The sequence below is a fragment of the Arachis hypogaea genome, chromosome 15, assembly GCF_003086295.3.
Source record: "Arachis hypogaea cultivar Tifrunner chromosome 15, arahy.Tifrunner.gnm2.J5K5, whole genome shotgun sequence".
NCBI lineage: Eukaryota > Viridiplantae > Streptophyta > Magnoliopsida > Fabales > Fabaceae > Arachis > Arachis hypogaea.
Genome location: NC_092050.1, coordinates 48,586,007 through 48,730,185, shown reverse-complemented (window position 1 = coordinate 48,730,185; position 144,179 = coordinate 48,586,007). Strand labels below are relative to the sequence as shown.

The window sequence follows — 144,179 nt, the reverse complement described above, 5'->3', positions numbered from 1 at the left end:
AGGCCATGAAACGGGATACACTTGAGTTCGTGACCAACTTGACTAAGGTGGTGCACACTTTAGCCCACCAATGCTTGAATATTCAAGGTACTTCCGTGACCACATGTGAAAAGTCAAAAGAAGAGCAAAGTATGAAGGAGAAATTGGAAAATTCGGTGGAAAAGGAGGAGACAAATTTTGTGTTGGAACAATTGGAGAAGCCTATGACCATTGAAGAAAGGGGAGAAGTGGTTGAAGATCTCGGAGATGTTGAAAGTCCATGGGAATGTAGCATCATGAAGAACTCTTCCACGAAGCTTGATATTGATGTTGAGGAGGGTGCGCAATCTCCAAGACATATAATCGTTGGAGACTTGGAAGAGGTTTATCAAGAAATGGATTCAATCATAGATGAATTGCTCTCTGCAATGGAATCTTCACCCGTTGGACATGGAGTTGAAATTATAGAAGAGTGTGCACAACCTCCCAAGGAAGATGAGAAGGGCATGGTGTATATTGAAATTGAAGAATATGAAGAGGTTGATCAAGAGATGACCTTGTTCATCAATGAATTTCTATCCAAAATTGAATCGCCTCTCATTAAACAAGAAGAAGTTCTTGAAGATAACACCAAGCCACGTAACAAAGAGGATGAGGTTGAAAGTGAAGAGAATTGTGAAGAGGTGGAAACAACTAAAGAGGAGCACAAGAAAGTGGACCTTGCATGGTCTAAGTGTGGGGAAGCCTCTCTCCCCAAATTACCATCCAATACAACATTTAAGTGGGTAAAATCTCTATCCCTGAGCTTTAATCTCTCACTTGAATATGGTTTGCTTGAAAATGATGGTCAACTTAGAACTCTTTGGGGAATTAAAAGTAAAAACGAGTTGTGTAGTGGTTGGAAAATAGGTGTTAAGCCTATCAAGGCCAAGGCCTCAAGGTATAGGGATGATGTTGGGACAAGGATTACTTTATACGGATCTAGGAGGAAGCATTGGTGGAGTAAAGAGAATTCTATGAGTCAATCACCTTTATGTCAACCGCTCATCTGACAAAACCATGAAACTCAACTAACGGATGGGTGTGAAGACAAGATATGGGATCCCGGTTCGCTATGTGAAAACCAACTATGGGGACTCATATCTTGGGTAGAACTGTGCCCAAGCTTGATGAACATGGTTGGAAATTCTGTCAACCAATTGAGAAGCAAAGATCCTTGGAGATTCAAGGACCAGTACAAACACAAGCCACCATGACAATAGGCTTCTCAAAATGTCCAACTTAAGGACTTAAACTAAAAGTGCTAGGTGGGAGACACCCCACCATGGTAAACTCTTTCCATTCTCTTTTAAATTTGCCTAATAAGTGATTTGAGTTACCATTGTAGGTAGATGCTTCACATAATTTGTTTGTACAACTTAATTGTTAGCCTAGTCACATGTATGTTGTGTTTCGTAGTAGATGAATAATATCGAATTGCATTTTTGCAAATTGTATGATGGTTGATTGAATAAAGAGTTGTAAGTAGTCTAGGGAGCTCCTAGGCATAATTTTTCTCCTTGAAAAAAAAAAAAAAAAAGAGAGAGAAGAAGGGTGGGAAGGACGCGTGCGCACACCATACGCGCACGCGCCCCTGAGCGGACGCCTCATCACCCATTTTCCAGAGAGTTGGGCTTCTCTTAGGACGGCGTTATGCCCCAGGCCCAATTCCTTCCACGCTGACGCGCACTACGTGCCTGCGCGTCCATACAGCTATAAGGAAACGCACGCGTACGCGCATCTGCCGCGTACGCGTCGACCCGCTGCTAGAACTTCTGGGCCAATATCCAGAGAGTTGCGCTGGATCTGGGCCAACTTTAAGCTCCCAGCTCAACTCAACTCACGCGAACGCACACTGTACGCGTCCGCACCCCTCGCTGTTCACGCGTTGGCGTATTTCACGCCTCCGCACCCATCAAATAAGATCAAGCAACTCACGCGAACGCGCCCAGTGCGCGTGCGCGTCGATGCGTATTAGCATCACCCAAGGCCAAAGGACCCGAGAGTTGTGCCAACTCTGGGCCTCTTTTAAGCCTCCAGCCCAGTGCATCCGCGCTGCTGCGCACCTTGCGCGCTGCTACGCACCTTGCGCGCCCGCGCCATTCCTTCATTCCTTCCACTCACGCGAACGCGCACGGCGCGCGCACGCGCGGATTCCAATTTTCACTTACCCCAGAGACGCGAACCCTAGCGCATTCGCGCACCACACTTCTTCCCCCCTAACGTTCCATTTCTCTTCCCCCACCACTCAACCCCCAGCAACCTCCGGCGAGCGCCACTCACCGCGACCGCCGCCGCACGACCTACCTCCGTCACCGTCCTTGGCCATCAATTCCCTTCCCCTCTCACCACCACCCGTCCTCTCTCTCTCCCTCTCACTCCTCTCACCCATCTCACCGTGACCAACCCCTCCGCCGCCACCCCGTCATCACTGCCGGCGGCTCGCTCCCTCTCTGTTCGTCCTGCACGTTCTCCTATCATTCTCCTCTCTCACCATCACCGTCCCTCCTCCCCTCAGTTTCTCATTCTTCCGGCCAAACCACCGCGCCAGCCGTCTTCACCGCCACCGTTCACGGCGGTGCCAGTTTCTGTCTCTGCTGCCCCTGCCCTATCGTAGTCCCCCTTTCCATTCTCAGTTTTTCCCGGCTCCCAGGTTCCTGCTCCATTTCTGTTATTTTTTTTTCTATTTTTTCCTTTGTATTTGTTCATTTATGTTAGTTACTGGAATTACATGTTAGTTAGCTAAATTCAAATTTTGTATGTTAGGTTAGATAGATATAATTGCTGTTAGGTAGCTAGGGCTGGATAGAGGATTCTAGGCCTGATAATTGCTCCGTATGTGCATATCTGCTGCTTGCTTCCTTGGGTACGGTATGTTGGTTTTGGGTTGATATTCCATGCAATATGTGTTGCCAACTAACATCTGTTTGCTGCTGTGCGTGATTGATGTTATTTTTTGTGCTAATTGTGCTATTTTGCTATCCGGGAACGTCCAATTTTAAGCCGGAATGCTGCCCGATTTTCAAGGAAATTAGTTTCAATTTGATCTTTATTTCAGTTTTGGGCAAATTTCCGTTTCCTTTTTTACTTCCCGGATTTGCACAACCATTGTGAACATGAACCGCAACTTCCAGTTCAATTGAGCCTATATATCATCATATCACTAATCCACTTTTCTAACTTACTAATTTCTTTAACCGTTTTACTTCCACTCACCTTTAACCCTCTTTAACAATTCTTTCAAAAATATGATGATATTATTGCCTTTTGAATATGAGATGTTGCCTTTAATGAAGATTACAGTCTTGGTCCATTCACTTATGTTCACTTGTTCACTTTTACATATTCAGTGCAACATCATGATTGCTCTTTGATAATTGTATCCTGAACATGCCTTCTTTGTTACATACTAAATGTTTTATATATTCTATCATATTTTTCAGGATGTCGAATAAAGGAAAAGCCATAGCCACTGCTTCCAAGAAAAGGAAGCGCTCCAAAACCTCTACACCCCCACCATCTGCTAACTATGCGAGGAATCCGCTGAATGAGGAAGAGAAAGAAAATCAGTTACTCCCATCCACTGATCCAACCAAATTTCCGAATCTCTACTGCGAGCTACGCCTTTCCCGTTATGCAAAGAAGAATCTGAATATTGAGAAGAAGCTGAATCTTCCCAATGATGTGAGGCGTGCCATAAACGCCCGTATTTCTGAGCTGGGCTTGGATTTCGTCAATAAGGATTCGGGACGGATTAACATCTCATGGGTCAAGGAATTTTACTGCAATTTCTTTCGACCAGGCTTGGATTCAGTATTCTTGAGGGGTAGAGAGATCATGATTACTGAGGATGCCTTGAGGGATGCACTGCTCTGCAGAGTTGGTACTCCTGAGACGTGTGCCTACCAGCTATCCTCTCGATGACTTTCAACTATGAGGCACTTCGGCGCGTGATTGCTACACCAGATGCTTCTTGGGTACTGGATTCGAGCAACACAAAGCCCAAGGGCATGCTATTTGCACATCTGACTAGGGAGGCTAGGACTTGGCAACAAATATTTGCCCACAATGTCTTCCCTACCACTCACTTTTCAGAGATTCCGATGGATATGCTAGTCTTGATTGGGTGTGTCATGGAGGGGAAGGAAGTATATTTTCCCCGACTGATTAGGCATAGCATGTGGAGAGCTCATATTCGCGGCTTGTTACCGTTTCCGACACTGGTTACTAGCTTAGCTGAGCTAGCCGATGTCCAGTGGGAGGACAATGACGTGACACCACCACCTCCAGATGACGACGACAAGGAAGTTACTATTCCCTGGGGTGTGTGGGTGCACGAGAGACCCCCGACTAGCCGCCGTTCTCGAGCTAGAGCAGCAGTCGAGGCAGCTATACCATCTTCTTTGCCAGCAGCCCCACCCCCTTCAGCACCTGAGCCCACTTACCTACTGGTTCAGCGTCTGTTTCGGTTCTTGGAGCGCGAGAGGCTCCATGTCAGACGCCGACTGGATCAGATGGATCAGGCACTCATCTCCCTTGGCGCTGAGTTACCTCCGCTTCCAGACTCTCCGACCTCCGATGAGCAGGATCATCAGGAGGAGGATGCGGATGAGCCACTTCAGCGGGATGCACCTCCAGCTGCTCCTACCACTACCGAGATCCCACAGCCACAGTCAGAGCCAGAGCCTATCGTTGTACCTCCCACTGATCCTCCAGTTTAGCATCGAGGACGATGCTTGATTTTAAGTGTGGGGAGGGCACCGGTAGCATTATTTGGGAACCGATGAACTTTTCGGCCTAGTTATCTCATTTTGCACATCTTTGTATATATTTTGATGCATTTCTAGTTTGCTTTGGATACTTTTATTGCTTATTTTGGATTTTAGATATTTTGATGCTTTTGGATATTTTTAGATGTTTTGGATGATAGATTCCGTACTTTTAGTTGGATTCTTCTTTATACATTTTGTTTATCTTTGTTTTTAGTTTGTAGTTGTGATTAGAAATCATACCTTGGATTGCAAATATTTAGTCACCCTTTTTGCATAATATATTGGTTCTAAGTGAAAAAGGAAAGGGTGAACTAAGAAAATTTTTGAACTTTTCAATCACAACAATGCTTAGTCAAACATTGAGATTTTTCAAGAAGTTTAAATATAGGGCATTAACCCAATTGATTGAAAGAGAATTTTTGAAACTTGCTTGAATTTCATACCTTGTGAAGCATGTATTGAATTGAGAACACAAGCTTGTGAGACTTGAGCCTATTGATGTGGTTACATTTTATAACCACTTATTTTCCATTCTTGTGTGAAATTGTTCTCTTTCCATGATTGTGATCCTTGATTTGCTTGATTCTATATATCCGTTTATTTCTTGTGTTTGTGCATTTATATGATTGAGGCCATTCTTTCATTAGCCACTTACCCAAATAGCCAACCTTTTACTCTCCATTGTTAGCCAATTTTGAGCCTATGCTTAACCAACTTATTCTTATTTTAGCACATTACAAGCCTAAGGCGGAAAACCAATGAAAAGTCCTTGTTTGGATCTTTGATTGACCTAGGCTAGTGAGAGTGTTTTATTATTCAAAATTGGTGAGGCTTGGGAACATTGGATGGGATAAAAAGGGGCAGTACACTTTTATGTTTAGGAATTGGGCACATATTCATGTATTGATTAAATGTAGAGACCTTATGCATTGATGTTCTTGTATTTAGTTTGAAAAGAAGAAAAAGAATAAAAATATATATATAGAGAAAAGAAAAAAAACGATGAAAAGAAAAGAAAAATGAAAAAAAAAATGATGATGATGAAAAAGAAAAAATAATACAATAAAGAAGGGACAGAATGCCCCAAAGTGAAGCCAATAAAAAGGGGATCAATGCATAAGTATTATGAATCAAATAAGAATGCATGAGTATGTAAGAAAAGGTGAAAAATGGGTAGTTAGAATAGCTTGCATTTGTATAGGTCATTAAATAGGTTAGGTGGGAAAGTCTATGCTAATCGAAGATTCAAATCCTAGTCCACTTGACCATAAATGATCCTACCTTGACCCTAACCCCATTACAACCTAAATGAAAGACCTCATGATGAATGTATGCATGCATTGAATAAGTGTTGATTGTTAGAAGAAAATCAAATTTTGGAAAACATGATTAGAAGAGAATTGAGTGAATTAACCCTTAAACACTTGAGTGAATAGAGCGGATACACATCCAGTGAGGGTTCAAAAGTTCAATCACATGTGTTCACCCATATTATCTATATTCTTGCAAGTTTGAACTCTTTTTGACAATTCAATACAATTGTGGTTTGGACTTAGTCCTTATTGCCTAGCTCTTGTGCTTACACATGCTCTCTTGGGAATTGATTTGTTTGAACTAAGCATTTCCAATTGCTTTAGATAATTGCATTTAGATAGGACTCATATAGTTTAGTTGCATTCAATAAATGTCATAACCCTTAGTTCCTTCTTAATTTAGCATGAGGACATGCTAAGGTTTAAGTGTGGGGAGGTTGACAAACCCCAATTTGACGGTTTGTTTTGTATTGAATTTAGAGCATTTTGATAACCTTTTGTCACATTTAGCCTAGGAATTAGCATGAATTTGTTATCTCTCCCATATTTGTGCTTAAGTGTAAAAACATGCTTTTTAAGCCTTATTTTGATGAATTCTAGTTCTTCTTTGATTCCATAAGATGCCTTGATGTGTTTGCTAGTAATTCCAGGATTGAAGTAGGCTAGGCATGGATCAAAGGAAGCAAGGAAGGAAGCATACAAGTGGAGAGAAGCATAAAAAGTCAAAGAAGCAAAGTCATCCATGCACGCGCACGCGCACAAGGCGCTCGCGCGCACATCGCAGAATTAGCCAGGGACGCGCACGCGTACCGTGCGCGCACGCGTCGATGAGGGCACATGACCTCACTAATGCAACACGTGCCTGGCGATTTGAGAGGGTTTCTGAACCCATTTTTGGCGCCAAATTGCTAAGGGGAAGGAATAAAAGGATGAAGGATTAAGGGGAAGGCATTATCACTTTTTTTGAATAATCATCACTTCCAACCACTAATCACTTTTAGTTTAGAGTTTTAGAGAGAGAAGCTCTCACTTCTCTCTAGAATTAGAATTAGGATTAGGTTTAGTTCTTAGACCTAGATTTAGATTCATGTTCTTCTACTTCTACATCTCAATTCTTTGTTGTTACATTCATTCTTCTTCCATTCTTTAGTTGTAATTTCATTTATGTTGTTCTTATATTTTGTTGTAGATCTACTATTGTTCCTTCTATTTTCTTTCAATTCAATAAGAGGTAATTCATAACAATTGTTCTTCTTTGCTTTTCTATTGTTGATCTCTTGCCTTTGTAGTTGTAGATTCCTTTAATTCTTGCAATTAATAACGTTTACTTCTATTGCACTCTATGTGTTTGTTGAAATGTCTCTTTTAGTTTTAGTGTAGATTTTGTTCCTCTTGGCCTAGGTAAAGTAATTGGTGACACTTGAGTTATGTAATTCCTTTGTTGATTGATAATTGGAGAGATTGCTAATTGGTTTGGAGTGCACTAAAGCTAGCCATTCCTTTAGGAGTTGATTAGGACTTGAGGCTCAAGTCAATTCATCCACTTGACTTTCCTTTAATTAGTAAGGGTTAACTAAGTGGTAGCAATGAACAATTCTCATCACAATTGAGAAGGATAACTAGGATAGGACTTCTAGTTCTCACACCTTACCAAGAGCCTTTTTATAGTTGTTAGTTTATTTTCATTGTCATTTACTTTTCATGCTTCTTATCCAAAACCCCAAAATAACTCATAACCAATAACAAGACACTTTGTTGTAATTCCTAGGGAGAACAACCCGAGGTCCAATACTTCGGTTTATAAATTTTAGGGGTTTGTACTAGTGACAAACAACTTTTTGTATGAAAGGATTATTGCTTGGTTTAGAAACTATACTTTACAACGAGAATTCACTTGTGAAATTCTATACCATCAAAAATCCATTCGTCACGCGTCGGCGACGCGGTCACGTGGGAGGATTTGTGCCATTGGCACGCCTCCAGCCACACTCCAGTGTAACTTTCTGTTCATTTTTATTTTTCTTTACTCTCCCTGTGACGCGGACGCGTCGCTGATGCGATCGCGTCGCGTAGCAAAATTTTTTTTTTTAAACATGTAAATGCAGATGCACGAAAGTACTACGAAAGAGAAGAGTTATTGAATAGGAAAAACTAAAAATAAAGAAAAGAACGATCATACCATGGTGGGTTGTCTCCCACCTAGCACTTTGCTTTAACGTCCGTAAGTTGGACGCTCCACTAGCTCAATCTTCTGCTATGTGGGGATCTTCCAAGAGGAAGATCTCAAGCTCGTTGTTTCTCTGCATCTTCTCACCATGGTATAGTTTCAGGCGTTGTCCATTAACCTTAATAAGTTCAGAGCTTGAAGGATGGCTTAGGTGATAAACTCCATACGGTTCGGCCTTCTCTACTCTGTATGGACCTTCCCATCTTGATCTCAACTTGCCTGGCATGAGCCTTAGTCGAGATTTGTAAAGGAGGACTAAATCCCCAGGTTGGAACTCTTTCTTCTTGATGTTTTGATCATGTACAGCCTTCATCTTTTCCTTGTATATTCTGGAATTTTCATAAGCTTCTAGGCGAAGGCTCTCCAGTTCCTGCAGTTGTAACTTCCTTTCAGCTCCGGCTTTCTCAATTCCCATGTTGCACTCCTTAACTGCCCAAAAGGCTCTGTGTTCTACTTCAACTGGGAGATGACAAGCTTTTCCATAAACTAAGCGGAAAGGACTCATCCCAATGGGTGTCTTGTATGCTGTTCTGTACGCCCAGAGTGCATCTTGTAGCCTGGTGCTCCAGTCTTTTCTATGAGGCTTTACTATCTTTTGCAAGATACGTTTAATTTCTCTGTTGGACACCTCGGCTTGCCCATTAGTTTGGGGATGATACGCTGTTGCAACTTTATGAATTATCCCATGCTTCTTCATTAATCTTGTCAATCTCCTGTTACAGAAATGGGTGCCTTGATCGCTCAAGATTGCTCGTGGTGATCCGAAGCGACATATAATATGGTTTCTCACAAAGGAAACAACAGTGTTAGCATCATCAGTGCAGGTAGGAATTGCTTCCACCCATTTGAAAACATAATCCACAGCTAACAATATATAAAAATATCCATTAGAATTTGGAAATGGACCCATGAAGTCAATGCCCCAAACATCAAAAATTTCACAGAAAAGCATAATTTGTTGAGGCATCTCATCCCTCCTGGATATATTACAAAATTTCTGGCATGGGAGACAAGATTTACAGAACTCAGCAGCATCTCTAAAAAGGGTAGGCCACCAGAATCCATAGTCTAAGATCTTTCTAGCTGTCCTTTGAGGACCAAAATGTCCTCCACTCTTAGATGAGTGACAGGCCTCCAAAATGGACTGGAATTCTAATTGAGGCACACAACGTCTAATTACTTGATCAGCGCCACATCTCCATAAATATGGGTCATCCCATATATAATATTTAGACTCGCTTTTCAGCTTGTCTCTTTGATGCTTAGAAAAATTTGGAGGAAATGTGCGGCTAACTAAATAATTAGCAACAGGTGCATACCAAGGGACTACTCAGATACTGCTTGCAGGTTATCAAAAGGAAAATTATCATCTATAGGAGTAGAATCATCCTTAATATGCTCAAGGCGACTCAAGTTGTCTGCCACTAAATTCTAATTACCACTCCTATCCTTTATTTCTAAATCAAATTCTTGTAACAGCAGTATCCAACGTATGAGTCTTGGTTTGGATTCCTTTTTAGCTAATAAATACTTTAAAGCTGCATGGTCCGAATACACTACTACTCTAGTACCAAGTAAATAAGCTCGGAATTTATCCAGAGCAAAAACAATAGCAAGAAGCTCTTTCTCAGTAGTAGTATAATTGGACTGGGCAGTGTCTAAAGTCTTAGACGCATAAGCAATAACGAAAGGATCCTTACCTTCACGCTGAGCCAGCGCTGCTCCTACTGCATGGTTGGAAGCATCGCACATGATTTCAAATGGCTGGCTCCAGTCCGGTCCTCTCACAATTGGAGCTTGAGTCAGAGCAGTCTTCAGCTTATCAAACGCTTGTTTGCAATCCTCACTGAACTCGATCTCAATATCCTTCTGCAGTAATCTGGATAAGGGAAGTGCGACCTTACTAAAGTCCTTAATAAATCTCCCTCACAGAAGAGGGGTAAGGTAAACTAGAAATAACATTCACCTTTGCTGGGTCTACAGAAATGCCATTATTGGATACCATATGTCCTAATACAATTCCTTGTTTTACCATAAAGTGACATTTTTCGAAATTTAATACAAGGTTTGTATTAACACATCTATCTAATACTCTAGATAATCCATCTAAGCAAAGGCTAAAAGAATCACCATAAATGCTAAAATCATCCATAAAAACTTCCATACAGTCCTCAATAAGATCAGAGAAAAGACTCATCATGCACCTTTGGAAAGTAGCTGGTGCATTGCACAAGCCAAAGGGCATTCTCTTATAAGCATAAGTCCCAAAAGGACATGTAAAAGTAGTCTTTTCCTGATCCTCAGGAGCTATATGAATCTAGAAATAACCTGTGTAACCATCTAAAAAGCAATAATGTGATTTACCTGACAGGCGATCCAGCATTTGATCAATGAATGGAAGTGGATAGTGATCCTTACGGGTAGCTTGGTTGAGACGCCTGTAATCAATGCAGACTCTCCAAGCATTCTGAACTCTAGTTGCTATGAGCTCTCCATGCTCATTCTTCACTGTAGTGACTCCAGACTTCTTGGGCACCACTTGTACTGGGCTTACCCATTCACTGTCTGAAATGGGATATATGATGCCGGCTTCCAATAGTCTGGTCATTTCCTTTTTGACAACTTCCAAGATGGTGGGATTCAATCTTCTTTGGGGTTGACGGACAGGTCTTGCTTCCTCTTCTAAAAATATTCTGTGCTCACATACTTGAGGGTTGATGCCTACTATGTCTGCCAAGCTCCACCCAATTGCCTTCTTATGCTTCCTCAGCACATCAAGTAACTGCTCTTCTTGTTGAGAAGTAAGTTCTCTTGCAATGATAACTGGAAACCTCTGCTCATCTTCAAGATAAGCATATCTGAGATGTGGAGGGAGGGGTTTCAATTCTAACTTTTGATCATGGGCAGGCTCTGGATTATCTGGAGCTTGTGAAAATGATGAAGTGTCCTCATTGTCAGTTAAGAGGATCCCCACACTTGGACCTTGTCCAGTGTGCCTCTCTTCGAACTCTTCCTTGTGAACTTCAGCTACACTTTCATCTATGACATCACACTGAAAGATGGAACGATCTTCTGGGGGTTTGTCAATGACTCCATTCAGATTGAAGATTACTATGCGGCCATCTATTTCAAAGGAGTATGTTCCTGAAAAGGCGTCCAATTTGAATTTTGATGTCTTCAGGAATGGTCTCCCAAGTAGGATTGATGATGGCTTATCTGAATCATTATGGGGCATCTCCAAGATATAAAAATCAGTGGGAAATGTAAGTCCTTTAATGTTCACCAAAACATCTTCAGCAACTCCAGCCACTGTAATAATGCTTTTATCTGCTAACACAAAATGAGCTGCCGACCTTTTTAAGGGAGGGAGCCTCAAAATATCATATATAGACAAAGGCATTATACTGACACATGCTCCTAAATCACACATGCAATCATAAATTACTACACCACCAATAGTACAGCTAACTATACAAGGACCTGGATCACTGATGCACGGAAAACTTGTCTCTCAACAAATCTCCCTTCAGCAAGTGTACCGAATTTGTCGTCAAGTAAAAACTCACAATAGAGTGAGGTCGAATCCCACAGGGATTGATTGATCAAGCAACTTTAATTAAAAGAATGTTCTAGTTAAGCGAATCCAGAATTTGGGTTGAGAGTTGCAGAAAGTAAAATGGCGGAAATGTAAATAACATAAAAGTAAATGCTAGAATTAAAGGACTGGAAGTAAATGACTGAAAATAAATTGCAGAATTGTAAATGGGAATGGGGGATTTTCTCATAAAAGTAAATAGCAGAAATTAAAGAGAATGGGTAAGATCAGAGATGGGGAATTCATTGGGCTTAGGAGATGTTGCAATTCTCCGGATCAAGTTCATTTTCATCTCTTCCTCAATCAATGCACTCATTGATCTCCTTGGCAATCTTAAGTGATTGAATTACAATTTCTTGCAATTCAATCTCTCAAATCTTGATCAATAGCCAATTCCTTGGTCAATTGCTCATGAGAAGAGATGAAGTATGGTCACTGATTATACCACATGCATTTCCCAAATCAAGTATTGAGAGGGTTATAGTCACATACCCATCCAAACCCAATTTGGTCCAGCATGAGAAAGCATTTCTAGCTTGATCTCTTCATTCCTCTTTCAAGGTTCAAAAGAGATCCAAGTTTGAAAAACTTCTCTTCCAAGATAACTACTCAATTGGATGAAGATCGAAAGCTTTCAAGTAAAATCAAGAGGAAAGATAGAAGAAGAATAATGAAAATTAGTATTGATCCATCAAATTACAACAGAGCTCCCTAACCCAATGAAAGGGGTTTAGTTGTTCATAGCTCTTGAAAATGAAAACAAAGATGGAGAATACATCATAAAACTAGAAATTTGCAAAGAAAGTAAAATACAGAGAGCCTCCAGAACTCCTTATCAATTCAAAGCTACTCCTATATATACTACTCTTCTCAGCTTCTAGTGTGATTCTTCAAGTCTTGGGCCTTTGGATCTTGAGTTTGAAGCAGTTCCTTTCTTTATTTGGGCTTGGCTTTACTTGCAGAGAGAAAGTGCGAAGTGGGCGGAGACTTTAGTTCAGGACGTTAGGGGTGTTAATATTTAGTGAGAATATAAGTTCGAGAACGTTAGTGACACTTAACATTGTCACTAACGTTCCAATGCACCCCTTTGCTTCACGTTAAAACCCACGTTAACTAGGTTAACGTGGCTTTTAACGTTGCCTTGTTAACCTTCGAGAACGTTAGTGACACTCAACATTGTCACTAACGTTCCAGTGTGCCCCTTCTTGCTTCACGTTAAAGCCCACGTTAACTAGGTTAACGTGGCTTCTAACGTGGCCCTTGCCATCCTTCGAGAACGTTAGTGACATTCAACATTGTCACTAACGTTCCAATGTGCCCCTAGGTCTCACGTTAGAGTCCACGTTAACTAGGTTAACGTGGCTTCTAACGTGGCCATCTTTAGCCATCCCAACGTTAGTGACAATGTTGAGTGTCACTAACGCTGGCTCATCCTTCATTCTTCATCGTTAGCTTCCACGTTAACCAAGTTAACGTGGAAGTTAACTTGACTCTTGGGGGTTGTGTGGTTGCTTCAACATTAGTGACAATGTTGAGTGTCACTAACTTTGTCGACAACTCTTCATCCCTCACGTTAGTTCCCACGTTAACCAAGTTAACGTGGGAGTTAACGTGGTACTTTGCATCATAGGCCAACATTAGTGACAATGTTGAGTGTCACTAACGTTGGCTTCTCTTCCCCCCTTAATGTTAGAGGCCACGTTAACTAGGTTAACGTGGCTTCTAACGTGGCCACTTCTGAGTGATTGCCAACGTTAGTGACAATGTTAAGTGTCACTAACGTTGGCTCAACTTCTCTTCTCCACGTTAGAGTTCACGTTAACTTAGTTAACGTGACTCTATAACGTGGGCATTGATGGCTTTTTGGCAATCACTTTTGTCATTAACCTTGCAAGTTACCTCCCCTTTTTTTGCTTCCTTTTGGTCCTGAAATCAAGCAATAAAGTGCATCAAAGCTCTAGTCCAAGTCATGATTAATGCAACATAATATTTGTCACTAAACTTATGTAAAATCCTCATGAAATTATGTAAAATGCACAATGTATGCTTGAATCAAGGCATAAGTGAATATCTACCCAAAACTATCTTATTTCCTACAGAAATGCATGAAACTAACCTAAAAACAGTAAAGAAAAGGTCAGTGAAACTGGCCAAGATGCCCTGGCATCAATCACTATATTTTTCAGGTAATCCTCCCATTAAAGCAGATATAGAACTACCTAAAGGAATAGTTTCTAATTCATTAATTTTGTCTTTATGGATACATAAGTCTTTTAGAAACTTTGCATATTTAGGTACCTGCTAAATAACATCAAAAAGAGGAACAGTTACCTCAACCTTTTTGAATTTTTCTACCATTTTGGGGTCAGGTTCCAGCTGCTTCCTGGGCTTCCTTGCAAGTTGTGGAAATGGAATTGGAGTAGTGTTCTCTATGGTGTCTGCGCCTTTTGGTGCTTCCTCCTGTGGTTGAGCTATTTCTTCTTCAGCTATGTCCTGTATATCCTCTTCTTCTTCAACATCTTCTATTTCTATTACCTCTTCAGCTGAGGTGTGTTCTGGTGGGCTTGGTTCCTCTTGATTCCTCTCCTGCAGTGTGGTTCCAAACCTTAGGGTGATGGCATTAATGCCTCCCTTTGGATTGGGTAATGGTTGAGAGGGGATTCCAGTGGAGCTTGAAGGTTGGTTACTGGAATTTTGTGTTGATCCAATCTGTGACATAAGAGCTTGCAAAGTAGAGGTGAGACCATTCAGACTGGCATTAATACTATTCATGTTATTTTCCATGGTCTGTTGTCTTCGCTCAAAAGATTGTAGTAGCTCTTCATTAGGAGATAAAGAAGAATGAGTAAATTGAGATGTCTGCTGTTGATTGTTCTGTGGTCCTTGGTTTTGCCTCAGGTGAGGTGCTCTGTAAGGTTGATTCTACTGCCTGTTGTTGTTATTATTCCACCTCTGATTTCCTTGATTATCTCTGCCTCCTCTGTTATTGTTGTCCTCCAATTCTAGTTAGAATTGTCTTGCCATTCATGGTTATTATTTCCATTTTGATTGTACCCTTGGTTGGGGCGGTCATAGAAGTTATGAGTGGATGCCACCATGTTGTCTTCTTGTTGGAGCTGCGGGCATTCATTAGTGTAATGGCTATAATCAGCACAGATTCTGCAAATTCTTTGTGGGACTAGTTGTTGGTTTTGCTGTGGCAGAGGAGGTTGAGCTTGCTTAGCTTGTTGTTGATTCAATTGCATCTGCTTCAGCAAGTTGGTCATCTCACATATACTCTGAGCTAGAGCAGCAGTCTCTCTGTTAGAGGATACTTCTGCAACGACTTTTGAACGGCCTTGCTTTTGCCTGTGATTCCCAGTAGATTCAGCTAAATCACTGATCAATTGCCAAGCCTCATCAGTGGTCTTGTACTTCTTCATAGACCCATTGCTAGCACTTTCCAATGTGGTCTTATCTTGGGGCCTCATACCCTGTGTGACATAGCTAAGCAACACTATCTTGTCAATCCTGTGGTGGGGGCATGCTTCCAGAAGATTATTGAAGCGCTCCCAGTATTCAAAAAGAGTTTCATTGTCATCCTGAACAATTGTGGAAATATCCTTCCTCAGTTTATCAGTAACTTCAGATGGAAAGAATTTCTCGAAAAACTCCTTTCTGAGTGTATCCCAGTTAGATACATTTGCCAGAGGTTGAGTGTAGTACCACTCTCTTGCTTTTCCCTCGAGAGAAAATGGGAAAGCTTTCAGCAAAATTGAAGTTTCATCAGTACCATCACACCTGACAGTAGAATAGGCTTCCTGGAAATCTCTCAAGTGCTTGATAGGCTCTTGAGCAAGTATGCCATGAAACTTGGGCATCAAGTTTAGCAGTGCGGTCTTTATTTCAAAATCTGTAGCCACCGCTGGATGATGCGCTTGAAATGGTTGCATTGTAAAATCAGGGGCTCCTTCCTCCTGGATGGTAACTTTCCTAGCTGCCATGTCTTCTGCACGTTAAACAACCGAATCAGTAGAACGGGGGCTGGTTTCTTCCTCAAGTTCACTCTCAGATCCGCCCTCAGAGCGGACTAACCGACGCTATTCTCGCCTTATTCGTAAAATAGTCCTTTCAATTTCAGGATCGAATATTAGCAAGCGCGGATCAGGAAGTGAACGCGTCATTTGACGGAAGAAACATGCAGCTCATAGTAACAAAATAAAATAAAATGCAAATAAATAAATTCTAATTAATAACTTTAGCACTCTATTGCAACTCCCCGGCAACGGCGCCAAAAATTAATGAGGGGCAGAAGTTAGTGAATTAAAAATTATTAAAATAGTTACGTTGCAAGTATAGTTCTTAACTCACCGAAAATCTGCCTATCAATTTAGAAATATGTCACAGAGAGTTTAAATTAAAAATTACTGGGAGTTTAAGTCCCAGGTCATCTCCCAACGAGTTGTAGAAAAGTGTGCTATTTTATTAATCAGATGTTCCAAGAAGTTGAGTTAAGTAGAGGGAAAATTAAAAAGAGGAAATTTAAATAATATGAATAAAAGCCTTGACTGGGAGTTGATTAGTTGGAATTTCTATTATTGATGGAATAATCTCAAGATTAATTTATAATTAATGGTTGTTTTGTTTAGTTATCCTTTACTAGGTAAAGGAAAGTCAAACAAGTTGGAATGCTAGATCTATTCACGAGTTGCAACCTACTTAGTTCAAAGGGATTGGTGTTAGTGATTAGATAACAATTCAACAGTTAACCCAATTACAATTTTTCTTTCAATCCTTCTAACTCAAGAGTTCCTTTCAATCAACTCCCCATCAAGTGAGGGAACTACTCACTCATTGCAAATAATAGATCCATAACACATGAAAGGGAATTAAAGGAAGACATGATTATTGGAATAGAGAAATAAATTAAAATGGAAGAAATAATCCTTGTATCAAATAATCATGAAAGTATTCAAATGACAAAATTGAACAAAGCAAAGAACATGGAAGAATAAAACCAAGTTAAGAGAACGAACTAGAATGACGAGGTCTTGATGAGGAAAAATAACTCTTCTCAATGTTCCAATGCTAAGATCAATTCCCAAAATTAAAATTCTAAAACCTAGAGTGAAAAACCTAGAGGAGGAAAAACTAGCTCTAAAACTGTCAACTGTGTAGAATGAATGTTGTATTTTGTTTCTGTATATTCTTTGCCTCTAGTCTGCTGTTCCGGGCCGAAAACTGGGTCGAAATAAGGTCCAAAATCGCCCCCAGCGAAGTTTGCAGATTATGCAGATCGCACATGTCACGCGATCGCGTCATCCATGCGGACACGTCATTCGTGCTTTTCCTTGCCATGCGTTCGCGTCGTCCATGCTACCGCGTCGCCTGAGCTTTTCCAATCCGCGCGGCCGCGTGAGCCATGCGGCCGTATCACTGCGATTCGCTCTCCTTCGCGCGGTCGCGTGAGCCATGCGACCGCGTCACTTTTCGCTGGTTATCTTCTCAAATTCTTGTGTTCCTTCCATTTTTGCTAGCTTCCTTTCCAATCTCCAACTCATTCATGCCCTATAAAGTCTGAAACACTCAACACACAGATCACGGCATCGAATGAAATAAAGGAGAATTAAAAATACATAATTAAAGTCTGTAGGAAGCAGTTTTCAAACATGTTATAAATTCAGGAAGGGATTATAATTTTATGCTAATTTAATGAATAAGTGGGTAAGGATCATGATAAAACCACACAATTAAACACAATATAAACCATAAAATAGTGGTTTATCAAGCTTGCAAGATCATTGGGACCACCCCTTCCTAAGTCACCATCCTACACAACATTCAAGTGGGTAAAATTCTTATCTCTAATCTTTACTTTCCCACTTGAATATGGTTTGATTGAAAATGATGGTCAACTTAGAGCTCTTTGTGGAGTTAAGAGTAGGAGGGAGTTGTGTAGTGGTTGGAAATATCACTCTAGGTTCATGATGGTTGCATGCTCAAAGTTGAATGGCAATGGTTGGTGTAAAACCAAATTACATGGGTCTAGGAGAATGTTTAGAGGTCTAATTGAGAATTCACAAGTCTTGTCACCCAAATTTAACTATGGTAGTCAACGGGAAGATGGGTGAAAGAACAAGGTTTGGGACCCTGGTATTCATTTCAACAATCAGAACTCTTGGGGCCTTGTCATCTACCTAAGCTTGCTTGAAGGCCTTATGCGCCTAGTTTGGGATTCCAAGATGAATTCAAGCATAAGCCACCATAGCAAGGATTCTACCAAATGTCCAACTTAAGAACTTAAGCTAAAAGTGCTAGGTGGGAGACACCCCACCATGGTAAACTCTTTCCACTCTCTCGTAAATATAATCAATGGATGAATTGGGTTGCCATTCTTAGGTAGTTTTCTTCTTTACATACTCTTGTTTTAATATTTTGGTTGTTGGTTTGTATGATTAGATTTATGCCTTAAGTTGTAGCTTAGTTGTTGTTGAGTAGTATTTTTGTTGTAGTATAAGTTTTGTTTTTAGTGCATTTGAAAATTTTTGAAAAACTAAAAAGATTTGTTGTTGAATTTAATTTTGGTTATATTAAAATGCTTATAGATTAGGGGAGTGCCATGCTTTTTGAAAAAAAAAAGGGCATCCGCGCGCGAGCGTGCTGTGGGCACGCGCGCCGGTGTTGCATATCGCACTCCTGGTACAAAAACCAGAGAGTTGTGCCAAAGTTGTGCCTACTCTGTGTCCGCGACCCGCGCGCAAGCGTGCATGATGCGTACGCGTTGGTCGCCATCTTCACATCCACGCGTATGCGTGCTATGCGCGTACGCGTCGCTTGTCCAGCCTGCCCACCCACGCGCACGCGTGCAGTGCGCGTACGCGTCGCCCTCCGCGCCCTGTTTTTCCCCTATTCTGCCCTGTTTTCTTTTTCCCTTCTTCTCTTCTTTTCCTTCTAGTTTCTTCCTCTTTCTTTCTTCTTCTTTCTTCCTTTCTTACTTTCTTTTCAAAATTTTCACTCTTTATTTTTCTTATTTTCATCTTCTTTTATATGTTGCATTTGCATATTATCATTCATTGCATTTTAATTTTATTTTTATAGCTTGTTCTTATTTTATTTTCTAAGTTTCTTATTTTAATAATGGTGTTGAATGCTCTTACTCAATTGTTGAGAATTTCTTGGTTAATCTTGTTGCTTCTTGACTTGTTTGATATTGTTAGGTGATGAAACTTTTAAATCAATGCTTAATCTGGTATGACTCTTATATTTTTTGTGCATTGATATGAGCTTACATGCCTTTCGTGACCCACTCTTTCTTGTTTGAACTTAATGCTCGACATGCTCTTCATGCCATTTGACTTTACTCTTGCATCAAGTATTAGTTATTATGCCCCTTGCCTATGTTTTTTTCTCACTCACATGTTGTAGCTACCATGCAGTGAGAACCTTAGTCTTATTTGGCATTAGCCCCCGCCTATGTTCTACTTGCTTTGCTATCTTTGTTGTAGGCTTAATTTTCTTTCTTTTTCTTTTTTTTAGGTTGGCCACCAAAAGAGGAAAAGGAAAGCTTCTAAATGGGGCACCAAACAAGTTCACCCACACAACCTTTTGAAGAAACTCATCAATCGTAGCAACCATCCACATTGCTCTTCTTTGCATGCACCGAGGACGGTACAAATTTCTAAGTGTGGGGAGGTCGTCCGACCGATCTCCATGGGTAACAATTTCCTTTTTCAACACCAATTTTTAATTTTTGTCTTTGTTAGATTATTTGTTGCATTGCATGATAGATTGCATGTTAGTTAGAATTTGTACATATTTTTACCATTTCTTTTTATGATAGGACTACTTGCTTAGGGTGATGATTTCTTTTCCAAGAAAAAATTGTTTTTAGGCACCCTACCAATTTGAAAATTTTTTTCTTTTCGAACTTGCTTGAAGAATTTATTTTGGAATATAGTTTTTGAGCTAAGAACACAAGCATGTGAGTTTTGAGCCCAATTGTATGGTTACATCATATAACCATTTATTTCCATTCTTGTGTGCATTGTTCTCTTTCTATGATTGTGATCTTTGATTTGTTTGATTCTTTATGTCCATTATTCCATGCATACATGCATTTATATGATTGAGGCCATCATTTTATTTAGCTCACTTACCCAAATAGCCTACCTTTCATCAACCATTGTTAGCTAATTTTGAGCCTATTTAATCCCTTTTGTTCTTAATGTTAGCACATCACTTACCCAAATAGCCTACCTTGCTCCTTACTAATGGCACGGAGGACCGTGCCAAGCCTTAAGTGTGGGGAGGTCAGTCCTTGACTTCCGGAGGTAATCTCTCTCTCTTAACACCAACATTTGACTCTTTCTTTCGTTAGATAGGATAGATTGTATGGTAATAACTGCTTGCATGTATGTTCTTCTTGGTTAAAGTAATGAGTTTCTTTTCAAGACCCTATTTTACAGTATTTCACTAATTTAAATTAAAAATTTGTGTTAAACTTGTTTGAAGATTGTAATTTGGAACATGGTTTATAGCTAAGAACACACAACCTGCGAGATTTGGAGCTTAAGTATATGGTTACATTATTTAACCATGATTTTTATTCTTGTGTATTTTCTTCCCTATGATTGCAATCTATAGCTTGTTCCATTCTATATGTCCATTGTTTAGTGTATTTGCAAGCATACATATGATTGAGGCCATCATTTGTCATTAGCTCACTTATCCCAATTAGCCTACCACTTCAATTACCTTTGTTTGCCACTTTGAGCCTTTTAATCCCTATTTGTTCTGTTTTTTAGCGCATCACTAGCCTTAAGCAGAAAAAAATTAATTATCCCGTTTGAATCTTTGGCTAGCTTAAGATAGAAAGTGTGTGTCAACTAAGTGTGGAAAATTGTGGGAACTTAGGTTGATGAAAAAGTGTTATGTTCTATCAACAAAAATATTGGAAATTTGGGTGCATACTCATGTGAAATCAGAAAAACCATATGCATTGATATGTTATGTTTGCTTTCATGTTCATAAAAAAAATTATTATTACAATATGAATAAATAAATAAATAAATAAATAGGGGACAAAAATTACCCTAATGTTAAGTTTATTAAAAGATCAATGCATATGTGGTGAAATTAAAGAAAATTTGATACATGAGTATGTGAAATATACAAAAGTGAGATTATAGGTAGCTAGGCATGATTTTAGAATTATATAAAGTGTGTGTGTTTTAGGTGAGAACTTAGGTTAGTCAAAGATTCATATTATAGCTCACTTGGCCATACATATATCCTCACCCTTACCTTAGCCCCATTACAACCTTGAAAAGACCTCATGATGTTTGCATTTATACACTAAATAATTGTTGATTGGTTAGATGAAGAACAAGGTTTTAGAAAGTATGACTAGACAAGAGTAGAGTGGATTAACCCTAGACACCTAAGAGATTAGACTGCATATACACTTCCAGTGAGGGTTCAATGCTTGATTCTATGTTCTCTGCTTTCATGAGCCATCTTCTTACAAGTTTACTTGTCTTTTATTGTGTGATTTGAATTAGTGGAATCTAATTTATGTTGTCTTGGATAACTTGTTTACTTTTAACCAAGTAGGTAGAAACATCTTCGCATATAGTTACACTCATGTACATAGGTTGCATTGCATTGCATGAGTAGTCTTACTTCCCCCATTCATTCTTTTGATCTCCTTGAGCTTAGCAGGAGGACATGCTAATATTTAAGTGTGGGGAGATTGACAAACCACTATTTTATGGTTTATCTTGTGCTAATTTGAGTGGTTTTTATCAATTCTTTGCACACTTATTCATACAATTTGCATGGTTTTACAAATCCTTCCCAATTTTGTTCTATGATTGAAAATTTGCTTCCTAAGCCTTTAAATTGTGTATTTTTAATTCCTCTATATACCATGTCGTGATCTGTGTGTTGAGTGTTTTCAGGCTATATAGGGCAGGAATGGCTTAGAGGATGGAGAGGAAGCTTGTAAAAATGGAAGGAACACAAGAAACAAAGGAGATGACCAGCGAGCATCGATGCGCACGCATGGCTCATGCGTGCGCGTGACTTGGCGCAATCCACAGCGACGCGTGCGCGTACCTGACGCGTACACGTGACTTGCACAGAAGACCATCAACGCGTACGCGTGACTGACGCGTACGCATTACGTGCGCCATGTGCAGAAATTGCAGAAGACGCTGGGGGCGATTTTGGGCTGAGTTTGGACCTAGTTTTCGGCCCAGTAACACAGACTAGAGCCAGGGGACAAGCAGAGACTCAACACACATTCACATTTACACAATTTTAGTTTTTAGTTTTGAATCTTATAGGGAAAACTACTACTTCCCCTAGGGTTCTTCGTATTCATAGTATTAGAGTTTTATGCTTTTGATTTGGATATTGAGAAGAGTCACTACCTTCGTTGAAGTCTTTATCATTGTTGTTTGTTTTCTTATTCCCTTACTCTTTTATTGCCCATTTACCCTGTTTAGAGTTACATATGGATATCTTTGATTTTGGAATTTATTAATGCAAAGAATTATTTTTAACTTTAATTAATTTTCTATTATTATCTTATTTGAATTACCATGTCTTCTTTTCATTCCCTTTATATGTTTATGAAAATGGCATTCATGTCTATGGAGTAGACTTCCAACTTGACTTGGGAGTTGATTAATAGGAGACCCTTGAGTTGGAATACTCAAGTGTCAATTTTAATTGGAAGTTGTTGGCTGGCTCTCTAATCTTTAATGCTAATCCTTCCTTAGGAGAGGATTAGGACTTGGGAATCAGAGTTGGTTAGTTACTTGACTTTTCTTTATTAAGTAAAGGATAACCAAGTAGAACAACAACCTCTTACTATTACACTTGGGAAAATCTAACAAGGATAGAATTTCTGATTAATCTTCTCCCAGTCAAGGCTTTTTTATTTTAACTAGATAAATTCTCTCGTTAGTTTTCATTGCTTTAACTATTAATCTTTTTATCTTTCCATTCTCCAACTCTAAAATTTCTCAGAAAATTCCTGACCAATAAATTGCACACTTTTGTCAACTCGTTGGGAGACGACCTGGGAATTCTACTCCCAGTATTTTATTCTTAGATTGTGAAAACTCTTTTAAATTGATAAGCGTAATTTTCGTCGGTTAAGAACTGTACTTGCAACGCTGTTCTTATTATAAATTCTTAATCAGCAATTTTTCGCCCATCAATGACAAGCTTTTCCAAACACCAATTAGTATGGAGACATGCTAATAGGTGTCTTAAAATCTGTTTTATAAGCCCTAATGCATCATCTAGCTTCTTGGACCAATCTTTTTTTGAGTTCCCAACAGTCTTCTCAAGGATTCTCTTGAGCTCTCTATTTGAAATTTCAGCTTGACCATTGGTTTGCGGATGGTATGGGATTGCTACCTTGTGCTTAACACCATATTTGAGGAGGAGTGTCTCAAGTTGCTTATTGCAAAAGTGAGTTCCCCCATCACTTATAAGAGCTCTTGGAACCCCAAACCAGCTAAATATGTTCTTTCTCAAGAAATTAATCACCACCTTGTTGTCATTTGTTGATGTTGCTATGGCCTCTACCCATTTGGACACATAGTCCATTGCCACCAGGATGTAATTGTTTGAGTATGAAGGTGGGAATGGTCCCATTAAATCAATCCCCCAAACATCAAACAACTCCAACTCCATGATAAATCTCGGTGGCATTTCATTTTTCTTAGGTAGGTTGCTAGCTCTTTGACACTCATTGCACCTTGTCACAAACTCCTTTGCATCTTTGAATATTGTAGGCCAAAAGAATCCACACTGCAACACCTTGGCTGCAGTCCTTTCTCCACTAAAATGTCCTCCATAGGTAGATCCATGGCAGTGCCAAAGGACCTCTTGTCCTTCCTTATGAGAGATGCATCTTCTTATAATCCCATCAGTACACTTCTTGAAGAGGTAAGGCTCATCCCAAATGTAATGCTTGGCATCATTGATGAGCTTCCTTCTCAAGTGCTTGTTGATGTTAGAAGGTAACTCTCCAATGGCCTTGAAGTTTGCTATATCTGCGAACCATGGAGCCTCTTGAATCATCATCAATTGTTCATCCAAAAAGCTTTCATTTACCCCAGGGCTATGTGTCTCGTCCCCCTCATGTGGGATCCTTGATAGGTGGTCAGCCACCTTATTTTCTGCTCCATTTCTATCTTTGATTTCAATGTTAAATTTTTGGAGTAGTAGGATCCATCTTATCAGTCTAGGCTTGGACTCTTGCTTGGTTAACAAGTACTTTAGAGCTGCATGGTCAGTAAACACAATGACTTTAGAACCAATAAGATAAGATCTAAATTTATCAAATGCAAAGACTATAGCAAGGAGTTCTTTTTCTGTGGTGGTGTAGTTTCTTTGGGCTTCATTAAGAACCTTGCTAGCATAATAGATAACATGCACTAGCTTGTCTCTCCTTTGTCCTAAAACAGCACCAATAGCAAAATCTGATGCATCACACAACAATTCAAAAGGTAACTCCCAACTAGGTGGTGCTATAATAGGTGCAGAGGAGAGCTTACTTTTAAGCTCATCAAAGACTTACATACATTCTCTATCAAATATGAATGGTACATTAGAGACAAGCAAGTTGCTTAAAGGTTTGGCAATTTTTGAAAAATCTCTAATGAACCTTCTATAGAACCCAGCATGTCCTAAGAAACTCATAATTGGTTTGACATTGCAAGGTGGGGGTAATTTTTCAATCACTTCCACCTTGGCTCTGTTTACCTCTATGCCTTTCTTAAAGATTTTGTCGCCAAAGACTACCTCTTTGGTGACCATAAAATGACACTTTTCCCAGTTCAAAACTAGGTTAGTCTCTTGGCATCTCTTGAGCACCAAGGCAAGATGGTGGTAAGCACTTATGAAATGAGTCACCAAACACTAAAAAATCATCCATGAAAACCTTAATAAACCTCTCAATCATATCAGAAAATATGGACAGCATGCACCTTTGGAATGTGGTAGGTGCATTGCACAAGCCAAAGGGCATAAGTCTATATGCAAAAATACCATAAGGGCAAGTGAAAGAATTCTTCTCTTGGTCTTTAGGATCCACTACAATCTGGTTGTAGCCTGAGTATCCATCCAAGAAACAATAGTTCTCATGTCCAGCAAGTCTCTCCAACATTTGGTCCATGAATGGTAGGGGAAAATGGTCTTTCCTTGTGGCTTGATTGAGCTTCCTGTAGTCTATACACATGCGCCACCCAGTCACTATTCTTGTAGGTATTAACTCATTTTTTCATTGGAAAAAACTGTGATTCCCCCCTTCTTAGGAACCACTTGGATAGGGCTCAGCCAAGGGTTGTCTGAGATGGGGTAAATCACCCCTGCTTGCCATAACTTCAGCACCTCTTTTTGCACCACTTCTTTCATTGTTGGATTGAATCTTCATTGTGGCTGTATTGATGGCTTGGCATCCTCCTCAAGAAGGATTTTATGCATGCACATTGAAGGGCTAATCCCCTTTAAGTCTGAAAGTGTACACCCTATGGCATCCTTGTGTTGTCTCAACACATTGATGAGCCCCTGATAAACCACTATTTTATGGTTTATCTTGTACTCAATTGAGTGGTTTTTATCAACTCTTTACCCACTTATTCATACTATTCCAATGTTTTACATTTTCCCTCCTGATTTTGTGCTATGATTGAAAACATGCTTCTTTGATCTTATATTTGCTTATTATTAATCCTCTATTATTACCATTAGATGCCTTGATATGTGTGTTAAGTGTTTTCAGAGATTATAGGGCAGGAATGGCTTGGAGGATGGAAAGGAAGCATGCAAAAGTGGAAGGAATACAAGAAGTTGAAGAAGTTGTTAAGCTGTCCAGCCTGACCACTTCGCACTCAAACGGTCATAACATGAGCTACAGACGTCCAAATGAGATGGTTCCAGCTGCGTTGGAAAGCTAACATCCGGAGCTTCATAATGATATATAATTTGCCATAGCTGCTCCGAAGTTAGGTGATGCGAACACGTGAATTACACGCCCGCGTCGCATCTGCGAATTGCATCCCGCGTGAACGCGTGGACGACGCCTCCGCGTCACTTTCCCGCGACCTGAACATAACAGAAATTGCTGGGAGCAATTTCTGGGCTGTTTTTGACCCAGTTTTTAGCCCAGAACACACAGATTAGAGGCTATAAAGTAGGGGAATGCATCCATTCATAATCATGCTTTTCATAATTCACTTTTCATAATTTAGATGTAGTTTTTAGAGAGAGAGAGGTTCTCTCCTCTCTCTTAGGTTTTAGGATTAGGATTCCTCATAAAGAATTTAGGATTTAACTCTTCATCAGGTTCAATATTTCTTTTACTTTATATTTATCTCTTATTTTCAGATACTTTAATGCTTGTATTAGTTATGTTTCCTAATTGGCTTATAAACTTTTCCTTGTTAAGATTTGAATATTTTATTTAATATAATTGAGGTATTTCAGATTTATCACTTCTTCTATTGTTTGTTATTAATTAATGTTCTAAGTTAGATCCTAACTTGATTTTAGAGTTGATTAATATTCGGAGACCCTTGAGTTGAATTACTCAAGAGTTAAATTGTAATTGGGTTTATCGTTGGCTGGCTCTCTAGACACAAACACTAATCCTTCCCAAGGGAGAGGATTAGAACTTGTGAATAGAAGTAGACTTCCAACTTACTTGACTTTCTTTTACTTTACTTGGTAAAGGATAACTAAGTAGAAGCAACCTTAAATTATCAATTGATCTTGAGAAAAATCCAACAAGGATAGAACTTCCGATTAATCTTCTCCGGGTCAAGGTTTTTAATTTAATTACAATAAAATTTCTTATTTATTTTTATTGCTTTAATTTATAAATAGACCTGTGCCCATTGCCCAAACTCCAAAACCCCAATTTACAAACTCATAACCAATAATAAGAACATACCTCCCTGCAATTCCTTGAGAAGACGACCCGAGGTTTAAATACTCGGTTATCAATTCTAAAGGGGTTTTGTTACTTATGACAATCAAAACTTTTGTAAGAAAGGTTGATTGCTTGGTTTAGTAACTATACTTGCAACGAGAGTTTACTGTAACTTCTAAACCATCAATTTTCAGTTCTTTCAAAATGGCGCCGTTGCCGGAGAATTGCAAACGTGTGCCTTATTATTGGTTATTGTAAATATTTACTTTTAAATTGATTTTTTTCGAAAAAAAAAATTCAGATTTTTATTTTAAAAATTTTTATCTTATCCTATCTTATTTAAAAAAAAATCAATTTTCAATTTTCAATTTTAAAAATTCAATTTTCAAATTTTAAAATTCAAATTTTAAAATTTCAACTTTTAATCTTCAAATTTAAAAATTCAAAATTCAAAATTCAAATTTTAAATTTCAAATTCAAAAATTTGAATTTCAAATTTGCTTTTATTTTTGTTTTTAAATTTTTATTAACTAACTATGAGTTCTCAACCCTCTCGCTTTGAGTTTGGTTCCAATGTTGTTGCAAGGAATGGAAATTATAATAGGAACATGCATCAAGGTCAAAACAATCAGAGATGGAAGGAGCCACGAGGATCTGATCAACCCTTCCGGCAACAACACCTTCCACAGTACCACAGACAAAGACCATTCCACGATGCATACTAAGACAATAGTTATAGTGGACCCTTCCGTGACAACCAACATCCACCAAATTACTATAGTCAAGAGCCATTCCAGGGGGCATACCAAGATGATAGATATGATGGACCCCCATCATATGCCTATGAACCTCCTCAACACAACTTTGAACCACCACACTCACAAGCCAACTACCACCATTCACCTTCATATGATCCTAACCCACATCCACCATACTAACCACCTTATGAACTATATGAACCATATATAGAACCACCCCAATTTCAACCCAATTACTCCCAAGAACCACCACCTTCATATGCACCATATCCATATCCATCAATCCAAGAGCCTTATGGTCCTACTTATGATATCCAAGCGCAACAAGAATCACAGGATCATCACAAGAAAATAGTGGATCAATTTCTTGCAACCCTTCACCAATTGAATCAAGCAATAAATTAATTATCTTCCCGATGTTCGGACACTCAAGAAACCCCCATGGCTTCATGTGGGCAATCTAATAAAGAACGTAGCATGAAGGAGATATTAGAAACTCCAGTGGACAGTACAGAGGATGACTTTGTGCTGGAACAAGTGGAGGAAGCTGTAATTATTGAAGAGGAAGAAGTGGTTGCAGATTTAGGAGATGCTGACCCTCCATGGGAAAGTCAGGTTATGGAACCTCCTTCCAAGGCAATTGAAATTTATGCTGAGGAGGGTGTACAACCTCCAAGGCATATTATGGTTGAAGACTTGGAAGAGGTTGGTCAAGAGATGGAAATTAAAGAAGAAAAAGCACTACCTCCCATGCCCTTGGTAAGTAATGAAGAAGAGATTGAATTGGAAGAAAGCTACCAAGAGGAAGATGTTGAAATTAAAGAAGTTTGCAAAGAGGTGGAAATTGTCAAAGAGCACAAGGGAGTGGAGCTTGAAATCACCTTGCCAAAGTTATTGGAGACCCCTCCCCCTAAGTTGCCATCATCCTTCACAACATTCAAGTGGGTAAAATTCATATCCCTTAGCTTTCTAATTCCACTTGAATATGGGCTACTGGAGACGGATGGTCAACTTGGAGCTCTTTATGGCATTAAGAGTAAGAGGAAGATGGCCAGTGGTAAGAATTGTCCTGCAAGGTTCATTATGGTTGGAAGCTTTAAGTTTAAACGCAAAGGTTGGTATAAAGCTCAACTGAATGGGTCTAGGAAGCTGTTTGGATGTCTCAGTGAGAATTCCGACTGTTCGCCACCCAAGTGGAAAAATGATGATCAACAAAAAGATGGGTGCAAAGGCAAGGTCTGGGACCCCGGAATTCAATATAGAAATCAGCACTCTTGGGGCCTTGTCACTTGCTTTAACTTACTTGAAGGCTTTCTGCGCCTAGTTTGGGATCTCGGAGGCCATTGGAATTACAAACATTGGTGGAGATTCCTGGATGAGTTCAAGCACAAGCCATTATAACAGGAAGCCCATCAAATGTCCAACTTAAGGACTTTAACTAAAAGTGCTAGGTGGGAGACAACCCACCATGGTATGATCATTCCTTTTTCATTTTTTATTTAGTTTTATTTTTGAGTTTTATTTTATTGAACCTGGAATTATTCATAACATCTGCATCAGCATCTGCATACTGCATTCTGCATTTTTCATTAAAAAAAAGAAAGCACGCACGCGACGCGACAGCGTCGCTGACGCGTCCGTGTCACCGTGCGTTGTGAAGAAAAGAAAGTAAACAGAAAGTCACGCGGGAGCGTGGCTGGAGGCATGCCTTTTGCACAAATCATCCCGCTTGACCGCGTCGCTGACGCGTCTGCGTCACATGGGAAACATGCCTCCCACGCGTCCGCGTCATTCACGCGGCCGCGTGACCTGGAAATCGACGTAAGAAAGGGTGCACGACCGAAAGTTGTGCAAGAGTGGTGCTGGACTGGTGCTGAATGCACAAACCCTACCACGCGGACGCATGGCTCACGCGTCCGCGTCATACCCCCATAATGACCATTCACGCGATCACGTCGATCACGCGACCGCGTCACCCTGGATTTTGGCAATACTAAGTTTTGAACAGAGAGTTGTACGACCGCGAGGCTGCACTCGCGCCACTAGCACAAATCGAGTCACGCGATCGCGTCCCCACGTGTCCACCTCACCCAACCTTATCGCGCACCACGCGACCGCATCGCCTGCGCCGCACAACTTACCCAAATCAGCGCCAATTATCTTATCTTTTCTTCCCGAATCCTAATTTTTCCTCCCTCCTTTCTTACTTACTTCTTCTTCCGTTCTTTCCCTTCTCATTCTTCTTATCTTTCATTTTATTTTACTTAATTTATTTGCATATTTCATTCATTGCATCTTAATTTTGTGCATATTTTTGCTTTCTTTTCTAAATATTTTTCCTTTGGTGTTAAAATTTTCTTATTTAACTGTTGCATCTTCTCTTGAATTATTTTGGGTGCTTAGTGACTTGTTTTATTCTGGATAGGTAATATTATTTATATCAATGCCAACCTTTTATACCTGTATTACTTTTACATTGACATGAATTTATATTATCTCTCCTTACCCACACTCTCTTCCCTATTTTTGCAAATTTTTGCACTCTTGATTTTCCATGTACTCCTACTGTTTTCTCATTTTCATGTTGTAGCTACCATGTAATTGAGACCCTCATTATCTGGCATTAACCCAACCATATTTTATTTTATCTTTATTTCTGGGTTACTGTTCTTCTTTTTCTCTTCTTTCAGGCTGGCCACCGAAGACGGAAAAAGGGAGAAACTTCTATAAGGGGAGACAAACAAGTCCATCTGCACAATCCTTGAAGAAAAGCATCAGTTGGAACAACCCGTCCACTTGCACATCTTAGCATGCACCGAGGACGGTGCAATATTTAAGTGTGGGGAGGTCGATACCGATCTCCATGGGTTAGTCACTCTTCTATCTTAACACCAATGGTTTATTTTCCTTGTTAGTTGTTGCATTTGCATGTTTGATTGCATATTTATTTGATTTTGTGCATATTTTACCACTTGGTTGAAGTAATATTTTCTTTTTCAAGAAACCTTTTAAGAGCATTTCACTAATTTGAATAAAATTTAATGTTACACTTGTTTGAAGAAATATTATACTGGAACATGGTTTAGAGCTCCAACACACAAAACCAGTGAGATTTTGAACCTATTTGATTGGTTGCATTTTATCAATCAATATTTTATTTTTGTGTGTTTTCCTCTCTAAAATTGTGATCTTTGTCTTGCTTAATTTTATATTTCCATTATTTGATGTATGCATACACTTACATGATTGAGGCCTTTGTTTCACTGAGCCTACATACCCATATGGCCTTACCCTTTCATTATTCTTTGCAAACCAATGTTGAGCCTATTATACCCCTTTGATCTTTACTTTAGCACATCATTAACTCTAAGCGAAAAATAATAATGTCCTAAATTTAAATCCTTGGTTAGCTTAGACTAGTGAGAGTGCTCATGAATTAAATATGGGGAAAGTTGAATTTGGAAACATTTGGTTTGAGGATTGAGTATGTTAGAATTTTCTGAAAATGTGAAAAGAAATGTTTAGGACATGTTCATGCATTCAATAATTTAATCATATGCATTGAAAAAAATAAAAGAAAAAAATATACTATAGAAAAAGAAAAAAAAAGAAGAAGAAGAAAAAAAGAGAAAAAGAGCAAATAATAAAAAGGGGACAAAATGCCCCAAAGTAAATGGTAAAAGCAATGCATATGTACTGTACTTGAAATTAGAATGCATGAATATGTGGAAAACATGGTTAATGGATAGTTAGATGTTGTATTATAATTACATGGATTGTCTAAGTTAGGTGGAAAGTTTAAGTTAATTAAGGATTCAGATTTTAGTCCACTTGACTAAATACAATCCTACCTTGACCCTAACCCCATTACAACCCTTAAAAGACCTCTTGATATGTGTATCTGTGCATTAAATTTATGTTGATTGTTAGATGAAGAGCAAGCCTTAGAAAGCAAGGTTAGTGGAGAATTGAGAGAATCGAACCTAAAACACTTGAGTGATTAGAGTGCATACACTTCCAGTGAGGGTTCGATGCTCGATTCTTTGTTCCCGGATTTCATGAGCTATTTTCTTCTACAAGTCTATTTGTACTTCATTTTTATGATTTAAATTAGTGAAATCCAGTTCATATTTATTCTTGGAGAACTTATTTACTCTTAACCAAGTAAGTAAAAGCATTTAGCATGTAGGTTGCATTTCATACATTCTACCATTCCTCTTCACTCTTATAGTTTCTCTTGAGCCTAGCATGAGGACATGCTAATGTTTAAGTGTGGGGAGGCTGATAAACCACTATTTTATGGTTTATCTTGTACTCAATTGAGTGGTTTATATCAACTCTTTATCCACTTATTCATACTATTCACATGTTTTACATTTTCCTTCCTGATTTTGTGCTATGATTGAAAACATACTTCTTTGATCTTATATTTGCTTATTATTAATCCTCTCTTATTACCATTAGATGCCTTGATATGTGTTGTTAAGCTGTCCAGCCTGACCTCTTCGCACTTAAACGGTCATAACTTGAGCTACAGAGGTCCAAATGAATGATGCGAATGCATGAATGATGCGTCCGCATCGCATCTGCGAATTGCATCCCGCGCGAACGCGTGGACGACGCCTCCGCGTCACTTTCCCGTGACCTGAACGTAACAGAAATCGCTCCCAACGATTTTTGGGCTGTTTTTGACCCAGTTTTCAGCCCAGAACACACAGATTAGAGGCTATAAAATGGGGGAATGCATCCATTCATAATCATGCTTTTCATAATTCACTTTTCATAATTTAGATGTAGTTTTTAGAGAGAGAGGTTCTCTCCTCTCTCTTAGGTTTTGGGATTAGGATTCCTCTTAAAGGATTTAGGATTCAACTCTTCATCAGGTTCAATATTTCTTTTACTTTATATTTATCTCTTATTTTCAGATACTTTAATGCTTGTATTAGTTATGTTGCCTAATTGGCTTATGAACTTTTTCATGTTAAGATTTGAATATTTTATTTAATATAATTGAGGTATTTCAGATTTATCACTTCTTCTATTGTTTGTTATTAATTAATATTCTAAGTTGGATCCTAACTTGATTTTAGAGTTGATTAATATTCGGAGACCCTTGAGTTGAATTACTCAAGAGTTAAATTGTAATTGGGTTTATCGTTGGTTGGCTCTCTAGTCACAAACACTAATCCTTCCCATGGGAGAGGATTAGAACTTGTGAATAGAAGTAGACTTCCAACTTACTTGACTTTCTTTTACTTTACTTGGTAAAGGATAACTAAGTAGAAGCAACCTTCAATTATCAATTGATCTTGAAAAAAATCCAACAAGGATAGAAATTCCGATTAATCTTCTCCGGGTCAAGGTTTTTAATTTAATTACAATAAAATTTCTTATTTATTTTTATTGCTTTAATTTATAAATATACCTGTGCCCATTGCCCAAACTCCAAAACCCCAATTTACAAACTCATAACCAATAATAAGAACATACCTCCCTGCAATTCCTTGAGAAGACGACCCGAGGTTTAAATACTCGGTTATCAATTTTAAAGGGGTTTTGTTACTTGTGACAATCAAAACTATTGTAAGAAAGGTTGATTGCTTGGTTTAGTAACTATACTTGCAACGAGAGTTTACTGTAACTTCTAAACCATCAATCTTCAGTTCTTTCAGCTCCTCTTCTTGTTCTTCACTCAAGCTTGAGTTGATGATTACTGGATATATGTCATTGTTACCTAAGTAGGCATACTTCAAGCTTGGAGGTAGAGTCTTCAATTCCAACTTTGGTGCTTCTACTTCCTTTTTACTTGCCTTGGCTAGCATGATTGAGCCTTCCATGAATTCTTATGGTAGCTCACCACATGATGTTTGCTGCTCTTGCTCCATTGCTTCTTCAAATTTGTCTTCCTCCAAAACTCCCTGGACTAGTGTCTCTATTGTGTCCACCATCATGCATTCTCTAATAGAATCCTTTGGGTAACTCATAGAAGTGAAAACATTGAACACCATCTTCTCTTTTTGCAGTCTTAGGACCAACACTCCCTTTTTTATATCAATTATAGCCCCAGCTGTTGCTAGGAATGGTTTTCCAATATGAATGATGCATTGGCCTCTTCCTCCATGTCGAGCACTACAAAATCTGCTGGGAATATGAACTCTCCCACCTTTACCAACAAGTCTTCCACCACTCCATGGGAAAACTTGAATGTCCTATCAGCTAGTTGGAGTGTCATCCTTGTTGGTTTGGCCTCTTCAATTCTCATTCTCTTCATCATGGATAGGGACATAAAGTTGATGCTGGCTCCTAGGTCACACAATGCTTTCTCAATATTAATATCCCCTATGATGTATGGGATTTGGAAGCTCCCAAGGTCCTTCATCTTTTGGGGAAGCTTCTTTTGTATAATGGCATTACATTCTTCTGTGAGCACTAGAGTTTCCTTTTCTCCCCAGTTTCTTTCCTTAGTCATGAGTTCCTTTAAGAACTTGGCATATAGTGGCATTTTCTGTAGTGCTTCAGCAAAATGTATGTTAATTTGAACCTTCTTAAAGATCTCCAAGAACCTAGAAAACTGGCAGCCTTTGTGGGTAGGGTGCCTTTGGTACATAAGGTTTCAAGACTTGTTTTGGTAGGGCTGGAGTTTGTGTCTCTTCTTCTGCCTTGATTTCTGGGTCATTTGTAGCCTCTTCTTCTTGCAAGTTGTGGCTTGAGGATGTCTCCTTCACCACCATCCCATTTCTTAGTGTGATGGCCTTTCATTTCCCTCTTAGACTGGTCATGGTATCACTAGGGAATGTATTTGTAGGCATTGGTATCTGCTTGGATAGGTATCTAAATTGTGATTCCAATTTTGTGATTGTTGCCCCTTGATTCTTGATGTTGGATTTGGCCTCTTCTTGGATTGCATCTATCTTTTTTTCAGCTTGTACTTGTCTCTCTGCAACAGTAGCAATGTTCCCTACTAACCGTGCCATCATGGCTTCCAATCTTGCAAAATTGTCACTGTCATCACTTAGTTGTGGGGTTGGGGATGATACATTTTGAGAATAGTTGTTGTGTGGTTGTTGGTTGGAGTGGTAGGGGGCATTATGTGGGTTATGGTAGGATCTATAGTTGTGAGATTGATGGTTGGGGTTGTTGTACTGGTTAGAGTGGTATGGTTTGTGGTCTTGGGTATGGCTCTGTTGGTTTCTCCACCCAAAATTTGGGTGGTTCTTCCAACCTGGGTTGTAAGTTTTAGCATTGGGATCATATGGTTGTCTAGATGAATTGTTCACATAGTTAGCTTGCTCCCATTCACATTCAACTTCTGGGCTTTCTCCTTCTTGCATAGGTGCTTGAGCATTGATGGCTGAAACCTTGTTCTTCTCCATTTGCTTGGTTAGAGCTACTAGTTGAGCTGTGATCACCTTGTTTTGAGCCAGCAAAGCATCCATATGGTTTAGCTCCATCACTCCCCTTCTTAGGTTTCTATCAGAGGCATAGAAATACTCATTGTTGGCCATAGTTTCTATGATATCTATGGCCTCTTCAATTGTCCTCTTGGTATTGACGGAACCTCCTGAAGAGTGATCCAAGGCTTTCTTTGCCTCTTGTGAGAATCCTTCATAGAAAATGTGCAGCTGTACCCATTCATTGAACATGTCTGAAAGGAATCTTCTTGTCAACTCCTTGTATCTCTCCCATGCTTCATAGAGAGTCTCCCCATCTTGTTGTCTGAATGTTTGTACTTCAGTTTTCAACTTGATGATTCTTTGGGGAGGGTAGAATTTACCCAAAAACTTATTCACCACCTCTTCCCAATTTGTCAAACTCTCCCTTGGGAAGGATTTAAGCCACTTATATGCTTTGTCCCTAAGAGAAAAGGGGAACAAAAGCAGCCTATAAGTGTCAGGGTGAACCCCATTAGCCTTCACAACATCACAGATTCTTAGAAAGGTAGATAGGTGTTGGTTTGGATCTTCTTGAGTATTTCCTCCAAATGAACAATTGTTTTGAACAAGGGTGATTAGTTGTGGTTTGAGCTCGAAGTTGTTGGCATGAATAGTAGGTCTCAGGATGTTGCTCGAAGACCCACTCCCCTTGGAGTGTGCCAATTCACAGAAGTTCAAATTGGTCTTCACTCTCTTCCCCTTCCTTCAACTCTTCGTTATTCCCCCCCCTTTCTGTATGAAAACTAATGCCTATATATAGGCTTACATACTGAAATGAAAAACCCAATTACAAATAAAAATTCCTAATTTAGATGCTTCTTGTGCCTTTGATTGAGTGATGTTAATGGGCTCTGCTTGCTTGAAGGGTGAATGCATGATCCAAGGGTGTATTGGCGTTATTGGGGCCTTTAGTGGTGTTGCCAATCGTTGAAAAATGCTCCTAGGCCCACTTCAGTGTTTGTACCAACGTTGGCATGCAAACGTTCCCACCAACGCTCTTCTTCATGTGCATACGCGCACTGCCTTGTGCGTGCGTACACTGAAAAATTTTCCTCTTGTGCGTACGCACACTAGCCAAAATTTCCAATGCTAGTGTTTGACCTGGAGTTGGGGGCAACGTTGGTAGGCTAACGTTCCACTTGTGCGTGCGCACATAAACAAATTTTCTTCTTGTGCGTACGCACACTGCTCTGTGCGTAAGCACATAAGGCGATTCTTACGGCTTCCAATTTGTGAATTTGTCAAAGACATTGGGGTGCAACGTTGGTTCACCAACGTTCCCACCAACGTTGGTTCATCATTTCTCCATACCAGCGTTGGTTCACCACCAACGTTGGTTCTACCTCCTTGCTTTCCTCTGCTTCTACTTTGTCTATCATCAAACAAATAAGTGTATCAAAGTAATATACAAGATGATCTTTATATACCAAGTGTGCTAATAATACTCAAAATCAAATCTTTATTTAGTGTGATCTATTTTATCATATTTCCCTTGTATATAAACAAAAATTCACCTATTCTTGAGATTTTCTTAATGCAGAGATATTTCATGCCATTTCACATTTATTAACAAAATTTGTATGAAAACTAAACTAACATCTACTGAAATAACAACTAAAAATAGGCAATGATGCTCCCACATCAGGTTGATATAAGAGCCTAATACTCTCCTTTCATTTGGGGGAGCATGATTGCCTACAACCTCCTCTTGGTGGTTATGTGCTTTACCCTCCATGTTTTGGGTTGGAATTTCTTCTTCTCCTTCTTCACCAACAACCCTCTTTCCTCTTGCTACTGCTTCCCTTCTCAACCTTAGGAATGTCCTTTCTGGTTCAGAATCATAAGCGGTTGCAGCCCCTCTTCTCCCTGTCATACACAACATGACAAAAAAGAAACTGACCAAGATGGACACCTTCTTGGAAGAAGGTGGGTGTGTTAAAAATTCAGCTGAAGCAAAGTGTTAAACAGATAGTGTGCTTCTTGTTAGAGTGAATATATACAATCGATTAAAGGAAATAAGGGCTGAAATTAAAGAAATTAACAAAGTAAAGAAAATGCTTAATCTAAATTCTCATCTACTTAATCATTGTTAATTCAAAACCAATCCCCGGCAACAGCGCCATAAACTTGATGACTAAAAAGAATTCACTATATCATTATAATGAATCCGTCTTTGGCAAGTATACCAAATTGTCGTCAAGTAATAACTCACTATGAGTGAGGTCGAATCCCATAGAGATTGATTGATTGAGCAACTTTAGTTGATAAGTGATTTAGTCAAGCTAATCAAAAAGAGTTGTTGAGTGCAGAATTCTAAATAGCAGAATTGTAAATGACATAAGGATAAGGGAAAGCAATAAAGTTCAGAAATGTAAAGAGCAAAAAAGTAAATAGTAGAAACATAAATGACTGAATTGTAAATGGGGAATGGGTTGATAGCAGAAATTAAAGAAAGCTATAAAGAATAAGGAAGATAATGATAAGGAAGATTCATTGGAGTTGAGAGATATTTCTCTCTTTAGATTAAACTTAGATTCTCTCATCTTCAATCATGCAACTCATTAACCTCTTGGCAATCATGATTGATTGAACCCCAATGCCTTGGTGATTCAATCTCTCAAATCTTGATAATCAGCCAATTCTTTGGTCTGATTGCTCATGAAAAGAGATAGGCTTGGTCCTTGATTTTACCACACATCCTCATAGATCCAAATAATTGGGTAGATTTTATGTCACCATATCCAGTCCCAAAACCCAGATCTACTCAATGTGAGAAGGGATTTCAAGCATGGTTTCATGTTTCCTTTTCCAAGGATCCCTTGAAATCCAATTTGCATTCAACCTCTTTTCCAAGATGATTGAACACTAAACATGTAGAACAAAATTCCTTCTAGCAAATCAAAGAGAAGATGAAGAGAAGAAGAAATTTACTATCAATTAATCCATCAAGTACAATAGAGCTCCCTCCCCCAATGAGAGGGAGTTTAGCTACTCATAGCATAGGGAAAGTACAAGAGATGGAAGAAGATGAAGTAAAGTGTAAAGTAAAGTTCCAAGCTAACCAACCCCCCTTTCAGTACTCTCAAGGACTATTTATACTACTCCTATCACTAGAAATAAAAATTACAAAAAGAAAAATAAAATTACAGTTGGAAACTAAGGACAAAAATCATTAAATTGAGACATGTGCCTAGCGTGTGAGTGGCGTCTGAGTGGCGTGCCATGCCCAGCTCAAAGACTTGGCCTGGCGTGCCATGCCTAGCTTCCAAGTGGCACGCTCCGTTTGTATAGCTAGGCTGACGTGCCATACCTTCAAACTCAAGTGCACGCCAAAGTAATATCTCTCTTCTTCCTCTCTGATAACTTGAACTAGCGTGGCACCCCCATTGCTGGCATGCCACGCTTTCAACAAGGCCCTCTTTCTTCCACTACAAGAAAAAGTGAATTTTTCGACGCAAAAAATCAACGGCTATCTCTACCGTCGATATTTTTCGACGGCTTGCTGTCGATATTTAAAAAAAAGATAATTAAAATTAAAATAATAAAATTGACAGCCATGTGGTCAATTTTTTTGTGCTGCATTAAAATGTTTTTAACTATCATCATATTGTCGATGAAGCAGTGTTGAAAATTACTTTTATTTTAAAATCGATGGAAATGACGTCTATTTTTATATTTAAAATATCAACAACACTTCCGTCGATAATGTTGAACGGTCTAAATTGCTTTCTAAAAGCAAATAAGTGGTGTGGATTTAATGTATAAAATAGACGCAAAATGCATTACTTTTTTTCAGATTAAAATCGACAATATCACCGTCGATTTTTATTGCTAAAAACAATAGTCCCATGCCTACTTCGCGCCTCCAACTTCAGAAACACAATTTTACCCCCCAAATCCCATTTCATCCTTTTCTTTTCTGCATTCCTCACCAACCCTCATTTTACCCCAAATTTACCAACGCTCATCTCCATTGCCGGCGTCACGGTTGTGCTGCCGTCACACCATTTGCTCGCGCCGCCGCGGCGCTCTGTTGTTGCTGTGCCGCTGTCGCTCCACTGCTGCCGCACCGCCATCGCTCCTCTTACTTTGGTCCTTCTCCGCTCTCTCTCAATTAATGGATGCATTGCTAGAATTTCAGCAATCGCCATTATTGTTCATCTCCCTTCGGATTTTTCCCTCTACTTTTCTTTTTCTCAAACACCAAAAGGTTACTTCTTACTTTGCTCTAATCATAGCTCTCTTTTATTCTTTCTTTTTTTCAGTTTCAAATTTTCTTTTTCTTCTTTTGTGTTTCCAACTTTTCCACCGGTTCTTGAGTTGAGAGCTCAATTCAATTCAATTCACCACCGAAGTCATGTACGAGGTTCCTATTTGATTCTTTAGAGAATTTATTATTTTTGTATCGGTTTCACTTCAGTTTCGTGATGTTACTTATTTTTCCGTTGAATTTGTTTAATTCTTATTACTTTTCAATTTCGGATGGTGTGATTTTGATATGATTTCCCTAAACATATGGCTGGGATTTCCGGTTTTGTTTTGTTTTTTTTGGAAAACTAATTTAGTTTAAATGTTTAATTGAATAGGAAATGGAAATAGTTTTTGTTGTTTTCGATGATGATTTTGTGATTTCATTTGAATTTGATATGTGACAGTTGTTCAACGGTTATGGCTTGTGGGAAGTTATTGGGTGAGTTGAGAAAGCATGGGAAATGAAAATAGGTAGGGGAGAAGGAAGAAGATGAGGAGTTTGAAGAACATGATGCAGTGCCTGTGCTCAGGGGAGCAATTGAGACGAGAAAGAGGCATAGATGAGATGGCAGTTGAATGGAATTGATGAATCAGGATCAGGACCAGATGATGGTGTTTGTGGAAATATCCTAATGGATGAGAATTGCAAGGATTTTGGTGTGTTCCAGGACAAGGTCATTTCAAGCACTTCAGACAACGCAGACGAAGAGGAAGATGAAGATGTGGATGAAGCTGTTGATATTGAGATAGAGAAGAATAGCTTTGTTGTCAAGGAAATCAGTGTACCAGAATCCATGGTTGCTAATGAGCCAGAAAAGAAGGTGATTGTGAATGAACCTGAAAAGAAAGAGATTGTGAAGGAACCATTAAAGAAGGCGGTTGTGAAGGAACAAGAAAAACACAAGATTGTGAATGAATCAGAACCTAAAAAGATTGCAACTACACAATTTCATCAAAGGAATGAGAGGCCAGTGTCTTCCCCTATTACTGTGAAGTAATCTCCTCCAGTTAGAAGACAATCCACAATTTATCAGAATTTTCCCAAAACTAATTCAAGTAAGGTCTTTTGATTTTCGTTTTATAAGTTTGTTTTTCAATCTGGATTTTGTGAAGCCTAATTAATTGATCATCACCATGCAGTTCCAAAGACAGAAGCATACAGAAGCTTTCCACAAAACCAGAGCAAATTGCAGAGTCTAGGTGATTTGTTTATCTGCATTTCAGAATTATTATACAAGAAAGAAAATTGTACCCAAAATCTTTGATGTAATGTCTGGAATTTATTATTTAATTTATGTCATTCTTTAGTGGATTTAATCATGTGGAGAGATATCTTAAGATCAGCATTTATGTTTGGGACTGGAACATTCCTTATAGTATCATCATCTTATGCAAAGGATATTAACCTGAGGTTAGAATTCCACATAAAAAAGAGAATAAATATCTTCTTCTGTATATACTTCTTTTGTCTTAGAATTAGAGTAACACAGGATTAACACTTGTTGATACTTGTTTGTGCTGTCTTATTTCAGTATCTTCCTATTTCTGTATATGCACTTCCTATTTCAGTATCTCTTTCTTGGTTGCTACTGCATCATGATTCTTTGTACTTCTCCATCAATATATTTTTGCAGTTGAATGTTATTTGGCAGTGTTTAGGGTGCTTTCATGCTTAGTTGTTGATTAGCACTAGAATATTATTATGAGAAAGAAGGCAATGAAGGGCAATATTGACTGCAATATTGGTGCTTAAGTTGTTTGCAATATGTTCTTACATGATTCATCAAAAACATTGTCTTCAATTTTAGATATCCATTATCATCATCCGATTGAAATTTGGTTCGATACATGATAATATATCTACTTAGTGTTTTGGGTCTTTACATTGATCATTCTTTTGCAATAGTAATGGTTCATCATTGGATGCAATAGTAATGGGTCTTATGTGCATGGAGAATCAAGATTCTCAAACCATACGCCTGTTTATGGCATATTTTGGGCTGAAGTTGAGTCAAGTCATGGAAGAATGAAGAAAAGTATGAGTTGTTCTTCTCGTTCTAGAATTGAAGTGAATGAACTTTTTCCATATTCCCACGGATATACAGAACTAACCTTTTTGTGAAGCAAGCAGGGTTTTACATATTTGATGCTTCCATGCATATTCAAGTACTTTCTCTATCCATTGTTCATATATAATCATATATGCTCACATTTCTTGCTTCTAAAGCATAACTTATGTACCTGAAATTATAGTTTATTCAGGCTAAGTATTCATCCTGAAAATATAAGCTATTTTGCATCTTTCTATGATATAATCATGAAGTCCTTTGTGTCATTACAATTACAATGAATTTTCTACCTGAGTTAGAAACCTTACATGCATGATGCAACCTATTACTGTTCAGAAAACTGGTCAAACAAGAACAAGTCATTTTGAAGAAATTCATACATAAATAGAGAGGTTGGTTGATAGAGACAACCCATTTCCCATATACCAAAAAAGGTTAGTTTTTTTATTTTATTTTAATTAATTTTTTTAAACTCTGATGCTTTTCTTGGATTTTGCTTTTGGTTCCAAACCTCTTTGTCTAATTCTAACTTTAACTTTTTCTTTTTTTGCATTGTGATTTGTCAGGTGCTAATATGTAATTTCACCTTTGTCTATCGCATGATCAGTACAGTTCATAATCATCATGAATGTTGTTACCTACTCACGCCAGCTTCTATCAATTAACAACACTCACTCTCCATTGTCTCATATACCTTCTTATGACAAATCACAGTGCTGCACCAAGTACTAAATTATTCTTTTCTAATTAATTAATTAGTTAATGTATATGTAAGTTACTAGTGATATGCACGCTGCACGCATAATCATAATCATAATCAAACCCCTTCTCTTTTTGTGTTCAGGAAATGGAAGAGGGTGATTTTTCATTTTCTTATTCATCATTTTTAAATTGTTTTCAGAGAATATTTATGATGACTGAAAGAAGATGAAAATATAATTAAGATAATCAATATTATTATTATTTTTTTGTTCTTGTAATAATGCATAGAAAATGAGAAGGGTAGTTATGATAATTGTATTATTAGTGGATTGCAATTTAAACCAATATAAGTCTAAGTTTAGTTATTTATTTTGTCCTGAATTTTTATATTAGAGGATTATTTATTATTTTGATAAATTTGTAAATTTATTATCTAATATTTAAAAGTTTATTTGTATTAATTGTTTACTATTTTATTTCTATATTTAAAAGTTTATTTGCATTAATTGTTTACTATTTTTTAAATAGAAAAAAATAATTGAAACATATAACTATTAAAATCGATGGCAGAGTTGTCACTTTTTAAGTTTAAAATAGAAAAAAAAAATAAAATATAGACACAAAATTTGTCAGTATCTAAATAATTAAATCAACGGCAATTGTGTCGATTTTATTAAATCAAATATCGACGGTAACGTCGTCAATTTTATTAAGCAAATTATAGACGAAACTGTTATCAATTTTATTGAATCAAATATCGACGGCAAAGTTGTCGATTTTAATAAGAAGTTAAAATTTTCAAACTAATATTATTAGAATTTTAAAAAATCGACAAGCTTAATAACGACCACCTCCATCGTCCGTTTTGCCGTCGAATTTTAATATTATCGACGGCTAAGCCGTCGATTTGGCCGTCGATTTTAACGATGTTTCTTATAGTGTTCTCTTCTGGACAATATAACTGGCGTGCCACGCCTTCAATGAGATCCTCAATCTCGTCTCTGGAAGGTTGAACTGGCGTGCCATGCCCAGGTCTGGTGTGCCACGCCCTTGATAAGGCCTACATTCTCTTCTCTGGAAAGTTGCACTGGCGTGCCACGCCCAGGTCTGGCGTGCCACGCCCTCTATGGTGCATGAACATTCTTCTCTGGTCTAGTGAACGGCGTGCCACGCCCAGGAATCAAGTGGCATGCCCATGATATGAACAAGGTTGGCGTGCCATGCCTAAAGCCCCAAGTGGCACACCTTCGAGGAAGCTTTGTCTCTTCATCTCTGAAAGTTGTACTGGCGTGCCACGCCTTCGATATGGCGTGCCACACCTTTGTTGGAGATTCACTTCCCTTCTCTGGTCAATTGAACTGGCATGTGATGACAAGTCATTTTGTGCATGTTTTACTAGCAATTTTCATTAGTTTTTATTTGGTTTTCATGCATTTCTTAGGCAATAAGTAAGTGTTTGGATGAGAAATTCATGTTTGTCTTGATTCAATCAAACATTGTTAAATTGGTGCATTTTCATAAGATTTATGCAAGAATTGTTTGATGATATAAATGATGCAAGATTTGATGATTATGCCAAGGCTTTGATGTATCTGTTTGGTTGATAACAGGCAAGAAAGAAGCAGAGAAGTGGAAAAGAGCACCTTAGCGCTCCGTTTGTTTCAAAGAGCGCTGCATTCCTCACCAATAAAGTTTTGCTAGTGACGCGTACGCGTGGGTGATGCGTACGCATCGAAGTGGAGATTTGTGGAAGACCACGCGTACACATGCATGACGCGTCGCGTGGATATAAAGAGCGTTCTTCAGCCAAGAGCGCTACGCTCTCTTTCAAAGAGCGCCTGCGACAACCTAAAACTTGGATTCAAAGTTTAGCTATCGACGCGTACGCATCAGTGACATGTACGCGTGGATTTGGCATCAGTGACAAGCACGCGCATGCATGGATGAAGCAGCAGCGTGAAAACGGCAATTTTGAAGATCCACGCATACGCGTGGGAGACGCGTACGCATGGAAGAGCGCTCTCGACACGAACGCTATGCTCTCCTTAAGAACGCTGAAGACAACGTGTACGCGTGGGTGACTGATAAACCCCAATTTTGTGGTTTATCTTGTACTTGATTTGGGGGATTTTATCACCTTTTCCCACATTTATTCAATGAAATAGCATAGTTTTGCAATTCTCCCTTGATTTGTGCTTAAGTGTAAAAACTTGCTTTTTAGGCCCTAAAATTGGTGATTTTAATTCCCTTTAATTCCATTCGATACCTTGATATGTTTGTTGAGTGATTTCAGGTCCATAAGGCAAGTATTCGATGGAAGAAGTGAGGAGAAAAGCATGCAAAGTGGGAGAACTCATGAAGAAATGTAGGAACCGTAAAGCTGTCAAGCCTGACCTCTTTGCACTCAATCGACCATAACTTGAGCTACAAAGGTCCCAATGAGGCGGTTCTAGTTGCGTTGGAAAGCTAACATCTGGGGCTTCGAAATAATATAAAATTTGCCATATGTTGCTTTGCGTAAAGGGGCGTGCAGGCACCATGTACGCGTGCGCACCGATTGAGCACGTGGTCCACTAAAGTGAAATCGCCCCCAGCGATTTCTAAAGCACTTTGGGCCAACCCAACTCATTTATAATGCTATTTCATGAAGAATTCAAGCTTGGGCAAGGGGGGAGCAATTGTATGTAACTTAGCATCATGTAGTTTAGTTTTTAGAGAGAGAAGCTCCCTCTTCTCTCTAGAATTAGGGTTCTTAGGATATTTCCATCTTAGATCTAGATTTAATTCATGCTTGATTTACTTTTCCTTTTGCAATTCTTCTTCTATATCTCCTCTTTCTAGTTTTGCATTTGATTCATGTAATTATCTACTTTTATGTTGATGTATTTTTGTTCTTCTATTTTCAATTCAATGCAATTTATGATTCATGTTCCTTTATTGTTGATTTGATTTCGTTGTTGTTTAATTCTTTGCAATTGAGTAATGTAGATTTACATTCCTTGCAATTTACTATGTTTTCCTTTTATGCCTTCCAAGTGTTTGATAAAATGCTTGGTTGGATTTTAGTGTAGATTTACATTCCTTGCAATTTTACTATGCTTTCTTTTATGCCTTCTAAGTGTTTGATAAAATGCTTAGTTGGATTTTAGAGTAGAATTTTATACTCTTGGCTTAGGAAGGTAACTTAGGAATTCTTGAGTTACTAATGTCCAAGTGATTGACGATTGGGAGTCATTAACTCTAGATCTCACTAATTGATTTGATGTAGAACTAGGACTTATGGACTTGGATTGACATAGCTCATTTGACTTTCCTTTATTAGTTAGAGGATGACTTAATGGGGTTGATCCTTACCAATTCTCATGTTGTGGTTAATGATTAGGATAGAGATCATTGACAACCAAACCTTGCCAAGACCTTTCTAGTTGTTAGTTTATTTTCATTACCATTTACTTTTCATGCCTCTTATCCCAAAAACCCCAAAGCATACTCATAACCAATAACAAGAACACTTTATTGTAATTCCTAGGGAGAACGACCCGAGGTTTAAATACTTTGGTTTATAGATTTTAGGGGTTTGTACTAGTGACAAAACAAAATCTTTTGTATGAAAGGACTATTGTTGGTTTAGAAACTATACTTTACAATGAGACTTCATTATTGTGAATTCTAAACCACACAAAAGTCCTCTCATCAGTGACGCATACGCGTCGATGTGCTAAAATGTAAGGGACGCGCACGCGTATAGGATGTGTACGTGTGGGTGCCTGAGCGCTCCGTTTTCCCAAAGAGCGCTACGTTCTCCTGGAGCAGAATTGAAGTACAAATTAAAAGACCCACTCTAGCTTGCTTCAACAGAGGCCAAGGGCCCACATGCAAGCACTGAAAGGCCCATTTTGGGGAAGAGAAGCGGAGTATAAATAGAAGAAGGTTTACAGAAAAAAGGAGGCTTCTGGGAGTACAGTAGGAGTAGGAGTAGAATAGAAGGCTGGAGGATTAGAGACTCCAGAGCTCTCGTAGAGGATTAGAGACTTCAGACGGCTTAGCATAGTGTGATACACTTTTCCCTTTCTGCACTTTTATATTTCAGTTGTCTTGAATTGAGTTTAGTTTATGAAATTTCAATTTCATATACTTCTCTTCTGCAATTTCCCTTTTTGCAAATTATACAATTCAATTTACAGTGGGCTTGATTTATTTTCATGAAATTTAAATTCCTGCAAGTGTTCTTAGAGCGATGATCAATTAAACCCTACTTCATTAGGGGAGGAGCTCTATTATGATTCACATGATTAAGTGAATTTCTTCTTCTTCTCCTCAATTCATTTGTGTAGCTATAGGATATCCTCTGTTTTGGTTGAGATTCATTCACTCTGGAAGGGGGTTTGAATCTGTTGAATGCTTGTGTGAGCCTCGGAAGGGGAATCGTGGGCATTAGAATTGGGGCTCTATCCTTCACTACTCTCTTGATCAACACCATTCGAGAGGAATTGAGATCCTGAGACTTAGTGTGGCTTATGGATGTGAGACATGCACTTAACCTCTTCTCAAGACAATTAGATCAAGAAATTGGCAAGACTGATTGTGATTAGAGAGATTGGATTGCCAAAGAATTGGGATCCAATCAATTACAATCTACCATAGATCTACTCATATGATTGAGAAAGAAGTTGAGACCCATTTGATTCATGATGGATTATGATACCTAAAATCCCTAATGAATCTTTCTTTCTCTTTGATTTTTCTTCACTTTAATTTCCTTGATTTACTGTCTTCTATAATTCCTAGCACCCAAGTCCCTTTACATTTTATGCTATTTACATTCTGTGTCATTTACATTCAGTTCCTTTACTTTTTTGCTCTTTACTTTTTTAAGCAATTTACATTCAGCACTTTACATTTCCTGCAATTTACAGTCTATTAATCAAATCTCACTCAATTCACCACTATTAGCTTAACTAGACTAATCAACTCACTAAAGTTGCTTGATCCATCAATCCTCGTGGGATTGACCTCACTCACGTGAGTTTTACTACTTGATGCGACCCAGTATACTTGCCGGTTAGTTTGTGTGGAATCGATTTTCCCCCATCAGCGTGCCATGCTCAGACTCAAGTGGCACGCCGATAATGGTGTTGAGCTCTTCAAACTTGGTGTGCCACACCTAGAACTCAAGTGGCACGCCCAGGATGGGTAGAAGCTTGGCATGCCATGCCTCAAACATCAAGTGGCACACCCATAGTGTTAATCCTCCCATTCCACTCTGATTATTTGAACTGGCATGCCACGCCTTCGATCTGGCGTGCCACGCCCATTGTGGCTGATGGAGTTGGAGTGCCACGCCCAGCTTGGTGTGGCACGCCCCATGCAAGTCTTCAAGGATCCTTCTATGGCTAGAATGCTTGGCGTGCCATGCCCTTTGTAAACCTTGGAGTCCCTTCTTTGGAAAAGATAACTGGCATGCCATGCCTGGCCTTGTCGTGCCATGCCCATTGTGGTTCATCTCCTTGGCATGCCATGCCTGGCCTTAGCATGCCACGGCCATTGTAATCTTCAAGGACTCTCTTTGGAAGCAATAGCTGGCGTGCCACGCCCTACTCTAGCATGCCACACCCATAGAAGCTTATTCCCCCTTGCTCCCTAGAGTTGATAGTTGGCGTGCCACACCCAGTAGCTGACGTGCCACGCCCATTCAGATTGTTGGCATTTGCGCCAAGTAGCATGCCCAGTGCACACGCCTAGCTCCTTTTTCTTTCTCCCTCCTTCTTTTGTTGCTATTTTCACCTGAAATTCAAACAATACTCATTTCAAAGCAGTGTCTCATAAAATTCATCATTTGGTTCATGTAATTGCATCAATTATATGAGATTTACTACTTCTATGGTCCTTTTAGATGAGAAAAGGGTAGATGATGTAAGTCATCATGCCACAAAGATATAGATGTTTGAGTATGAAGGTGGAAAAAGACCCATGAAGTCTATATCCCATACGTCAAACAGCTCAATCTCTAGGATTTCTTGCTGAGGCATGTCGTGACCATGGGGGAGATTGCCACCCCTTTGACAACTGTCACATCAACAGAAAAACTCACAGGAATCCTTAAAGAGTGTGGGACAGTAAAAACTACTTTGGAGGACTTTAGTGGCTGTTCGCTCTCCTCCAAAGTGTTCTCCATAATTGGAGCCATGGCAATGCCATAGGATTTTATGTGCCTCATCTTCAGACATACAGCGGCGGATTATCCCATCCAAGCATCTCTTAAAGAGATATGGTTCATCCCACATGTAGTATCTAGCATCATGAATGAGCTTTCGGGCTTGCTGCCTACTGTATTCCTTGGAGATGAATCTTATAGCCTTGTAATTTACAATATCTGCAAACCAAGGTGCTGTCCAGATGGCAAAGAGTTGCTCATCCGGGAAGGTTTCAGACACCTCAGTAGAGGGAGGAGATGTCCTTTTTACTGGTTCAATCCGAGACAAGTTGTCAGCCACCGGATTTTTTGACCCTTTTCTGTCCCGGATTTCTATATCAAACTCTTGCAGGAGTAATACCCATCTTATTAGCTTGGACATTGAGTCCTGCTTGGTGAGTAGATATTTGAGAGCAGCGTGGTCAGTGTAGATAATAACCTTAGATCCTATGAGATAGAATCTGAACTTGTCAATGGCATAAACCATTGCAAGTAATTCCTTCTCTGTGGTAGTGTAGTTCTTCTGCGCGTCATTTAGAACACAAATGGCGTAATAAATGACATGCAGAAGCTTGTCATGCCTCTATCCCAGAACTGCACCAATGGCATGGTCATTGACATCACACATTAGTTCAAATGGTCGGCCCCAGTTGAGTGCAGAGATGACAGGCATAGTGATAAGCTTAGCTTTCAGAGTCTCAAAGGCCTGCAAACACTCTTAGTCAAAGACAATTGGAGTGTCGGTAACTAGTAAGTTGCGCAGGAGTTTTGCGATTTTAGAAAAATCCTTTATAAACCTCTTGTAGAATCCTACATATCCCAGGAAACTTCTGATTCCTTTGACATTAGTAGGTGGTGGTAATCTCTCAATTACCTCCACCTTAGCTTGATCTACTTCTATTCCCTTGTTCGAAATCCGATGCCCATGAACAATCCCTTCAGTCACCATGAAGCGGCATTTTTCCCAGTTTAAAACCAGGTTTGTCTCTTGGCATCGTTTGAGAACTAGGGCCAGATGGTCAAGGCATGAGTCAAATAAGTCTCCAAAGACGAAGAAGTCATCCTCAAACACTTCAAGGAACTTATCCACCATATCAGAGAAGATGGAGAGCATACACCTCTAAAAGGTAGTAGGTGCATTGCACAAGCCAAATGGCATCCACCTATAAACAAACATGCCATATGGGCATGTAAAATGCTATCTTTTTTTGGTCCTGAGAATCTACTGCAATTTGATTATAGCCTGAGTAGCCATCCAAAAACAGTAGAATGCATGACCTGCTAGTCTCTCCAGCATTTGGTCTATAAATGGCAAAGGAAAATGATCCTTTCTAGTGGTGTTATGGAACTTCTTGTAGTCAATACACATACGTCACACTGTAACTGTCCTTGTAGGAATCAGTTTATTCTTTTCATTAGGAACCATTGTCATGCCTCCCATTTTAGGAACAATTTGGACAGGGCTCACCCAGGGGCTATCAGAAATGGGATAAATAATCCCAGCCTCCCATAATTTTATGACTTCCTTCTGCACCACTTCCTTCATGGTTGGATTCAGCCGCCTTTGTGGTTGAACCATTGGTTTGGCATCATCTTGAAACAGGATCTTGTGCATGTATCGGGTTGGGCTAATGCCCTTAAGGTCACTTATTGTCCACCCAAGAGCTGTCTTGTGTGTCTTTAGCACTTGGATTAGTACTTTTTCTTCCTGTGGTTCTAAGGCAAAGCTGATAATCACAGGATAAGAATCTCTATCTCCTAGAAATGCACATTTCAAGGATGATGGTAATGGCTTGAGCTCGAGTTTAGGAGGCTTATCCTCTTCCTTAGAAGTTTTCAAAGGCTCCTTTATTTCCTCTGGCTCCTCTAAATCAGGCTGGGCATCATAAAAGATGTCTCTCAGCTCTTCTTCGAGTCTTGTAGTTATATTCACTTCTTCCACCAGGGAATCAATGATATCAATACTCATGCACTCCTCTGGAGTGTCTGGATGTTGCATAGCTTTGACAGCATTCAGCACAACCTCATCCTCATTGACTCTCAGGGTTACTTCCCCTTTCTGAATGTCAATTAGGGATCGTCCTATAGCTAGGACGGGTCTTCCTAGAATGAGGGTTACACTCTTGTGCTCGTCCATTTCAAGCACCACAAAATCTGTGAGGAAAGCAATAGGTCCAACCCTGACAATCATGTCCTCAATCACGCCTGATGGAAGCTTAACAGAGCCATCAACAAGTTGAAGACATATGCGGGTAGGTTTAACTTCGTGAGTTAAACAGAGCCTCTTTATTAATGATGCAGGTATTAAGTTAATACTTGCTCCGAGGTCACATAGGGCTGTCTTTGTGTAGGAATCCCCTAAGATGCAGGGTATCATAAAGTTTCTAGGATCTTTGAGTTTCTCTGGTAAACTCTTTTGGATTACTGCACTGCATTCTTCAGTGAAGAAGACTATTTCAGCCTCTCGTCAATCCTTCTTATGACTTAAGATGTCTTTCTCAAACTTAGCATAAGAAGGCATCTGCTTAGGAGCCTCTGCAAAAGGAATCTTGATCTCAAGTGTCTTGAGATAATCCGCAAAGCGGGCAAACTGTTTATCTTTTTTTGCTTGACGGAGTTTTTAAGGAAATGGCATCTTGGCCCTGTACTCATCAACCTTAGTTGATGTAGGTTGAATGCCTATAGAATTGGAAGGAGGGTCAGTAGCTTGCTTAGGAAGGGTCTTATCAGCACTTGCATGTGTCTAACCATCCTTGGTTGAGCATTCAACGCCCTTGTTGCCCCCTTCCTGGCGTTCAACGCCAGGAGAATTACCCCCTTTTGGGCGTTCAACATCAAGGGTGGGTATCCATTCTTGGTGTTGAATGCCAAGAGTGCTGCCCCCCTTTGGGAGTTCAACGCCAGGAGTGAGCACCCCTTCTTGGCATTGAACACCAATGACATCCCTCTTTGGGCATGCAACATCCTCAGAGGTATCTTGGACAGCAATCTGGTTATCCTCTGTCAGCTTTTTTCCCTGGTCTCCTGTTATTCTGAGGTTGGGTGTTCAATATTTTCCCACTCCTCAGTTGGATCGCCTGACACTCATCTTTTATCTACTTAGATAATTGCTTCCTAGTTTGACTTAGCTATGCTTTTACAATCCTATTAGAAGTCTGAGTTTCTTGCAAAGCCTCTTGAAATTCCTACAACTACTGTGCAAGGGCATGTAGCTGCTGAGTCAATGGGCCTTCTTGTTTTGGAGGGTTGGATTCAGTAGATATTGCCTTAACCTCTCCTTTTATGGAAGTCTCATCAACCGAGTACAAATGCTGGTTCATGGCAACTGTCTCAATAAATTCGTGGGCCTCTACAATTGTTTTCCTCATATGTATAGAACCACCAGCAAAGTAGTCTAGGGACATTCTAGCCATGTCTGTGAGGCCATAATAAAAGATGTCTAATTGCACCCATTTTGAAAATATTTCAGTGGGGCATTTTCGTAGCATTCTTCTATGCCTTCCCCAGGCATCATGAAGAGATTCATTATTCTTTTGCTTGAAGCCTTGGATGTCCAATCTTAACTGAGTCAACTTCCTTTGGGGGAAGTATTGATTCAAAAACTTGTCTACTAGCTGCCTCAAGGTTTTCAAGCTGGATTTGGGTAGGTTATCTAACCACCTCTTTGATTGATCTCTTACAGCAAAGGGAAAGGGTAGCAGTCTGTAGACATTTTGATCTACTCCCTCAGTACGTACTGTGTCAGTAATTTGTAAAAAGTTTGCCAGGAACTTAGTAGGCTCTTCCTGTAGAAGTCCAGAGTACTGGCAGTTTTGCTGCACCAGAGTAATGAGCTGAGGATTTAGCTCAAAATTACTTGCTCTAATGGGGTGTATATTGATACTTCTCCCATAGAAGTCAGGAGTGGGGGCTATATAGTACCCCGAAATTCTTCTGAACTGTTCATTCCCATTTGGGTTCATGGTGAAGAAAGGTAGGAGAATTTGGATATTGAGAAGTAAAAAGAGAAACTAGAATTAAAATATTTTTGTTTTTATTTTTATTTATTAAATAAATTCGAAAAAAAGAAGAAAATTAAAAACTAAGATAACAAATTGATTAAAAAGATTTGAAAATTAAATAGGTGAATTTTGCAAAAGAAGAACGAGAAATAGGTAAGAAGTTTTCGAAAATAGAAGAGAGATTAATTAGTTTGGAAGTTTTGAAAAAGAGGTAAGAGAAAACAAGTAACTAATTAAGAAAGATTTGAAAATAAAATAAGATAAGTGGTGCACGAAATTGTGATCGCACTTTTCACAACTCCGCACAACTAACCAGCTAGTGCACTGGGTCGTCCAAGTAATACCTGACGTGAGTAAGGGTCGATCCCACAGAGATTGTCGGCTTGAAACAAGCTATGGTTATTTTGTAAATCTTAGTCAGGAGATTGATAAACCACTATTTTATGGTTTATATTGTGTTTAATTATGTAGTTTTATCATGATCCTTACCCACTTATTCATTAAATTAGAATGCATATTAGATTTCTTTCCAGAATTTATTACATGTTTGAAAACTGCTTCCTAGAGACTTTAATTATTTAATTTCAATTCTCCTTTATTTCATTCGATGCCGTGATCTGTGTGTTAAGAGTTTCAGATTTTATAGGGCATGAATGAGTTGGATATTAGGAAGGAAGCTAGCAAAAATGGAAGAAACACAAGAATTTGAGGAGATAACCAGCGAGAAGTGACGCGGTCGCGTGGCTCACGCGACCGCGTGAAGGAGAGCAAATCGCAGCAACGCGGCCGCATGGCTCACGCAGCCGCGCGGATTGGAAAGCCCAAGCGATGCGGTAGCGTGGACGACACGAACGCGTGGCGAGGAAAAGCGCAAGTGACGCGTCCGCATGGATGACGCGATCGCGTGATATGTGCGATCTGCATAATCTGCAAAATTCGCTGGGGGCGATTTTGGATCCTATTTCGACCCAGTTCTTGGCCCGGAACAGCAGACTAGAGTCAGAGAATATGCAGAAACAAACAACACATTCATTCAGAGACAGTTTTAGATCTAGTTTTACTCTCTTAGGTTTTTCTCTCTAGGTTTTAGAATTTTTAATTTTCAATTGATCTTAGCATTGGAACATTGAGAAGAGTTATTTCATCATCAAGACTTCGTCATTCTAGTTCGTTTTCTTAACTTGGTTTCATGCTTCCATGTTCTTTGTTTTGTTCAATTTTGTTATTTGAATACTTTTATGATTAATTAATGCAAGGATTATTTCTTTTTAATTCAATTTCAATTCCAATAATCATGTCTTCTTTTAATTCCCTTTCATGTGCTATGGATTTATTATTTACAATGCGTGAGTAGTTTCTTTACTTGATGGGGAGTTGATTAAAAGGAACTCTTGAGTTGGAAGGATTGAAGGAAAAATTTGTAATTGCGTTAAATGTTGGATTGCTATCCTGTCACCAACGCCAATCCCTTTGAACTAAGTGGGTTGCAACTTGTGAACAGATCTGGCATTCCAACTTGTTTGACTTTCCCTTACCTAGTAAAGGATAACCAAACAGAACAACCATTAATTATAAATTAATCTTACAATCACTCCAACACTAGTAGAAATTCCAACCAATCAACTCCCGGTCAAGGCTTTTACTCATATTAATTAAATTTCCTCAATTTAAATTCCAATTTACTTAACTTAACTTCTTTGAACATCTGATTAATAAGATAGCACACTTTTCTGCAACTCGTTGGGAGACGACCTGGGACTTAAAACTCCCAGTAATTTTTAATTCAAACTCTCTGTGACATACTTCTAAATTGATAGGCAGATTTTCGGTGAGTTAAGAACTATACTTGCAACGTAACTATTTTAATAATTTTTAATTCACCAGCCTCTGCGTCTCATCAATTTTTGGCGCCGTTGCCGGGGAGTTGCAATAGAGTGCTAATTTTATTGATTAGAATTTATTTATTTGCATTTTATTTTATTTTGCTACTATGAGCTGCATGTTTCTTCCGTCAAATGACGCGTTCACTTCCTGATCCACGCTTGCTAATATTCGATCCTGAAATTGAAAGGACAATTTCACGAATAAGATGAGAACAGCGTCGGTTAGCCCGCTCTGAGGGCGGATCTGAAAGTGAATCTGAGGAAGAAACCAGCCCCCGTTCTACTGATTCGGTTGTTTTACGTGCAGAAAACATGGCAGCTAGGATAGTTACCATCCAGGAGGAAGGAGCCTTTGATTTTACAATGCAACCGTTTCAAGCGCATCATCCAGCGATAGCTACAGATTTTGAAATAAAGACCGCATTGCTAAATTTGATGCCCAAGTTTCATGGCCTACCTGCTCAAGAGCCTATCAAGCACTTGAGAGATTTTTAGGCAGCCTGTTCTACTGTCAGGCGTGATGGCACTGATGAAACTTCAATTCTGCTGAAAGCTTTTCCATTTTCTCTTGAGGGAAAAGCAAGAGAGTGGTACTACACTCAACCTCTAGCAAATGTATCTAACTGGGATACACTCAGAAAGGAGTTTCTGGAGAAATTCTTTCCATGTGAAGTTACTGATAAACTGAGGAAGGATATCTCCACAATTGTTCAGGATGACAATGAGACTCTCTTTGAATACTGGGAGCGCTTCAATAATCTTCTGGAAGCATGCCCCCATCACATGATTGACAAGATCGTGCTACTCAGCTATATTACACAGGGTATGAGGCCCCAAGATAAGACCACACTGGAAAGTGCCAGCAATGGGTCTATGAAGAAGTACAAGACCACTGATGAAGCTTGGCAATTGATCAGTGATTTAGCTGAATCCACTAGGACCCACAGACAGAAGCAAGGCCATTCAAAAGCTGTTGCAGAAGTATCTTCTAGCAGAGAGACTGCTGCTCTGACTCAAAGCATCTGTGAAATGACCAACTTGCTGAAGCAAATGCAGTTGAATCAACAAGCTCAGCAAGCTCAACCTCCTCCACCACAGCAAAACCAACAACTAGTCCCACAAAGAATTTGCGGAATCTATGCTGATTATAGCCGTTACACTGATGAATGCCCGCAGCTCCAACAAGAAGACAACATGGTGGCATCCACTCACAACTTCTATGACCGCCCCAACCAAGGGTACAATCAAAGTGGAAATAATAACCATGGATGGCAGGACAATTCAAACCAGAATTAGAGGGACAACAATAACAGAGGAGGCAGAGATAATCAGGAAAATCAGAAGTTGAATAATAATAACAACAGGCAGCAAAATCAATCTTACAGAGCACCTATCCTGAGGCAGAACCAAGGACAAAAGAAAACTCAGCAGCAGACCTCTCAATTTACTCATTCTTCATTATTTTCTAATGAAGATCTACTACAATCTTTTGAGAAAAGACAACAGACCATGGAAAACCACATCATGAATAGTATTAATGCCAGTCTGAATGGTCTCACCTCTACTCTGTAAGCTTTTATGACAGAGTTTGGATCAGCACAAAATTCCAGTAACCAACCTTCAAGCACCACTGGAATCCCCTCTCAACCATTACCCAATCCAAAGGGAGGCATTAATGCCATCACCTTGAGGTCCGGAACCACACTGCAGGAGAGGAATCAGGAGGAACCAAGCTCACCAGAATACGCCTCAGCTGAAGAGGTGGTAGAAATCGAAGATGTTGAAGAGGAAGAGGATATACAGAACACAGCTGAAGAAGAAACAACTCAACCACAGGAGGAAGCACCAAAAGGCACAGGCACCACAGAAAAGACTACTCCTATTCCATTTCCACAACTTGCAAGAAAGCCCAGGAAGCAGCTGGAACCCGATCCTAAAATGGTAGAGATATTCAAAAAGGTTGAGGTAACTGTTCCTCTTTTTTATGTTATTCAGTAGGTACCTAAATATGCAAAGTTTCTAAAAGACTTATGTATCCATAAAGACAAAATTAATGAATTAGAAACTATTCCTTTAGGTAGTTCTATATCTGCTTTAATGGGAGGATTACCTGAAAAATGTAGTGATCCAGGTCCTTGCATAGTTAGTTGTACTATTGGTGGTATAGTAATTTATGATTGCATGTGTGATTTAGGAGCATGTGTCAGTATAATGCCTTTGTCTATATATGATGTTTTGAGGCTCCCTCCCTTAAAAAGGTCGGCAGCTCGTTTTGTGTTAGCAGATAAAAGCATTATTACAGTGGCTGGAGTTGCTGAAGATATTTTGGTGAACATTAAAGGGCTCACATTTCCCACTGATTTTTATATCTTGGAGATGCCCTACAATGATTCAGATAAGCCATCATCAATCCTACTTGGAAGACCATTCCTGAAGACATCAAAATTCAAATTGGATGCTTTTTCAGGAACATACTCCTTTGAAATAGATGGCCGCATAGTAATCTTCAATCTGAATGGAGTCATTGACAACCCCCCAGAAGATCGTTCTATCTTTTAGTGTGATGTCATAGACGAAAGTGTGGCTGAAGTTCAAAAGGAAGAGTTTGAAGAGAGGCACACTGAACAAGGTCCAAGTGTGGGGACCCTCTTAACTGACAATGGGGGCACTTCGCCATTTTCACAAGCCCCAGATAATCCAGAGCCCGCCCATGATCAAAAGTTAGAATTGAAACCTCTCCCTCCACATCTCAAATATGCTTATCTTGAGGATGAGCAGAAGCTTCCGGTTATTATTGCAAGGGAACTGACTTCTCAACAAGAAGAGCAGTTACTTGATGTACTGAGGAAGCATAAGAAGGCAATTGGGTGGAGTTTGGCAGACATAGTGGGAATCAACCCTCAAGTATGCGAGCACAGAATATTTTTAGAAAAGGGAGCAAGACCTGTCCGTCAACCACAAAGAAGATTGAATCCCACCATCTTGGAAGTTGTCAAAAAGGAAGTGACCAGATTATTGGAAGCAGGTATCATATATCCCATTTCAGACAGTGAATGGGTAAGCCCAGTACAAGTGGTACCCAAGAAATCTGGAGTCACTACAGTGAAGAGTGAGCATGGAGAGCTCATAGCAACTAGAGTTCAGAATGCTTGGAGAGTCTGCATTGATTACAGGCATCTCAACCAAGCTACCCGTAAGGATCACTACCCACTTCCATTCATTGATCAAATGCTGGATCGCCTGTCAGGTAAATCACATTATTGCTTTTTAGATGGTTACACAGGTTATTTCCGGATTCATATAGCTCCTGAGGATCAGGAAAAGACTACTTTTACATGTCCTTTTGGGACTTATGCTTATAAGAGAATGCCATTTGGCTTGTGCAATGCACCAGCTACCTTCCAAAGGTGCATGATGAGTCTTTTCTTTGATCTTATTGAGGACTGTATAGAAGTTTTTATGGACGATTTTAGCATTTATGGTGATTCTTTTAACCTTTGCTTAGAGGGATTATCTAGAGTATTAGATAGATGTGTTAATACAAACCTTGTATTGAATTTCGAAAAATGCCACTTTATGGTAAAACAAGGGATTGTATTAGGACATGTGGTATCTAATAATGGCATTTCTGTAGACCCAGCAAAGGTGAATGTTATTTCTAGTTTACCTTACCCCGCTTTTGTGACGGAAGTCCGTTCGTTCCTTGGCCATGCAGGTTTCTACAGGATATTTATTAAGGACTTTAGTAAGGTGGCACTTCCCTTATCCAGATTACTGCAGAAGGATATTGAGTTCGAGTTCAGTGAGGATTGCAAACAAGCGTTTGATAAGCTGAAGACTGCTCTAACTCAAGCCCCAATTGTGAGAGGACCAGACTGGAGCCAGCCGTTTGAAATCATGTGCGATGCTTCCAACCATGTAGTGGGAGCAACGCTGGCTCAGCATGAAGGTAAGGATCCTTTTGTTATTGCCTATGCGTCTAAGACTTTAGACACTGCCCAGTCCAATTATACTACTACTGAGAAAGAGCTTCTTGCTATTGTTTTTGCTCTGGATAAATTCCGAGCTTATTTACTTGGTACTAGAGTAGTAGTATATTCGGACCATGCAGCTCTAAAGTATCTATTAGCTAAAAAGGAATCCAAACCAAGACTTATACGTTGGATACTGCTGTTACAAGAATTTGATTTAGAAATAAAGGATAGGAGTGGTAATCAGAATTTAGTAGCAGACCACTTGAGTCGCCTTGAACATATTAAGGATGATTCTACTCCTATAGATGATAATTTTCCTTTTGACAACCTGCAAGCAGTATCCGAGGTAGTCCCTTGGTATGCACCTGTCGCTAATTATTTAGTTAGCCGCACATTTCCTCCACATTTTTCTAAACATCAAAGAGACAAGCTGAAAAGCGAGTCTAAATATTATATATGGGATGACCCATATTTATGGAGATGTGGCGCTGACTAGATAATTGGACGTTGTGTGTCTCAATCAGAATTCCAGTCCATTTTAGAGGCCTATCACTCATATGAGAGTGGAGGACATTTTGGCCCTCAAAGAACAGCTAGAAATATCTTAGACTGCGGATTCTGGTGGTCTACTCTTTTTAGAGACGCTGCTGAGTTTTGTAAATCTTGCCCCTCATGCCAGAAATTTGGTAATATATTCAGGAGGGATGAGATGCCTCAACAATATATGCTCTTCTGTGAAATTTTTGATGTTTGGGGAATTGACTTCATGGGTCCATTTCCAAATTCTAATGGATATTTTTATATATTGTTAGCTGTGGATTATGTTTCCAAATGGGTGGAAGCAATTCCTACCCGCACTGATGATGCTAACACCGTTGTTTCCTTTGTGAGAAACCATATTATATGTCGCTTTGGATCACCACGAGCGATCGTGAGCGATCAAGGCACCTATTTTTGTAACAGGAGACTAACAGGATTGATGAAGAAGCATGGGATAATCCATAAAGTTGTAACAGCTTACCATCCCCAAACTAATGGGCAAGCCGAGGAGTCAAATAGAGAAATTAAGCATATCTTGCAAAAGATAGTAAAGCCTCATAGAAAAGACTGGAGCACCAGGCTACAAGATGCACTGTGGGCATACAGAACAGCATACAAGACACCCATTGGGATGAGCCCCTTCCGCTTGGTTTACGGAAAAGCTTGTCATCTCCCAGTTGAAATAGAACACACAGCCTTCTGGGCAGTTAAGGAGTGCAACATGGGAATTGAGAATGCTGGAGTTGAAAGAAAGTTGCAACTGCAGGAACTGGAGAACCTTCGCCTAGAAGCTTATGAGAATTCCAGAATTTACAAGAAAAAGATGAAAGCTGTGCATGATCAAAACATCAAGAAGAAAGAGTTCCAACCTGGAGATTTTGTCCTCCTTTACAAATCTCGACTAAGGCTCATGCCTAGTAAGTTGAGATCAAAATGGGAAGGTCCATACAGAGTAGAGAAGGCTGAACCGTACGGAGTTTATCACCTAAGCCATCCTTCAAGCTCTGAACTTATTAAGGTTAATGGACAACGCCTGAAGCTATACCATGGTGAGAAGGTGTAGAAAAATAAGGAGCTTGAGATCTTCTGCTTGGAAGATCCCCACATTGCAGCAGATTGAGCTAGTGGAGCGTCCAACTTACGGACGTTAAAGCAAAGTGCTTGGTAGGAGACAACCCACCGCGGTATGATCGTTCTTTTCTTCACTTTTAGTTTTTCTTCTTTAATAACTCTTCTCTTTATTAGTGCTTTCGTGCTCTTTCATTTACATGTCTTTATGTTTCCTTAAAAAAAAAGGGTTTTTCGCCACGCGACGCGATCGCATCAGCGACGCATCCGCGTCGCAAGGGCGGTGGAGAAAAAAATAAATGAACAGAGAGTTACGCTGGAGCGTGGCTGGAGGCGTGCCAATGGCACAAATCGACCCACGCGATCGCGTCCCTGACGCGTTTGCGTCGCATGGGAATCATGGCCTCCCACACGACCGCGTGCCCCACGCGGCCGCGTGCCCTGAGTTTTCGACCTAAAAGGGTGCACAGTAACATTCTGTGCGAGAGTGATACTGGATTGGTGCTGGAAGCACAATCCTTGTCACGCGACCGCGTTGCCGACGCGGCCGCGTCACCCATTTATAACGCATACTCACGCGATCGCGTTACCCACGCGATCGCGTCACCCAATTTTGGCAATTAAAATAAATTGAACAGAGAGTTGTGCTGGAGCGAGGCTGCACTCGCGCCAGCAGCGTAACATGGGTCACGCAACCGCGTGACCGACGCGATCGTGCCCCCTTACCTGGAAGCGCACCCACGCGAACGCGTGCCCCATGCGGCCGCGTCGTATGCGCTGCACAGCTCAACCTAAAATTGCCACATACCTTATCTTCCCCTCCTCCCAATCCTAATTTTTCTTTTCCCTCCTTATTTCTTCCTTCCCCCTTCCCCTTTCTATCTCACCTTTCACTCTCTATCTCTCTCACCACCATTAACAAGGTTTTACCTTCTTCTTCCTTCTTCTCTTTTCTATCATTCTTATTATTTTATGTATATATAATATTATTTCCTTTTCTTTTCTTTTTCTTTTAAATTTTTTTTATTTTATTTTTCTTCTCCTTCTTTTCCTTTTTACATGGTGCTAGAAACTTTTTGGAGTCATCATCCCTCATTATATGCTTATGGATTATTGTAAATTATTTGACTTTTATTTTTTTCTCCTATTTAAGGGATTGCTTGCATATTCATCTTCATATTTTCTATACCCTATTCACCATGCATGCTATGTGTTTGTGAAAAAGCTCATATGGCATTATGCACTTCTCTATGCTATACTATTCAATGCTTGCTTTTCACAACTTTCCCTTACTATGATATTAATTGAATTTTATTGTCAATACAAACATTTTGGCTTGTTACAAAGTATTGCTTGGTCTGTGCTACTCATGCCCTTTCCCGGCATGCCAATAAACGCCTTGCATCCACTTGTCTTTGTATGCACCAGTTATTTTCCACTGTTGGCTTTTCATATGCACTCGAGAGCATGTGTTAATGTCATCTACATTTTGATGTGCATCATTCACCCTCTTTTTCCGTTTCCTTCCTTGCTGTATATCTCTTTAAATTTAATTTTCTTTCTCTTCCCTTCTTTCAGGATGGCCACCAAGAAAGGAAAGGAGAAAGCAACTTCCAAACCACCAACAAGAAGAGGAACTAAAAGAGCATTAGTGGCAGATCCTTCTTCAACTGCAGTCAAGCCCTCAACAAAACGAGTTAAGAGGATAATAAAGGTTAATAAAAAGGAGAAAGCCTTTCCAGCAAAGGACGCTGCGCGATTTTCCAATCGCTACTGTGAGCAGATGTTCCCTATCCTGGCAGAAAGGAACTATAACAATGAATACCTTCTTATCCTCCCGTCCAATATTGCCACCTTTGTTGAGCCGCAAATTGAGCGAAGACAATGGGGTTTCCTACGGAGACAGCCAAGGCAGGTCAATCTTTCTTGGGTAGTTGAGTTCTACTCCAACTTCTACATGCCGACCCTGCAGTCTGTTTATGTCTGGCAGAAGTAAGTCCCTATCACAGAAGAGGCCATTCAGCAAGCTCTGAGTCTTCCCCCTATTCCAGTAGGAATGGACGCTTTTCAAGAAGCCGCCCTTCAGCGCCAGAGATACCAATTTGACTGGGACTCTGTTCTCGGAATCATCGCAGCACCTGGCAGCCGTTGGATCTACGGATACCACCGTACCCGCCCTAAGGGAATCTTGGCTTCAGCACTTACCTTGGAGGCTCGCGTATGGGCACAGATCATGTCCCATTACGTCTTTCCGAGCACTCATGAGTCCTCCTTCATTGCGGACATGGCTATTCTACTATGGTGCATCCTTACAGACTAACCTCTGAATCTCTCAAGACATATCCGGAATGCTATGGAACACGTACAAATTGCGGACAACTTACCTTTCCCCGCCTTGGTCTCAGATCTTGTCTTAGCAGCCGGAGTCTCCTACAGAGCTGGGGACACCAAAGCCGTGCTAACAGGAAATACCTAACAGACTCTCAGCAGCCACTACAAGCCTTCCTACTACTCCAGTTGAAGATAATCCTTCTTCAACACCACAAGTGTAAGAACCGCAACTAATCAACCGGTTAATTAAGTGATTAATTGTCCAAATTAGATTCCCAAAAGTTAGAGAGAGAATTTGGGGATTTAAAGGTGATTTTTGGACTCAGTGAGTCTTTCTGAGTCAGAAAATGTGCTTTCTACAAAAAACTGTGAAAAATCGCGAAACGGCAGTTGAATCGGTTGAACCAGTTCAAGTCTGCCTGGTACCACATGAGAAAAGTGAAAACCGTCAAAAAGCCTTAGAAAAATATTAGAAATGGAAAACTGGGCTTTAATTTTAAAGATTTGGCCCGAAGTTAGGCCAAACGGGCTAAAAATGCTAACGAGTTGGACCGGGCCCAAGTTGGGCCCAAGCCCAACATATAAATACAGTTAAATGAACCCATTTCAGCCACTTTCACCCTCATAACCTAAACACAACAGCAGCTGAAGTGAGGAGAGAGGTGAGAGCTTTTCACCATTGTTACTATTCACTTTAAACTTCCCAAGCTCATATCTTGAGCTACGGAGCTCCGATCGCCGCACCATTTGCGGCTACGCGTTCCTTGTGAAGAGCTCTACAAAACCCACCCAAGAAACCTTCAAGGAAATCACGAAATCTTCCCAGTTTCTCTCTTCAAAATATCGGGTTTTATTAGAGTTTTGGGTTAAATGGGTTTTTATGATTTTGGATGTTTAGGTTTGCTCTAATCCTTGCTTAGCTTTGGATTTGTGTTATTAAATCTGTTGGGAAAGGTAAAAGCTCTTAAACCCTTGTGAGATTATGCTTATGTTGAACCCTAGGTTGATTTGTGGTGATTTATATGTATATAGTTTGATTATTGTGGCTTTGGGAGCTTTTGGAACTTATTTGTGCTTGTTGGAGTGGATTTGAAAGCTTGGATTGTGGTTGGAAGCTTGTTGGTGCTCATTTTGAGTTTGGGTGCATAAAGGAAATCGGCCAAGGTATGGTTTCGGTTTCCTCTATGTAGTATATAATATTCATGGACACTTAGGCTAGTTGACCCTAAGATAGGATTGAATGTTGTTGGTGTATGAATGATTATGTGTAAACTGATGTTAATTGTTGGTATCCTTGGAATATTGTGATTAAGGATGATTATGGAGAATTGTTGGTGTTAATGAGTATTGATGATTAGTGTTGTTGATGAGGTTGTTGGTATTTAATGATTGATGATGAATAATGATGTTGTTGGAATTTAATGATTATACAGGTTGATGAGGGATGTATGATTTATTGTTGTTGATGAGGGTTTGTTGATGCGGTTGAAAATGGATTATAAATATTGATATTTTTGGTAATTGAAGGTGAGTGTTGGGATTGTTGATAAATGGTTATATTGATGTTGATAGTATGATGTTGGAGTTTGATGTTGAAATTAATAATGATGATGGTTAGTAAGGGTATTATTATGTATTTGATAGTGAGAATTGATGATTATATATAGTGGAGTGGTAAATTGGATATGGAAAATGGTAAATTCTGATATGTGATAGAATTGATGCGGTTTTGGTTGGATTGGGTTATGAAAGTTGGTAAATTGAGATTCTTGTGAGTCTTGGTAAAAGTTGACTTTTGGTATATTTTGTCTAATCATAACTTATGCCTTGGTTTTCAAAATTTATTGAAATTAGTTTAGCATTAAAGCTTATTGAAAACTGTTCGAATCGATATAAAGTTTGTAAAAAAATTGGAATTTGGTAGAGGAAGTTATGATCATTCAAAGTTGATGTTAAAAATCTGAAATTTTCCAAAGTTGCAGAATTTCATTATTTCTGATATGTGCGGGTGCACACGTCCTGTTTCTCAAAAATTTATTTGTTTTCAACTATTTTGCCTTTTCAACAAGGTTGTAAGCTTCTATAACAGCATTTTACGTTGAGATGTGAGGTCTAAGGCAAGAATATCCCGCTCGCATCCCTTCGGATCTATAGGGCGAGCAGGCGCCGGTACCTAGACAGTGATCCGGGCACTATATCTCGGGGGTTCCCATATGAGAAATCCGAAGGGCGACGTCTCCATGGAGATGTGTCGGGTTGGCAGTTGAACCGACAATGTGATATCACAGCCAGTAGGGCACGCATTCATCATATGTATTTCCTATCTGCTTGTATGCTTTGTCTACTTGTAATGGTTTGCCTAATTGAATAACATGCTTACTTACTATCTGAATTATTTGCCATATATGCTACTACTTGTGCTTTACTTGCTTTGAACATTATCTGTGTTTTCTGCTGGGATTGAGGAGGTTTGGAAGGCGGTGGCGATGGGATTGCATGGAGGATCGGTTGGTGAAGGCTGTGGGACAGCGGTGTTTGGTTAGAATAGAAATCCCTTAAGATAGATAACCTGGTTTATTTAAGTCAAGTTGGTATATTATGCTTAAATGTTTTAGAATGCTTTAAGTTGAATCTTGTGATTGATATGAAGCTTAGGATTGCCTTTGATGTCCCGGGGTCTTATATCCTATATCACTGGGAACTGTTACCATACTGAGAACCGCCGGTTCTCATACCATATTGTTGTTGTGTTTTTCAGATGCAGGTCGCAACCCACCTCGGTGAGTTGCTTTGGTTGGTGACAGGAGCAGAGAATCTTGGATCATTTTGGAGTTCTTTTTGGTTTATTTTGTTTATACATCTCTCCTTTTGTATTTTGTTTTTCCTAGAGGCATGTATTTGAGAGAACAAAACTTGTATAAGCTGTTTTCACTGTATGGTTTTGTATATCAGTATATGGCTAGTCGGCTTAAACTCCGCGAGTCGTGACTAGTTCCCTATGATATTATATACTTATCTTTTGTTATATATTCTCTGTTTCTTATGCCTTAAGCTAGTAGCTCCGTTAGTACGTTTGTGCTTCGAAATTCTGTTTTTGAGCTATATCTCTCATCGGGCTTCTAGATTATACTATTCTTTCTATATATATATATGTATGAGTTTAGAACTGTCGTAATCTCTGATTGACCTTGGCTTTACGACGCGAGGTAAGGCTTATGCTAATTAGGGTGTTACATTTAGTGGTATCAGAGCGGTTCGTCCTCGTGAGCCTGAGGGATGGACCGATTGTGCTTCATTGCATACTCTGTGTGTCTTTTCTTTGATGCTATTAGGTTATCAGTTTGATATATGCATAGCATGCTTGTTTGTGAGTGCCTGTTTGGGATAATTGAAGCACTAAATTTTGATATTGAGACTGATCACCTTGATATCTATTGTTTGGTGTAGACAGGAATCCTACATGGCTACTCGCGGGCGAGGTTGAACGCGTACACGGGGAAGTAGGAATGAGCAACCAGTTGACAATCACACCGAATTCATGGCGGCAATGGCGAATCTCGCTAACACCATGGAAGCTAATGCTGCTGCGACTCTGCAAGCAGTGCAGAGATTGGGCCAACCGACTGAGAATGGCAACGGAAATGGGAATGGCGAAGGGAATACCAATGATAATGCTGAGGGTAACGGCGATAACACAGGAGGAGTTCTGATGACCCTGGCGACGTTCCTCAAGGTTCATCCGCCAACTTTCTGAGGATCCACAGATCCTATTGAAGCGGACCACTGGTTCCAGGCTATAGAGCGTGCTTTATAGGCGCAGCATGTTCCTCTCAATCAATATGTAGAGTTTGTCGCTTATCAGCTAGCGGGAGAGGCCCATCCCTGTTGGCAAGCTGAGTGTCGTTTGCTACAGCTTCAGAACGCCGACATTCCATGGGAGGTGTTCCAAACGGCTTTCTACAAGAAATACTTTCCTGAGTCTGCAAGGGAAGCAAAGGAGATGGAGCTAATGCAGCTGAAGCAAGGTTCCATGTCTGTGGCAGAGTACACCAACAAGTTCGAAGAGCTTTGTAGGTTTTCTCGGGTATGTCAGGGTGACCCGGAAACTTTCGAGAGCTGGAGGTGCATTAAGTACCAAAGGGGCTTGAAGGACAACATTATGACTGCTGTGGCTCCTATGGAGATCCGTGTCTTCTCCGACTTGGTGAACAAAGCAAGGGTAGTGGAAGAGTATGCCAAGACAGTGGCGGCATCTAAAGACACTCATGGAGGGAGCTCTAGTCGTGGGTGTGGCAAGTATTTTCATCCTAGAGGACAAAGCTTCAAAAGAGGGGGATATACTCCTCAAGGCCAAGGGGGCTTCAGAAAGAACAATCAGAATCAGTTTCAGTATGCTAAAGGCAGAGGAAATTAGAGTAAGAGTTCTCCGGATTTAGCTTGTGATCGTTGTGGATGTTTTCACCCTTATGACTCATGTAAGATTGGTTTAGGTGGTTGCTTCAAGTGTGGGTTACCTGGCCACATTGCGAGGGATTGCCCTCGTGGGAGGAATCAGAATGCGGGCCAGAGTCAGCATCAAGGTCGAGTCTTTGCTGTGAATGCCAAGGATGCTTCCAAGGCGGATCCTTTGATGAAAGGTATATGTCTAATTGGTGATAAATCCTCAGTTGCATTATAAGATACCGGAGCTTCGCATTCATTTATTTCATTTGCTAAAGTTGAGGAATTAGGCTTGAAAGTATCAGAGTTACCTTTTGATATACATGTACATACTCCGCATCAAACAGTTATGACTAGGTCAGGTTGTAGACAAGTAGGTTTCAAGCTTGAGGGTAGAGACTTTGTACACGATTTGATCTGTTTACCAATGGTGGGGCTGGAGATGATTTTGGGGTTTGATTGGTTGTCGAAGAACCGGATTTTGTTGGATTGCTTTGAACGGACAATTCGATTTATGCCGGAAGGAGAAAATGGAGCAGTGGTAGCTACGGGGTATTACCTGAACTCTGTAATGGTGCATTATAGTGGGAAGGAGTGTCAGGGTTATATTCTGTTGGCTGCTAATGCGTTGGGCGATGCCCAGAACTTAGATCAAATTCCGGTGGTTAGAGATTTTCCAGAAGTGTTCCCGGAAGATATCCCTGAGTTCCCACCTCAAAGGGAAATTGAGTTTGCGATTGAATTGGTACCGGGAGCCGGACCAGTATCGATTGCACCATATAGAATGGCTCCTATAGAGCTGGCAGAGCTAAAGACTCAGTTGGAAGAGCTTTTGAATAAGAGGTTCATTCGACCGAGTGTATCACCGTGGGGAGCGCCAGTTTTATTGGTGAAGAAGAAAGATGGAGGGATGCGTTTGTGTGTGGATTACTGACAGTTAAATAAAGTGACAGTAAAGAACAAGTACCCGCTGCTAAGGATAGATGACTTGATGGATCAATTGCAAGGAGCTGGAGTGTTTTCCAAGATTGATTTAAGATCCGGTTACCACCAGATAAGAGTGAAGGAAGATGATATCCCTAAGACTGCCTTTAGAACACGCTATGGACACTACGAGTTTGCGGTAATGTCTTTTGGGTTAACGAATGCACCTGCTATTTTCATGGATTACATGAACAGAGTGTTTCGTCCCTTTTTGGACAAATTCGTGGTGGTTTTCATAGATGACATCTTAGTTTACTCTAAGACGGTAAAGGAGCATGAGGAACACTTGAGGATTGTACTGCAAATCTTAAAGGAGCGGAAGTTGTACGCTAAGTTGTCAAAGTGTGAGTTCTGGAAGGAGGAAGTAAAGTTCTTAGGCCACGTGGTAAGTAAGGGAGGAATAGCTGTAGATCCTTCTAAAGTAGAAGCGGTGATGGAATGGGAAAGACCGACGACTGTGACGAAAGTCAGAAGCTTTTTGGGTTTAGCCGGATATTACCGGAGATTTATCGAAGGATTTTCCCGGATTACGCTACCAATGACAAAGTTGACAAGGAAAGAAGTGCTGTTCGAGTGGACGTCGGAGTGTGAAGAAAGTTTTCAAACGTTAAAGCAGAGATTAACTTCAGCACCTATTCTAATCCTACCGGAACCGCGTGAACCGTTTGAGGTATATTGTGATGCTTCTTTGAAGGGTTTGGGTTGCGTGTTGATGCAACACCGGAATGTGGTGGCTTACGCATCGCGTCAGCTGAGACCACGTGAGGTGAATTACCCCACTCATGACTTGGAATTAGCGGAAATTGTGTTTGCATTAAAGATTTGGAGACACCACTTATACGGAGTAAGGTTTAGCGTCTTTTTTGATCATAAGAGTCTCAAGTACATCTTTGATCAGAAAGAGTTAAATATGCGCCAGAGAAGGTGGATGGAGTTGCTTAAAGATTATGATTTCGAGTTGAGTTATCACCCTGGAAAGGCGAACGTGGTAGCAGACGCTTTGAGTCGGAAATCTTTAACAATTGCTTGGATGAGAATCAAGGAAGAAGAACTAGTGGATAAGTTTGTAGATCTTAAGCTGGATATTAGTGAAGTTGCCGGAAGAGCTTGTTTGAACCAGTTACAGATTTCAAGCATGTTTAAATCAGAAATACAAAGGGCACAGCAAGATGAGCAGAAGTTTCAGCAATTGTTTCAACCAGTTGGTGATAAGAGACGCGAAGAATTCACTAAGGATGATGAAGGGTTATGGAGATACAAGGGAAGGATTTGCATACCAGATGTTGGGATTTTGAGGCGAGATTTGCTGTTGGAGGCTCACAACAGTGGGTTTTCTATTCATCCCGGGAGCACGAAGATGTATTATGACTTGAAGAAGATGTTCTGGTGGCCGGGGATGAAGGGTGATGTAGCTACAGTGGTATCCAAATGTTTGACCTGCCAGAAAGTGAAGATAGAGCATCAAAAACCGTCAGGAATGCTACAACCACTTGAGATTCCTCAGTGGAAGTGGGAAGGAATTTCTATGGATTTTGTTACCGGTTTACCGAGGACTAGGTCGGGGTTTGATGTGATTTGGGTGATCGTAGATCGCTTAACCAAATCCGCTCATTTTCTGCCTATCCGACTAAACTGTTCTATGGAGGAATTGGCAAGATTATACATCAAGGAGATAGTGAGGTTGCATGGTGTGCCGTCAAGCATAGTATCGGACCGTGATCCCCGATTCACATCAAGGTTTTGGGGAGCTTTTCAAAGAGCTTTCGGTACGAAGCTATGTCTTAGTACGGCGTATCATCCACAAACAGATGGAAAATCGGAAAGGACTATTCAAACGTTGGAAAATATGCTGAGAGCATGTGTGTTTGATCAACCCGGGAGTTGGGATCGTTACATGCCATTGGTGGAGGTCGCATATAACAACAGCTTTCATGCAAGCATTGGGATGGCTCCGTATGAGGCTTTGTATGGACGAAAGTGTCAATCTCCACTTTGTTGGTATGAATTTGGAGAAGTAAGTGTTTTGGGTCCAGATTTGATAGCAGAGACTACTGAGAACATTAAGAAGATTCGTGCAAGTATTTTAACCGCCCAAAGTCGACAAAAGAGTTATGCGGATCAGAGAAGGAAACCCTTAGAGTTTGAAGTGGGAGAACACGTATTCCTTAGGGTTACACCGACAACTGGGATTGGAAGAGCAATCAAGACCAAGAAGTTGAACCCAAGATATATAGGACCGTTTGAGGTTTTGAAGAGATTCGGGCCGATGGCATATCAAGTAGCTTTGCCACCTCATCTGTCTAACTTGCATGACGTATTCCACGTGTCACAGCTCCGTAAATACACGTCGGATACGGCTCATGTGTTGGAGCCTGAATCGGTCAAGTTGAAAGAGAACTTGACTCTCCAAGTGACACTAGTGAGGATCGATGACACTAGTGTGAAGAAGCTACGAGGAAAGGATGTCCCATTGGTTAAAGTTACTTGGGAGCGAGCAGGAGTAGAAGAGCACACTTGGGAATTGGAGTCTGAGATGCGAAAGGATTATCCCGAGCTTTTCTCAGGTAATTCAAATTTTGAGGGCAAAATTTCTTAATTGGTGGGGAGAATGTAAGAACCGCAACTAATCAACCGGTTAATAAAGTGATTAATTGCCCAAATTAGATTCCAAAAATTTAGAGAGAGAATTTGGGGATTTAAAGGTGATTTTTGGACTCAGTGAGTCTTTCTGAGTCAGAAAATGTGCTTTCTACGAAAAACCGTGAAAAATTGCGAACCGGCAGTTGAACCGGTTGAACCGGTTCAAGTCTGCCTAGTATCGCACGAGAAAAGTGAAAACCGTCAAAAAACCTTAGAAAAATATTAGAAATGGAAAACCCGGCTTTAATTTTAAAGATTTGGCCTGAATTTAGGCCAAACTGGCTAAAAACGCTAACGGGTTGGACCGGGCCCAAGTTGGGCCCAAGCCCAACATATAAATACACTTAAATGAACCCATTTCAGCCACTTTCACCCTCATAACCTAAACACAACAGCAGCTGAAGTGAGGAGAGAGGTGAGAGCTTTTCACCATTGTTACTATTCACTTTAAACTTCCCAAGCTCATATCTTGAGCTACGGAGCTCCGATCACCGCACCGTTTGCGGCTACGCATTCCTTGTGAAGAGCTCTACAAAACCCACCCAAGAAACCCTCAAGGTAATCAAGAAATCTTCCCAGTTTCTCTCTTCAAAATTTTGGGTTTTATTAGAGTTTTGAGTTAAATGGGTTTTTGTGATTTTGGATGTTTAGGTTTGCTCTAATCCTTGCTTAGCTTTGGATTTGTGTTATCAAATCTGTTGGGAAAGGTAAAAGCTCTTAAACCCTTGTGAGATTATGCTTATGTTGAACCCTAGGTTGATTTGTGGTGATTTATATGTATATAGTTTGATTATTGTGGCTTTGGGAGCTTTTGGAACTTATTTGTGCTTGTTGGAGTGGATTTGAAAGCTTGGATTGTGGTTGGAAGCTTGTTGGTGCTCATTTTGAGTTTGGGTGCATAAAGGAAATCGGCCAAGGTATGGTTTCGGTTTCCTCTATGTAGTATATAATATTCATAGGCACTTAGGCTAGTTGACCCTAAGATAGGATTGAATGTTGTTGGTGTATGAATGATTATGTGTAAACACTACAAGAAAAATACCCATTCAGGTACACTTGAAAAGTGTAGCCAAAAGTGAAAAAAAATGATGCCTTAGGCTACGGCTACGCTTTTTGGGCTACGGCTACGCTTTTTGGGGTGATTCCTATTCGGCCGTTGCCTATTCTCAAAGGCTACGCTTTTCTGCACCAAGGGCTACACTTTTGCCGTTTGGAAATAGGGTACGCTTTTCAAGTGATGCTGTCCAGGACCAAAGGCTACGCTTTTCAACTTTCATTTTTACCAGAATAGGCTACGCTTTTCAACGCTACTGCATCACTTGTAAAGCGTAGCCACATTGTATACCATAGCTACTCTATATAAGTGTAGCCTTAGGTCCCTCATTATTTTTTTTTTAATTTTCTGCATGCATATATATATATATATATTCTAATAGTTTTTTTCTATAACCTAATATTTAGTAATATGATTATATATAGTCTTGCATTTTAAATTAAATTAGTCAAATATTATAAAATAAAAATAAGTACACTATAATACTATATAAATATTCTTCAAATAATAAAAATTATCATTAAATAAATATATTTATAATGAAACAAAAGTATTAGAATGATCATAATTTTGAATATTCATACATCTCTTATTAAAATAAAAAGAAGATAAGTAAAATTAAATTAGCTTCTACAAAATAGAGTTATCCCTTAGCACATCTATAATACACTGCTCTTTATATAATTGTTTTCGTGAATAGAAATATACTAGTCCAGGAACTTAGGCCTTCTATTAATTAGTTCTTCCTTTGTCTCTCTAGCATTAGTCTTCCACCAAATATACTCATTGCTATTTATCTGAAAACAATAAAAAGGCACTTAGCATAAAGAAATGCGCCATTTTGTACCAAACCACAAGGGTTCTTAAATCAAAGTCATAAATTCTAGGTACTTGGCAGTGTAAAATCAATTGTAAAAAGCAAAAATTGTACAAATACAGAGCAACACCATGCACTTTTGCGCCAAATAGAAACTGAAAATAGAGAAAATAAAATTGAAGCCTATGCAAATTAATTCCTTAATTTGAAAGCATGATAAGGAGTGAAGCAAAAGACAGATACTAACCAGCAACATTGACAAACTTGACAAAGACATTAAAATAAATGAGCACTAAATTTTAGCAATCATAATTATTTATACTCTAACTATATCAGAATTGCAAATTGAGCAAGTAATATAATATAATTTGAAATACTAACAACAGAAATAGCAGAAAGCACTTCTCCAAAAAAACTTTGTACAACAGTAACAAGGGCGTACCTTGGGACAACTGGGGCAAGAACAAGTGCAGGATTTTGGGAGAATGCACCAGTTTCCGAAATATCAAAATTGCATGGCCTACAGCAGTGATACAAATAAAATTAGGAATCGCTCAGAGTTTCAATCTTTAAAGCTAAACAATATTAACATACTATTCATATGTGAAAATCAAAGAAAGAAAGGCACAGTTACGGCAACAACATGATTATCACCTCCCTGAGGAACGATCACATCAGCATACTTTTTTGACAGTAAAACAAAATCATCAAAGGCAGGCTTAACAAACTTTGCGTACTGCAAAATCAGCATTGTAGGCAGTAAGATATAAATCTTAGAAGTGATTGTTCACATTTTATTTGAAAACAAGGATATCCTAACATCCATAGGCTTGTCCAACTAATCTCAATAAATTCTCACAGCATTACAGCTAATACAACCATATCATTTCACTAATTCCTTTAGCCTATTTCACATTAATACATGCATATCCCATTAATTCTATACCTTACTCAGCTTCCCCTCTTAGATCAAACTACTCTTCATACATATCAACTGACATAGTCTAGCATATAACTTATTAATCCAAATCTCATGCTTCAAACTTATTAAAAAATATATACAAGAATTCATACTCATTATTAGCCTAGGTGCAATTAAACTGTGGTTACTGAGAATATTGTTGGCAATACCTGTTTAAGAACAGAGTTTATGTCCCTTACTCCACTGTGTCACGTATAATCCTACGAGCTAGTCTCACATCAACATCTGCAAACAATTGAAAGTTAAAGATAAAACTAGAGTTAATAAGGAATAAGTAGGGAAAGCTTTCATACAGTGTAAGAATAATAGATTTTGTATAATGCATAATGATATTCAAACCTAAGCTGGCAGCCAATCTAATAGGAAAAGTTTCCATTTCAATTTATTTTTTAAAAGCACTTGCATAAATGCGATTCAAAACAAGAGGACGTTAGAGATAGAGATGGAAATTTTTCCCAATAAATTCCCAGTATTTTATAAAAATACATGACATGCGATGGGACATAACAAACAAACCTGTGTCAACAAAGATCTTCATGTTCATTAAATCCTGGACATCTTGATCATGGAATACAAGAATTCCCTCCAATATAATGACATCAGAAGCATTGACCTGAGCAGAAATTAGAGACGGCAAATCAAAAACCATAAAAAAAAATACAAAATTTATTGCCACAGTAATTGTCTGATACATTTGAATGCTCATAAAATATAAAATATGGTAAATACTTCAACAGGTGCAAAATGTACTTATATTTTGTAGGACCTCATGAACTATGTTCATCTACTGATGTATGCATGAAGTAAGACTATCAAGGAAACAACAGAAATGTTTTTACATTACCAACAATTAGGACATTACCAATAATTTAGAATGTCACTTAGAAACTTTTCTGAATTTGGCAAAACCAAAATATATACGCATTGAAAAACCTAAGCAATGTGCATTAAGAGATTCAGAATTTGCATTAAGAAAATCATACCCAGAGAAGCTAACAATACTAAAAAGAGAAAAATATTGGTACTGATCATAAGTTCATAATACCAAAATAGCAATGGTGTTTTCTTCAGTGTTCTTTCCCACCCTCAACCTTGCTATGTCTTCTTCTCATTCTTGTTATGTTTCCTCCAATAAGTACTATTACAGTTACAGAAGGAGAAGGACACAACATAAGAAGTAGAACAGTGAGAGTGAGAGGTAGCAGTAGCAGTAGCAGCTCCTCCAATGAAAAGGACAAAGAAGATTCACATTCTGAAAATATTCTGAGCATCAAATCGTTGTATCTGGAAGAAATGGGAACTGCATAAATTAAAAGAAAAAAGGATTATAATCAATAAAGCACAATAGATTGAAGCTATATACTAAGAGAAATGAACAAACAATAAAACCCTGAAGAAATATAAGGTACAAACAATTGATTCATACGTTCCAATAACATTATTAATCTTGTCAACTGCTCTCTCCCTAATTTGTGAAGCTTCCAAATTAGCGATCTAGTTCTGCTTGTGGCCTGAAATGACACCAATCAACTACAGTAGTGAGATCAATTAGAGAGCAGAGTAGACCCCTTTATTATTTGTGAAAATAAGATAAAAAGTCCATTTAATCTATCCTTTGCTTGACACCAAAATTATGATAGTAAAAACATGGAACAATATAAGAACAACAACAACTAATTAGAAGATTAGAAAACCTAAAATTAGACCCCCAAACCCCCAAAAATTCACATAATCAATTGAAAATTAATACATACCATCTCTATCTCATTTAGCCATTGCAGTTCATCATCACTATCAAAATCATACGCACCTTCGAACTGAAAAGTGAGAGTGAGTTAGAGAATGAGTGAGAAAGTGAGAATACAGAACAGAGAATGGTTACCTGGTGACACGGGGTACTCCCTTCGAGCTCCTTGGCGGCGGAACAGCAGCCCGACGGTGGCAGAACAGCGAAGGCAACAAGCCCTAGCAATGGCGGTGGAGTTTCAGCAGCGACCGAGCACCCCTTTCTTCTCTCCTCCATCGCGTTTTCTCTCTTTCTCGAGCTCTCTTTCACTGGCGCTCGATAGCGGTGGAGCCCTAGGCGGCGTCGTCATTTCTTTCTTTCCTTCCCCTCTCCTCTCTTCTTCTCTTCTTCTTCTTCCTGTGCTCCCCTTTTTTGATTTCTTCTCTTTCGTGTGTGTGAGTTGAGGGAGGATGAGAGTGCGTGAGTGAGGCTGAATGGAGGATACGAAGAGGGGGAAAAATTTTACCTAATGTGAGAGCGCAGCGAACAGAAGCGACGATGAAGACGAGTGACGGTGTGGTGAGTGGTGAGTGACGAATATGAGTGACTGGTGGAGATGGTGAGTGGTGAGTGGTAACTGGTGATGGCGATCCCTTTCTCTGATTTGGGGGTGATGAGTGGCGCGAAGAAGGGAAAAGCTAAGGGTAGTGATGATCGAGTGTTATGTTTTCAGTGGCTAAGGGTTATGTTTTTTGATTTGGCTAAGTGCGTGCGCGTGTATCTTTTGGGGAAAATTCAAAAAATTTACTAAGTGTTATTGGGCATTTGACTTAGATACATTAGGCAACACTTTTGAAGCGCACCCAAAATTTAATAAATAGGCTACTCTTAAAAAGTGCTCTCTTTAATATAAAAGTGAACCCATAGATATTAACATACGGCTACACTTTATAAGTGATTTCTATAATACCTAAGGCTACACTTTTTAAATGATGCAAGAATTGTGTTTCTTTTTCTCTAAAAAATAGGCAACACTGAGAAAAGCGTAGCCTATTCTATGAATAGGCTACGCTTTTCAAATGTAACTTAAAAAAAGTGTGGCTGAATGGGTATTTTTCTTGTAGTGAAATTGATGTTAATTGTTGGTATCCTTGGAATATTGTGATTAAGGATGATTATGGAGAATTGTTGGTGTTAATGAGTATTGATGATTAGTATTGTTGATGAGGTTGTTGGTATTTAATGATTGATGATGAATAATGATGTTGTTGGAATTTAATGATTATACAGGTTGATGAGGGATGTATGATTTATTGTTGTTGATGAGGGTTTGTTGATGTGGTTGATAATGGATGATAAATATTGATATTTTAGGTAATTGAAGGTGAGTGTTGGGATTGTTGATAAATGGTTATATTGATGTTGATAGTATGATGTTGGAGTTTGATGTTGAAATTAATAATGATGATGGTTAGTAAGGGTATTATTATGTATTTGATAGTGAGAATTGATGATTATATATGGTGGAGTGGTAAATTGGATATGGAAAATGGTAAATTCTAATATGTGATAGAATTGATGTGGTTTTGGTTGGATTGGGTTATGAAAGTTGCTAAATTGAGATTCTTGTGAGTCTTGGTAAAAGTTGACTTTTGGTGTATTTTGTCTAATCATAACTTATGCCTTGGTTTTCAAAATCTATTGAAATTAGTTTAGCATTAAAGCTTATTGAAAACTGTTCGAATCGATATAAAGTTTGTAAAAAAATTGGAATTTGGTAGAGGAGGTTATGATCATTCAAAGTTGGTGTTAAAAATCTGAAATTTTCCAAAGTTGCAGAATTTCATTACTTCTGATATGTGCGGGTGCACACGTCCTGTTTCTCAAAAATTTATTTGTTTTCAACTATTTTGCCTTTTCAACAAGGTTGTAAGCTTCTATAACAGCATTTTAAGACGTTTGGGCCTAGTTTTGAGTATTAGAACATGGGATATAAATTAAGGGCTCTAGTACATGATTTTAAGGTAAATTAGAAAACGGAGGCCTAGGTTTCTGGCTTGCTGAGAATGGTTTGACGTTAGGTGAAGGATGATTGGTATATGAGATGAGAAATGATAGACTTTTAGTATTTGGAAACTGAGTTATAAAGGGACAGTGGTTGAGATGAGTCGGGGACTCGGATTGAAATGATGGATCTATGTATGCTGAAAATACTTTTGAAAACCATTGAAATAATATTTTTACATGATATTCTGAGACGCCATGCACCTGGCAGGGACGGTGGCTAATCCCGCCTGTCGAGGTAGCGGCAGCGGCGTAAGGACGGTGGTTAATTCCGCTTACGTTGAGATGTGAGGTCTGTGCAAGAATATCCCGCTCGCATCCCTTCGGATCTATAGGGCGAGCAGGCGCCGATACCTGGACAGTGATCCGGTCATTATATCTCGGGGGTTCCCATATGAGAAATCCGAAGGGCGACGTCTCCATGGAGATGTGTCGGGTTGGCAGTTGAATCGACAATGTGATATCACAGCCAGTAGGGCACGCATTCATCATATGCATTTCCTATCTGCTTGTATGCTTTGTCTACTTGTAATGGTTTGTCTAATTGAATAACATGCTTACATGCTATCTAAATTATTTGCCATATATGCTACTACTTGTGCTTTACTTGCTTTGAACATTATCTGTGTTTTCTGCTGGGATTGAGGAGGTTCGGAAGGCAGTGGCGATGGGATCGCATGGAGGATCGGTTGGTGAAGGCTGTGGGACAGCGGTGTTTGGTTAGAATAGAAATCCCTTAAGATAGATAACCTGGTTTATTTAAGTCAAGTTGGTATATTATGCTTAAATATTTTAGAATGCTTTAAGTTGAATCTTGTGATTGATATGAAGCTTAGGATTGCCTTTGGCGTCCCAGGGTCTTATATCCTATATCACTGGGAACTGTTACCATACTGAGAACCGCCGGTTCTCATACCATATTGTTGTTGTGTTTTTCAGATGCAGGTCGCAACCCACCTCGGTGAGTTGCTTTGGTTGGTGACAGGAGCGGAGAATCTTGGATCATTTTGGAGTTCTTTTTGGTTTATTTTGTTTATACATCTCTCCTTTTGTATTTTGTTTTGCCTAGAGGCATGTATTTGAGAGAACAAAACTTGTATAAGCTGTTTTCACTGTATGGTTTTGTATATCAGTATATGGCTAGCCGGCTTAAACTCCACGAGTCGTGACTAGTTCCCTATGATATTATATACTTATCTTTTGTTATATATTCTCTGTTTCTTATGCCTTAAGCTAGTAGCTCCGTTAGTACGTTTGTGCTTCGAAATTCTGTTTTTGAGCTATATCTTTCATCGGGCTTCTAGATTATACTATTCTTTCTATATATATATACATATATATATATATATATATATTATGTATGAGTTTAGAAATGTCGTAATCTCTGATTGACCTTGGCTTTACGACGCGAGGTAAGGCTTAGGCTAATTAGGGTGTTACAACAAGCATCTACAACTAAGAATTTGCTCCAACAAATAATCGAACAGCTGGATCGGCAAGAACAGAAAGCAAAGATGAGAGAGCGCCGTAACGAGCGCCGATTCAAACACCTCAAGGAGCTACTCAAGGGACACTTCAGAGACTCAGATACCCCGGATTCCACTTCCTTTACTAGCACAGGGAGTCATGACGGTCCCGATGATGGAGATACTGCTACCAGCCCACCCCTGTTCCTGACAGATGGCACCGAGGACGGTGCAAAGCCTTAAGTGTGGGGAGGTCGGTTAGTACCTGACTTCTGGAGGTAATTTCTCTTCGCTAGCACCAATAATTAGGATATTTTAGTTAGATTTTCTTTCCTTTATAGAATAAAATAAATTGCGTAGGTTAGGATAGTTGCATGCATGTTCTACTTGATTGAAAAGACAATAAGTTTCTTTTAAAAATCTATCTTTGGAACAAAATTTCACTAATTTTTCAAAAATTTTTTATGATAAATTTGCTTGAGTTGTATTTGGAACATGATATTTGAATTAAAGAACACACAACCTGTGAAAGATTTGAGCCTTTATGTATGGTTACATTATTTAACCATAATTATTTCATTCTTGTGTGTTTACTTCTCTATGATTGTAATCTATATTTTGTTTTATCTTATATGTCCAATATTTATTATATTCACATGCTTGCACATGATTGAGGCCATTATTTGTTATTAACTCACTTATCCCAAATAAGCCTACCTTTTACATCACCTTTGTTAGCCCATTGAGTTTTTAATCCCCTCTTGTTCTATAACCACATTACTAGCCTTAAGCAGAAAAACAAATTAAAAATCCCAAGTGAATCTTTGGTTAGCTTAAGATAGAAATTGTGTATCAACTAAAATGTGGGAACATTGGGTAATAAGGGAATGTATTTAATTTATTTGAATATTGGGAATTTGGGAACCTACTCATGAAAAGAAAAACCAAATTAGAAAATAATGAAGAATCTATGTGCATTGATACGTTATGTTTGCTTTTATGAATTAAAAAAAAATAAAAATAAAAATAAAAATAAAAAATTTATATATATATAAAATAAATAAGGGGACAAAAATTACCCCAATGTTAATGTTAATCAATGCACATGTGATAAATTAAAAAGAAAAATTTGGTACATGAGTATGGGAATCATACAAAAATGGGAATTATGGGTAGCTAGGTATGATTTTAAACTTGTATAAAGTATGTATATGTTAGGTGAGATCTTAGACTAATCAAAGATTTACTTTGTTAGCTCACTTAGCCTTATATATATATATACATCCTTACCTTTACCTCAGCCCCATTACAACCTTGAAAAGACCTCATGATGTTTGCATTGGTATATTAACTGTTGTTGATTGGTTAGGAGAAGAACAAAAGTTAGAAAGCATGATTAGAGAAGGATAGAGTGATCACCCTATACACTAGAGATTAGAGCGTACATACATTATCAGTGAGGGTTCAATACTTGAATTTTCATGTTCCCTGCTTTCATGAGCTATCTTCTTGCACTTTTATCCATTTTATTGTATAATGATAGAATTAGTGGAATTTGATTTGTAATTGTTTTGAAGAGCTTATTTCCTTTTGATCAAGTGGGCAAGAACTATATAGTTGCATTTGTTTATATATATATATATAGGTTTGCATTGCATTTCATGAGTTTCTACATGTTCATACTTATTTCCTTATCTCCTTCAATTAAGCATGAGGACATGCTAATGTTTAAGTGTGGGGAGGTTGATAAACCACTATTTTATGGTTTATATTGTGTTTAATTATGTGGTTTTATCATGATCCTTACCCACTTATTCATTAAATTAGCATGCATATTAGATTTCTTTCCGGAATTTATTACATGTTTGAAAACTGCTTCCTAGAGACTTTAATTATTTAATTTTAATTCTTCTTTATTCCATTCGATGCCGTGATCTGTGTGTTAAGTGTTTCAGATTTTATAGGGCATGAATGAGTTGGAGATTGGGAAGGAAGCTAGCAAAAATGGAAGAAACACAAGAATTTGAGGAGATAACCAGCGAGAAGTGACGCGGTCGCGTGGCTCACGCGACCGCGCGAAGGAGAGCAAATTGCAGTGACGCGGTCGCATGGCTCACGCGGCCGCGCGGATTGGAAAGCCCAAGCGACGCGGTAGCGTAGACGACGCGAACGCGTGGCGAGGAAAAGCGCAAGTGACGCGTCCGCATGGATGACGCGATCGTGTGACATGTGCGATCTGCATAATCTACAGAATTCACTGGGGGCGATTTTGGATCCTATTTCGACCTAGTTCTCGGCCCGGAACAGCAGACTAGAGTCAAAGAATATACAGAAACAAACAACACATTCATTCAGAGACAGTTTTAGATCTAGTTTTACTCTCTTAGGTTTTTCTCTCTAGGTTTTAGAATTTTTAATTTTCAATTGATCTTAGCATTGGAACATTGAGAAGAGTTATTTCATCATCAAGATTTCGTCATTCTAGTTCGTTTTCTTAACTTGGTTTCATTCTTCCATGTTCTTTGTTTTGTTCAATTTTGTTATTTGAATACTTTTATGATTAATTAATGCAAGGATTATTTCTTTTTAATTCAATTTCAATTCCAATAATCATGTCTTCTTTTAATTCCCTTTCATGTGCTATGGATTTATTATTTACAATGCGTGAGTAGTTTCTTTACTTGATGGGGAGTTGATTAAAAGGAACTCTTGAGTTAGAAGGATTGAAGGAAAAATTTGTAATTGCGTTAAATGTTGGATTGCTATCCTGTCACCAACGCCAATCCCTTTGAACTAAGTGGGTTGCAACTTGTGAACAGATCTGGCATTCCAACTTGTTTGACTTTCCCTTACCTAGTAAAGGATAACCAAACAGAACAACCATTAATTATAAATTAATCTTACAATCACTCCATCACTAGTAGAAATTCCAACCAATCAACTCCCGGTCAAGGCTTTTACTCATGTTAATTAAATTTCCTCAATTTAAATTCCAATTTACTTAACTCAACTTCTTTGAACATCTGATTAATAAGATACCACACTTTTCTGTAACTCGTTGGGAGACGACCTGGGACTTAAAACTCCCAGTAATTTTTAACTCAAACTCTCTGTGACATACTTCTAAATTGATAGGCAGATTTTCAGTGAGTTAAGAACTATACTTGCAACGTAACCATTTTAATAATTTTTAATTCACCAGCTTCTGCGTCTCATCAGAGATTAATGATAAGAGTGATGGTATTTATGAAAAATAAATAACATAAATTAAATAGTACTTGTGATTCAGTAATGAGGAACATGTTGAGGTTCTGGAGATGCTCTGTCATCTGAATCTCTGCTTTCCTACTGTCTTCTTCTCCAAACACGCATGGCTTCATTCAGTGGCAAGCTGTATGATCCTCTCGGATGAAAAATACCAGGTACGATCTCTGCACGGCTAATCAACTATCGGATTGCTCGTCTAGGATGAAAAATACCATGTACAGCTACCGCACGGCTAATCATCTGTCGGTTCCCACTAGCATCGGAATAGGACCCTTGTCCTTTTGCACACTGTCACTGCGCCCAACATTCGCAGGTTTGAAGCTCGTCACAGTCATCCCTTCCCAGATCCTACTCGAAATACCACAGACAAGGTTTAGACTTTCCGGATCCCAGGAATGCTGCCAATTGGTTCTAGCCTATACCACAAAGGTTCTAACCTCCGGACTCGGTCCGTAGATTAGAAACCCAAGAGATACGCACTCAAGCTATCGCCCAATGACTACGTTGAGCTTAAATAGAATAGGAGTGGTTGTTAGGCATGCGTTCATTGGTTGAGGATAATGATGAGTGTCACGGATCATCATATTCTCTATATTGAAGTACGAATGAGTATCTAAGAATAGAATCAAGCGTGATTGAATAAAAAATAGTAGTAATTACATTAATCCATTAAAACATAGCAGAGCTCCTCACCCCCATCTATGGGGTTTAGAGGCTCATGCTATAGAAGATACAATAGAAGTGTAAAATGTCATGAGGTGCTAAATGAATCTCTAAAAGTAGTTTTTATACTAAACTAGTAACTTAGGGTTACAGAAAATGAATAACTAGGTGTAGATAGTGCAAAATTCCACTTCTGGGGCCTACTTGGTGAGTGTTTGGGCTGAGATTTCAAGCTTCCACGTGGATATGCCTCATATTGGAGTTAAACGCCACCCTGGGTGCCAAAATGGGCGTTTAACGCTAGAAAGTTTTTAGCTGGATTTTAACGCCAGTTTGGGCCATCAAATCTCAGGCAAAGTATGGACTATTATATATTGCTGGAAAGCCCAAGATGTCTACTTTCGAACGCAATTGAAAGCGCCCCAATTGGGCTTCCTTAGCTCCAGAAAATCTATTTCTAGTGCTGGAGGGTCAGAATCCAACAACATCTGCAGCCCTTTCTCAGCTTCTGAATCAGATTTTTGCTCAGGTCCCTCAATTTCAGCCAGAAAATACCTGAAATTACATAAAAATACACAAACTCATAGTAAAGCCCAGAAATGTGATTTTTGAATAAAAACTAATAAAAATATAATAAAAAGTAACTAAAATATACTAAAAACTACCTAAAAACAATGCAAAAAAGGGTATAAATTATTCGCTCATCACAACACCAAACATAAATTGTTGCTTGTCCCCAAGCAACTAAAAAAAATAGGATAAAAAGAAGAGTATACAATAAATTCCAAAAACATCAATGAAGATTAGTTTTAATTAGATGAGCGGGACTAGTTGCTTTTTGCTTCTGAACAGTTTTGGCATCTCACTTTATCCTGTGAAGTTCAGAATGATTGGCATCCATAGGAACTTAGAATTTAGATAGTGTTATTGATTCTCCTAGATCAGTATGTTGATTCTTGAACACAGCTAATTTATGAGTCTTGGCCGTGACCCTAAGCATTTTGTTTTCCAATATTACCACCGGATACATAAATGCCACAGACACATAACTGGGTGAAACTTTTCAGATTGTGACTCAGCTTTGCTAGAGTCCCCAGTTAGAGGTGCCCAGAGCTCTTAAGCACACTCTTTTTGCTTTGGACCACGACTTTAACCGCTCAGTCTCAAGCTTTTCGCTTGACACCTTCACGCCACAAGCACATGGTTAGGGACAACTTGGTTTAGCTGCTTAGGTCAGGATTTTATTCCTTTGGGCTCTCCTATCCATTAATGCTCAAAGCCTTGGATCCTTTTTACCCTTGTCTTTTAGTTTAAAGGGTTACTGGCTTTTTCTGCTTGATTTTTCTTTTTCTTTCTTTTTCTTTTATTTTTCGCCATATTTTGTGTTTTTTTTTCACTGCTTTTTCTTGCTTCAAGAATCAATTTTATGATTTTTCAGATTATCAATAACATGTCTCCTTTTTCATTATTCTTTCAAGAGCCAACAATTTTAACATTCATAAACTCCACTATCAAAAATATGCACTGTTCAATCATTCATTCAGAAAACAAAAAGTATTGCTACCACATCAAAATAATTAAACTAATCTCAAGATAAATTTCGAAATCCATGTACTTCTTGTTCTTTTGCAATTAAAAACATTTTTCATTTAAGAAAGGTGAAGGATTCATAGGACATTCATAGCTTTAAGACATAGACACTAGACACTAATGATCATGTAATAAAGACATAAACATAGATAAAACATGAAGCATAGAAATTGAAAAACAGAAAAATAAGAACAAGGAGATTAAAGAACGGGTCCTCCTTAGTGATGGCGGCTAGTTCTTCCTCTTGAAGATCTTATGGATTGATTGAGCTCCTCTATGTCTCTTTCTTGCCTTTGTTGCTCCTCTTCCTAGAGGTTTCTTTGCCCTTAGGTGCCATTAGTGGTTATGGAAAGCAAAAAGCTGAGCTTTTCCACACCAAACTTAAAAGGTTTGCTCGTCCTTGAGCAAAAGTGGATAGAAGGGAGTAGAAGAAGAATGATGCAATTAATTTTGAAAACTTATTATTGTATGCAAGAAAAATTAAAAAAAGTTGAAAAGAATTTGAAAGGATAGGTAAGTTTTGAAAACGTTTTGGAAGGATGTGAAAAGAATTGAAAAAAAAGAATTAAAAAGAATTGGAAAGATTATTAATTTCTGAAAATAGAAATTGAAAGATGAACGTTTAAAATATGTTTGATGCAAAACATTATGAATTAAAACATGAAAAATTGAAAAAAATCAAATTGGAAACAAAATTACCTCCCTTGTGTCATCCTGGCGTTAAACGCCCAGAATGCTATCTGTTCTGGCGTTTAACACCCACTTGTCTACCATTTTGGGCGTTTAACGCCCAGCTAGATACCCTGGCTGGCGTTAAACGCCAGGAATCCTTATTTACTGGGTGTTTTTCTAAACACCCAGAATGCTGCCATTTCTGGCGTTAAACACCCAGAATGCTACCCATTCTGGCATTTAACACCCAGAATGCTGCCTGCATGGGCGTTAAATGCCCATTCTGCTATCCTTACTGGCGGTTAAACTCCAGTAAGCCTGTCCTCCAGGGTGTGGTGTTTTTGATGATGTTTTTGATTTTGCCTTAATTCTGCAGCTGTTTTTATGACTCCACATGATCATCAACCTAAAGAAAACATATACTAACAATGGAAAATGAAATGAAAGAGTAATTAACATAGATAAATAAGATTGGGTTGCCTCCCAATAAGCGCTTCTTTACTGTCTTTAGCTGGACTTTTACTGAGCTTTTAATTTAGTCTCAGTTTTGAGCACTCTTGCTCAACATTGCCTTCAAGATAATATTTGACTCTCTATCCATTAACAATGAACTTTTTGTCAGAGTCAATATCCTGAAGCTCTACATACCCATATGGTGACACACTTGTAATCACATATGGTCCCTTCCACCAGGATTTCAATTTCCCAGGGAATAATCTGAGCCTAGAGTTAAACAGTAGGACCTTCTGTCCTGGCTCAAAGACTCTAGATGACAACCTTTTGTCATGCCATCTTTTTGCTTTCTCCTTATAGATTTTAGCATTTTCGAAAGCACTGAGTCTGAATTCCTCTAGCTCATTCAACTGGAGTAATCTCTTCTCTCCAGCTACCTTAGCATCAAGGTTGAGGAACCTGGTTGCCTAGTAGGCCTTGTATTCCAGTCCCACTGGCAGATGACAGGCTTTTCTATACACAAGCTGGTATTGAGAGGTCCCTATAGGAGTCTTGAATGCGGTTCTGTATGCCCACAGAGCATCATCCAGACTTCTTGCCCAATCCCTTCCACGGGTACTTACAGTCCATTCCAGGATTTGTTTTAGTTCTCTATTTGAGACTTCAGCCTGCCCATTTATCTGTGGATGATATGGAGTTGCCACTTTATGGTTAATTCCATATCGGACCAAAGCAGAGTCAAGCTGTTTATTACAGAAATGAGTGCCTCCATCATTGATCAGTATCCTATGGACACCAAACCTGCTGAAGATATGCTTCTGGAGGAACTTCATCACTATCTTAGTATCATTAGTGGGTGTTGCAATTGCCTCTACCCATTTAGATACATAGTCTACTGCCACCAGAATATAAGTGTTTGAGTATGATGGTGGGAAAGGCCCCATAAAGTCAATACCCCATACATCAAACAACTCAATCTCTAAGATCCCTTGCTGAGGCGTGGCATAACTGTGAGGCAGGTTACTAGCTCTCTAGCAACTGTCACAGTTACGTACAAACTCTTGGGAGTTTCTATAGAGGGTAGGCCAGTAGAAGCCACATTGGAGAACCTTGGTGGCTGTTCGCTCACTTCCAAAATGTCCTTCATACTGTGATCTATGGCAATGCCATAGCATCTTCTGTGCCTCTTCTCTAGGCACACATCTACGGATTATTCCGTCTGCACACCTCTTAAAGAGATATGGTTCATCCCACAAGTAGTACTTTACACCAGAAATCAATTTTTTCATTTGTTGCTTACTGTACTCTTTGGGTATGAATCTCACAGCTTTATAGTTTGCAATGTCTGTAAACCATGGTAATTCCTAAATGGCAAAGAGTTTCTCATCCAGAAAGGTTTCAGAGATCTCAGTAGGAAGGAGGGATGCCCCTGCTACTGGTTCTATCCGGGACAGGTGATCTGCTACCTGGTTCTCTGTCCCTTTTCTGTCTCTTATTTCTATATCAAACTCTTGCAGAAGTAATACCTATCTGATGAGTATGGGTTTTGAATCCTGCTTTGTGAGGAGATATTTTAGATCAGCATGGTTAGTGTACACAATCACTTTAAATCCCACTAAATAGGATCTGAACTTGTCAACGGCATAAATTACTACAAGTAACTCCTTTTCTGTGGTTGTGTAATTCTTCTGCGTGTCATTTAAAACACGGCTAGCATAATAAATGACGTGCAGAAGCTTGTTATGCCTTTGTCCCAATACTGCACCAATGGCGTGGTCACTGGCATCACACATTAGTTCGAATGGTAATGTCTAGTCTACTGCAGAAATGACTGGTGCTGTGACCAGCTTGGCTTTCAGAGTCTCAAACGCCTACAGACACTCTGTGTCAAAGATAAATGGCGTGTCAGCATCGAGCAGATTGCTCAGAGGTTTTGCAATTTTTGAAAAATCCTTTATAAACCTCCTATAAAATCCTGCATTCCCCAAAAAGCTTCTGATTGCCTTAATATTGGCAGGTGGTTGTAATTTTTCAATTACCTCTACCTTAGCTTGATCCACCTCTATTCCCTTGTTTGAAATTTTGTGCCCAAGGACAATTCCTTCAGTCACCATAAAGTGACATTTTTCCCAGTTTAAAACCATGTTAGTCTCTTGGCACCTTTTCAGAACAAGTGCTAGATGGTCAAGACAGGAGCTGAATGAGTCTCCAAATACTGAGAAGTCATCCATGAAGACTTCCAGAAATTTTTCTACCATATTAGAGAAAATAGAGAGCATGCACCTCTGAAAGGTTACAGGTGCATTGCACAGGCCAAATGGCATTCTTCTGTAAGCAAACACCCCAGATGGACATGTGAATGTTGTTTTCTCTTGGTCTTGAGGGTCTACTGCAATTTGGTTGTAGCCTGAATAGCCATCCGAAAAGCAGTAGTATTCATGGCCTGCTAGTCTCTCTAGCATTTGGTCTATGAATGGTAAAGGAAAATAATCCTTCCTAGTGGTTGTATTAAGCCTTCTCTAGTCAATACACATACGCCACCCTGTAACTGTTCTTGTAGGAACCAGTTCATTCTTTTCATTATGAACCACTGTCATGCCTCACTTTTTGGGGACAATTTGGACAAGGCTCACCTAGGGGCTATCCGAAATAGGATAAATAATCCAAGCTTCTAGTAACTTAGTGACCTCTTTCTGCACCACCTCCTTCATGGCTGGATTCAGCCGCCTCTATGGTTGAACCACTGGCTTAGCATTATCCTTCAATAGGATCTTGTGCATGCATCTAGCTAGGCTAATGCCCTTAAGATCACTAATGGACCACCCAAGAGATATCTTGTGTGTCCTTAGCACCTGAATTAGTGCTTTCTCTTCCTGTGGCTCTAAAGTAGAGCTTATGATTACTGGAAAAGTGTCATCTTCTCCCAGAAATGCATATTTCAGGGGTGGTAGTAGTGGCTTGAGCTCAGGTTTAGGAGGCTTCTCTTCCTGAGGAGTTTTCAGAGGTTCTTCTGTTTTCTTTGATTCCTCCAGATCAGGCTGAACATCTTTAAAAATGTCCTCTAGCTCTGATTCGAGACTCTCAGTCATATTGACTTTTTCCACCAGGGAGTCAATAATATCAGCGCTCATCCAGTCTTTTGGTGTGTCTGGATGTTGCATAGCTTTAACAGCATTTAACTTGAACTCATCGTCATTGACTCTCAGGGTTATCTCCCCTCTTTGGACGTCAATGAGGGTTCATCCAGTTGCTAGGAAAGGTCTTCCTAGAATGAGAGCTGTACTCTTGTGCTCCTCCATTTCCAGCACTACAAAGTCAGTAGGAAAGGCAAACAGCCCAACCTTGACAATCGTGTCCTCAATTACGCCTGATGGGATCTTAATGGAGCCATCAGCAAGTTAGAGGCATATCCGGGTTGGTTTAACTTCATCAGTCAAACCAAGCTTTTTGATAGTGGATGCAGGTATTAGGTTGATACTTGCCCCAAGATCACATAGAGCTGTCTTGGTACAAGCACCCCCTAATGTGCATGGTATCATAAAGCTTTCGGGATCTTTAAGCTTCTCTGGTACGCTTTTCAGAATGACTGCACTGTATTCTTCTGTGAGGAAAACTTTTTTAGTTTCTCTCCAATCCTTCTTATGACTTAAGATCTCTTTCATGAACTTAGCATAGGAGGGTATTTGCTCAAGTGCCTCTGCAAACGAAATCTTTATTTCAAGAGTCCTGAGATAGTCTGCAAAGCGGGCAAATTGTTTATCCTGTTCCGCTTGGTGGAGTTTCTGACGATAAGGCATCTTGGCTTTATATTCTTCCACCTTAGTTGCTGTAGGTTTATTTCCTACAGAAGTGGTTAGAGAAGCCTGCTTAAGGGGGTTGTTATCAGCACTTGCAGGTGTCTGATCCCTTATTGGTGTTTGAACGCAAGAATTGAATGCTGCCTGGGCGTTTAACGCCAGATTGCCACCCTTTTCTAGCATTTGGACGCTAGAACTGGCCATCCCTTGGGCGTTTAACGCCAACTGTCCACCCTTTTCTGGCGTTTGAACGCCAGAATCATTCCTCTCTGGGCTCTTACTGTCCTTAGAGGTATTTTGGGCAGTGGTTTGGTTATCATCTGTCAGTTGTTCCTTTCTTGGTTTTCTGCTGCCTTGAGTTGATACATTCAATGTCTTCCCACTCCTTAATTGAACAGCTTGGCATTCCTCTGTTATCTGTTTAGATAGCTGCTTTCTTGTCTAATTCAATTGTGCTTTCATATTCTTGTTAGCATTTTTAGTGTCTTGGAGCATCTCTTTAAATTCTGCTAACTATTTTGTTATGATGAGTAATTGCTGATTGAGTTCAACAACTTGTTCTTGGGGACTAAGTTCATGGGATACTGCTTTAGCCTCTTCTTTCAGGGAGGACTCACTACTTAAGTACAGATGCTGATTTCTGGCAACTGTATCAATAAGTTCTTGAGCCTCTTCAATTGTCTTTCTCATGTGTATAGATCCACCAGCTGAGTGGTCTAGAGATATCTTGGCCTTTTTTGTAAGCCCGTAGTAGATGTCTAACTGCACCCACTCTGAAAACATTTCAGAAAGAAATTTCCTTAGCATCCCTTTGTACCTCTCCCAGGCATTGTAAAGAGATTCATTATCCTCTTGTTTAAAGCCTTGGATGTCCAACCTTAGCTGTGTTATCCTTTTTGGAGGGAAATATTGATTCAGGAATATGTCTGATAACTGTTTCCATGTTCTTATGCTTGCTGTGGGCTGGTTATTTAACCACCTTTTAGCTTGATCTTTTACAGCAAATGGAAACAGTAATAATTTGTAGACATCTTGATCTACTTTCTTATCACGTACTGTGTCAGCAATTTGTAAGAATTGTGCCAGAAACTCAGTAGGTTCTTCCTGTGGAAGACCGGAGTACTGACAATTTTGCTGCACCATGATAATGAGCTGAGGGTTTAGCTCAAAACTGCTGGCTCTTATGGGGAGTATATAGATACTACTCCCATATGCAGTAGTAGTGGGGTTAGCATATGACCCCAGAGTCCTTCTGGACTGTTCATTTCCACTTAGGTCCATGATGGAGAAAGGGAGATGATGTGGATTGTAGAAATTTTTTTTGAATACCAAAATTAAAAGAAAATAAAATAGAATAAAATAAATAACAAGTTGAATATCAGTTCGAAAATTAGAAGAAAATAAAAAAAAATTGAAAACTAAATTAATTAATTAATTAAAAAGATTTGAAAAAGATATGGGTGAGGATTTTCAAAAAATGAAGAGAGAGAAATTGATTAGGAAGTTTTGAAAAAGATATATCTTAAAATTAAAGATACTTGTAGGAAAATAAAAAAAGAAAAGATTTGAAAAAGATTTGATTTTAAGATTTGAGATTAGAAAAGATAAGATAAGTTAGGTAAGAGAAGATAAGAAATTTAAATTAAAAAGTTTTAAAATTTAAATTTTAAATTTGAAAATTATATTTTGAATTTAAAATTTTGAAATTTGAAATTTGAAATTTAAAATTTGAATTTTAAATTTTGAGTTTTGAATTTTGAAAAAGTGAACAATATAAGATAAGATTTGAAAAAGATTTAAATTTTGAAAAGTTTTGATTTTTAAATTTGAAAATTAAATTTTGAATTTTAAATTTTGGAATTTAATTGAAATTTGAGATTTGAATTTGAAATAAGATAAGATAAGATTTTGAAAAAGATATATTTTTTTTGAAAAATATTTGAATTTTGAAATTTAAAACTAAGATAAGATAAAAGTTTTAAAATAAAAATCTGAATTTTTAAAGGGAAATTTCAAAAATTCAATTAAAATAAAGAGAAAAGATATTTTTGAATTTAATGAGGAAAGAGAAAAACAATAAAATGACACCAAACTTAAAATTTTTAGATCAAAACAAAGAAAACAAACAAGAAAACTTTGAATGTCAAGATGAACACGAAGAACACTTTGAAGATCAAGATGAACACCAAGAACAAATTTTGGAAATCTTTAAGAAAATAAAAACACAAAGGGCACCAAACTTAAAAATTTTTATACCTTGGACACTAATAATTCGAAAATGTACAAGAAAAACAAGGAAAGACACAAAACAAGAAAAACTAAAGATCAAACAAGGAAAATAAACAAGAACAACTTGAAGATCACCAGCAAGTGCAGCAAATTGAGAGAAAAAATAAAAGCATGCAATTGATACCAAACTTAAAACATGAAACTAAACTCACACAGAAGACTAAATTATGAGGTTATTGGTTTTTATTATTTATTAAAAATTTTGAAAAGAAATTTAGAAAAATAAAACAAGGATTTTTTAAAAATTTTAACAAGAACAATAATAAAAGACTCAAAGACAAATCACAAATTAATAAAGAAATGTAAAATTTTTGAAAGATTTTTGAAAAGAAAATAAAAGACTCAAACTTAGTGACTCTAAACCAACCAAAAAGGTAAATTCTTCCTATTCTAAGCAACAAAATGAACCGTCAGTTGTCCAAACTCGAACAATCCCCGGCAACGGCGCCAAAAACTTGGTGCACAAAATTGTGATCACACTTTTCACAACTCTGCACAACTAACTAGCAAGTGCACTGGGTCGTGCAAGTAATACCTTACGTGAGTAAGGGTCGATCCCGCGGAGATTGTCGGCTTGAAGCAAGCTATGGTTATTTTATAAATCTTAGTCAGGAGATTAATGATAAGAGTAATGGTATTTATGAAAAATAAATAACATAAATTAAATAGTACTTGTGATTCAGTAATGAGGAACAGGTTGAGGTTCCGGCGATACTTTGTCATCTGAATCTCTGCTTTCCTACTGTCTTCTTCTCCAAACATGCATGGCTTCATTCAATGGCAAGCTGTATGATCCTCTCGGATTAAAAATACCAGGTACGATCTCTGCACGGCTAATCAACTGTCGGATTGCTCGTCTCGGATGAAAAATACCATGTACAGCTACCGCACGGCTAATCATCTGTCGGTTCCCACTAGCATCGGAATAGGACCCTTGTCCTTTTGCACACTGTCACTGTGCCCAACATTCGCAGGTTTGAAGCTCGTCACAGTCATCCCTTCCCAGATCCTACTCGGAATGCCACAGACAAGGTTTAGACATTTTGGATCCCAAGAATGCTACCAATTGGTTCTAGCCTATACCACAAAGGTTCTAACCTTTGGATTCGGTCCGTAGATTAGAAACCCAAGAGATACGCACTCAAGCTATCGCCTAATGACTACATTGAGCTCAGATAGAATGGGAGTGGTTGTCAGGCACGTGTTCATAGGTTGAGGATAATGATGAGTGTCACGGATCATCATATTCTCTATATTGAAGTACGAGTGAGTATCTTAGAATAGAATCAAGCGTGATTGAATAAAAAACAGTAGTAATTGCATTAATCCATTGAAACACAGCAGAGCTCCTCACCCCCACCTATGGGGTTTAGAGTCTCATGCTGTAGAAGATACAATAGAAGTGTAAAATGTCATGAGGTGCTAAATGAATCTCTAAAAGTAGTTTTTATACTAAACTAGTAACTTAGGGTTACAGAAAATGAGTAACTAGGTGTAGATAGTGCAAAATTCCACTTTCGGGACCCACTTGGTGAGTGTTTGGGCTGAGCTTTCAAGCTTCCACGTGCATATGCTTCATATTGGAGTTAAACGCCACCCTGGGTGCCAAAATGGGCGTTTAATGCCGAAAAGTATGCTAGTTCTGGCGTTTTACGCCAGAAAGTTTTTGGCTGGCTTTTAACGCCAGTTTGGGCCATTAAATCTCTGGCAAAGTAAGGACTATTATATATTTCTAGAAAGCCCAAGATGTCTACTTTCCAACGTGATTGAGAGCGCATTAATTGGGCTTCTGTAGCTCCAGTAAATCCATTTCGAGTGCAGGAGGGTTAGAATCCAACAGCATCTGCAGTCCTTTCTCAGCTTCTGAATCAGATTTTTGCTCAGGTCTCTCAATTTCAACTAGAAGATACCTGAAATTACAGAAAAATATACAAACTCATAGTATAGCCCAGAAATGTGATTTTTGAATAAAAACTAATAAAAATATAATAAAAAGTAACTAAAATATACTAAAAACTACCTAAAAATAATGCCAAAAAGGGTATAAATTATCTACTCATCAATAAAAGATTTGAAAAATATTTGATTTTAAATTTTGAAATTTAAAATTGGAAAGGAAAAAGTCAACAAGATAAGATAAGAAAGATTTGAAAAAGATTTGAATTTGAAAAAGATTTGAATTTGAAATTTGAAATTAAGATAAGATAAAATAATGATTTGAAATTTAAAGAAAGATAAACCAAAGATAAGATAAAAATTTGAAAAAAAGTTTTGAATTTTAAAATTTAAAAGAAAGATAAGATAGGAAAGAATCAAATTAAAAGAAAAGATTTGAGAAGATAAGATTTGAAAGTGGACTGTATTAACAAGAAAACACCAAACTTAAAAATTTTTAAATCAAAATAAAAAAAGAAAGCAAGATTTTCAAAATTTTTTGAATAAAGATAGGAAAGATATTTTTTTGATTTTTTGAATTAATGAAGAAAGAGAAAAATAACTAAAAGATACTAAACTTAAAATTTTTAGATTAAAGACACTAGTTTTTTCGAAAATTTAAAAAGAAAAACAACCAAAAGACACCAAACTTAAAAATTTTAAGATCAATACAAGAAAAGAAACAAGAACAACTTGAATACCAAGAAGAACTCTCAAGAACAATTCGAAAATTCAAAGAAAATAAGGAACACACGAAGGATGCCAAACTTAAGAATTGACAGTAGACTCAAATAAAAGACAAAGAAAAGTTAGATTTTTGAAAAATTTTTGAAAAAGAAAACAAAAGACTCAAACAAAAGTAAAAAGTATCTAATCTAAGCAACAAGATAATCCAGTTGTTTGTCAAATCCAAACAATCACCGACAACGGCGCTAAAAACTTGGTGCATGAAACTGACTCTGCACGTTTCGCACAAATAGACTGGCAAGTATACCGGGTCGTCCAAGTAATACCTCAGGTGAGTGAGGGTCGATCCCACAGAGATTGTTGGTTTGAGCAAACAATGGTTACCTTGCAGATCTTAGTTAGGCGGATAGAAAAATATAGTTGTCACGAGAAAACGCATAAAACAGATAAATAAATAAAATGTTACTAGATAGGTCTGAAATCAACAATATGAGAATAGTTGAGGCTTCGGAGATGCTTCCTCGTTCTGGATCAACTTTTCTCACCATCTACTCCAACTTCTTATTGATTCATTCCATGGCAGGCTGTATATGATTAATGCCGGGTCAGCAGTCATTAATCTCCTCTGCTTCAGATTAAATGTCGGGTCAACGATCATCTAATCTGAACGAGGGTGAAGCTCTAGCAGTCCATTCCCTTGGTGATCCTACTCAAAACGCCACAGACAAGGTTGGATCTTCTGGATCAGAGAATGCTGCTTCTTTGGTTCTAGCCTATACCACAAAGGCCCTAATCGCCCCGCACCTCGGCTGAACTGATGTTTCGAGATGTTCCCAACGAAGCCGTAGATTAGTCATCTCAGAGATGTATAATCAAGCTTGTGGTTCAGTACTATCCCATCAAGGACTCGCAAGAACCCATGTGAATAGGGATGACGGTCAAGTTACACTCCCAATTCATTAGGATGAAGAACGAAGATACATCTTAGAATTGAAGCAAGCATAGACTGAAATATAATAGTGATATTATTAATCCATAAGAATCAGCAGAGCTCCTAACCTTAACCTTGGGAGGTTAGTGACTCATAATGTTCGAAAATAAAGTGGGGAAATAAGAAGATCAAAAGTTCTTAAACAAGGGTGATCTCCTCCTATCTATATTAATCTGCTAACTAAGAATTATAGAAATAAGATAAACTAGTCTTGTAGTGCGAAAATCCATTTTTCGTGCCCACTTGGTGAGTGTTTGGACTGAGCTTGAGTGAAGCCACGAGCTAGTGCTCCTTTTTGGGCATCCAACACCAGCTTTAGACTCCTGAATAGGCGTTGGACGCCAGCTACTCCCTTTTGGGCGGTGGACGCCAGGAATGGGGCTGGTGGCTGGCGTTGAACGCCAGTTTTGGGCCTTCTTTTCCAAAGAAAAGTATAGACTATTATATATTTATAGGAAGTCCTGGGTGTTAGCTTTCCACAGCCATTAAGAGCGTGTCATTTGAACTGCTATAGCTTTAGAAATGCTCCTTTGAGTGCATGGAGGTCAGATCCTGACAACATCTGCAGTCCTTTCCGTGTCTTTGAATTAGACGTTGCCAAAACTCCTCAATTTTAGCCAGAAATTACCTGAAATCATCATAAAACACCCAAACTCAAAGTAGAATCCAAAAATATGAATTTTTGACTAAAACCTATAAAAATATAATTAAACAAAACATAATAAAAACTATATGAAAATGATGCCAAAAAGCGTATAAAATATCCGCTTGTCAACCCTCTAACCATTGTGTGCCAGTTCTTGGGGCTAGGATTTACGCCCTTCATATATTTGTATGTGACCCAAGCATAGGCATAAAACTCTTGGACTATCAGTTGGCCAACCTTGATAACTGGGTTGCATAGTTTGTCCTAGCCCCTCCTCCGGATCTCAACCTGAATCTCTGGATACTCGTCCGACTTGAGATTAAACCATACCTCTGAAATAACCTTCTTCTGCCCAGTGATCTCATGAAAATGGTCCTCGTGGACCTTGGAGCTAAACTGGGTCGAGTCATATGGACCGGTCACTGGGGTCTTCTCTTTCCTCTTCCTAGAGGAAGACTCTCCTGTATTGGGTGCCATGAATAATAATGAAGGAGAAAGGAAAGTGGTATGGCCACACCAAACTTAAGAATTTTGCTCATCCTCGTGCAAAGAAAAAGAGAGTAAAGGAAAGAAGAAAGTAGATGGTGGTAATGGGTGTAGAAGAAAATTTAAAAAATAATAGTGGAGGGGGGTAGAAAATATGGAGAATATAAAAAAATAAAATTTAGGGATGATATGGATGTGGAAGAGGAAGGGAAGGGACTGGAATAGGAAAGGGTAAAAGAAAGAAAAGGAATGAATTTTTGTTGTGGTGAAAAGGGAGGGGGTGAAAAGGTATATATATATATAGGAGTGCGGGACAGGGTTCAGATGGAGTAAAGGATGGGGAAGGGTAAGATTTGATTTTAATTTAATGGGGCTTGTTGGGATGTTAAATGGGGAATGAAAAAAATTGAATGGGGGGCGGAAAAAATAATGGTTAAGAAGGGAGTTTTTATGAGGAGAAAGATTTTCGGAAATTGAAGGTACGTGATTGGTGGAATGAAGGGTGGGGTTGGTGGGAAGAGAGATATGAGGGGGGAGGGGTGGGGCCCATGCCTTCTCCCTTTTCAAATTCAATTATTCCCTTCGAGATACACCTTCAAGCGCTGCTGGCGCTAAACGCCAGTTTCGGCGCTTAGCGCCGCTAGCGCTTTTTTTTACTTTTATTTTTTTGTACGAGGTCTTGGCGCTAAATGCCCAGTTTCGTGTGTAGCGCTAAGAAGGCAGAGAGCACTTCCATCTTTGTGGTGCCTCTAGCACTAAATGGCCAGGTCTGCACTTAGCGCTAAGGGGGTAGAGAGGGTTCCTCGAAATACGTGACTACTGGTGCTAAACGCCTAGGTCCGCGTTTAGTACCACAATAACAGTGGGCATGTCTTGTTTTGTGTGCTCCTCAGCGCTAAATGCCCAACTTGGCATTTAGCGCCACCCTCACAGCACAAAATTCTCGATTTACATGCCCCCTAGCGCTAAACGCCAGGTTTAGGCGTTTAACGCTAAGGCACCTGAAGCCAAATCCATCTAGGGTGGTCTTTTCTTTCCTCTGATTTCTCCAGTTCCTATTTTCAATACCTTGCATGACTAAAACACTTATAAAAAGAAGGAAAACTATAGAAAACTAGGATGAAATAAAAAAATTCAAAAATAAAAATAACTGTAAACTATGGATACGAATAGTTGGGTTGCCTCCCACCAAGCACTTCTTTAACGTCACTAGCTTGATGGTCAGTTCTGCTAAGTCAGCAGATGAGTAGACTTTTGACGATCAACCTTGCTTCCAAGATAGTGCTTCAGCCTCTGGCCATTGATAGTGAATCTCCTATTAGGGTTCTCCTCCTGGAGCTCCACATGACCAAACTAAGATACTCTGGTTATCACAAACGGTCCGGACCACTGGGACTTCAGCTTTCCAGGTAAGAGCTTGAGCCTTGAGTTGAACAATAAGACTTTCTGGCCTGGCTCAAATGCTCTAGTGACTATTTTCTTGTCATGCCACATCTTTGTCTTCTCTTTATAGAGCTTGACATTCTCAAAAGCTGAATTTCTAAATTCATCAAGCTCATTCAGTTGAAGGAGCCTCCTATCTCTTGCAGCCTTGGCGTCAAAGTTTAGGAACTTTGTTGCTGAATATGCTCTATGCTGCTACTCAACTGGCAAATGACAGGTTTTGCCATAGACCAATTGATATTGGGACATGCCAATAGGAGTCTTGAATGCCGTCCGGTATGCGTAGAGAGCATCATCAAGCTTCCAAGCCCAATCTTTCCTTGAAGTACTAACGGTCTTTTCTAGAATCCTCTTGAGTTCTCTGTTAGAGACCTCAACCTGTCCACTTGTGTGAGGGTGATAAGGGGTTGTTGATGACATGTCACCATGTCATGTTTTTCTATGCTTTTTCATACAAGAAATTAATGATTTGTGCTTAAATATTGAATGCTTTTGTACTTAATTGGTATATTTTTTTGATCTTTTGATTTTATAAATCATGTAGGAAATAAGAAGAAAAAGAAGCAAAGAAGCACAAAATAAGCTAAAAAGGAGAAAAAAAAGAGCTTTGGGGAACACTTTGGAGCTTTAGGCCACGCTTTTAAAAGCGTGGCCCATGACCAAATAAAAGGAAAACAGGCAATCAGCATACAAAGCTCAGCTCTCCAAGTGAGCTGAGCATTACCCTGATGCAAAGATGAGCTTGGAAGCAAAATTTTCGCTAAGTTAAAATCTGGGCGCTCACAGCATGACCATGCCTCCTTCAAAGGGCTATAACTTGAGCTATAGATGTCCGATTGATGTGCTTCCAGTTGCCTTGGAAAGCTGACATTCAGAGCTTTCCAACGATGTATGGCAATCCATATTTAGCATGAAATTGAGGCACGAACGAAATGCATCTTTAAGGGCTAAAAATAAGCAAAAATAGACCAAAGTGCAACCACCAAGATTCGAAGAGGGAGCCTCACTCCAAGGCAAAGAGGCGCTTCTAATAGCGCTCACTTAGAGAGCGCTGTGCTCACTTGGAGAGCTTTGTCGTGTTTTTCTTCATGAAAAATCAAGGAAAATTGCTCCCCAAATGCTTTCACCAAGGCTTGAACTTGGGACCTCCCCTTGGAAGCTCCAATGCTCAGCTCACTTGGAGAGCTGAGCGCTACTCATGGTGCATCCCACAACCATTTGACACGGACCAAGGAAGGAGCGCGCAACATGTGACACGGTCAGGGAGCAAAACATGCGCACAAGGTCCCAATGCTCAGCTCACCTTGTGAGCTGAGCATCCCCCTGGGAGCAACACCCATGGGCCAAAATTCAATTAAAATTCCTTTTGAACTCAACTCTTCACCAATTGAACCAAGGCCATCTAGACCCACTCTTCCTCAAATCCAAAGCAAACTAAGCCCATTATCATCACTCAAAGGCACAAGGATCAACTAGATTAGGATTTTCATTTTAATTGTAATTTGTTTTAATTTCATTTTCATTCTCACTTTGTAAAGCCTATATAAGGCATCATTTTCATCTTTGTAGGAAGAGCTCGATTAGAAAAGAGGCTAGCTCCAATAGGGAGTTTTGCACTCTTTAGTTTTCATTTTGCTTTCTTTCTTAGTTTTCTTGTCTGTTTTGAAATTTTGGATTGAGATTGGAAGAAATTCTGTTTTCATTCTCCATCTGCAACGTCTCTTGTTCTTCTTCTACAATTTACTTTTCCATTTTCATTTTGCAATTGTTCCTGCTGGATCAAGGAAGGTTTTGAGATCTAGACTTGTTTTCTAGTCTCTTCCACTCCTGAGATCTTCAACATCCTTTTAAATTGCTGTAAACTAAGCATTGCTTTCTGTCTTTACAATTCTTCAAGGCATTTTACTCTTCTGTTTAGATCTGTTGCATGATTTTGCATCTTTTACTTCTCTGTTTGATTGCTATTTACACTTTTCTGTTGAATTTTAATTTCCAGCACCCATTCCCCTTTATATTTCATGCAATTTACATTTCTTGTCATTTAAGATTCTTGCAATTTACATTTCTTGCAATTTAAGTTTCAGCTATTTTACTTTCTTGTTCTTTAAGTTTCTGCACATTTACTTTCTGCAATTTATAATTCCTTGTCATTTACATTCTGTTACTTCAAGTCTCACCCAATTTCACTTAAATGTTAGCTTGACTAAACCAATCACCCACTAAAGTTGCTTGATCCATCAATCCCTGTGGGATCGACCTCACTCTAAGTGAGTTTTACTACTTGATGCGACCCGGTACACTTGCCGGTGAATTTTAGGTGTTTTGGAAAATTCGTTTTTCCACAAAAAACACCATCAAGTTTTTGGTGCCGTTGCCGGGGATTGATTAGATCAACAATGATTAAGTGGGTGAGAAGTCTAGATCAAGCATTTTCTTTATTTTTGTTTTCTATTTTAGATTGAAACCAAGGTGTTTGAGTTTTTGCCTCACTAAGAAATTCTCATTTCTGATATGAGTAATTTCAATTTTCCTTGGTGTTGTGTTTTCCAAAATTCAAATGGAGTTCAACTCATCTTATGATCAAACAAATTTTATGGGATATTGCCCACCATCACCAATCTCTAATGGTGGCTGGGAATATCACCAAGAAAATATAAATTCTAAGCACTCCAATCCATGGAGAATTGCTTCAGAAACACAAGATGAGAAAGAAAATCATATGGAATATTTCCTTCCACCACAAAATGATTCAAGTCATTATTCCAATGGTGGCTGGGAGTGTTTCCAAGAAACTGCAAATCCTGAGCAGTCAACTCACATGAGAAATTGTCCAACCTCACCTCCCACTTCTACATTTGAAAATTCTTCATCACCTAAATATGCCTCAACACAAACCTCCACAAGCCAAAGACTCTCAAAACTTGAGTCCATGTTCAACAGGATGGTGGAGGAAGAGCAACAATCCCGGAGAGAACTAGAAATAATTTCTCAGGAGACGGATGAGCAATTGGAGGACACAGAGAAACACTTAGAACTACGAAGCAAGGAAAAAGAAGACCAATTGATGGATGTGAAGGATAAAGTGGAAGAGCAAGATGAGGAGGCTACTGCATCAAGTGAACTTTCAATGAAGAATGAGGTGGTTGAAAATGAAACTGCACTTGAGGTGACAAAGGAACCTGAACATTCACAACCCTCACAAACTTCCCTCGAATCTGTGATCGAAAAATATGAAGAGGAGATGAAAAAATCTTGGGAAGAACAACAAACCTCCTCCATAAAAGAACTATTAAGTCAAATGTTGAGTGCAAAGAAAGGAGTGGAGGAACAAAAAAGTGAGGAAGTCATTCAAGAAAATTCACACTCAAGTGGGGCAGAGAAGTACATGAAGGAAGAGCTCATTGAGCCACCAATTCAAAAGGCTCAAGATGAAGACAAAACTCCAATAATCACACTGCAACCAAGACTTGGATTCAAGGAAGTGAAGGCAATTAACAAAAGCACCAAGAAGAGGATTGTGACTAAGCTACCAAGGACAACATTCAAGAGGAAGTCAACCACAAGCAATCCAACCCCTGGACCAATAGCAAGCAAGCTCAATCAAGCCATGTACAAAAGAAAGCTTGCTGAGAGGAAACCAAGACACGGGGGAATAGCTGAATCTTCTCCCCCATTGAGGTCATTCCTCTTAACAAATTGGAAGAAGAGGAAGAAAGTGAAGAATAGGTAGACCGTAGGTACATTTCTTTCTTTGCTTTGTTTAAATTCAATAAATTGGCATATGGTTACATTCTAAGTTTGGTGTTGCCCTGCAATAATTTGTTTTCAATCTTTTTGGATGATTGCATCAAATTGAAAATGAAAGTGACACACCAAGATTCTAAGTTTGGTGTGCCACTTATTTTTCTATGCAATTTATTCAAGCAACACTACTTGTTTGCATAATCATAATGCCTCTGCGATTTTATTTTTCTCTTTTGGTTTAACATTTTAATTCCTCTTTATCTTATTCATTTACGTGTTCTTAATGCTTTCTTTTATTAACTGTGTTTGTTAATACATCACCAAAAGAGATTTATTCATGACAAGATTCTTGGCTTGGTAATTGTATTTAAGATACAACAGTTTCATTTAGTCTTATTTCAAATAAAATGGACATATGATTGCATTCTAAGTTTGGTGTTGCTATGCAACAAAATTTGGTTCCAATTCTTACAAGATACTTGCATTAATTCTAAGCGAAAGTGTCACACTAAGTTTGGTGTGCCACTTATCTTTTATGCCATGTATCGTGCACACCTTCTTATATATGCAATCAAAATGTCTCTGTCTCTTGTGCCTTGATTATTATCTTTAAATTTGCTTGCTTAGAACACATGTACTGCTAACATTTCATTGTGTAAGACATTCATGATCCATCTTAGCCCCATAGCCATTGTTCCAATTGTTGCTTGAGGATGAGCAAGCATTCTGAGTTTGGCAAGGGAAAGAGGAAGAATAGAGGAAAAAGGACAACAATAATGAAGATGAACTACAAGGTTGTAGAGTTCCTTTTCCTCTCATTTGTTTCCAGCACTTAAATTGCATGATTGTCTTCATCTTTTCTATTTACATGTGTGTATGAATAAAGCATAGCTTGAATATTGATTTATAACATGTTGCCATGACATTATGACTACCAACTTGAGTTTTGTGAATTCAAAGCAGTAAAGTATCATGATCATAAACAAACAAGGCATTAAAGAAGAGTTTAGCATGTGCATACAAGTTTTGGAAAGCTAGTATGATTAATTGTTGCTCAATTGCATTGGAATTTATTTAATTGAAGTTTTCATCTAGGACATTTTTTGAAATATTTTGAAAATCATGAAAACCTTGAAGAAGCAAATACAATTAAAGAAAGAAAAGAAAAAGGGAAAGAATGAGAAAGCTGAAGGCTTTGAGTACCAATGGCAATTTATTTGTTAAGTACTTGTGGTGTTTATGTATCAAGTCAAATGCTTGAAAACAAAATACTTAGAAGTCAAGGCTAGGCTCAAGTGCAAAAGCACTCCCTCAAAGCTCAAGGTTCTGAGCATCAATGATTAGAGAGTCAAGAAAAGAAAAGAAAAATGAGCTTAATGAAGTCCTCTAATTAAATGCTTGTGGTACTTATGTATCAAGTGGTAATACTTAAAAACAAAGCATTTAGAAGTCGTAGCTTTGTTATTAACTCATGGGGCAAAACAACCAAAAGGAGAAGCTAATAAGAAAAATCAAAAGCTTGTTTCAAAGAAGAAATATAAGAGAAAGATTTCATAAATTGAGCTAGATAGAAGTATCAATCATTTACATCTCTTTTGTGATTGTAGCATGCTTAGAAAACTAGCTAACCATGAACATTGAGTTGCTATTCTTCTTACCTTGGATTGTCAATCTTTAATGCATGATTCTTTTCTTGCTTGGGGACAAGCAAGGTTTAAGTTTGGTGTTGTGATGACATGTCACCATTGATGACAAGTCATCTTAGCCTAGTTTCACTAGCCTTTTTCTTTAGTTTTCAATTGAATTATGCACTTTCTTGAGCTACAAGTAAGCTAATTTGGGTAGATTTTCATGCTTCCTTTGATTTAATCAACCATGTATGAATTCATGCTATTTCATGAGGTTTTATACTATAACTGTCACATATTATGAAAGAATGAATATCATTTTCTTTTTATACTTGACACATTATTCACCATAGACACTTGGCTCACATTCCTTCTTAAAACATTGATGCCCAGCACCTCTTTGGGCTACTAAATGCTTTGTAGTTAGGTTGCTCTTGATAGTGGATTTTCAGCTGATGATCCCGGGTTAGTTAACCCAAGTCACCAAGTGTTGAGGCACTCCTAAGAGCTTACTAATCCAAGCAGATCCTAGTACAAAAACATCACAGGCATATATTTCAGAGTTCAAGCTATTGGTGTCCAGCTTTATTTCTTTTTGTTTTTCTTTTGTTTTGCCACCTTTTAGCTTTCTTTGTTCTTTCTTTCTTTTTTTTTTTTTTTCTTTCTAACCAAGGAATTCTATTCAATTGAGATTCATAGACAATAGGCCACTCTCTACTTAGAAGGAGATATCTTAGCTCTTTATTCACTAAAGTGAGTTATAATGCAATCACACACACCACCACTTACTTTTATTCCACTTCTAACTAACAGAGACCATTTCACTTCACATTCAAACTGTTCTTTTATTAAATTTAAAGATGCAGGGGACAACACATACTTCTTGTTAAGTGAAAATGAACACACAAGCCAACACATAAAAAAAACCAGCCTACAAAAACATAATTGATGCATACTACACTAACAGTTTCTGTTAAAATGGGCATATTCATACTTCCAAATTTGAGCAATTCAATACTGATGGAGTTAAATGACAATACAACCTCTTGGTGGCTCCTTCTTCTTTCATCTCAGCTAATGGTGAGTAGTCCTCCCATAAGAGTGATTGATTTTCTGCAGTGTTAATGGAAGTTGCTTGTTTCTCAAGCCCTTATGTGATTTGTTAGTGTGCAAGACTTTCTTGTAGGCGTTTGAACTTACTTTGGTGTGTGAACACCAAACTCAGTCTCTTGCCATGTTTCTTATCCATAACCATATGTGAAAGCTTAAATCTTCGCTAAAGGTAATAAAATTGAAAACTAGAAACAGACAATGCTTAAATGATTTGTCAGATTGCTTGGAGCTGGTAGCTCTTTATATAGAAAGTGAGAATGTGCTTTTAAGTAAGATTTTGGTGGAACACCAAACTTAGAATCCTTCATTCTCCCTTAATATGTTTTGGTGTGAAACACCAAACTTAGCTCCTTGCAATACATACTACTCATTTAACCTTTTTATTGAACTAACTATGAAAGAAAAGTACCTCCGGTTGGGTTGCCTCCCAACAAGCGCTCTTTTATTGTCACTAGCTTGACATCTTTCAATTCTTTTTAAGAGGGCTGTAGGTGTTGAACCTCTTTTTCCTTAACCCATTGTCCTCCTAAGTACAACTTTGCTCTGTGCCCATTCACAGTGAATTGATTCTTTGTTGCCTCATCTAGCAGTTCAATATTCCCATAGGGAAAAATCTTTGTCACCAAGTATGGGCCAGTCCACTTAGACTTCAGTTTGCCAGGGAAGATTTTAAGCCTTGAATTATACAGGAGTACTTGTTGTCCAGGCTTGAATTCCTTCTTTGTGATCTTCTTGTCATGCCACTTCTTAGCTTTCTCCTTGTATATCTTCGCATTTTCATAAGCTTCCAGTCTGAATTCATCCAGTTCATTTAGTTGTAACAACCTTTTTTCTCCTGCAGCTTGGGGGTCAAGGTTGAGGAATTTAGTGGCCCAAAAAGCTCTATGTTCAAGCTCTACAGGGAGGTGGCAGGATTTGCCATACAATAGCTGAAAGGGTGACTTGCCAATAGGAGTTTTAAAAGCTGTCCTATATGCCCACAGTGCATCCTCTAGCTTTCTAGCCCAATCCTTTCTTGTGATTCCCACTGTTTTCTCTAGGATCTTCTTTAATTCTCTATTTGCAAGTTCAGCTTGGCCGTTAGTCTGAGGGTGGTAGGGTGTGGCTACTTTGTGAATTACTCCATATTTGTGAAGGAGTTTCTCCATTTGTTTGTTGCAAAAGTGACTACCACCATCACTAATAAGACTTTTGGGCACTCCAAACCTAGTGAAGATGTGCTTTTTGAGGAATTGGAGGACGATCTGTGCATCACAGGTGGTTGTGGCTATAGCTTCTACCCATTTTGAGACATATTCCACTGCTACCAGGATGTATCTAAAAGAATAGGAAGGAGGAAAAGGCCCCATGAAATCAATTCCCCACAGATCGAACAATTCTAATTCCAAGATAAAATTTTGAGGCATCTCATTCCTTCTTGTTAATCCTCCTGCTTTCTGGCATTCATTACATTGGTGTACATATCTTCTGGCATCCTTGAAAATAGTTGGCCAATAGAAGCCACTCTGTAGTATTTTTGCGGCTGTTTTTTCTGGGCCAAAGTGTCCACCATAAGCTGAACCATGACAATGCCACAAGATGTCCCTCACTTCACTTTCAGGAATACACCTCCTGATCACTCCATCAGAGCATCTCTTGAATAAGAAGGGTTCATCCCATAAAAATTTCCTTGCTTCTTTAATCAACTTCTTCACTTGTTGCTTAGAGAATTCTTGCGGTATCTTCCTTCCCACTTTGTAATTTGCTATGTCAGCAAACCAAGGTGCTTGATGGATCTGCAGAAGGTGCTCATCTGGGAAGCTTTCATTTATTGGCTGGGATGCTTTTTGATTTGTTTCATGTGGTAGTCTTGACAGATGATCAGCGACCTGGTTTTCAGTGCCCTTCCTATCTCTTATTTCAATGTCAAATTCTTGTAGAAGCAGTATCCACCTGATGAGTCTTGGTTTAGCATCCTGTTTTGACATCAAATACTTAAGTGCAGCATGATCAGTATAAACTACAACCTTCGATCCTATCAGATATGATCTAAACTTATCAAATGCATAGACTACAGCTAGCAACTCTTTTTCTGTTGTAGTGTAATTTCTTTGGGCCTCATTCAACACTTTACTTGCGTAATATATGACATGATGCAAATTCCCCTTCTTTTGCCCAAGTACAGCACCAATTGCAATGTCACTTGCATCACACATGAGTTCAAAAGGTAATCCCCAATCTGGGGGTGTGATTATTGGTGCTGTTGTGAGTTTATTTTTTAAAGTTTCAAATGCATGCTGACAGTTTTCATCAAAAACAAAAGGGTTATCAAGCATTAACAGATTACTTAAAGGTTTGGCTATTTTTGAAAAGTCCTTGATAAACCTTCTGTAAAATCCGGCATGCCCCAAGAAACTTCTAACAGATTTCACATTAATTGGTGGAGGGAGTTTTTCTATAATCTCAACTTTTGCCTTATCAACCTCTATCCCTTTTCTTGAGACTTTATGGCCAAGAACAATTCCTTCGGGTACCATAAAATGGCATTTCTCCCAGTTTAAAACCAAATTAGTTTCTTGGCACCGTTTCAAGACAAGAGTTAAATGGTTTAGGCAAGCATTGAAATTATCACCAAAAACAGAGAAGTCATCCATGAAGACTTCTAAAAATTTTTCGACCATATCAGAAAAAATGGAGAGCATACACCTTTGAAATGTGGCAGGGGCGTTGCAGAGCCCAAAAGGCATCCGCCTATACGCAAAAACTCCAAATGGACATGTGAAGGCAGTTTTCTCTTGGTCCTTGGGGTCTACCACGATTTGATTATACCCAGAATATCCGTCCAAGAAACAGTAATAGGCATGGCCGGCTAACCTTTCCAGCATCTGATCAATGAATGGGAGAGGGAAATGATCCTTCCTGGTGGCATCATTCAATCTTCTATAGTCTATGCACATTCTCCACCCAGTCACTGTTCTAGTAGGGATCAACTCATTCTTCTCATTAGTGATGACTGTCATTCCTCCCTTCTTTGGTACAACTTGAACTGGGCTTACCCATGGGCTGTCAGATATTGGGAATATTATCCCTGCATTCCACAACTTCATTACTTCCTTCTGGACAACTTCCTTCATTGTAGGATTTAGCCTTCTTTGTGGTTGAACCACTGGTTTGGAATTATCTTCCAAGAGGATCTTATGCATACATACTGCAGGGCTGATTCCCTTCAGATCATCAATGGTCCATCCTAAAGCATCTTTGTGAGCTTTGAGTACATCAAGAAGTTCTCCTTCTTCCTTCTTTGACAGGGATGAATTAATGATTACTGGGAGGCTCTCCGATGTGCCAAGGAATGCATATTTGAGATGGGTGGGTAAAGGTTTCAATTCTTGTCTTCGTACATCTTCTTTCTTATCTTGCCTTTCATATTGCTCAGTAAAGGTCTCAGCCACTTGTTCCTCTGTTGTTTCTTGATTTCCTTCTTGCTCTTGAAACTTTTCTTCCAAAGTTTCTTCCACCAAACTATCTATCATATCCACTCTCACATAATCTTCTTGCTCAGGAGCGTTTTGCATTGATTTGAACACATTTATAATCATTTGTTCATTATGGACCCTGAAGGTCATTTCTCCTTTTTCAACATCAATGATGGCCCTTGCTGTGTGTAGAAATGGCCTTCCCAGAATGATTGAGTCGTTTCCTTCTTCTTCGGTATCCAAAATTACAAAATCTGCTGGGAAGATAAACTCCCCAATCTTTACTAACAGATTCTCCACAATTCCATTAGGTGACTTGATTGATCTGTCAGCCATGACTAGCGACATCCTGGTGGGTTTAAGTTCTTCTATGGCAAGTTTTCTCATCATTGAGAGAGGCATTAAGTTGATGCTGGCACCCAGGTCACAGAGGGCCTTGTTGAGAATTATCTTGCCAATAGTGCATGAGACTACAAAGCTTCCCGGATCCTTAAGTTTTGGTGGAATACCCCGTTGGATTACAGCACTGCATTCCTCTGTGAGTAATATGGTTTCCCTTTCAAGCCAACTTCTTTTCTTGTTGATAAGATCCTTCAGAAACTTGGAATATAGAGGCATTTGCTCAAGTGCTTCGGCCAAGGGAATGTTGATTTCCAGCTTCTTAAAAATCTCAAGGAATTTGTGAAAATGCTTGTCATTAATCTCTTTGTTGAACCTCTGAGGGTATGGCAAGGGAGGAGTGAAGTTATTTCCCTGCCTTTGGTCCTTAGTTGGTCCTTCAATTACTTCCTTTCCCTTTCTTGATTTTTGTGGTTGATCTTCTTTTTCTTGAACTTGATTCTGAGTTGGCTTGCTTGCTGCCTCCTTCTTGTCATTGACTTTCTCTTCTTCAGCTTGTTTCTTGTTACTTTCCTTTGGCTTCTTGGTTGCTTCTTCATTTTTCACCAAGACTTTTCCACTCCTCAATTGTATTGCCTTGCATTCTTCCTTAGGATTTGGGATTGTGTCACTTGGCAGTGAGCTTGAAGATTTCTCAACAGAAATCTGTTTGGAGATTTGCCCAATTTGCCTCTCTAGGCTCTTCATGGAGGCTTCATGGTTCTTGGTTGTCATTTCTTGGTGTTTCCACATTTTGTCTATCAAGGTTTCCAAGTTGGTGAGTCTTTGAGATTCAGGTGATGCTTGTGGTGGGTTGTGAAATGTGGATGGTGGATGGTAGGCATTTTGGTTGGTGGGTTGGTTATTAGATTGGTAATGGTTGGGGTTGGAGTAGTTGTTTTGAGGTTTTCTGTAGGGGTTTTGGTTGGTTTGCTGCTGGTTGTGGTTTTGGTTGTTTCTTAAAGTGTTTTGGTTTGAGTTTCTCTGCCATGGTTGTTGATTTTGGTTGTGATTGTCTCCCCACCTAAGGTTTGGGTGGTTCTTCCAAGAAGGGTTGTAAGTGTCACCATATACTTCATTTGGCCCAGAATTTTGGTTGTGCATGTACTGGACTTGTTCTTGTTGTTGCTCCTCTTGAGTCTCTTCACTCTGACCCCATGTGGTTGATGGCTGGCTAGTGTTGACTGCTGCAACTTGGAGACTGTCAATCCTCTTAGCCATTTGCTCAAATTGTTGTTGAAATTGCTGCTGCATCATCTTGTTTTGAGCTAGGATTGAATCCACTCCGTCTAGTTCCATTACTCCTCTTCTTTGTGATGGTTGGCGGCTTCTTTGATGAGCAAAGAAATATTGATTGTTGGCCACCATGTCCACAAGATTCTGAGCTTCCTCAGCAGTTTTCATTAGTTGTAGTGAACCTCCAGCAGAATGATCTAATGCCTCCTGAGATTTCAATGTCAGGCCTTCATAGAAATTTTGCAGCACATCCCATTCATTGAACATCTCTGGAGGGCACTTTCTGATTAAGGCTTTGTACCTCTCCCATGCTTCATACAAGGATTCAGCATCTAATTGTGTGAATGTCTGCACCTCAGTTTTCAGCCTGATGACTCTCTGGGGTGGATAGAATTTGGCTAGAAATTTAGCCACCAAGTCATCCCAACTAGTGATACTTGCTTGGGGAAAAGTTTCAAGCCATTGTGCAGCCTTATCCCTTAATGAGAACGGGAACAGCAGAAGCTTGTAAGTCTCAGGATTCACACCATTGGATTTGACAGTGTCACAGATCCTCAAGAAGGTAGATAGATGTTGATTTGGATCCTCCAATGGTCCTCCTCCAAATGAGCAGTTATTCTGGACCAATGTGATGAGTTGTGGCTTCAGTTCAAAGTTATTTGCATTGACATTAGGGGTGAGAATGCTGCTTCCACAATGTCTAGCATTTGCAAAAGTATAGGAAGCCAATACTCTCCTCTGTTGTGGTGGATTATTAACTCCTTCTCCTGGATTAGATGTATCTCCTTCCATCTCGTGGTATTCTTCCTCAGATTCTTCTTCTCCAACAATACTTTTCCCTCTTTCGGCTCTTCTTAACCTCCTGAGAGTTCTTTCGTCTTGTTCATGAAAATTGGGTATGGCTCTTTGTGTACCTGACATACAAGCAGAACATAAGAGCACACAAACCAGTGATACTTCAATCTACTGCTAGAATGAAGTTTTAGTTAGCTTAAGCAAAAATTCAAACAGTTAGTGGGTTAATCAAAAGTTAAAGAAAAATAAAGAAAAAGTGCTTGATCTAGATTACCACCTCACTTAATCATTGTCAATCTAATCAATCCCCGGCAACGGCGCCAAAAACTTGATGAGATATTTTGGTGAGAAACGAATCTCTCCCAAAACACCCAAAACTAACCGGCAAGTGTACCGGGTCGTATCAAGTAATAAAAACTCACGGGAGTGAGGTCGATCCCACAGGGATTGAAGGATTGAGCAATTTTAGCTTAGTGGTTGATTTAGTCAAGCGAATCAAGTTTTGGTTGAGTGATTTGTGAATTGCAGAATGTAAATTGCATGAAATTAAAGAGAGCGGGAAAGTAAATTGCTGAAACTTAAAGAACAAGAAATTAAATGGCGGAAACTTAAAGTGCAAGAAATGTAAATTGCGGAATCTTAAAGTGCAAGAAATATAAATTGCTTGAAATGTAAAGGGGATTGGGATGTGGATTTGCAGAATTTAAACAAAGAAAAACTAAATTGCATCAAACAGAAGAGGAAAGGGGAATTGGGATTGAACCGGAAACAAAGCAGTAAAGTAAATGAACATAAGAGGCAGTAAACAGGGAATTGAAATGAGAATTTCAGATCTCAGGACCCAGAGACTAGAAAACCAAGTCTAGATCTCAATGCCTTCCTAGATCCAATAAGAACAATGGCAAGGAAATTGTAAATTGCAAAGAAAAGAGATGAAGAACAATGAACCGGAAATGAAATTCAATTAACAGTAAAATAAAGAAACAGAGAGATCTAAGATTGAGATTGAAACAGAATTTCTTCAATTCTCCAATCCAAGATCCAAGACAAAAGTAAAATGAAATTGCAAGTAAAAGGAAACAAAGAAATTCAAGTTCACTCCGTAACAAAAGCTTCCCAAAAACTATTCTGAAAATTCTAAAAGGAAAGCTCTAAAAGAAAACTCTCCAAAAAAAGCTCTCCAAAACAAATTGAATTCTATCCTATTTATACACTTTCCAAAATGATCTTCAAGCCTTGAGTTGGGCCTTTGTTCTTGGTGGAATTGGGTTGAAAGAGGCCTTGGTTGATTGCTCTTGAAGATTGAAGAAGAACCGAAGTGAACCAATTGAACCGGAAATGGAGTTAGCCAACGTTGGTCTTCAACGTTAGGGTCAAAGTTAGGGGTCTAACTTTGACCCTAACTTTTCATATCAGCAAACCACATTCTTCTGGTTTAGACGTTGGCGCCAACGTTAGGGGTCTAACTTTGACCCTAACGTTGGCCTTGCTTGGTGTGATTGGTGCCAACGTTAGCCTCCACGTTAGGGGGCTAACGTTGGCGCAAACGTTGCCTACTCCCCCATTGTGATTTAAGTGCCAACGTTAGCCTCCAAGTTAGGGGGCTAACGTTGGCGCAAACGTTGGTAGCCCAGGGAGAAACTCTCAAGTTCCAACGTTAGCCTCCAAGTTAGGGGGCTAACGTTGGAGCTAACGTTGGCTACTTCCAAAGAGTGATTCATATGCCCAACGTTAGCCTCCAAGTTAGGGGGCTAACGTTGGGGCTAACTTCATGCAACCCGGTTCAATTTTCACTTATTCCATTGTCCTCTCTTCACTCCTAGCCATTCCTCTTTGCTTCAACCTTTCTCCAAGCCTTCTTCACCTATCATTGATCAACCAAACTAATCAAAGTTTTGCTCAAAATCATGAGGTATTCAATCTTCCACAATATGCAACAAATATAGTTCAAAACCTCATGAAATGGCATGAATTCACATATGGTTGGTTCAATCAAGGGAAACATGAAAATCTACTCAATTAGCTTGCTTGTAGCTCAAGAAAGTGCATAATTCTAATGAAAACACAAGAAAAAGACTAGCTAAAATGGGCTAGGATGACTTGTCATCAATAGGTGAAGAAAGCTTGGAGAAAGGTTGAAGCAAGAAGGAATAGCTAGGAGTGAAGAGAGGACAATGGAATAAGTGAACTTGAACCAGGAAGCAAAAAGCTGGACCTAAAGTTAGCCTCAAACTTTTGCCCAAACTTTTGGGTGAAAAGTTAGCCCCAACGTTAGCCCCTAACTTTTGGGCTAACGTTGGAACTTGAAAATCACTCCCTGGGCACCAAAAGTTTGCGCCAACGTTAGCCCCTAACTTTTGGGCTAACGTTGGCACAAGAAAATCAACCCTGGGCACCAAATGTTTGCGCCAACGTTGGCCCCTAACTTGGTGGCTAACGTTGGCATAAGAAAAACCTCCCTGGCCACCAAAAGTTTGCGCCAACGTTAGCCCCTAACTTTTGGGCTAACGTTGGCACATGAAAAATACAAGGGAAGGAGCAAAAGTTTGCGCCAACGTTAGCCCCTAACTTTTGGGCTAACGTTGGCGCCATAAGTGCACCAAGGAAGGCCAACGTTGGAGCAAAAGTTAGACCCCTAACTTTTGCACCAACGTGGGTATCAGCAAAATATGGGGGCTGATATGAAAAGTTGGACCAAAAGTTAGACCCTAACTTTTGCTCCAACTTTTACTCCAACTTTTGCAAAACTCCAACCCGGTTCATTTGGTTCACTTTGGTTCTTCTCCAAACTCCAAGAGCAATCAACCAAGGCCTCTTTCAACCCAATTCCACCAAGAGCAAAGGCCCAACTCAAGGCTTGAAGATCATTTGAAGAAAGTGTATAAATAGGATAGAATTCAAGTTCTTCGGAGAGCTTTCCCTTTGAATTTTCATAATAGTTTTCGGAGAGCTTTGGATATTGAGTGATTTTTAATTTCTTAGTCTTGGGGAAGGAGAATTCACTTCTCTTCCTCTTAGTTTTATTGCTTTCAATTTTAATTACAATTGTCTTGGATCTTGGGTTGGAGAATTGAAGAAATTCTGTTTCAATCTCATCCTTGGATCTCTCTGCTTTATTTACTGCTTGATTGAATTTAATTTCTGTTAATTGCTCTTCATCTACTTTCCTTGCAATTTACAATTCCCTTGCAATTGTTCTTGTTGGATCTAGGAAGGCATTGAGATCTAGACTCGGTTCTCTAGTCTCTGGGTCCTGAGATCTGAACTTTCAATTTCTAATTCTCTGTTTACTGTTTTCATGTTCATTTACTTTTCTGCTTCAAGATCCGATTTAACCCAAACCCTCTTCTACTTCTCTGCCTGATGCAAATTTACTTTTCCTTGTTTAATTTCTGCAAATCCAAGTCCCAATCCCCTTTACAATTCAAGTCATTTACATTTCTTGCACTTTAAGATTCCGCAATTTACATTTCTTGCATTCTAAGTTTCTGCCATTTAATTTCTTGTTCTTTAAGATTCAGCAATTTATTTCCTGTTCTCTTTAATTCCATGCAATTTAATTTCTGCAAATCACAAAACACTCAATCAAATCTTGATTCGCTTGACTAAATTAACCACTAAGCTAAAATTGCTCAATCCTTCAATCCCTGTGGGATCGACCTCACTCCCGTGAGTTTTTATTACTTGATGCGACCCGGTACACTTGCCGGTTAGATTTGTGTGTTTTGGGAGAAATTCATTTTTCCCCCAAAATACTCATCAAGTTTTTGGCGCCGTTGCCGGGGATTGATTAGATTGACAATGATTAAGTGAGGTGGTAATCTAGATCAAGCACTTTTTCTTTAATTTTGATTAACCCACTAACTGTTTGATTTTTTGCTTAAACTAACTAACACTTCAATCTAGCAGTAGATTGAAGTGTCACTGGTTTTGTGCATTTCTCATGCTCTGCTTGTATGTCAGGCACAAGAAGAACCACACCCAATTTTCATGAACAAGACGAAAGAACTCTCAGGAGGTTAAGAAGAGCTGAAAGAGGGAAAAATATTGTTGGAGAAGAGGAATCAGACGAGGAATTTCAAGAGATGGAGGAACATTCAACCAATCCACCAGGTGGAGCAGACAACAATAATGACAACCCACCCCAGAGGAGAGTTTTGGCCTCCTACACCTTTGCAAATCCTAGACATTGTGGAAGCAGCATCTTAGCTCCAAATGTCAATGCTAACAATTTTGAACTCAAGCCACAACTCATCACTTTGGTTCAAAACAACTGCTCTTTTGGTGGAGGACCACTTGAAGACCCGCACCAACAGTTATCCACTTTCTTGAGGATATGCAACACTGTCAAAACTAATGGTGTGCCTCCTGACAGTTACAAGCTGATGCTATTCCCATTTTCTCTCAGGGACAAGGCCACTTAATGGTTGGAATCTTTTCCAAGGGACAGCATCAACAACTGGGATGATTTGGTACCCAAGTTTCTTGCCAAGTTTTACCCACCTCAGAGGATTATAAGGTTGAAGGCTGAGGTACAAACATTTACACAAATGGAGGCTGAACCCATCTATGAGGCATGGGAGAGGTACAAGGCTCTAATCAGGAAATGTCCCCCTGCCATGTTTAATGAGTGGGAGAAGCTGCAGAACTTCTATGAAGGCTTAACACTGAAATCCCAGGAAGCTTTGGATCATTCAGCTGGAGGTTCCTTGCAACTCATGAAAACTGCAGAGGAGGCTCAAGAACTCATTGATATGGTGGCCAACAACCAATATTTCTTTGCTCATCAAAGAGGCCGCCAACCATCACAAAGGAGAGGAGTAATGGAGCTAGAAGGAGTGGATTCAATCCTGGCTCAAAACAAATTAATGCAGCAGCAAATTCAACAACAATTTGAGCAAATGACCAAGAGGATTGATGGCCTCCAAGTTGCAGCAGTTAACACCAGCCAACCATCAGCCACATGGGGGCAAAATGAAGAAATCCAAGAGGAGCAACAGCAGGAACAAGTCCAGTACATGCATTCAAGTCCAAATGAATTCTATGGTGATACCTACAACCCCTCATGGAAAAATCACCGCAACCTCAGATGGGGAGACACTCACAACCAAAACCAACAACCATGGCAGAGGAACTCAAACCAAAACAACCCAAGAAACAACCAAAACTACAACCAGCAACAGACTAACCAAAACACATACAGAAAACCTCAAAACAACTACCCTAATCTCAACCAGTACCAATCCAACAACCATTCCACCAACCAAAATGTTTACCACCCACAACCCACATCTCACAACCCACCACAAGCACCACCTGAACCTCAAAGACTCACCAACTTAGAGACCTTGATAGAGAAAATGATGAAACACCAGGAAATAACAAACAAAAACCATGAAGCATTATTAAAGAGCCTAGAGAGGCAGATTGGGCAACTCTCCAAGCAAGTATCTGTTGAGAGACCTTCAAACTCACTGCCCAGTGACACAATCCCAAATCCCAAGGAGGAATGCAAGGCAATACAATTAAGGAATGGGAGATCATTGATAAGCAACAATGACACTACACAGAAGCAAGCAGAGAGCATCAAAGAACCAACAGAGGATGAGAAGCAAACAAAGGCAGATGGAGCTAAGGAGCAAGTTGTGATACCAAACAAAAACACTGAGAAACCCAAGGAGAAAAGCAACCAGCCACATAGCTCAAAGGAAGTAACCCAGGGACAGCAGCAAATAGGAAAAAGCATCACACCTCCACTGCCTTATCCCCAGAGGTTCAACAAAGAGGTTAAAGACCAGCATTTTCACAAGTTCCTTGAGATTTTTAAGAAGCTGGAAATCAATATTCCCTTGGCTGAAGCACTTGAGCAAATGCCTCTGTATGCCAAATTCTTGAAGGAGCTTTTCAACAAGAAAAGAAGCTGGGATGAGAAAGAAACCATAGTGATCACTGAGGAATGTAGGGCCTTGATTCAAAAGGGGCTTCCTCCCAAGCTTGAGGACCCAGGGAGCTTCCTGTTGCCTTGCACCATTGGGGAATTGACCATCACTAAAGCAATGTGCGATCTCGGAGCAAGTATTAACTTAATACCATCCTCCCTGGTGAAAAAGCTACATATAGAGGAGGTCAAACCAGTACAAATGTCTCTGGAGCTGGTAGATAAGTCAATGGTATACCCCAGGGGTGTAATTGAAAATCTTTTGGTCAAGGTGGACAGTTTTATATACCCTGCTGATTTTGTGGTTCTAGAATCAAACGATGATGATGGTGACTCTGTTATACTGGGAAGGCCATTCTTGGCCACTGCTAGAGCTATCATAGACGTAGAGAAAGGGGAATTAACTCTCAGGATGCATGACCAGAGTGTCACTCTAAAGGTATTACCAGAGGCACAATTTAGCAAGGAGAAGAAAGACTATATGAAAAATGACCAGGAAGGTCACAGCAACATCCCAATGCTAAGGATTGTACAGACTGATGAAGAAGCCCAAGAGGATATTAGAGTATTAGCCACTGAAAAGAGAGGTCCCCAAGGAAAGCCTACGGCCAGAAAAGAAAGATCAACAAAAGGAAAGATGAAACGCAGAAACAAAGCAAAAAGGGGTTGGAAGAACAGAAAGATTCCAACAGAGGGGCTTTCCAAAGGTGACAAAGTGCAACTGATATATCAACAGCTGGGGGCAAATCAACAAACCGAGGACTACTACACTGTCAGCAACATACTCTCATTAGAGCATGCCGAAATTGAACACCAGAGAACAAAGAAGAGGATCACGGTCAGAGGAGACAAATTGAGGCCCTACAAGCACCAACCACCATAAAAGAAAGCCTCAATGTCAAGCTAATGACAATAAAAGAGCGCTCCATGAGAGGCAACCCATGCTTTAAGATTCATGTCATTTTAAATTCAATAAGTTATGATCATTTGAGCATGAATTCTTTTCTCTTTTCATGAACATGTCCATTGACTGCATGCACTGTTTTGAAACATATGCTAAGTTTGGTGTGCCTTCAAGCACACTAAACCAATGTTACAAATAATTCCATTTTGCATGCTTGGAGTGTCTTGACAAAGCATATGGCCAAACACTAAGTTTGGTGTCCACATAGCTTCATGAAAATTAGAAATTCATGCATCAATAATCATACAATTGTTGTTTTCCAAAATCTTATAAATGGAAAAATTCTTTTCCGGTAATGAAAGCATCAATTGTGACGTACCCTTTGACAAGAAACAAGTTTGGTGTTCATCAAACCTTGATGCACCGATTTAGGGACACAATTGATCCTTCATGAAAAAAAAAAGAGAAAAAAAAAATTAGGAAGAAAGCAATTCTTATAAACATTTAACTAAGAGTGACAGTGGGATTTCACTAATTGAAGGAAGAGACACAATTTCTTTATACATGACCAACCATTAAGTTTGGTGTCCTCCAAGGAGAGTCATGGTTCAAATGGATATGAGAATTGATGATTCATATAATATTAATAAAAGGGACATTCTTGCCACGATTGGACAAAACTAATATATGTTGTCTTGTGGTGATGACTAGGTGGTCAAAGAATCTTCAATGAAAGAGACAAGACAAAGGAAAGCATAGCATGAGGACAAAATCTCATCACATGCTTCAAAAAGGAAATCTGCCACTCCTTGAGAATGATCACGGCAAAAGCAAGTGAAGAAGCAAGTTTTGTCCTCATTTATCCTTACATGCACACCTTTGATTCCTATAAGTGTAATTGCATCCTAGCCCTTCATTGTTCATTTAAAAACATACCACCTTCAAGCCATGCACATGACCAAATCACTCTAACCCTTGGAACTTCATTCTCTTCATCACTCCTCAACATAATAAGCTCGGTTCAACATTTCTCTTGCTTTAAACTCCAACCATTTAAACTTGCCTTCATCATTTCTTGTCATAGCAAGTTCGGCCTAAATTTCTTCTTGCTCCAAACACACATCAAACTCTCCAACATTCTTCACACTCCTTCTAATCTCACAAGACTCAACCAACCAAGTGATCATGGCCTCCTCCTCAAGAACCAAACGAAGAAAAGGGAAAGATCCCATGGTGGAGGAAGACACACATGAATATGACCAATGGAGATTCAAGTCTTGGTTCCATCAAATACAAATTGAATGGATGAACGAGAAAAGAATCTATCCTGAAATTCCACTCTTGTTGCCGGATGATGGATGTCAAGAAATGAAGGACAAAATTTGAAAGAGGAGGTGGGAGGAACTTGCATCACCAGCCATCCGAATCAATGCCAATATCATAAGAGAGTTCTATGCAAATGTCTCAAGGCTTGACATGCGTGAGCCCCCAACGTACAAGAGCTATGTGCGGGGGGTGGAAGTAGACTTTAGCCCGGATGCAAACAAGAAAGTCTTGAGACTAAAGTCAGTCCGCTTTAGTGAACTGGGATACCAACAAAGATTGAATGAGGATCAGGATTATGATGAGATTGCGAGAGACATTTGTATGGAGAACTCAGAGTGGGAAGGAGATGACAAGAACAAATATAAGTATCTGAAGAGATGTAACCTCACCCCGGAAGCAAAAGGATGGTATGAGTTGATGAAAAGATCAATTCTGGGCACAGTGAACACCTCAGAAGTTAACAGGGAGAGAGCCGTGATGTTGCATTGCATCATTGTGGGAGGAGAGATAAGAGTTCATGAAATCCTTGCAAAAGACATTCAAAAGCTGGCTGAGAAGAATTCGGCCGGATCTTGGTTGTACTATCCGAGTACCATTTGGAGGTTGTGTGCAAAGGCTAAAGTTCCAATGGAAGAGGAGAATCCAATGTGGTTAAGCCAAGGCATGCCCATAACCATTGAACGAATGATGATGCCCCCTGAAGTACATCAAGGCCGAAGACCACATGGAAGAAGGGAAAGAGAAGAACCAATGGAAGAAGATGAGCCACACATAGAAGAAGAGCCACAAGAGGAGGAGGAACAGCCGCACTTTTTCCCACATGGCAATATGGATATGACTCAAATGCAGGAAGCAATTGGAAGATTATCACAACAGTACATGAGAATTCAAGAAAGGCAAGAGGAATATCATTTACTATACATGAAAAACCAACAAGCACAAGAAGAACGGGAGCTAAGAATGATGAACAAACAAAGTGAATTCGAGTCAAGATTCCTTGTGATGCAAGAAGAACATGCTTTTCAATCTCATGAATCATTTGGAAAGTTGGAACAAATGCAAGCTAAAAATTTGAGGGCTCTCAAAGAGTTCACAACACTCCAAGATGCAAGGTATGAAGTACAAGCCTATTACAACATCAATAGCCAAATCAAACTAAACTATATTGGAGAACATTTGCACAACATGGATCCAGCTTTCCCAACTTTTGATGAATTCTTCAAAAAGAGAAGTGAGGTAGAGGTAAGCAATGCTATGAGACTTGAAGATAGAGTAGAGGAAGCAATGAATAGAGCTGGGTTCTGGCGGGATCAACAGATAACAGACATGGACACAGGAAACACCAGCAACCAGGTGTATGAAAGAAGAAAGAAAAAGCATGACAAATAAAAGGTGGACTTGATCCTTGTTCAACACTAAGAAAGCATGCATTGTGTCTGTTTTAAGTGGTCCTTGCATCTTTAAGTAGTTATCATAATTAGTAGTCTTTGCATTTTGTTTGTTTCTCTTAGAATAAGTAAGCTAGTCTATGTGTGTGCTTGTGTGTTTACTTTCACTTAGCAAAAAGTATGTTTTGTCCCCTGCATCTTTAAGTTCAATAAAAGAAATGTTTGAATGTGAAGTAAGATAGTCTCTGTTAGATAGAAGTAGAATAAAAGTAAGTGGTGGTATGTGTGTGATTGTATAATAGCTCACTTTTAGTGAATAAAGAGCCAGGATATCTCCTTCTAAGTATAGAGTGGCCTACTGTCTATGAATCTCAATCGAATAAAAATCCTTGGTTAGAAAGAAAAACAAAAAGAAAGAAAAAAAAAGAAGTGACAGAACAAAAGAAAAACAAAAAGAAACAAAGCTGGACACCAATAGCTTGAACCTTAGAATATATGCCTGTGGTGTCTTTGTATTAGGATCTGCTTGGATTACTAAGTTCTTTGGAGTGCATCAACACTCGGTGACTTGGGTTAACTAACCCGGGATCATCAGCTGAAAGTCCACTATCAAGAGAAACCTAACTACAAGGCACTTAGTAGCCCAAAGAGGTGCTGGGCATCAATGTTCTAAGAAGGAATGTGTGCCAAGTGTCTATAGTGAATAATGTGTCAAGTATAAAGAAAAGGAAATGAACTTGCTACACATGACACTCAAATAAAGCTTATAAACAAAGAAATAGCCAAGGATAAAGGAATAATGAGAGGTCATAGCAGTATGTTACTTGAAGCTTGAAGGAGACTTTCTAGGCCTAGGAGTCAATAAGAAGTGAGTATTTACATATCCACACAAAATCCCATGAACTATCAATAATACTCTGCTAGCATGAACAGCCTCTTCCATTTCATTCTTTCTTCTCAATAAATCTTTTCTTGCTTGGGGACAAGCAAGCTTTAAGTTTGGTGTTGTGATGACAAGTCATCTTAGCCTAGTTTCACTAGCTTTTTTCTTTAGTTTTCAATTGAATTATGCACTTTCTTGAGCTACAAGTAAGCTAATTTGGGTAGATTTTCATGCTTCCTTTGATTTAATCAACCATGTATGAATTCATGCTATTTCATGAGGTTTTATACTATAACTGTCACATATTATGAAAGAATGAATATCTCATGATTTTAAGCATAGCTTTGATGTGTTTGGTTGATTAATGATAGGTGAAGAAAGCTTGGAGAAAGGTTGAAGCAAGAAGGAATAGCTAGGAGTGAAGAGAGGACAATGGAATAAGTGAACTTGAACCAGGAAGCAAAAAGCTGGACCTAAAGTTAGCCTCAAACTTTTGCACAAACTTTTGGGTGAAAAGTTAGCCCCAACGTTAGCCCCTAACTTTTGGGCTAACGTTGGAACTTGAAAATCACTCCCTGGGCACCAAAAGTTTGCGCCAACGTTAGCCCCTAACTTTTGGGCTAATGTTGGCACATGAAAATCAACCCTGGGCACCAAAAGTTTGCGCCAACGTTAGCCCCTAACTTGGTGGCTAACGTTGGCATAAGAAAAACCTCCCTGGCCACCAAAAGTTTGCGCCAACGTTAGCCCCTAACTTTTGGGCTAACGTTGGCACATGAAAAATACAAGGGAAGGAGCAAAAGTTTGCGCCAACGTTAGCCCCTAACTTTTGGGCTAACGTTGGCGCCATAAGTGCACCAAGGAAGGCCAACGTTGGAGCAAAAGTTAGACCCCTAACTTTTGCACCAACGTGGGTATCAGCAAAATATGGGGGCTGATATGAAAAGTTGGACCAAAAGTTAGACCCTAACTTTTGCTCCAACTTTTACTCCAACTTTTGCAAAACTCCAACCCGGTTCATTTGGTTCACTTTGGTTCTTCTCCAAACTCCAAAAGCAATCAACCAAGGCCTCTTTCAACCCAATTCCACCAAGAGCAAAGGCCCAACTCAAGGCTTGAAGATCATTTGAAGAAAGTGTATAAATAGGATAGAATTCAAGTTCTTCGGAGAGCTTTCCCTTTGAATTTTCATAATAGTTTTCGGAGAGCTTTGGATATTGAGTGATCTTTAATTTCTTAGTCTTGGGGAAGGAGAATTCACTTCTCTTCCTCTTAGTTTTATTGCTTTCAATTTTAATTACAATTGTCTTGGATCTTGGGTTGGAGAATTGAAGAAATTATGTTTCAATCTCATCCTTGGATCTCTCTGCTTTATTTACTGCTTGATTGAATTTAATTTCTGTTAATTGCTCTTCATCTACTTTCCTTGCAATTTACAATTCCCTTGCAATTGTTCTTGTTGGATCTAGGAAGGCATTGAGATCTAGACTCGGTTCTCTAGTCTCTGGGTCCTGAGATCTGAACTTTCAATTTCTAATTCTCTGTTTACTGTTTTCATGTTCATTTACTTTTCTGCTTCAAGATCCGATTTAACCCAAACCCTCTTCTACTTCTCTGCCTGATGCAAATTTACTTTTCCTTGTTTAATTTCTGCAAATCCAAGTCCCAATCCCCTTTACAATTCAAGTCATTTACATTTCTTGCACTTTAAGATTCCGCAATTTACATTTCTTGCATTCTAAGTTTCTGCCATTTAATTTCTTGTTCTTTAAGATTCAGCAATTTATTTCCTGTTCTCTTTAATTCCATGCAATTTAATTTCTGCAAATCACAAAACACTCAACCAAATCTTGATTCGCTTGACTAAATTAACCACTAAGCTAAAATTGCTCAATCCTTCAATCCCTGTGGGATCGACCTCACTCCCGTGAGTTTTTATTACTTGATGCGACCCGGTACACTTGCCGGTTAGATTTGTGTGTTTTGGGAGAAATTCATTTTTCCCCCAAAATACTCATCAACCATGTCATGTTTTTCTATGCTTTTTCATACAAGAAATTAATAATTTGTGCTTAAATATTGAATGCTTTTGTACTTAATTGGTATATTTCTTTGATCTTTTAATTTTATAAATCATGTAGGAAATAAGAAGAAAAAGAAGCAAAGAAGCACAAAATAAGCTAAAAAGGAGAAAAAAAAGAGCTTTGGGGAACACTTTGAAGTTGGAGCACACTTTGGAGCTTTAGGCCACGCTTTTAAAAGCGTGGCCCATGACCAAATAAAAGGAAAACAGGCAATCAGCATACAAAGCTCAGCTCTCCAAGTGAGCTGAGCATTACCCTGATGCAAAGATGAGCTTGGAAGCAAAATTTTCGCTAAGTTAAAATCTGGGCGCTCACAACATGACCATGCCTCCTTCAAAGGGCTATAACTTGAGCTATAGATGTCCGATTGATGTGCTTTCAGTTGCGTTAAAAAGCTGACATTCAGAGCTTTCCAACGATGTATGGCAACCCATATTTAGCATGAAATTGAGGCACGAACGAAATGCATCTTTAAGGGTTAAAAATAAGCAAAAATAGACCAAAGTGCAACCACCAAGATTCGAAGAGGGAGCCTCACTCCAAGGCAAAGAGGCGCTTCTAATAGCGCTCACTTAGAGAGCGCTGTGCTCACTTGGAGAGCTTTGTCGTGTTTTTCTTCATGAAAAATCAAGGAAAATTGCTCCCCAAATGCTTTCACCAAGGCTTGAACTTGGGACCTCCCCTTGGAAGCTCCAATGCTCAGCTCACTTGGAGAGCTGAGCGCTACTCATGGTGCATCCCACAACCATTTGACACGGACCAAGGAAGGAGCGCGCAACATGTGACACGGTCAGGGAGCAAAACATGCGCACAAGGTCCCAATGCTCAGCTCACCTTGTGAGCTGAGCATCCCCCTGGGAGCAACACCCATGGGCCAAAATTCAATTAAAATTCCTTTAGAACTCAACTCTTCACCAATTGAACCAAGGCCATCTAGACCCACTCTTCCTCAAATCCAAAGCAAGCTAAGCCCATTATCATCACTCAAAAGCACAAGGATCAACTAGATTAGGATTTTCATTTTAATTGTAATTTGTTTTAATTTCATTTTGATTCTCACTTTGTAAGCCTATATAAGGCATCATTTTCATCTTTGTAGGAAGAGCTCGACTAGAAAAGAGGCTAGCTCCAATAGGGAGTTTTGCACTCTTTTGTTTTCATTTTGCTTTCTTTCTTAGTTTTCTTGTCTGTTTTGAAATTTTGGATTGAGATTGGAAGAAATTCTATTTTCATTTTCCATCTGCAACGTCTCTTGTTCTTCTTCTACAATTTACTTTTCCATTTTCATTTTGCAATTGTTCTTGTTGGATCAAGGAAGGATTTGAGATCTAGACTTGTTTTCTAGTCTCTTCCACTCTTGAGATCTTCAACATCCTTTTAAATTGTTGCAAATTAAGCATTGCTTTCTGTCTTTACAATTCTTCAAGGCATTTTACTCTTCTGTTTAGATCTGTTGCATGATTTTGCATCTTTTACTTCTCTGTTTGATTGCTATTTACACTTTTCTGTTGAATTTTAATTTCCAGCACCCATTCCCCTTTATATTTATGCAATTTACATTTCTTGTCATTTAAGATTCTTGCAATTTACATTTCTTGCAATTTAAGTTTCAGCTATTTTACTTTCTTGTTCTTTAAGTTTCTGCACATTTACTTTCTGCAATTTATAATTCCTTGTCATTTACATTCTGTTGCTTCAAGTCTCACCCAATTTCACTTAAATGTTAGCTTGACTAAACCAATCACCCACTAAAGTTGCTTGATCCATCAATCCCTGTGGGATCGACCTCACTCTAAGTGAGTTTTACTACTTGATGCGACCCGGTACACTTGCCAGTGAGTTTTAGGTGTTTTGGAAAATTCGTTTTTCCACAAAAAACACCATCAGTTGTCACTTTATGACGTACTCCATACCTCTGAAGAAATAAGTCCAACTATTTATTGTAGAAGTGGCTTCCTTCATCACTAATTAGTGTCCTTGGGAGACCAAACTAGCTAAAAATATATCTCTGAAGAAAGCTTAGCACCACTTTGGCGTAATTGATGGGTAAATCCACTGCTTGCATAAACTACAGCTAGTAACTCTTTTTCTGTGGTTGTGTAATTCTTTTGTGCATCATTTAATACACAGCTAGCATAGTAAATGACGTGCACAAGCTTGTCTTGTATCTATCCCAAGACAGCTCCTATAGCATAATCATTGGCATCACACATAAATTCAAATGGTAAATATCAGTTAGGAGGAGCTATGATGGGAGCAGAGACAAGCCTAGCTTTCAGAGTCTCAAAAGCATGCAATCAATCATCATCAAAACAAAAGGGAATGTCTACATCAATGAGGTTGCTCAAAGGTTTAGCAATTTTTGAAAAATCCTTTATAAATCGCCTATAAAATCCTGCAAGTCCCAAGAAATTCCGATTGCCTTTGCAATAGTAGGTGGCAGTAATTTTTCAATTACCTCTACGTTAGCTTTATCCACCTAAATTCATTTACTTGAAATTCGGTGCCCAAGAACAATACTTTCAGTTACCATAAAGTGACATTTTTCCCAATTCAAAACAAGGTTTGTTTTTTAGCACCGTTTCAAGACCAAGAAAAGGTGTCTCAAGCAAGAATCAAAAGAATTACCAAATACAAAAAAATCATCCATAAATACCTGAATAAACTTTTTAACCATGTCAGAAAATATGGAAAGCATGCACCTCTGAAAAGTTGTTGGGGCATTACACAGTCCAAACGGCATTCTCCGGTAAGCAAATACACTAAAGGGGCATGTGAATATCGTCTTCTCTTGATCTTGAGGGTCCGCCGCAATCTGATTATAGCCAGAATAACCATCTAAAAAATAATAAAATGCATGTCTGGCTAACCTCTCAAGCATCTGATCAATGAAAGGCAAGGAGAACTGATCCTTCCTTGTTGCACTGTTGAGCTTCTTGTAATCAATACACATACGCCACCCCGTGATGGTTCTTGTAGGAATAAGCTCATTTTTTTCATTCTTGACCACTATCACCCCTCTTTTCTTGGGAACCACTTGCACAGGACTGACCCATGGACTGTCAAAAATTGGGTAAATTATCCCAGCTTCCCAAAGTTTCAAAACCTCTTTTTGGACAACTTCTTTTATAGTTGGATTGAGTCGCCCTTGTGGTTGCACTACCGGTTTAGCATCTTCCTCAAGTAGAATCTTGTGCATACACTTAGCCAGACTAATCCCTTTTAAGTCACTAATGGTCCACCCAAGAGTCATTTTATGACTTTTGAGCACTTGTAACAATGCTTTCTCTTCCTCATGCTTCAAAGAGGAGCTAATAATCACTGGATATGACTCATGCTCGCCTAGTAATGCATACTTCAAAGAGGGAGGCAAGGGCTTCAACTCAAGCTTTGGAGGCCCTTCTTCTTTACTAGAGGCGTGTGGTCCCCTTTCTCGAGGTGGTGAATCATCAATCTCAAGCAAACCACCCTCTAGCGAGGGTTCCAAGACACCATCAAGCTCTTTAACTTCAAAAACCTTTTAACATAGTGGCTCAATAAGATCAACTCTCATGCATTCCTCAGAATGATTAGGATATTGTAAAACCTCAAGCACATTAAGGACAACCTCTTCTTCATTGACCCTTAAAGTCAATTCAACCTTTTGCACATCAATAAGGGCTCTTCCTATAGCTAGAAAGGTTTTCCCAAAATAATTAAGAGGCATTGTTGTCCTCTTCCATATCCAGTATTACAAAATCAGCAGAAAAAATAAATGGTCCTACTTTCACAAGTAAATTCTCAACAACTCCCAAAGAAAACTTAATTGAATGGTAAGCAAGTTGAAGAGAAATATGAGTGGATTTTACCTTATCAATTTGGAGCTTTCTCATCAAGAAAAGTGGTATGAGATTGATGCTAGTTCCGAGATCACATAGTGCCCTCTGAATAGTGATATCACCAATGGTGCAAGGAATTAAAAAGCTTCTAGGATCTTGTATTTTCTCAAGGAGATCCTTCTGAATAATAGCATTACATTCCTTTGTAAGCACCACAATTTCACTCTCCTTCCAATTCCTCTTGTTGGCCAAAAACTCCTTTAGAAACGTAGCATAAAAAGGCATTTTCTCAAGGGCCTCTACAAAAGGAATGTTGATTTGAAGCTTCTTGAACACCTTTAAAAATTTGGAAAACTGCTTGTCTTTGGAGGCCTTCTCAAGTCTCTGAGGATATGGCATCTTAGCCTTGTACTCAGGTGCTTTAGGATTTGCCGGATATTGCTCAAGATCAACCAAAAAAGGGTTATCCGGATGCCTTGGAGGGGCGTGTTCTTCTTGGCTCTTAGCCTCCTCTGGAGCTTCTTTTTCAACTGGCTCCTCACTAACTTTTGCTTCTGAACTTGTTAACTTACCACTTCTCAAATGTATGGCCTTGCACTCTTCTCTGGGATTAGAAACTGTATCATTGGGGAAGGTATTAGGAGGCATCTCAGGTGCTTGCTTTCTCAATTGACCCACTTGAATTTTCAAGTTTCTGAGTTAAGCTCTGGTTTCCTGCATAAAACTATGAGTGCTATTGGAGAGTTCTGCAACTATAGATTCCAAGTCAGATGATTTTTGAGAATGAGAAGGTGCTTGTTGTGGTTCAGAGGGCTGAAACTGGCAGTTGTTGAAGTTGTTCTGACTAAAATTGCCTTGAGAATTGTTGCTAAAATTCTGTTGCCTCTGTGGTTGATTTCCCCAACCATAACTAGGGTGATTCCTCCATCCCAGATTATAAGTCTTAGAGAACGGATCATTATTGGGGGGTCTAGAGGAATTGTCCAGGTATTTAACCTGTTCAAGAGAAAATTAACCATAATCATAACTCTCACCTTGAGGGAAGCTACCACTCATGTCATAGGAAGTATCTTGTGTATTGATGGCTGAGACTTGTAATCCAGATAAGTGTTGACTAATAGAACTAATCTATTGAGACATGGCCTTGTTCTGAGTAAGAATTGTGTCCAAAGCATCCAATTCTAAGACTCCTTTTCTCACATAGGTCCCCTTAGAAGAATATAGATATTGGTTATTAACAACTGGTGCACGAAATTTGAACTTGCACAACTTCACCGGAAAGTGTACCAGGTCGTCCAAGTAATACCTCAGGTGAGTGAGGGTCGATCCCACGAGGATTGTTGTATTGAGCAAGCAATAGTTATCTTGCTGGACTTAGTCAGGAAAATAGTAAAAAGATGATGGTTGGTTGAAATTGCATAAACTATATAGTAAAAAAAAATAAAGAGAGCAATTTAAAGGTTTGGTAAAGAGATAATATATTGAAGCAGTTAAGGCTTTGGAGATGTTTACCTTTTCGGATTAAGACTTCTTACCAACCACTTTAACAATGAATGATTCATTCTATGGCAAACCATAAGTGACTAAAGCCTACTCTTGAAATGAATTAATCTCCTCTAATCCTCATCAAAAGCCACTCTCGTGGTCATTCAATTCAAATCAGAGGGTGATGTTTAGAAAACCAGTTTAGCGCCACAAAAACCTCAATTACCCAAAGCTAACAGGATTTCATGTCACATATCCGATTAGTTCATGTAATTAGAAGTTTAGGAGGAGTGTTTTCAAGCTGTAGCTCAAGTGAGATAACTCTCTCGAGAATCACAAGAGCTCATGTAGAATGAGGGACATACTCTCGTTCCACCCAGATTCATAAAATTAAGAACAAAATAACACCTTAGAACTGAATCAAACATATATTAAAATAGAAAAGTAATGATATTAATCCATAGAGATAAACAGAGCTCCTAACTGATAAACCCCAATTTTGTGGTTTATCTTGTGCTTAATTTGGGAGATTTTATCACCTTTTCCCACATTTATTCAATGAAATAGCATGGTTTTGTAATTCTCCCTTAATTTGTCTTTAAGTGTAAAAACATACTTTTTAGGCCTTAAAATTGGTGATTATAAATCACTTTAATTCCATTCGATGCCTTGATGTGTTTGTTGAGTGATTTCAGGTTCATAAGGCAAGTGTTGGATGGAAGGAATGAAGAGAAAAGCATGCAAAGTGGAGAATTCAAGAGAAAACAAGGATTGGGAGTGCATGCATCGACGCTGACAGACGCACACACATGGAGATGAGGTTGCATGGTGACGCGTACGTGTGACATGATGCATACGCGTGGATAGGAAAACGCCAAGCGACGCGTATGTGTGACCCACGCATACGCGTCGTAGCTCGCACATAACATCATTAAAGTGAAAACGCTGGGGCCGATTTCTGAGCTGCCCAGGCCCAAATCCAACTCGTTTCTGAGAGTATTTCATGCAGAATTCAAGCTTGGGCAAATGGGGGAGCACTTAGTGTAGTCATGATGAGCCTTTAGTTAGTTTTCTAGAGAGAGAAGCTCCCTCTTCTCTTTAGAATTAGGTTAGGATTAGGTTAATTTATTTTGGATCTAGGGTTGAATTGTTATTTTCATCTTATTTCCTTTACAATTTCTTGTTCCTACATCTTAATTCTCTTAGTTATAGTGTTAATTTCCCCTTTATGTCTCTTTTATGTTAATGAACTCATGTTGGATTTGGATTCCCTCTAATGCAATTGATGTTCATGTTCTTTTATTGATGATTTGAGTTATTGATTTTACTTATCTTGCAATTGGTAGTTGTTAGATTTTATTCTTCCTTGCAATTTAATATGCTTTCCTCTTATGCTTTCCAAGTGTTTCACAAAATGATTGGAAGGATGTTAGAGTAGATCTTTGAGCATTCTTGGTTTCGAAAGAGAAATTTGGTGATCTTGAGTCATGAATACCCAACTCATGTTGGTGATCTAGAGTTGTTAGCTAGTATTGTTTCCATTGACTCTAATCTCTTGCTAATTTAATTAGTGAGTTGATTAGGACATTTGGATTGAGATTAGCTAGTCTTATTAGACTTTCTTCGAGTGTGAAGATAATATGTTACCTTCTTCCATCGTCGGGGATGATGTAATAAGATAAATTCTTGTTAATTATTGTTATTAGTGACTAGGATGGAAAGCCTATGATCTCAATCCTTGCCATGAATGTCTCTATTTATTAATTGCTTTCTTTAGTTGCTTCCTTTACTTTTCTTGTCATTTAATTTTCTTGTCCCCCTAACAAATCAAAACCCCTCTTGCATCTTCATAGCCAATAATTAACCACTTCATTGCAATTCCTTATGAGACAACCCGAGGTTTAAATACTTCGGTTATTTTATTGGGGTTAGTACTTGTGACAACTCAAATTAAATTTGATTGAGAATTATTAGTTGGTTTGGAGCTATGCTTACAACGGAGTTCTTATTTCTATTAAGAGAAATTCTAGACTGACAATAAATTCCCGTGTCACTAACCTTAACCAGGAGGTTTAGTTGCTCATAACTTTACAGAAAATAGAGTGCTAAACTAAAACAGGAGAGAGATCTCATTATGTGTAATGCAATGTCCTCAAACGTAAGTGATCTCCTCTTTAAATAGTAATTTACTAAACCTAAAGTATGTTAATTTAAATTTAAAAAGTTACAAGGATAAGATAAGACAAGATAAGGAGCACTACAATCCACTTTAGGGCCCACTTGGAGTGATTCGGAATGAAGACTGGCATTCAACTTGTGTTTGGGCATTGAAATTCACTGGTCCTGCTCCCTGGCTAGCGTTGAACGCCAGTTTTGGGCGTTCAACTTGGGAGGTCAGTCCTTCTTGGGCGTTAAACACCCAAGATTGGCGTTTAACGCCAGTTTTGGCAATCACTCTGGAAGAATAGTATAGACTATTATATATTGCTGGAAAGCTCTGGAAGTTAGCTTTCAAATGCCTTTAAGACCGCGTCAATAGACCCTTGTAGCTCAAGATATGCTCGTTAGAATGCATGGAAGTCAGGATTTGACAGCATCTGCTATCCGTTCTTCGTCTCTGAACAGGATCTTGCCAAACTTGCCCAAAATTCACCTAAAATCATAGAAATAACACAAAAACTCAAAGTAGCATCCAAAGACAAATTTTGCACTAAAATATAGTAAAAATTAATAAAATCCAACTAAAAATAATGTAAAAACAAGAAAAGGGTATAAGATATACACTTATCACAACACCAAACTTAAACTGTTGCTTGTCCTCAAGCAACCAAAAATAAAATAGGACTAATGAAGAGAAAAATACATCACATTAGAGTTGTCAAATGAGGCTCAGGTCTAATTACTGAATGGGGCTATTAACTCTCTATTTCTGAATAGCTTTTGCATCTCACTTTCCTTTGAAGTTCAGAAATATTGGCATCCTTTGGAACTAGAATCCGGATGATATTATTAATTCTGTTCTTTTAGTATTTCTTGATTCTTGAACATAGCTTCTTTTTGGTGCTTTGTACCTTTGAGCCTAGCCGTGACTCTAAGCGTTTTATTTTCAAGTATTACCATCGGATACATAAACGCCACAAGCAGTTAATTGGGGGAACCCTTTGGATTCTAATTTAGCTTTGCTTAAATTCCCAGACAGTGGTGCTCACAGTTCTTAGGCGTACTCTTTATAGCATTGGATCACGACTTTAAATGCTCAATCTCAAGATTTTCTTGACACCTTCACACCACAAGCATATAGTTGGGGATAGCAACTCATTTGAGCTATTTAGGCCAAGTTTGACCCTCCTAACCACTGATGCTCAAAGCCTTGGACCCTTGTTCTTTCAATTTTTCTTCTTTTTGTTTTTTTGTTGTTTCTTTTCCTTCAAGAATCAATCTTTTTGATATTTCAGAGAATCAATAATACTTCTCTAAATTCACTATTTTTCAAGAGCTAATATGCTCAACTTCAATATCAATTATGCATAGTTAATTCATACATTCAGTAAATAGAGATCAGGACACCACATCAAAGTAATTAGAATAACTCATAATATAACTCAAGATCTTATGTATTTTACTACTTCTTTATCAAAAACTTTTTCTTTTTAAGTTTTAGTGAGTAATGAATGAGACATCTTCTAACCATAAAATATTCAAAAATGAACTATTAGACTAGAAAACTTGTTGCCATTGATGATAATATAAACCTAGAGCTTGCTCTACAACACTAAACTTAAAAAGTTCTCTTGTCCACAAGCAAAGAAAACTTGGTCCTCTCTGTTCCCTGATGGGCGTTGAACGCCCATGCTCTCTTCCCCATTTTGGCGTTGAACGCCCAACATGGGTATCCTCCAGTGTGTTCTATTTTTCTTGCTATGCTTTCATGTTTCTGTTCTAAGTGCTATGCATGATCACAAACATTAGAAAAAGAGAAAAAATTATGAAAATCAATGACAAATAAAAATTTTACTAAAAGAAACTCAAACTAAAGAAAACTGAAATTAAAATAGAATTAAACTAAAGGATACTTATGGTTGGGTTGCCTCCCAACAAGTGCTTCTTTACGGTCATTAGCTTGACATCTACTGTTGTTATTTCAGTAAAAGGGTGGACAGCTCATGAACCATCCCATCCCCTAGGTAATGTTTTACCTTGTGGCCATTGACAATGAATTTGTTGTCTGAATTCTGGTCTTGAAGTTCCACATGACATAGAAGGAGACTCCAGTGACCACAAAGGGTGTTGACCATCTTGACTTGAGCTTTCCAAGGAAGGGCTTGAGCCTAGAATTGAATAGAAAAACCTTCTAGCCGGGCTCGAAATATCTAGAAGCTCTCTTTCTGTCGTCCCATTTCCTTGCTCTTTCCTTGTAGATTTTTGCATTCTCAAATGCAACATGCCGGAATTCGTCTAGTTCATTTAATTAGAGCAATCTCTTTTCTCCTACAGCCTTGGTGTCCAAGTTTAGAAATCTTGTTGCCCAGTATGCTCTATGCTCCAATTCTACTGGAAAATGACATGCTTTACCATAGACTAGCTGATAAGGAGACATTCTAATAGGGGTCTTGAAAGCAGTTCTGTATGCCTAAAGAGCATCATCAAGCTTCCTTGCCCAGTCCTTCCTGGAGGTGCTCACTGTCTTCTCCAAGATCCTTTTTAGTTCCCTATTAGAGACCTCAGCTTGTCCACTTGTCTGTGGATGGTAGGGGGTTGCCACCTTATGACGGACTCCATACCTCTGCAGAATTGAGTCCAGTTGTTTATTGCAGAAGTGGCTACCTCCATCATTGATCAGTGTCCTTAGGACACCAAACCTGCTAAAAATATGTTTCTGTAGGAATTTCAGCACGACTCTGGTGTCATTGGTGGGTGACGCTATCGCCTCAACCCATTTGGACACATAGTCTACGGCCACCCGGATATACATGTTTAAGTATAAAGATGGAAATGGTTGATAATGAGATTTGTTCGATGGTCTAGATTTTCTTCTTATAGAAAAAAATTACTTCGTTGTAAGCATAGCTCCAAACCAACAAACAATTCTCACATCAAAAATTTTGGTTGTCACAAAAGAACAAACCCCAAATAAGAATTAACCGAAGTATTTAGACTCCGGGTCGTCTCACGAGGAATTGCAATGAAGTGTATGCTTATTGGCTATGAAGGAACAAGGGGGTTTGATTTATAAGGGGCGGAAAATAAATGGCAAGAAAAGTAAGTCAAGCAAGCAATTAAAGAAAGCAAAATAAAGAAAAGCAATTAATAAAGAGAGACATTTATGGCAAGAATTGAGATCATAGGCCTCCCATCCTAGTCACTAATAACAATAATTAACAAGAATTTATCTTATTACGTCATCCCTAATGATGGAAGAAGATATAGGTTATCTTCCATGAGAGAAAGTCTAACAAGACTACCTAATCTCAATCCAAATGTCCTAATCAACTCACTAATTGGATTAGCAAGAGATTAGAGTCAATGGAAATGATATTAACTAACAACTATAGATCACCAACATAGGTTGGGTTTTCATGACTCAAGATTGCCTAATTACTCTTTCCAAGCCAAGAATGCTCAAAGTCTACTCTAAAGCCCAACCAAGCATTTTGTCAAACACTTGGTGGGTACAAATGGAAAGCATAGTAAAAGTGCAAGAATAATAAATCTATGAACTACCAATTGTAAGAAAAGTAAATTCACAACTCAAATCAACAATTAAAAGAACATCAAACATAAATTTCATAAAAGAGATCCAAATCCATCAAGAGTTGATCATCACAAAAGAGAAAAAAAAAGAGAAATTAACAAGAGAGAGCAAGAGAGTTATATCACTAGAGCATAAAATTGTAGAAGAAACAAGATGAAAGTAAAAAATTAAACATGGATCTATGATATAATTAACTCTAGGAACCCTAATTCTAGAGAGAAGAGGGAGCTTCTCTCTCTAGAAACTAACCTCTATAATGCTAAGTTACAAAACAATTGCTCCCCCTTTGCCCAAGCTTGAATTCTGTATGAAATAGCATTAGAAATGAGTTGGATTGGGCCCAAAATGCTCTACAAATCGCTAGCCACGATTTCACTTTAGTGAATCACGCTGCTCCATTGGTGCGCACACATACAGTACGCGTGCGTGTCCCTAAACGTAAAGCAACTATGGAAAATTTTATATCATTTTGAATCCCTGGATGTTAGCTTTCCAACGCAACTAGAACTGACTCATTTGGACCTCTGTAGCTCAAGTTATGATCGATTGAGTGTGAGGAGGTCAGGCTTGACAGCTTTACGGTTCCTTCATTTCTTCATGAGTTCTCCCACTTTGCATGCTTTTCTCCTCACTTCTTCCATCCAATACTTGCCTTATGAACCTGAAATCACTCAACAAACACATCAAGGCATCGAATGGAATTAAAGTGGATTGAATTTAGCTATTTTAAGGCCTAAAAAGCATGTTTTTACATTTAAGCACAAATTCAGGGAGAATTGCAAAACCATGCTATTTCATTGAATAAATGTGAGAAAAGGTGATAAAATCTCCCAAAATAAGCACAAGATAAACCACGAAATTGGGGTTTATCAAATCTCCCCACCCTTAAACTAAGCATGTCCTCATGCTAAAATCAAGAAAGAAGCAAAGGGCATCAACATTTATTCAATGCAAACTAACTACATGCAACCTATCTATATGCAATCTATCTACATGAATGCAACTACTTGGTCAAAATAAGTCAACTTCCAAGAATACATATATAAGTATAAGGGCTAAAGCCATAGCAGTCAAATCAAACCCACAATTGAATTGAATTATTAAAAAGATTTTACAAACTTGCAAGAAAGGAGATGATCATGGGTGGAAACATGTAATTAAGCAATCGAACCCTCACCGGATGTGTATCCGCTCTACTCACTCAAGTGTATGGGGTTGATTCACTCAATTCTCCCCTAATCATATTTTTCAAGATTTGTTTTTCATCTAACAATCAACAATTATTTCATGCATGCATACAAATATCATGAGGACTTCCCATAGGTTGTAATGGGGTTAGGGTCAAGGTAGGATACATATGGTCAAGTGAGCTTGAAATTCGAATCTTTGATTAACTTAAACTTCCCACCTAACCTATGACAACCTATACAATTCTAAACAAACTTAAACTACCCATTCTTCAGTTTTTCACACACTCATGCATTGTCTTTCAATCACCACACATAAGCATTGATGTTTAATGAACCTTGACTTTGGGGCATTTTTGTCCCCTTTTTATTGCAATTCTTTTTCTTTCTTTTTCTATTTCTATTATTTTTATTTTATTTTATTTATTTTCTTATTATTATTATTTTTTTTTATTAAATTTTTTTCTTTTCAAACTAAAATTATACAAGAACATCAATGCATATGGTTTACACATGATTAATACATGAGTATGTACCCAATTCTCAAGATTCTTAACACAAATACAAAAACACACTTTTATCTCTACCCAATGTTCCCAACTCTCCCAAAATTAAATGATAAACACTCTCACTAGCCTAAGCTAATCAAAGATCCAAATTAAGGGATATTTATTGTTTTTCACTTAGGATTGTAATGTGCTACAATTAAGAACAAATGGGTTAAGCATAGGCTCAAATTGGCTAACAATGGAAGATAAAAAGGTAGGCTATTTGGGTAAGTGAGATATTTGAACAATGGCCTTAATCGTGTAATTGCATGTATACATAGAATAATGGACATATAGAATTAAACAAATCAAAGATTACAATCATAGAAAGAGGATGATGCACACAAGAATGAAAATAAGTGGCTATATGATGTAGCCACACAATTAGGCTCAAATCTCACATGCTTGTATTCTTAGCTCAAAAACATGATCCACAATTGTATAATTCAAGCAAGTTCTAAATTTTTTTTTCAATCATTTGGGTGCCCTATAGATAAAATCCTTAGAAAATATCATGATTTTGACTAAGCTTAATATATACATATGCAATGCAACCAAAAATCCTAAAAGACCTAAAAATGAAATACAAAAGTGTTGGGATTAGAAACTTGTCACCCGAAAATGCCGAGCGGTCGGACGACCTCCCCACACTTAAAAGTTTGCACCGTCCTCGGTGCATCCAAAGATGAACAAGGGGGTACGGCGACTCTCCGAGTTGCCACCTTCATCTGGTAGGTCAACCGGTGTTGCGTGTTCTTCCTTCCGCTTCCATTTTTGCTTATGGTGCATCGATCATGAAAAACAAAATAAACACTGTAAGATGAGAAAATACAAAAGCAAGGAAGCGTGAATTGTTGGAATGAGGTAAGAACCACTAGAATTGAGTGAGTGAATTATTGTGACATTGATAAAAAATAAGTGTGTGTGTTCTAAAATTGCACGCGGTTTAGAACGCACACCCTAGTACAAAAATTTATGTCACAATTATACTAAAGAAAGCATACACTTCACTCATTCTAGTGTGCTTGAGATACTTTGAAAGACTTGTAGGTTAAGTCAACCAAGCAAGTAGTGAAGAGGCATGAAAGCATTCAAGCAATTGATCAAGCAATTGTGAAATTGGATAATGCATGGACATTGATTGATGTGTAGGTAGACTTAGTGAACAAAATGGTATATGAAACTCAGAGGTGAAACACATAGATGCTATGGAACTAAGAAAAAAGAAGATAGAAGTGGAAATCAATCACATAGCAAGCATGGCCCACAAAGCTTTACAAAGCTCAAAAATATGTCACTAGGTAAGCTTTCGATCCAATTTCACAACTCTACAATCTCAATGCATGAAATAAGTGATGTGAATAAGGGTAAAATATAAACAAGCATCACCTAAAAAAAATCAATGATGATATACAATTGCCTAACAATAGATGGTGAATGCATGGTGGCCAAAACATGCAATTCAAAATAGTTAAGAAGCTTAAAGGAAATGTAACATTCACTTGGTACTCACAAATGTTAAACATGAAAACTCAAAACCAAGTGACAAAATATAACCTCAACAATTAAATCCAACAATAAAAATTAAAAATAATGATGTTAAAATAACATCTCATCAATAATCAGCAGCAAGAAACAATATTAATAATCCAACACTTATAAAAAAGGATAGAAAACAAAATGAAAATGTACTGATCAAACAATTAACTAACTAACTAAAAGAAGTGGTTATGGATGGTGTTTGGTAGTGTTGGGTGATGATTGAGGGGTGGAAAGAAAAGAGAAGAAGGAAAGAAATGGAAAGAAGGGAAGAAAAGAAGGTGGGTGAAACAGGGCAATCCACGCGTGCGCATCATGTGCGCGTAAGTGTGGATTGATGAAATGGAAGTGACGGGTACGCGCGGCTGACGCGTACGCGTGCATGGCAAAGCAGAGAGTCGACGCGTACGAGCAAGGTACGCGTGCACGTGCCTTGGGCACAAAGTTGGCCTCTCGGGTGAATGTATGGGAAGTGGAAAAATTCAATCCACACGTACGCGTACATGACGCATACGCGTGGATGGTCGAAATTGCTTGATTCACGCGTACGTGTGAAGCACGCGTGCGCGTGGATGGTGCTCTGTTTTTCAAAATTTTTCTATGTTTCTGCACCAAACCAAGCATTCCAAACCTCCAAATAACTACCAAAACACCACAAAACCTTATTTAACACACTAAACTACCAAACAAACTTAACAAATCAATCAAAATATGAAATTAATCCTATTTTACCAAAATGTACAAAAGAGAAAAATGAAAGGATATTACCATGGTGGGGTGTCTCCCACCTAGCACTTTTGTTTATTGTCCTTAAGTTGGACTTATGGGGAGCTCTTCATCAAGGTGGCTTGTGCTTGAATCCATCCTTGAACATCCACCAATGCTTGGACTTCCATTGTGCTTCATCATTCAAAGTTAATAACTCCAAGCTTTGATGGAGTTCTTCACAAACCACGGGCTCCCAAAGTTGATCCTCCTTTTGTAAGCCAGGATCCCATACTTTGTTTTCACACCCGTCCTTGAGTTGATCATGGTGATTTCCTCCGGGTGGCAAGAAAGATGAATTCTCATGGAAGCACCAAACTATCCTCCTAGACCCATCCAATTGAGCACTAATCCAACCTTTGCTCCTTGAAGCTTCAACCATAATGAGCCTAGACTTACAACGCCAACTACTAAACATCCTCCTTTTACGCTTAATTCCGCAAAGCACCCTAAGTTGTCTATCCGTCTCAAGCAAACCAAATTCAAGTGGGATAATAAGGCTAAGAGTTAGAAGTTTTACCCACTTAAATGAAAGATTGGATGGCAACCTAGGTGGAAGAGTTCCCAACGGTCTTGACAAAGCACGCTCCACTCCCGTCCATCCTCTTCTAGAGGCATCCACCACTTGACAAGGTGCTTCAAGCCCTTTCTCTTGGCAAGCTTCCTCAAGTTCACATTCTTCTTCACCAAGTTCTTCTATCTCTTCCCCATCACTCAAGTCATAAATAGGAGGTTATGTGAAGTCTACCTCATCATCAAATCAAAGCATAGTGGGGAAGGACCCATCAAGCTCAAAAAGATCACATGTTGATTCGGAATCATCATAAATAGGAGAGCTTGTTGCTTGGAGAACTTCTTCCACTTCTCCAATCACATTGTGCCTTGGAGGGTGTGCACTCTCTTCAATATTGCTTTTTAGCCCAATGGAAGAAGGCTCAACAAGATCATCAAGGGGATTGACCAATATGGACCAAAAATCATTAATGATGGAATCCACTTCTTGATCAATATCCCTCAACTCTCTATCCACTTCCGTAACATCACTCTCCTCTTTAACATCCCTTCCAAACTCCGTGGAAGAAGGCTTTTCAACTTGAGATTCCTCTATGTACTCAACATATCCTAAACATCCACCCACTACTTCCTTTTGTTCACTAATCTCTACCTCCTCCTCTTATTGCATTTCTTGCTTTAACTCCTCTTCTTCACCTTGGAGTTTCAAGTTCATTCCCTCACTAAGCTCCTTGGTTGCTTCTCCATATTCAACAATAGGAGTGCCTTGATCGCATAGGCTTAGGTGGGATGAGACTATGTTGCTAATGGCTTCTACCATGATAGCCATTTTCGCTCTTAACTCCTCAAACTTCTTTTCATCCTCCTCGTGTTGCCTTAAGATACGAGATTCAAGATCTCTCAGTTCTAGCATGAGGGCTTCTTCGGGAGGTGATGGTGGAAGAGAGGGTTCATTGTTTGAGGGAAGGTTGTTGTAATTGGAAAGTGGTTCATATTGGTGAAATTCTTGAGGTGGTATGTGTGGACTTTGTGGTCCATGAGAGTATTAGTATTGGAAAGGTGGTGGCTCTAGATGTGGTTCATATGGTGATTGGTATGGTGAGTATGGGTTAGGATCATATGGAGGTGAATGGTGGTACGAGGCTTGTGAGTATGGTGGAGGGTTATATTGAGGAGTGGGATCATATGCTTATGATGATTGTGGTTGACAATCACAATAAGGGTCATCACATACATTAGATTGGTATGCATTAGGATTTGGATTATACCCATAAGAGTTCGGAGGAGGTTGTTGCCAAGAAGGTTGTCCATAAGCTTGGGGCTCCTCCCATCTTTGATTTCCAAACCCTTGTTGCAAATCCTCAATAAAGCTTCCATTTCCTACAACATAGTTTGAACCACACTCATAGAAAAAGTGATGAGAATTCATGGTGATAAGAGAAAACAAAAACAAATTCTAACAAGAAACAAAGAAGACCAAATCTTAAAACTAGCAAAAACTAACAAACAAACCAAAAATCAAGCTATTCATAATACATACAATAGCCAACAACAAAGCACCATTGCAATTCTCCGGTAACGGTGCCATTTTTGATGCGCGAACTTTTGTTGATATAGAATTTCCTCAATTGAAATCTCGTTGCAAGTATAGTTCTACACCAACAAACAATCCTCCCAATCAAAAATTTGGTTTGTCACAAGAACAACCCCAATAAGAATTAACCGAAGTATTTAGACTCCGGGTTGTCTTACAAGGAATTGTAATGAAATGGTCAATTATTGGCTATGAAGAACAAGGGGTTTGGTTGATAAAAGGAGCAAGAAAATAAACGACAAGAAAAGTAAAGAGAGCAATCAAAGAAAGCAATTAATAAAGAGAGACATTCATGGCAAGAATTGAGATCATATGCCTTCCATCCTAGTCACTAATAATAATAATTTACAAGAATTTATCTTATTACGTCATCCCCAATGATGGAAGAAGATATAGGTTATCTTCCATGAGAGAAAGTCTAATGGTGCACGAATTTGTGATGTCCAGGCTCAAACTATTCCTGGCATGTGAGCAACTTGGTACGCGTAATCGTAATTACACATTCATAATTTGTCACAACTTCGATACAACTAACCAGCAAGTGCACTGGGTCGTCCAAGTAATACCTTACGTGAGTAAGGGTCGAATCCCACGGAGATTGTTGGTATGAAGCAAGCTATGGTCACCTTGTAAATCTCAGTCAGGCAGATATGAAGTGATAATGGTGTTTTCGAATATTATATAATAAAATAGGGATAAAGGTACTTATGTAATTCATTGGTAGGAATTTCAGATAAGCGAATGGAGTTGCTTTCGTTCCTCTGAACCTCTGCTTTCCTGCTATCTTCATCCAATCAATCTTACTCCTTTCCATGGCTGGCTTTATGCAAGGGCATCACCATTGTCAGTGGCTACATCCCCTCCTCTCAGTGAATAATATGCTCACGCACCCTGTCACGGCACGGCTATTCATCTGTCGGTTCTCGATCATGCTGGAATAGGATTCACCCTCCTTTTGCGTCTGTCACTAACGCCCAGCACTCGCGAGTTTGAAGCTCGTCACAGTCATTCAATCATTGAATCCTACTCAGAATACCACAGACAAGGTTTAGACTTTCCGGATTCTCTTGAATGCCGCCATCATTCTAGCTTACGCCACGAAGATTCTGGTTAGGAGATCTAAGAGATATTCATTCTAGCTTGTTGCATGTAGAACGGAAGTGTTTGTCAGGCACGTGTTCATAGGAGAGATGGTGATGAGCGTCACACATAATCATCACCTTCATCACGTTCTTGGGTGCGAATGGATATCTTAGAAGCGAAATAAGAAGAATTGAATAGAAAACAGTAGTACTTTGCATTAATCTTTGAGGAACAGCAGAGCTCCACACCTTAATCTATGGAGTGTAGAAACTCTACCGTTAAAAATATATAAGTGAAGGTCCAAGCATGGCCGAGAGGCCAGCCCCTCTGATCTAAGAACCAGGCGTCCAAAGATGTCTAATACAATAGTAAAAGGTCCTATTTATAATAAACTAGCTACTAGGGTTTACATGAGTAAGTATTTGATGTATAAATCCACTTTCGGGGCCCACTTGGTGTGTGTTTGGGCTGAGCTTAAGTGTTGCACGTGCAGAGGCCATTTGTGGAGTTGAACGCCAGTTTTTGTGCCAGTTTGGGCGTTCAACTCTGGTTTTGGATCCTTTTCTGGCGCTGGATGCCAGATTTGGGCAGAGAGCTGGCGTTGAACGCCAGTTTACGTCGTCTATTCTTGGCCAAAGTATGGACTATTATATATTTTTGGAAAGCCCTGGATGTCTACTTTCCAACGCAATTGGAAGCGCGCCATTTCGAGTTCTGTAGCTCCAGAAAATCTACTTTGAGTGCAGGGAGGTCAGAATCCAACAGCATCAGCAGTCCTTCTTCAACCTCTGAATCTGATTTTTGCTCAAGTCCCTCAATTTCAGCCAGAAAATACCTGAAATCACAGAAAAACACACAAACTCATAGTAAAGTCCAGAAATGTGAATTTAACACAAAATCTATTAAAAACATCCCTAAAAGTAACTAGATCCTACTAAAAACAATGTCAAAAAGCGTATAAATTATCCGCTCATCACAACACCAAACTTAAATTGTTGCTTGTCCCCAAGCAACTGAAAATCAAAATAGGATAAAAAGAATAGAATATACTATAAATTCCAAACTATCAATGAAACATAGCTCCAATCAAATGAGCGGGACTTATAGCTTTTTGCCTCTTGAATAGTTTTGGCATCTCACTTTATCCATTGAGGTTCAGAATGATTGGCATCTATAGGAACTCAGAGTTCAAATAGTGTTATTGATTCTCCTAGTTCAGTATGATGATTTTTGAACACAGCTATTTTATGAGTCTTGGCCATGGCCCTAAGCACTTTGTTTTCCAGTATTACCACCGGATACATAAATGCCACAGACACATAACTGGGTGAACCTTTTCAGATTGTGACTCAGCTTTGCTAAAGTCCCCAATTAGAGGTGTCTAGGGTTCTTAAGCACACTCTTTTTTTTTGCTTTGGACCTTGACTTTAACCGCTCAGTCTCAAGCTTTCACTTGACACCTACACGCCACAAGCACATGGTTAGGGACAACTTGGTTTAACCGCTTAGACCAGGATTTTATTCCTTTAGGCCCTCCTATCCACTGATGCTCAAAGCCTTGGGATCCTTTTTATTGCCCTTGCCTTTTGGTTTTAAGGGTTATTGGCTTTTTCTGCTTGCTTTTTCTTTCTATATTTTTTTTTCGCCTATTTTTTTTTCTCTTTTTTTTTTTCTGCAAGCTTTGTTCTTTGCTGCTTTTTCTTGCTTCAAGAATCATTTTTATGATTTTTCAGATTATCAAATAACATGTCTCCTAGTCATCATTCTTTCAAGAGCCAACATATTTAACATTCTCAAACAACAACTTCAAAAGACATATGCACTATTCAAGCACACATTTAGAAAACAAGAAGCATTGTCACCACATCAATATAATTAAACTAAGTTCAAGGATAAATTCAAAACTCATGTACTTCTTGTTCTTTTGAATTAAAACATTTTTCATTTAAGAGAGGTGATGGATTCATAGGACATTCATAAGTTTAAGACATAGTTACTAACTACTAATGATCATGTAATGAAGACACAAACATAGATAAGCACATAACATAGAAAACGAAAAACAGAGAAAGTAAGGGCAAGGAATGAATCCACCTTAGTGATGATGGCGTTTCAATGATGTTCTTGGGCTCTTCTATGTCTCTTCCTTGCCTTTGCGGCTTGATTCCTAGTGATTTTTTTTAGGATTTCTATCCTCAGTTGCTTCTAATAATTATGTGGAGGGAGGTGCATCTCCTGAGGTATCTCAGGGATCTCTTGATTTGCAGCCACATGTTCTACCACTGAGCTATAGATCCTTTACATAATTGTTTTACCACACCAAACTTAGAATGTTGCTCGCCCTCGAGCAAAAGAAGAAGGAATAGATGAAGAAGAAGATGTGGAAAAAAAACTAGGATTATGACGAGGTAAGGTGGAGATCCTGTGGGGTTCACAGATCTTGAGGTGATCCTGTGGGGTCCACAGATCCTGAGGTGTCAAGGCATTTACATCCCTGCACCAAATTAGGCATGTAAAATGCCCTTGCACACAACTCTGGGCGTTCAGCGCCAGGTTGGTAGCCATTTTGGGCGTTCAGCGCCCATTTGTTGCCATTTCTGGCGTTGAACGCCAGAACCATGCTTGTTCTGGGCGTTCAGCGCCAGGATGCTGCCCATTTAGGCGTTCAGCACCAGAACCATGCTCTGTTCTGGCGTTGAACGCCAGGCAGATGCTTCCTCCAGGGTGTGATTTTTCTTCTGCTGTTTTTGATTCCGTTTTCAATTTTTTTGTTTATTTTGTGACTCCACATGATCATGAACATTATTATTATTTTCGGCTGCCATCTCCTCTTCCTGTTCGAAAATTTCTGAAAGGTTATCTCTGGATTGTTGTATTTTAGCTTCTCTTAATTTTCTCTTCAGAGTCCTTTCAGGTTCTGGATCTGCTTTCACAAGAATGTTCTTATCCTTGCTCCTGCTCATATGACAAAGAAGAGGGCATAGAAAAATAATAATAATAATAGAGATCCTTTATACCACAGTATAGGGATCCCTGTGTGAGTAGAAGAAGAGAAGAAGAGGAAATTCGAACACAGATGGAAGAGGGGGTTCGAATTTAGTGAGTGATGTGAAGAAAAGATGTTAGTACATCAATAAACAAATAGAAGAAGATGAGAGGGGGGAGTGAATTTTCGAAAGCAATTTTTGAAAAAGAGTTAGTGATTTTTAAAAATAGTTTTTGAAAAATGTTAGTAATTTTCGAAAATTAAGATTTAAAAATTAAAATAATTAATAAATAAAAAAGAAATTTTGAAAAGGGGGAAAGATATTTTCGAAAATTAGAGAGAGAGAGTTAGTTAGGTAGTTTTGAAAAAGTTAAGAAACAAACAAAAAGTTAGTTAGTTAGTTGAAACAATTTTTGAAAATTAATTTTGAAAAGATAAGAAGTTAGGAAGTTAGAAAAGATATTTTGAAAATCAAATTTTTGAAAAAGATAAGATGAGAAGATATTTTTGAAAAGATATTATAGAAATTAGTTTTGAAAAAGATTTGATTTTTAAAATCTCAATTAATGACTTGATTCACAAGAAATCACAAGATATGATTCTAGAACTTAAAGTTTGAATCTTTCTTAACAAGCAAGTAACAAACTTCAAATTTTTGAATCAAAACATTAATTGATTATGTTATTTTCGAAAATTTGATATAAAAATAAGAAAAAGATTTTTGAAAAATATTTTTGGAATTTTCGAAAATAACTAAGAATTTTGAAAAAGATTTGATTTTTGAAAAAGATTTTGAAAAAGATAAGATTTTCAAATTGAAAATTTGATTTGACTCATAAGAAACAATTTGATTTTAAAAACTTTTGAAAAAGTCAACTCAAATTTTCG

At 38.8% G+C, this 144,179-nt stretch overlaps 2 protein-coding genes, 1 long non-coding RNA gene and 2 other non-coding genes across 11 annotated transcripts; 3 read left to right on the top strand and 2 right to left on the bottom strand.

Annotated features, from left to right (window-relative positions):
* Window positions 1-15,432: 15,432 nt before the first annotated feature.
* Window positions 15,433-15,539, top strand: LOC112753169 (small nucleolar RNA R71). Its single transcript, XR_003177565.1, has one exon. It is a non-coding gene; the product is annotated as a small nucleolar RNA R71 (small nucleolar RNA).
* A 23,367-nt stretch (window positions 15,540-38,906) lies between these two features.
* Window positions 38,907-42,341, top strand: LOC112750251 (uncharacterized). Of its 7 annotated transcripts, none has more exons than XM_072216306.1 (6): window positions 38,907-39,255; window positions 39,701-40,352; window positions 40,437-40,496; window positions 41,702-41,799; window positions 41,932-42,090; window positions 42,210-42,341. In XM_072216306.1, exon 2 carries the CDS (start codon window positions 39,857-39,859, stop codon window positions 40,292-40,294), a length of 438 nt encoding a protein of 145 aa, XP_072072407.1. In that variant the 5' UTR covers window positions 38,907-39,255; window positions 39,701-39,856; the 3' UTR covers window positions 40,295-40,352; window positions 40,437-40,496; window positions 41,702-41,799; window positions 41,932-42,090; window positions 42,210-42,341. The 7 variants fall into 7 exon arrangements, with proteins under 7 accessions (XP_072072407.1, XP_072072408.1, XP_072072404.1 ...); XM_072216307.1 differs by adding an exon at window positions 41,203-41,462 and having other exon boundaries at window positions 41,932-42,341; XM_072216308.1 differs by adding an exon at window positions 41,203-41,462 and having other exon boundaries at window positions 38,968-39,411; window positions 41,932-42,341.
* A 12,484-nt stretch (window positions 42,342-54,825) lies between these two features.
* Window positions 54,826-54,933, bottom strand: LOC112753107 (small nucleolar RNA R71). The gene has a single exon (XR_003177505.1). It is a non-coding gene; the product is annotated as a small nucleolar RNA R71 (small nucleolar RNA).
* A 15,704-nt stretch (window positions 54,934-70,637) lies between these two features.
* Window positions 70,638-71,020, top strand: LOC112747022 (uncharacterized). Its single transcript, XR_003174719.3, has 3 exons — window positions 70,638-70,679; window positions 70,773-70,828; window positions 70,907-71,020. It is a non-coding gene; the product is annotated as an uncharacterized lncRNA (long non-coding RNA).
* A 26,039-nt stretch (window positions 71,021-97,059) lies between these two features.
* On the bottom strand, window positions 97,060-126,487 carry LOC140179214 (uncharacterized). The gene is made up of 5 exons (XM_072217880.1): window positions 125,870-126,487; window positions 125,608-125,736; window positions 125,074-125,538; window positions 124,678-124,836; window positions 97,060-97,344 (listed from the first exon to the last, which is right to left on the bottom strand). Exons 1-5 carry the CDS (start codon window positions 126,485-126,487, stop codon window positions 97,060-97,062), a joined length of 1,656 nt encoding a protein of 551 aa, XP_072073981.1.
* Between the last annotated feature and the right edge of the window lie 17,692 nt (window positions 126,488-144,179).

Excerpts from the sequence above, each read along its gene's own strand:
- LOC112750251 (XM_072216306.1), top strand. The coding sequence starts at position 39,857 with ATGAGATGGCAGTTGAATGGAATTGATGAATCAGGATCAGGACCAGAT.
- LOC140179214 (XM_072217880.1), bottom strand. The coding sequence starts at position 126,487 with ATGCCTCCTAATACCTTCCCCAATGATACAGTTTCTAATCCCAGAGAA. Across the intron at positions 125,539-125,607 it reads TTGTCCTTAATGTGCTTGAG|GTTTTTGAAGTTAAAGAGCT; the intron begins GTTTTACAATAT and ends CTATGTTAAAAG. Across the intron at positions 97,345-124,677 it reads TGGTTAAAAAGTTTATTCAG|CAGCATAGAGCATATTCAGC; the intron begins GTATTTATGGAT and ends CCAGTTGAGTAG.